General features: G+C 37.1%; 1 protein-coding gene across 2 annotated transcripts; it reads left to right on the top strand.

Moving 5' to 3' along the window:
- The first annotated feature begins 7,235 nt into the window (after nt 1-7,235).
- Nucleotides 7,236-79,573, top strand: LOC121380844 (ATP-dependent translocase ABCB1-like). Of its 2 annotated transcripts, XM_041509833.1 has the most exons (30): nt 7,236-7,363; nt 9,639-9,761; nt 12,854-12,907; nt 30,121-30,218; nt 32,185-32,408; nt 37,050-37,171; nt 38,985-39,156; nt 40,498-40,669; nt 41,564-41,688; nt 43,175-43,352; nt 44,091-44,204; nt 45,238-45,348; nt 45,720-45,845; nt 48,024-48,227; nt 48,724-48,894; nt 49,465-49,626; nt 52,501-52,525; nt 53,908-53,925; nt 58,248-58,363; nt 58,941-59,090; nt 59,913-60,014; nt 60,620-60,697; nt 66,458-66,541; nt 67,458-67,661; nt 68,638-68,879; nt 69,389-69,551; nt 70,050-70,241; nt 71,969-72,175; nt 73,294-73,440; nt 75,778-79,573. In XM_041509833.1, exons 2-30 carry the CDS (start codon nt 9,686-9,688, stop codon nt 75,976-75,978), a joined length of 4,038 nt encoding a protein of 1,345 aa, XP_041365767.1. In that variant the 5' UTR covers nt 7,236-7,363; nt 9,639-9,685; the 3' UTR covers nt 75,979-79,573. The 2 variants fall into 2 exon arrangements, with proteins under 2 accessions (XP_041365767.1, XP_041365768.1); XM_041509834.1 differs by lacking the exon at nt 53,908-53,925.
- The last annotated feature ends 37,549 nt before the right edge of the window (nt 79,574-117,122 follow it).

The raw sequence follows: 117,122 nt of genomic DNA, 5'->3' as shown, positions 1-117,122 counted from the left end.
TCAGTACTAGGGCTGATATTCAGTTCTTTTATAATATTGTTAACTTTAGCAAGCATTAAAGACTTTTTTTTTTTTTTTTCATAAAATGTTTTCTTTTGTATTTGTTTTAACTTCATGTTTGAGCTAAAAACTATGTATTTAAAATATAATTTCAAAGTAATTTTGAGGTAACCGATCAGGTAACCCACGGGTTACGCAAATATAATTCACGTAACCAAACAATTGGTTACCTAGGTAAAAACCAGGTGAACCGACTTCCGGTTCCCTCACATTTCGAAATATTGTCCCCTGCAGTTGTGATTTGTGAATTCATCATTATTAGCATAACCAGTGGGGTAACGGGAACATTTGTTTCTTGGGGGCGTTTTGTTTAAAATATGGAATTATGCATTAGTTTTACCCAATATGAAAATAAACATATACTCTTCAAAAGAAGAAACGCAAAACCACATTGTCGTAACATTTGGAGAATTGATTTAATTATTGAATGGTGAGTCCGATAATTACCAAATGTTGCAGGATTGTTCACAATTCACTCTAGTCCATTGTGAGTAAGTGATAGGACACACCACCAAGGTCAAGGTCATCTGGAGTCAATACCGGGTGTGGCCTCCGCGTGTGTTGACAACTGCCTGGCACCGCCTGCCCATTGAAGCAACCAGAGTACGGATGACGTCCCGGGGGATGGTGGCCCACTCGGCCTGCAAGGCTGCTACCAGCTCGGGCAGGGTCTGGGGCTGTGGTTGTCGCTGTCGGAGGCGTCGGTCCAACTCGTCCCATAGATGCTCAATTGGGTTCAAATCTGGTGATATCGATGGCCAAGGAAGGACATTAATGTTGTTGTTCTGTAGGAAAGCCGTTGTGAGACGTGCTGTGTGAGGCCTGGCGTTGTCATGTTGGAACACTGCGTTGGCGTTGGCCATAACTGGAACGATGTGTGGCCGGAGGATCTGCTCAATGTAGCCCTGTGCATTCAGGTTGCCCTGCACGTGGACCAGGTCAGTTCTGCCAGTGTGTGAGATGGCTGCCCACACCATGACACTACCCCCGCCGAATCTGTCCACTTCCTGCACGCAGTTTGCCGCATAACGTTCACCACGACGCCTATACACGCGACATCTTCCATCATGACGTCGGAGCAGAAATCGGGAATCGTCACTGAACCACACCTGTCTCCATAGCAGTTGAGCCATTGTCGATGAATCTGGCACCACTGCAGTCGGAGTCGACGGTGTTGTGGTGTTAAGATGACACCTCGAACTGGACGTCTGGCACGAATTCCTACCTCACGTAGGCGGTTCCGTACGGTCTGGTCGGATATCCTGCGCAAACCTGGTATTGCTGCGGCTGTTGAGGTGGCAGTAGTCAATCGTTCCCGAAGGTGGCGTACCCGGATGTAGCGGTCCTGCCCGGGGGTAGTGACCCATGGTCGACCGGATCTAGGGAGGTCACGTGTTGATCCATGTTGCTGGTAACGGTCCCACAGTCTGGAGATGGTGCTTGGGGACATATGGAATGCCCTGGCAACGGCCGTTCTGGATTCGCCTGCGTCTAGTCGGCCGATGGCATTGTTTCTCTGCGGTTCACTGAGACGTGGCATGTCCTGGATTGTCAACTGTCGGCCAGATACAGAGGCCAGGCAAGCGAACACCCTGCACTTTTATACTGTCGGTGTTCATGTTGCACGTGCAGACAACGCACGTGCAGTGGTGACATGGTTTGCACGTGGCTGCGTTTTTGCGAATATTCACATTTTGGAACTTTATTGTACAGTAGCTGCGTTTTATCGAATGTAACCGTGGGAATGTGTTTGGGACATGCAATGACCTTATATTCACAAAGCATGAACCGGTAGGAAACATAAAATCGGAGTTATAACCCGTTTGTACCCTTTTGCGTTTCTTTTTTTGAAGAGTATATATTGATGCATGTACATTACAGCTTTCTTTAAATTAAAAAATGAAACCCGATGGAAATTTATGGGAAAGTACGTCTACACCACTCCCCTGAAAACGTCACTGAGAAGTAGCGAAAGTACAACGAACTATTTCTCAATGCGGCGGTACGTAGTCGTGCACCGGCTAGTTATGCAAATCAACATCCGGTCTTGAAATAGGCTACAAAATTGATTGATTGATTTATTTATTTTTCATAATTTAAAGGAGGGTAATAAATAAAATACCACACTCGTTTTCGCTAGATATAATTTTTACGAAACTCGTGAACTTCCCAAACGTATCCGACCTCACTTTCGTTCGGTCTGATACGTTTGGGAAGTTCACTCATTTCGTAAAAATGATATCTAGCGAAAACTCGTATAGTATTCTATATAGATCCCACCCACCCTATTACCCTTCTTCTATTAATTTTTTTCTGTTTTGTTTTTTGCTGCTGCTGCTGTTTTAATTTATATTTCAGGCTGGATAATTATAAACTGTATGGCAATTGTTTTCAAACGGAACTCGTCACGGCTGGATGTTGGATCAATTGCTTGATTAACACTGGATAACATTGTAACTTGTGGACATCAGTAAATATTACTGTTAATAGCGGCAGTTTCTCGCTCAACAACAGTACCGTTTATTTATTTATTTTATATATTTGTGAATTTTATATGAATTGGATTACGATGTATTTTTATTTGTGATTTATTTTCATTTTTGTGACGTTGCTATATTAAACAAACATGACATTTTATTTGTGTAACAATCATTTATATATATATCCAATTTACAAATTTCGATATGATATTACAATTGCATTTCATATTTATTTGTGTGACAATTTATTTATATTTGGGTTGCCCAATGGCCCTATTTTACGGTTACCTTAAACTAAGCCGTGGCCAATTCAGCCAGTAAATAAATATATTATTATATTTTGTATTAGTTATCTTTGATAACAAAAGCCGTGGTATCTGTTAGAATGCACATACAAAAGATCTCTCGCTTCTAGCAGGACAATGGAGCAGGTTTTCTCTCTATGACTAAATGTCAGTTTTATGAAATGTTTGACATCCAATAGCCGATGATTAATAAATCAATGTGCTCTAGTGCTGTCCTTAAACAAAAACAACAACAAAAAAACTCTTTAAAGGGACATTCCTGAGTGTTGCAATTTTTAAGATGTTATCGACTAACAGATACTTTTTAAATATTGTAATTACATATCAAATATATTTTTCTGCATAAAATATTAGTGGCTGTATATGAAACGTGTTTCTTATCGTACTACTATTTGTACTAGGTTAAATTTCATTTTATTTCCTAAAATATATTTTTTCGTACGTACGAAATTATTTGAAGAGAAAATCAAGTTTGGGATTCTTACGACCAAAAACACATTAAATATACAGACACTGATATTCTAAACAAGAAAATATATTTAATATGTAAGTTTAATAGTAGAAATATTTAATTTTTCGGAAACATCTTAAAATGCAGCAAATTCAGAAATGTCATTTTAACTGATTCATTCATTCCTGCCAGATCGCTCAATGCCTATTAGTAAATAGTTCATATCAGTAGAACGTAGCCTCTGAGTCAAATCCCAAATTAGACATATGTAATTGTGTTACAAGGTCTCGCCAGACTTACAGCATAAACATGTGACTTATGCTCACTCAAACATTAAATCAGGCTTCCTGTTTACCACTTATGAATGAGAAGACACATTACTCATATTTTTCAGTTAATAGTCTTTGCCGTATTTGGTTGAACTACCCAATGACCCAACCGAACTCTACTAGTACTGTTGCACACAATACCCGACGTGGTATTAGTCTTGATAACAAAACTTTAGAAACGTTTCGCTCTAATAAACCGACACTATGCATAACCGTATCAATGAAATTATCACAGCAAATTATGCCATTAAGATGCACAGTAAGTGTACGTATGTATAGGTATGTGTGCGTGCGTACGTACGTACGTACGTACGTGTATGTTTTGTGAAAATGCCGGTGTGTCTGTGTGTGGTGTTTGTTTGTGTATGTGTGTGCGTTGGAGATTGAGCTAATTCGGTTGAACGCTTGCCTGAAGTTTTTGGGTCGGAGGATGAAACTGAACCCTCTGTGGACCCATTTTCTGTTTATATGTTTTTCATGTCCCAACCAGGGCCTCACGACTGGTATATCAAAGCCGTGGTATGTCCTGTCCTGTCTATGGGAAATTGCATATAAAAGGTCCCTTGGTGCTATGGAAAAAGTAGCAAGTTTACTCAGTGGCGTCGTGGTTAGGCCATCGGTCTACAGGCTGGTAGGTACTGGGTTCGGATCCCAGTCGAGACATGGGATTTTTAATCCAGATACCGACTCCAAACCCTGAGTGAGTACTCCGCAAGGCTCAATGGATAGGTGTAAACCACTTGCACCGACCAGTGATCCATAACTGGTTCAACAAAGGCCATGGTTTGTGCTATCATGCCTGTGGGAAGCGCAAATAAAAGATCCCTTGCTGCTGATGAAGTGGCGACAGCGGGTTTCCTCTCAAACTATGTGTGGTCCTTAACCATATGTCTGACGCCATATAACCGTAAATAAAATGTGTTGAGAGCGTCGCTAAATAAAACATTTCTTTCTTTCGTATCAAAAATTACCAAATGTTTGACTACCAATAGCAGATGATTTATAAATCAGTGGTTTAATAATGTCATTAATCAAAGTAAAAATCTATCGTTCATTCATTCATTCATTCATCCATTCACTCATTAATTCATTCGTTCATTCATTCCACCCGATGTATAGTAGTCCATGGAGTTGAACTGAGTCTGTATGAATCAAAGCCAAAAATAAACATGTGTAATTCTGTTTCAAGGTCTTGTCAGATTTTCATTATATATAAGACTTATGCAATTCAGTCAAAAGTTAAATCAGACTCAAGCCCGTAGGGGTCACAAGCCAGTTTTATCTTTATTGATGCAGAGTAGGAATTTTTGGAATCCCCCCCCCCCCCACACACACACCCCACTTCTCCACCGCACCCACATTTCGTGTGTCTTCTAACTAATATGTAAATGATTCTAGTGTTCTCCCTCATTCCTAACAGTCATGGGCCATGATTTCTAGAACGAACTATAACTGATAACACAAAAAGCTATTTCACAATCGCAGGTAACGTTCATTATTTACCCAACACTGACGTAGGTCACAATTTAACTGTTTTAATCGATTTATGGCATCTTGACACTACCGTGTACACTTAAAACCTGTTCAAACGGCCATCTGTATAAAGCATAACTGTCCCCTGTCTATTGCGGCCAATCTCACAGATTACATTAAGACTAGTCAAACTGTAAGATATATTAATTAGTAGATCTGCCTTTAGTCCGATACATCTGCTGCCAGATACACATGCCGTCAACTGAGTTTGAATTTATAGTTTGTCACAAGATATATCAGACTAAAGATAGGCAGATACGTAGAAAGTCCACTCACTTTTCTCGTATGTAAACACGGCAGGGCTAACGGGCACTCGTTAGTTTTTCTCTCAGTTCATAACAGGTGACACTGTGTTACTAATACCCTAGCCCGAGTACACTGACTGTAAGAGAGCTAGACGGACATTTGGACATAAATACGTAATGAGAGCGTATTTATGTCCAAATGTCCGTCTAGCTCTCTTACAGTCAGAGTACTCGAGCTACTAATACCCACGCTAATTGCACAGCATTAAGGGACTAGTAAGTAGTTTTTAATAAGCCGGGAGTCCAGCATAAATGTACGGGCTTCCATTTTTGTTGGGGGTGGGGGGGCAGGCTGTTTTTTTGCCCGAATTAAACGAAAATGGATAACATTTATTCAGGTTAGCATTAAGTACAGTTGGCAAACAGCTGTACGGGGTTGCAAACGAAGTACTGCGAATTTTTACATGGATTTTAACTAATATTTTGGGTAGAATGATAGAAATACATGGTGAAAAGGTCTCAGGTTGGCACATTTTGCTGGAATATCTCGTTTTCCCCCGAATTTGAGGATTTGCTCCAGCACGGGAGGGGGGGGGGGGGGGGGAGAGATGTCCCCGTCCGTATTATTATGGCGGACGCCAGTCAAAGTACCCCCAAATTTAAGTTTAATTAATATGGTTCAGTCCACCAATCATCAAACCAACCCTAAAAATTCAACGTTCCCTACAAAACTAATGCCAAAATATTCTTTAGGGTACCGTTAAGTGTCAATATCCTAGCACAATTATAATATATACTGGTAGCACTATTTAACAAGTGACAATGTCATTAGGTAGGAAGTCTAGCAACGGAAAGTAGAAGACGGTCTTCATTCAGACATCTCATAGCAATACTGCCCTATGATTGGGAACATAATTGTGTGCTGAGCAAAGAAGTAGAAATAATAGTTTTTCAGTGTCTATTAATTGTTTAAATAGCACAATCGAATGAATCAACGAAATCAAGATTCCCATTTTTAAGTGTCAACTTCTGCCCCTAATAAGCGCCAATAAGATGGTACCAATCAGAAGTTTAATTAGCACGACTGCACGAGACATCAACGAAACTGATGCCAAAATATGTTTAGAGTACCCTAACTAAGGATCAGTGATTCTTAAATACAGTCAACCCCAGTACAGAATCCACGTTTAACCGGGTGAAAGGTCCCAATTTGCCCAATTTCAGGTCTAATTAACCACCATGTTTAACTGATTCTAACTATAGCCCGTCCCATCCTTCTACATTAAATAAATAAATAAATAAATAATTTCAGTTTGACTTGAGAAGAAAAGTAAGTTTTAAAAAACCAAAAAAAACCCCAAAAGCCACACAACCCCCCCAACCCCCCCCCCCCCAAAAAAAAAAACCCACCCCAACAACCCACAAACCTCCCTCCCCCAACTATTTTTGTGTGCAATTTAGAAATAATCGGCTCTCAAATAAATAACTTGTAGTAAATTCCATAGTATATAGAAGGTAGTGTTCCCTTGGACGGACATTTCACTAAAACATCACACACTTTAAAAATATTTATTTATTTTATTTTATGTTTTGTTTTGTTTTTTGATTGCCTTGCTACTTTATTTAAAATATTTTTAATTAAAAAAAAGGTTCACCGACGAGGATCGATCCTACATCAGTCGAGTTCTCTACCACAAATGTACAACCGATTCGAATTAACCGAAATACACCCGTTTAGTAAAAATGAGGTCACTAGAGTAAAGCCATGTCCTTTCTGAAACGAACTATACAATGTGGAAGCGCTTTACACGTGACGTCACACAGGTCAACCCGGCAAATCAATAAGTAGCAAGACGAAAGTAGCAGTGTTAGTTTTATCACACTGAGGTCACTGACGATAATCGGCGGAGCGGTGCTGACAAATAACGAAAACACAAACAGAGGAGAATTTACAGAGACTGTAAGTTTTTTTTTTCACAGGTAATTTATTATAATTAAATCGAGACAAGATACCCTGGTAATACGGGTTACTGCTAGGGTTTGATATGGACGGGTACCTGTTTGGTCTAAAACCATAGTTTGTTTTTAGCGCTTGCCTTTAATAACCGTGAATTGACAGTCTCTAAGAGGGTATCTAGCCCTGACCGGTGGAGCGGTAAAGGGCGGAGGGTTGGGGTTGGTGTGGAGGAATGTTTGACCCAGAAATTGAGAAAGCACCGATTTCAAGAGGTGTCCGATTATAAACCAGTAGTCAGTACAGGTGCATTGTTACGATTGTAGTTGAACACTGTAAACTCCACGATCCGTTTTGTAAACATTTTTACATTTACTGGACCAGATGACCACATAATAAAATTACAGAATCGTGCAGAATTTTTATCTTGATATCAGATATTGATTAAACTAAATCGTAAATGTACAGGTAGCTGTTCCCACCAGACAATGACTCATCAAACATTGTGCACGTGTGTGTGCATGTGTGAGAGAGTAATATTTTGTTTAACGACACCACTATGGCACATTGATTTATTAATCATTGGCTATTAGATGTGAAACATTTGGTAATTTTGACATATTGTCTTACAGCGAAAACCCGATACATTTTTCCATTAGTAGCAAGGGATCGTTTGGAGCCCATCGATCTCGCCTAGCCGTAAATCCCATTTCCTATTGGGCGAAGTCGCCGTACATATTATATTTAAATGGAAAGGATAAACAATGCTTAAAATGTTTATATGACTAAAATTAATTAATGTATAGACTTATTCTCATTTAGTGTACTCAATATTTGTGCGTCATGTCATTTCGTGCCCTAACAAGAAATGATGATATTTAGCGTTCTCACGCGCCCGCGCGAGATTTGCATCTGTCAAAATAAAACATAAATGTCATTTTATTTTGAGGAACCGATTAGGATATAAAATATGCCACAAAAATTTAAATAATAACATAATGAATTATTAACTTGGAATTTTACCACTTTTCACTAATACCAAAATGTCCGCTTCCAAAAATAGCCACTAATTTTAAAGAAAGTCTGCTTTGTTAACATTCTCTACCAGGATATGACATCGATAAAACATTTATTAAAGGCCAAATATATTTTTTAATTTGTGTTTCGGGGAACAGAAAAAATTGTTTTTGTTTGTTTACACTTTGTATGATGTTTGAACAACAACAACAACATCCAGACCTCCTGCCCATACATAAAAATTGGCCTCATTTGTTTTAGATAGTATACTTTTATACTTAATATTATTGTTCTTTATACATATTTTGTCTCCTATTATGTAAAAATTTCTATGTGATTCATATATAGAAATAAATGATTGATTGATTGTATTATTTTTGGTTGTTATATTATGAATCAAATATAAATGTTGTTATTATTGTGTACAATTATACACATGTCATGTAGGCCTAATACTGTTCACCTTTATAATGCACTGCTGGTGGGCTTACAGCTCAAAGATAAATACAGATTGAATTATAATTTACTGATTAAAGTTAACGGTCCTTTGGCATTCAAATATAGTCATTACAACAGTTAATGTTTTTATAATTTACGGATTAATGTTAACGGTCATTCGCCTGTAACAACTCTTCTGTTATACCGTTAATACAGTCCAATAGCTAATTGGCTACCATGCACATTGTTGTTATAATATGAAATGTGTTAACACATTAAAGGTATCAAACGTGTATAAAATAATGCCCTAAAATAGGCAGACCTCATTCGCATTCGAATATTGCTAGATATTTCAGTTAAACTCATTTCGTTCGTTAGAAAATTTCTCTAAGAATGTCTGTCAATAGTTGTATTGTGTGTGACCTTCTTGTTCGGCCGCGTCAGGAGGGCTTGTTGTGCGATGATTGTTCCTTGTGGCAGCAATCATCAATGAAAAACATTTTAAAAACCCCCACACCAACATGCACTGAATAAGAATAAGTCTATACATTAATTAATTTTAATAATATAAACATTCTAAACAGTGCCAATCCTTTATAAAATGTACGGCGATTTCGCCCGGTAGGAAATAGGATTTACGGCTATCGCCACGGGTGAGATCGACTGGGCGAGATCGACGCTGGGCAAGATCGACGCTGGGCGAGATTGACGTAGTCCGATCTTTTATTTGCCTCACCCCATGGACAAGATAACACATACCATGGCCTTTGATATACCAGTTGTGGTACACTGGTTGTTTTGACAAGCTTGTATTTTTTTCTGACAGGTTTCCTTGACGTGGCCTAAAAGCGGCCTTAAAACACAGCCTGAAACATGGCGGAATTGAAGGGGTATAGAAGCAATACTGACATTGAGAATTCACCAAACGGTGCCGTGTCTAACAACAAAGGTGAGTGTTTGTGACATGTAGTTACATTATGTTTGTTAGTTTGATGACAGCATGCTGTTAGTTTGATGACATGAAAAGACTCGGTCCATGACGTCATTCAGGCACAGGTATGAAAATGTTAAAGTTTCTACACATGTTGTCCATTGTCTGTTAAATTGGATTGTACTGGAATCGGTCCACAATGCTATTAAGAGAATATGGTACACAAATTTGAGAAAAACGTATTGGCATTAAAAAAAGTCATATCATTTTACCTGTGAGATGTTTTTAATAAAACAGCACTGTCTTGACTGCTGGCATGACAATACATTTGTTTATGGGAATGTTTTGGAATGAATCCGCTGTGTTCAGATAAAAATAGAAATACTTTATCAGACTTTCGTTTTTGAAAAACCCAGGAGTGCTAAAAATCGCACTCCTCAAAATGCTTACGAGGGGGTGGAAATCACTCCTCAAAATGCAGAGGAGGAAAGAATTGCTCCCCTCAAAATAATCAGAATTAGAAGCAAGAGACCGAGAGGAATTGCACCCATGAATATGATTAAGTTTGAGGAGAAATAGTTTCTAAATTAAATATCTTAAGGGTTAATGTTTTGTGTTTTCAAAATATACTGACACACAATGAAAAATATATTTATTTTACTTAAAATAACAATTTATGAGAGGAAGATGGTGGATGATTACCATTCTGGAGAGCAAACTGTAGTCTTGCAGCATGATGTCGGGCGTCTGCATCCGAGTCCAGCCGTTCTGAGTCGACGGATGACCGTCATCGGATGGATAGGCCTTCCATGACATCCTATAGTATTGCGTACTGTCATCGTCGCAGTTCTGAACTGGTCACAGAGGTGGTGTCGTCGAATCTGCCGATCTTGGCGTGGGGTCGTAACCGGACATTGACCAGGTCGAGGTCGATCACGGACACTCCCAGTCTGTTGATGACGTTCAGCAAGTCGTCCAATAGTTGATGGATGGACTCTGAAGGTCCTAGCAACTTGACTTTGCGAAGTCCCCCCTTGAACCATGCCCAACGCTCACTCCCTTTGTTCTTCTCAGAGTCGTGGCATTCTTAATGTGACGAGGAATATGACACTGTTACATGACTTTTATGTGTCCACATACTGGCATTTCACATGCATTGCATGCAGTATGATTGAGCATGTAGTGAACGCATTTCACACCATTCTGTGTGTTTCTGCTATTGTATGTGTAACGAGAACAAAACCAGGATTAAAACCCAGACAAAAGTACCAATCAGTGGCTTCCTCTCATAAATTGTTATTTTAAGTCCAAAAAATATATTTTTCATTAATCACAACAAAATATTGAAAAATATCTGTTTTGCATTTTCATTGTGTGTCGGTATAAATATCCTAATTTAACTAATATGATGGTTGTACTCAAAGATGGAAGGAATGGGTCACTGCTGTCTTACACAAGAAAAAGAAACACCATGCACACATTTGTCGATTTCTTATGTATTACTAGTATATGCATATCATGTTGCATTAAAATTCTGAATCATGATAATCTGTTGACTGTTTATGAATAAGGAATTGAAACTGATTTGTTTGTGCTTATTCTGTTTTATTTAAACAAGTACAATAATTTTAGATTTCATCGCAGAATGAACTGATTTCTCCATGGACACAAACCTGTGAACTGAATGTAAAAGTGTAACAACCACATGGCACAGGGTTATCACATTTATCATGATATCATAATATACATGTTATGTACCTGGAAATTCGCTATTTAAAAAAAAAAAATAATGTCATAACCGAGAAAATGTCATCATCTATTGTTTTCTAACCAAATATATCTTACTACAATTTTTATAAATATATATTTTTACAAACAGGATTAACTTTAATTATCGGTGTACTGTAGTTAACATGTCATTTATTATACTACTAACTCGAATCATAGCAACCCATAACCCCCCCTCAAAAACCCCCAACAAAACCAACCTAATGTAAATTTAATTTTAAAATATACATGCTTTACACTCGGTAAATTCGAATTACTGAGTTGAAATTAAATCGGTGTAGGTTTGTTTCAGGTGCCCGCCAGACTGATTACATGTACTAGAAATCTGACTCTACCACAGTCAATGTCCTTGGCTTTAAATCACGTGGCAGTATCGTGAAACAGAAAGTAGAAATATCTGGTATATGTCGCTATACTATTAACGAAAACAAAACCAGCTTTACTAAATTTGTTTTTTGTTGGTGTACACATTTAATGTGATATCAACATGTATAAACATTATACACATCATAGTATTATTGGACAACGCACCTACCGTAATATGTTTTCTGTACGTGATCAAAACAACAGTGTAAAATATATTTTGCAATGTTACCTGCATTGTACGAAATTAAACCCAATAAAACTGACGAGATCTTAATAATAAGTGAACTCCTAGCTGATTAGCTCAGTGTAAAGATAACCAACCAATCGTGTTTCAATTTATAAAAAGTATTCTAGGAAGTTCATTGTGAACAGAACGGAAAGGTTTGTGGCGTTATGGATTGGATTCATTAAACAATTAAAATGGCAGTTAAAAAAAAATACAAGCGTGATTTATTCTGTTTAGGGGCGCGTTATTTCGCGCCGGTCAGATTGAGTTAACGGGGGTTCACGGGCATGATAGCTCTCACACCTGTCAAAAACGAAAGTCTGTGGTTTCATTCAGTACACACATTGTAAATATTCAATTTCATAGAGCCATACCCAAAAATGTCTGTCTGGCAGAAACACTGTTTATTTTATGACATTATAATGTGTGACAGTTTATGAAAAATGACCCCTTACTTGTAATCTGCCTGTGTGGCAGAAAGAAGCCTGTAACTCCAGAGACTTAGTATAGTCTTGTGATTGCACTAGGTTTAAAACACAGGTGTATTTATCAGGAATGACACACTTGTTTCATGTGAGTTATCTGCTGTGACAACATTAGTTTTTAAGGCACAGTTAAACTGGTGTATTTGCCTACTGGTATGTTAGATCTATACCATAAAAGTGTACTGTATCTGGAGCGGTGACAACACACCTAATAACCGAAATATATACTATTATTTTACATGTAGGTGTCGATGCCAACCAGATAGATTTACATGACAACCGTGTTGCTGGTACTGCAGGTGAGAGACGTCCAACCACAAACTACTGCACCTGTCAGATTAATACATGTAGTGCACCATTCTGTTATTTACATGGCCAGTATTTCACGTGTATTCTGTGTACTAACTCTACTAACCAGCACTAGTTTAACACATATAACACCAGAGCTTTACCACTCACTAATTGTATTTTGTTTTAATCTTAGCTTATGGTCTCTGATACCTCTGTAGTTTTATTCACTGGTTAACTACACTTGAATTTTAGCCAAGCACACTTGTTGCACTACACCTTTCATACCTACCGGCCTTGGTGGCGTCATGGTTAGGCCATCAGTCTACAGGCTGGTAGGTACTGGGTTTGGATCCCAGTTGAGGCATGGGATTTTTAATCCAGATACCGACTCCAAACCCTGAGTGAGTGGTCCGCAAGGCTCAGTGGGTAAAACCACTTGCACCGACCAGTGATCCATAACTGGTTCAACAAAGGCCATGGTTTGTGCTATCCTGCCTGTGGGAAGTGCAAATAAAAGATCCCTTGCTGCCTGTCGTAAAAGAGTAGCCTATGTGGCGACAGCAGGTTTCCTCTAAAAAACAGTGTCAGAATGACCATATGTTTGATGTCCAATAGCCGATGATAAGATAAAAAAAATCAATGTGCTCTAGTGGCGTCATTAAATAAAACAAACTTTACTTTTTACCTTTCATACCTGTGAGTTTTCTGTTTCTCCTCATACTCTTGAAAAAGTCTGTATTATACAGACGAAACGTCGAGTTTTAACTTTGTGTTGTGTTTTTTTAAAAAGTGGATGGTTTTAGACAAAGATTTTTAGTTTTAATTGTATTTGAGCACACCAAATGCGGTGATGTTAATAACAGCTGGTAAAGTACATTTCATTTCAAGGTATTAGTCTCCTACTGGTTCAACTGGAGGGGACTATAGGTTTCATCTCCGTCCTTCTGAAAGTTTGTATATAGCTTTATCATGTACTGTTACAGATCAAGTTTGACTTTCATGTCGATTTACACATTTTAACAGAATTATGGCCCTTGAGCTTAGGAGATATGAACATTTGTTTTCCAGATATATTGTTAGCAGTGTGTCAAGATATTGAGCTAAAATTGTTTGTATACATGTAGCTTCATCATGTTCTGTTACAGATCAAGTACGATTTTAATGGCAAATGACCTAGTTTTTCACACAGTTATGATTGAACGTAAGCAATATGAAAATGTGTTTTCAAGTCCTTTTTTTTGGCAATTTCTAAAAATTTTGAGCTGAAATTTTGTGTATGGCTGTATCATGTACTCTTTCAGATCATGTTTGACTTTCATGGTGATTTACCCATTTTGTTTTACACAATTATGGCCCTTGCATTCAGGAGATGCACACATTTTTTGGGCATATGGGACATGTATTGTTTCCGCTGTACTTTCAGAATGCTCGTTTTAATCTAATTACAGCTTAACATTGATTTTGAGGTGAAATGTTTTGAGGTTATCATGTTTGTACTTAATTTGGGCTGGATTATAAATTTTGAGGTGAAATGTTTTGAGGTTATCATGTTTGTACTTAATTTGGGCTGGATTATAAATTTTGAGGTGAAATGTTTTGAGGTTATCATGTTTGTACTTAATTTGGGCTGTATAAATTTTGAGGTGAAATTTGAGGCTGGCTGGATTATAAATTTTGAGGTGAAATGTTTTGAGGTTATCATGTTTGTACTTAATTTGGGCTGGATTATAAATTTTGAGGTGAAATGTTTTGAGGTTATCATGTTTGTACTTAATTTGGGCTGGATTATGAATTTTGAGGTGAAATGTTTTGAGGTTATCATGTATGTACTTAATTTGGGCTGGATTATAAATTTTGAGGTGAAATGTTTTGAGGTTATCATGTTTGTACTTAATTTGGGCTAGATTATAAATTTTGGGCACACCTTTTATCGCCTCATCTTTGGTGCAATTATTAAAGTTTGAGACTGCCACAGTTTAGTCCTAACTAATTTTGGACTGGTTGCTAGGTAGTTTGAAAAATGTTCGAAATAAACACTTGTCTTTTTATCCCGACAAGTGAAAATGTACTTGGACAAACAATTTTTACTCAATGGTTGTCCTATGGACAAGTAAACCATTTTCAGTGCAATTTCATTTTGAGCAGTAAAAAACATTGTCCTTTTACGTGAATAAAAGAAACCATTTATTTGGACTAGTGAAAATATTGGTGGACAAGTAGATTTCTACATGTACTTGTCTGGTGGACTAGTGAACAGTTCTGCTTATTTCTATCTCTGAAAGGAAAGAAAGAAACGTTTTATTTAACGACGCACTCAACACATTTTATTTACGGTTATATGGTGTCAGACATATGGTTAAGGACCACACAGAGTTTGAGAGGAAACCCGCTGTCGCCACTACATGGGCTACTCTTTCCGATTAGCAGCAAGAGATCTTTTATTTGCGCTTCCCACAGGCAGGATAGCACAAACCATGACCGTTGTTGAACCAGTTATGGATCACTGGTCGGTGCAAGTGGTTTACACCTACCCATTGAGCCTTGCGGAGAACTCACTCAGGGTTTGGAGTCGGTATCTGGATTAAAAATCCCATGCCTTGACTGGGATCCGAAACCAGTACCCACCAACCTGTAGACCGATGGCCACGAGGCCAGTATCACTGAAAGGTGCCACATAAACTTACAAGTGGTTCATGTGATTAACAGACGGCAGCTCAGAGTACACAAATAGCAGCTGATACAAGTTTACACAAATCACCTTTTTATTAGATAGGTTCACACAAATATTACCCACCAGTTTATGCAATTATCACTTGTTTAGTAAAATATCACCCATTTATTAGATGAGTAATGAACACAAATATCCTGTTCTTGTTAGACTTCTAGTTTAAGTCTACTGATCCACCTGTATTTTGTTAGACTTCTAGTTTAAGTCTACAGATCCACCTGTATTTTGTTTCACTTCTAGTTTAAGTCTACTGATCCACCTGTATTTTGTTAGACTTCTAGTTTAAGTCTACTGATCCACCTGTATTTTGTTTGACTTCTAGTTTAAGTCTACTGATCCACCTTTATTTTGCAGAAGATGAGAACTGATTTAAACTTTTTGAAATTACATTTAAGTTGTCTTAATTTTTACAAGCATAATATAAAGAGTACTTATTTTCCTCCATCATCATCCTGTAAGTGTACTTATGCTGCGTTCATTAGACGTCGTGAATATCGTATCTCCCAATTCACAAGTTGTGAAGAGCATTCATTTGGCGAAATAACCCGTGAACACAACTTGTGAACTGGGGTAGGATCGAATTTCTGCCTCAATCTTCACAACTCATGTGAAAATGGCGGAACAAACACAAATCATTCATGCAGTTACGATTTTGTGTGTGTGAGATTGGAGTGACAATGCAGATTGTCTATAAATCGCCTGAACGTTCTCCACTTGGTGATGTCGTGTTCACAATTTGGAACTTGTAAATTCACGATATTCACGATCACCAAATGAACGCAGCTTTAATTTAAAAGTGCTTGTTTTACAATGGATATTTTTTATAGATATTTCTCAGGCCTTGACCTTAACTTTTTTAATTGGTAGCCCAGTGGGGTACTAGGTTATAAAATCTGGTAGCCCTCAATAAAAATAAAAATTGATAGCCCCATAATTTTTATAAATGAAAAAAAAAACGAGAAAAAAAAGCAAAATCATTTACTTTTATTTAGCATGTTGTTTTAGATGTGGATTTTAGGTGTTTCAGCATCTTGTTGATTGCAGAGTAACTGGATGTGCGAAAACTATCTAGTAGCCTGGTGGACTACTAGGTTTAGATATCTGGTAGCCCAAGTCACAAATGGGTAGCCAAAACACCCCAGGCTACCACTAAGGTCGAGCCCTGTTTCTGTTGGTTTTGAAAGCGAAACTACCGTGACATTAGCTGCTAACCGTCGTCTGAGGCAAACTGTGAAAATACTGATACAGTCAAACCTCTCTGAACTGGACACTCACAGGACCAGGCGACAAGTCTGGTAATTAGGTGTATTCAATTTATGAAAATGTCCAGTAAATACAGGGCTTCTAGAATTTTATAAAAATCCACTAGCCATGGGATCAGTGATTAATGTTTTTTACTAGCCATGATTGAAAAATCACTAGCCCTATACTTTAAATAAATACAATTTTACTAATACATGTAGTAATAATCAGATATGTCACATAAAGAGGGAGATAGAGCTTAAACACCCTTAGATTGGGGGTGAGAAGAGGGGGCAGAATATTCATATTTACAAAATAAGACAAATGCAGCATTTGACAAGGGTTTTTTCCACTAGCTGTCGGGCTAGTTATAGTAGTTATTTACTAGCCCAACACTGAATATCACTAGCCATGGGAGTGGGGCTACCATAATCTAGAAGCCCTGGTAAATATTAAGGGGATTCTGGTTTAAAAAGGCAGTTTTACACTGCAAGATTTTACCAACGAAATGTTCTGTGAGGGAGTCCAGTCTTGAGAGGTTTCTCTGTACTTGAGAGACTGGCATCGTGGTTAGGCCATCGGTCTACAGGCTGGTAGGTACTGGGTTCGGATCCCAGCCGAGGCATGAGATTTTTAATCCAGATACCGACTCCAAACCCTGAGTAAGTGCTCCGCAAGGCTCAGTGGGTAGGTGTAAACCACTTGCACCGGCCAGTGATCCGTAACAGGTTCAACAAAGGCCATGGTTTGTGCTATCCTGCCTGTGGGAAGTGCAAATAAAAGATCCCTTGCTGCTAATTGGAAAGAGTAGCCTATGTAGTGGCGACAGCGGGTTTCCTCTCAAAATCTGTGTGGTCCTTAACCATATGTCTGATGCCATATAACCGTAAATAAAATGTGTTGAGTGCGTCGTTAAATAAAACATTTCTTTCTTTCTTTCTGTACTTGAGAACAGCTCCTAAATGACACAGAAACCAGAAACAGTGCAGTAGTGAATATGAATAATGCCACAATGCGTTTGGTAGTGTTGACTAATCCCCACTGTTATGATCCCTGCATTTCATCGGCATCTTCTGCTGACTCGCACACACACTGATTAAAGGCTTTGTGAGAAACTCAGTAAGATTAAGGAGTCGGATCACATTTGAACATGAGATCATGTATACAGCCAGATAATGTTCTCTACATGTATTCATCATCTGGTGCATGCTGGTGACATTTTGTTTAGTACCACGTCGCGATTCTCTATGCAGATTTAACAAATCACTAGATATAATTCTAAAATGTTAAATGGTAGAGTTGCTGATTCAGTTTTTAATTGATTAGCAGCTGTCGCCAATCAAAGGTTTCAAAACAAAATCTTCCCAGAGATGTATGGTCATATTTAAAAAAAAGAAAAATTTGAAATAAGTATGGTCTTGTTTGATTTCATAGACATTTATCTTATAACAAAGGGATGATCTCCGGCATTCAGTCTTCAGGGAAACAATTCTTTCTGGTAGTATGTTGCAGGGCTCGAACTTAACGACTGCACTGACAGCAATTGCCATAGTTGTTATTAGATGATTTGCTGTCGGTCAGGGTCTTCACCTACGACAGTGTCTGCCAATGAATACAAATTATTGTCATCAGTTGAAGGGACTATTTTTGGTTTTTGTATTTGTTACTGATTTAAAATGGGTGTAGGTAGAACTGTGTAAAATTGCCGTCAGTAAGCATTTTACCTATGGCAGAAATATTTGAAAATTGCTGTAGGTATCAAATTGTTAAGTTCAAGCCCTAATGTTGGTAGTTTGTTAGCAAAATAACGGAACTGAAAACCTGTTACTCATTATCACGTAACATAGCTACCAGTATCACGATCACTAAAACACTGTTTCTGATGGGTTGCAGTTAACCACAGGAAATGGAACTGAAAAAGTGTTTACCATTAAAACTGGAATCCTAAGGCTTGTAACTTGTATGTTTTTAATTTTTCTGTAAAGTGATACCTTTTTAATGTTTGTGTGTGTGTGTGTGTGTGTTTGTGTGTTTGTGTTACATCACTAATGACTAACGTGCATTTTTCTTTTTTACTTTAACAGGTTTTGTTGATTTATTAGCTTTAAAATTTAATATCTTGATCATCTACAGTAGGCTTAATGTGTCACCTTTAAGTTGTTAACAATGCAGTCATTGAATTTTGGGATTTGTTTTAATGATTCCACCGGAATCCTAAAATGATGTATTATAGGTGTTATGGGATTCTATTTCATAATCTTGTGTTTCTGACCCCAAATCTGGGATTCACAGAAGAATAAAATCCTGCTAATTTCACAGTCTCGTGTAGTGAAAGATCAGGTTCATTTCTCACTTTACCATGATTCAATGTTTAACAAATATATATGCTAGCAAAATTGTTTCCATGACATCATTACAAAACACTAACTGTTCTTTTATTGTTTTATTAAGTGGTGGTGTAGTTCGGCTTTGGACATTTACGTCTGATAAAACACAGATTTTACTATATATGTGGAATTGGGTGTAGATCATGTTGGATTCCTTCAAATGATATATATTTTTAACCATTTACTGTCTCATACTGATGAGACAAGTTTGCATGTTGCACATTTGGACTTGTTACATTAGATCGTCTGAAAATATAAATCTTAATTCAAACTAGTTACGCTTTTATTTAGCATTAGTGAAAAATATCATAGAATGGGATTGGTAGATTGAGTCTTCAAATGTATTTAGCACTAGTGAAAAATATCATAGAATGGGATGGGTAGATTGAGTCTTCAACTGTATTTAGCACTATAGTGAAAAATATCATAGAATGGGATGGGTAGATTGAGTCTGCAACTGTATTTAGCATTAGTGAAAAATATCATAGAATGGGATGGGTAGATTGAGTCTTCAACTGTATTTAGCATTAGTGAAAAATATCATAGAATGGGATGGGTAGATTGAGTCTTCAACTGTATTTAGCATTAGTGAAAAATATCATAGAATGGGATGGGTAGATTGAGTCTGCAACTGTATTTAGCATTAGTGAAAAATATCATAGAATGGGATGGGTAGATTGAGTCTGCAACTGTATTTAGCATTAGTGAAAAATATCATAGAATGGGATGGGTAGATTGAGTCTTCAACTGTATTTAGCATTAGTGAAAAATATCATAGAATGGGATGGGTAGATTGAGTCTGCAACTGTATTTAGCATTAGTGAAAAATATCATAGAATGGGATGGGTAGATTGAGTCTGCAACTGTATTTAGCATTAGTGAAAAATATCATAGAATGGGATGGGTAGATTGAGTCTGCAACTGTATTTAGCATTAGTGAAAAATATCATAGAATGGGATGGGTAGATTGAGTCTGCAACTGTATTTAGCATTAGTGAAAAATATCATAGAATGGGATGGGTAGATTGAGTCTTCAACTGTATTTAGCATTAGTGAAAAATGTCATAGAATGGGATGGGTAGATTGAGTCTTCAACTGTATTTAGCACTATAGTGAAAAATATCATAGAATGGGATGGGTAGATTGAGTCTTCAACTGTATTTAGCATTAGTGAAAAATATCATAGAATGGGATGGGTAGATTGAGTCTGCAACTGTATTTAGCATTAGTGAAAAATATCATAGAATGGGATGGGTAGATTGAGTCTTCAACTGTATTTAGCATTAGTGAAAAATATCATAGAATGGGATGGGTAGATTGAGTCTTCAACTGTATTTAGCACTATAGTGAAAAATATCATAGAATGGGATGGGTAGATTGAGTCTTCAACTGTATTTAGCATTAGTGAAAAATATCATAGAATGGGATGGGTAGATTGAGTCTTCAACTGTATTTAGCACTATAGTGAAAAATATCATAGAATGGGATGGGTAGATTGAGTCTGCAACTGTATTTAGCATTAGTGAAAAATATCATAGAATGGGATGGGTAGATTGAGTCTTCAACTGTATTTAGCATTAGTGAAAAATATCATAGAATGGGATGGGTAGATTGAGTCTTCAACTGTATTTAGCACTATAGTGAAAAATATCATAGAATGGGATGGGTAGATTGAGTCTTCAACTGTATTTAGCATTAGTGAAAAATATCATAGAATGGGATGGGTAGATTGAGTCTTCAACTGTATTTAGCATTAGTGAAAAATATCATAGAATGGGATGGGTAGATTGAGTCTGCAACTGTATTTGGGGGCGGAATGTAGCCCAGTGGTGAAGTGTTTGCTTGATGTGCAGTCTGTCTAAAATCAATCCCCGTTGGTGGACCCATTGGGCTATTTCTCGTTCCAGCCAGTGCTCCAGAACTGGTGTAACAAAGGCTGTGGTATGTACTATCCTGTCTGTGGGATGGTGCATATAAAAGATCCCTTTCTCAATATCTGTGATATATACATTGGATGTAATTTTTTCTATGCCAAATGAAAATTTGCCAGTGGGTTTTACATGTAACATATCTAAAAGTAATCGGTTTATGTGTCCGTTTGTTCTTTTGTCTTTGGTCCTTCCCCCAAAATCTAGTTTAAAAATGAACCTAACCATCACCTGAGGCAGGTGTCTATAAATGTGACTTCCTGTCTGTTTATCCATCCATCCACCAGTCTGTCCACCTCTCTATCAATCGTTTTGTCCATCTCTCTATTAATCCATTTGTCCATCTCTATCAATCCATTTGTCCATCTCTATCAATCCATTTGTCCATCTCTGTATCAGTCCATTGTCCATCTCTATCACTCCATTTGTCCATCTCTCTATCAATCCATTTGTGTTACGAGTCTGAATTCCCAACTAAAAAACGTTTGACAATACATTGTTTGGCCACAGTTGTGAAAGCCGACAGCAGTAACGTGATATGTTTTTTCTTTTCTATTGTTAGTTGATATGACTGCAGATGAGCGGACAGGCAGTCTTACAAAGCTTGAATGCGAAGTAATCCTCACACCGTCACGCACATAACCCCACACCGCCTAGCAAACACCTAGTTGAAAGTAGACGATCATGATAAACTTCGACAGAATGTTAAATGCGAAGTTTATTTTTGAAAGTAATTTTTGCCTTTGCAAATACCCAGACCAAGATACATATAGTTTTAACTGATGTCAGTAGTCCTTATCAATGACACATTGATTGCATCTTTATAATATGGCACAGAGTAAACTTGCAACACTGGTTATTTGGTGTATGTAGGCATAACTGTGTTTTGATAAAAGCATGTCTACAAAAGCTATAATTTTAATGAAATCTATCTAGACCTTGACATGCAATAATAGCCGTTTTTAAATGCACCCATGCACGTGATGTAACCTCACCGTGGTGCGGGGGTGTAACATTCTCTTTGAGAATGGCCAATACAGCACAATCTGAAATTTTGAGTAAAAGTCAGTATCTATTTGTGATATTTGTATTTTTGCACAGTTCTTCACACTGTTTAAATCTTGAATTTTTATATTGATGTTGATCATCACTTTATTTGTTTGCATTACCATAGTTTGACACCCAATAGCTGATGTATTTTTCGTGCTGGGATGTCGTTAAAACATTCATTCATTCATTCATTCATTCATTTTTAAATGCAGTGAGCAACTTGTTACAAATATATCAGTATGTCAATTTTTTAATTTGTTTGTTCTTTTATTTCTTTATTTCTTTTTATTTATTTCTAATCTTTCTCTTTATTTTCATTTCTTGATATCTTTTAATTATTTCATTTATTTATTTTAAATTACATTTGGGCATGATATTAAATGGTATAAATACTATATATAATAGAAAAATTAATAGGATTTTTTAGAAATAATAAATTTGCGTTTAGAAATTGATTGTCCCCCTCCCTCCAAAAACGTTTTGTAAATTAAAACCAGCATAGATATTCCTACATATATGATATTTATGAATGTAAAAAATTCAGTCATATCCAGCACTTGCCTCAAAAATAAGATTTTCGCATAAAAAATGCCCTACAATTAAATTAGCGCCCTGCCTGATCAAAATCCTAGCTAGAACACTGATATACATGTAGACTGGACATAATCTGTGTAAGAGGAAATGTGATGCAATTATCTGTAAACAATTTGTTAATTGATTTGCAAAGATGAACACATGATGTTGGTTTTTAATGAAAAGCATGTGATCATGCTACTATTTTGTCTGGCATGTATGTAAATAATAGTTGTAGACAACACCTGTGAGTTGTTTAAAATGTATTAAAAGTTTCATGATCATACAGCATAGGACATTTGTTCCATAATTATGACCATATGTCTGTTCCAAAACTGACATTGGATGTAATTTTTTCTATGCCAAATGAAAATTTGCCAGTGGGTTTTACATGTAACATATCTGAAAGTAATTGTTTTATGTGTCCGTTTGTTCTTTTGTCTTTGATCCTTCCCCCAAAATATTTTCGGGATCTGCCCTCGAATTATTAAACAAAATCTAGTTTAAAAATGAACCTAACCACCACCTGAGGCAGGCGTCTATAAATATGACTTCCTGTCTGTTTATCCATCCATCCACCAGTCTGTCCACCTCTCTATCAATCGTTTTGTCCATCTCTCTATCAATCCATTTGTCCATCTCTCTATCAATACATTTGTCCATCTCTCTATCAATCCATTTGTCCATCTCTCTATCACTCCATTTGTCCATCTCTATCACTCCATTTGTCCATCTCTCTATCAATCCATTTGTCCATTTCTCTATCACTCCATTTGTCCATCTCTATCACTCCAATTGTCCATCTCTCTATCAATCCATTTGTCCATCTCTATCACTCCATTTGTCCATCTCTATCAATCCATTTGTCCATCTCTCTATCAATCCATTTGTCCATCTCTATCACTCCATTTGTCCATCTCATCAATTCATTTGTCCATCTCTATCAATTCATTTGTCCATCTCTATCCATTTGTCCATCTCTATAAATTCATTTGTCCATCTCTCTATCAATCCATTTGTCCATCTCTGTATCAATCCATTTGTCCATCTCTATCACTCCATTTGTTCATCTCTCTATCAATCCATTTGTCCATCTCTCTATCAGTCCGTCACTATCAATCCATTTGTACATCTCTATCACTCCATTTGTCCATCTCTCTATCAATCCATTTGTCCATCTCTCTATCAATCCATTCGTCCATCTCTATCAATCCATTTGTCCATCTCTCTATCAATCCATTTGTCCATCTCTATCACTCCATTTGTCCATCTCTCTATCACTCCATTTGTCCATCTCTCTATCAATCCATGTGTCCATCTCTCTATCAATCCATTTGTCCATCTCTATCAATCCATTTGTCCATCTCTTTATCAATCCATTTGTCCATCTCTATCAATCTATTTGTCCATCTCTCTATCAATCCATTTGTCCATCTCTCTATCAGTCCATTTGTCCATCTCTATCAATCTATTTGTCCATCTCTATCAATCCATTTGTCTACCTCTCTATCAATCTATTTGTTCATCTCTATCAATCCATTTGTCCATCTCTCTATCAATCTATTTGTCCATCTCTATCAATCCATTTGTCCATCTCTCGATTAATCCATATGTCCATCTCTCTATCAACCCATTTGTCCATCTCTCTATCAATCCATTTGTCCTCTCTATCAACCAATTTGTCCATCTCTCTATCAATCCATTTGTCCATCTCTATCAATCTATTTGTTCATCTCTATCAATCCATTTGTCCATCTCTCTATCAATCCATTTGTCCATCTCTATCACTCCATTTGTCCATCTCTTATCAATTCATTTGTCCATCTCTCTATCAATTCATTTGTCCATCTCTATCCATTTATCCATCTCTATCAATTCATTTGTCCATCTCTCTATCAATCCATTTGTCCATCTCTATCAATCCATTTGTCCATCTCTTTATCAATCCATTTGTCCATCTCTATCAATCTATTTGTCCATCTCTCTATCAATCCATTTGTCCATCTCTATCAATCCATTTGTCCATCTCTCGATTAATCCATATGTCCATCTCTCTATCAACCCATTTGTCCATCTCTCTATCAATCCATTTGTCCTCTCTATCAACCTATTTGTCCATCTCTCTATCAATCCATCTTTCCATCTCTATCACTCCATTTGTCCGTCACTCTATCAATCCATTTGTCCATTTCTCTATCAGTCCATTTGTCCATCTCTCTATCAATCCATTTGTCCTCTCAACCTATTTGTACATCTCTCTATCAGTCCATCTTTCCATCTCTATCACTCCATTTGTCCATCTTTCTATCAGTCTGTCACTCTCTATCAATCCATTTGTCCATCTCTATCAATCCGTGTCCATCTCTCTATCAATCCATATGTCCATCTCTATCAATCCATTTGTCCATCTCTCTCTGTCAGTCTATTTGTCCATCTCTATCACTCCATTTGTCCATCTTTCTATCAATCCATTTGTCTATCCCTCTATCAATTTGTTTGTCCATCTCTATCACTCCATTTGTCCATCTTTCTATCAATCCATTTGTCTATCCCTCTATCAATTTGTTTGTCCATCTCTCTATCAGTCCATGTGTATATCCCTCTATCAATCCATGTGTCCATCTCTCTGTCAATCCATTTGTCTATATCTCTATCAATTCATTTGTCCATGTCTCTATCAATCCATTTGTCCGTCTCTCTATCAATCTATTTGTCCACCTCTATCAATCTATTTGTCCATATCTGTATCAATCCATTTGTGCATCTCTATCAATCCATTTGTCTGTCTCTATCACTCCATTTATCCATCTCTCTATCAATCCATTTGTCCATCTCTCCATCAGTCCATTTGTCTATCAATCCATTTGCCCATCTCTCTATCAATCTAAGTGTCTATCTCTGTCCATCTATTTCTCCATCTCTCTGAACATCAATTTATTTCTCCATTATCAAATCCATCGATCTATCCATCCATCCGTCTATCCATCCATCCCATCATCCATCCATCATTCATACACCCACGCATCAATTCAATCATCCACCCACCCATCATACATCCATCGATCCACCCGTCAGTCCATCCATCCATCCATCCATCCATCCATCCATCCATCCACTCATCCACCCACCCACCTATCCATCACCCATCCACCCACCCACCTATCCATCATCCATCCAATCATCCATCATCCATCCATCCATCCATCCTTCTATCTATCCATATCCATCATCCATCCATCCATCCTTCTATCCATCCATCCATCCATCCTTCTATCCATCCATCCATCCATTCATCTAACCACTCATCCATCTACCCACCCATTCATTCATCCAATCATCAATCAATCAATCCATGAACCCATCATCCACCCACCCATCCATCCATGCATTCGTCCATCCATCATTCATCCAATCATCTATCCATTCCCCCATCCATCCATCCATCCATCCATCCATCCATCTAATCATCCACCCATACACCCATCAATCCTTCCATCCACCCACACACCGATTTATCCATCCATCCATTCATCCATTCATCCATCCTTCCATCCATCCTTCCTTCCTTCCATCCGATCCTCCATCCAATCACCCACACATCCAACATCCATCCAAACACCCACCCACCCAGCCGTCCATCCGTCCATCCATCCATCCATCCATCCATTATGGAGTGTCACCCTAGTATGTTTGCTTAAATGTCAATAAACTAGTGCCGTGACCTTGATTAATTTACATCTGATTTGCAAAGTTATCAAATTCTTAAAGGAGACCGGACACCAAAGCATATATATGGCGTAATGAATTGTTTGCCATCATAAACCACAACATGCAACTACCGTGCTCCCCTTAGTGACTAAGTTAAGCGTGCCAGTCTTGGTTGGGTTTTTTTTTCGCCGATCTCCAATGTTTGCCGGAAACTGTCGACAATTGATGAGCTAGACCCGTGACATCATCGATGAGAGGAAAACTGAAGAAACTACCAAGCAGGATGAACGAACTTAGTGATTCGAGTGACGAAGAATTGTGTCCAGCTTGTGCTAATGGCATCAAACCGTATCAGTTTGAACCACTTATCAGAGACTTTGTCCCTAATCCTGGAAATGTTGTCTTAGACGAAAATTTTGATGAATCAACTGCTGACGAAGACGAGGAAGCCACACGGTCATATACTAGCATACAAGCATTTTTTTAAATATAATTTTTTATGACATTTTTAATGTAAACTGAAGCAAATGGACCTAATTAGAAGAAAAGCACACAAAATGTAATAGTATTTCATCATAAATCTTGTTCAGCATAAATGTAAATATGACACATCAGTGGATATTCCAGAGGCCGATTTCGCAAATTTGCAAAAAGCGTCCCCTCCTCACCAAAGCAAGATATAATAATTTAACAAAAAACTTTGTTCTCTTAACTAGTTACCCTCCAAGTTTTAATGTGTTTGGTTAAACCGTGTATTTTTAATTATTAAGAAAATGTGTTACCAGTCTGCCGAAACTTTCCACAGCCGGGTACAGAAACACAGAAATGTTGGAAAATATACTGTTGCCACATACTGACAATCACTTTACAACTAATATGTCTTATCGACAATATTATTATGTAGTTTTTGCATTTATTAGTATAAAATACAACAGGCCCATAGGAACTGGGGAGGGGCGGGCCTAGGGGCTTGTTCTCCATCACACACTCTTGGAAGAAAATGTATGTTTTAAATTTTCACTACTTTGCATAAATAAAGATGATATAAGGATAATATACCCCCCCCCCCCCCCCCCCCCCCCACACACACACACACTTCCTTTTATCTTTATGATTTTGTAATCATGATTTCAAACCAACTGTTTCAGGTATGTCCACATACTGACATAAAACACATTTGTTATATATTGGAATAAAATAAAAATAATTACAATATATCCAGTGTTATTTTCTTTAATCATTAATCACTTGTGAGCTTTTCTTTATCACATTAATTGTTGCCATTGTAACCAAAATCTGATGTAGAGTTTATACCCAGTCTGTCAGTGCCACCCCCCCCCTCCCCCCAAAAGTTGTTCCTATGGGACTGTAAAAACTAAATATATTCAAAGGAGTATATTGGGTGGTTATAGGTTTGAAATGTTTTTTTTATTGAACATTTTATTTCATGCACTTTTATAAATTTTAAACAGCAATTATGTTACTATAATCTATCGAAAAAAATCAAACATTATATATATATATATATATATATATATATATATATATATATACATTAATTTCTGAGATTTTTTTAGTACATACATATAAGTTTACCCTCCGCACCCTCTGGCAGAATCCCAGGGTAGGTATTAAAATAATTATTTGGTGTAGAGTATTTTTGATATGACATACAGAAAGCATTGAAAAGTACAATTTTATTATGCTTTAATAATCGACACTAGCTTTAAAATTATTTAACCATCATTCCTTCTGGCCAGAGTACATATGTTGTTCCTGCCAAAGTGTTAGCATTTTAATTTTAATGATAATATATTGAACTGACGATAAACATTGTTAACTAACGTAATAATTCACGTTTTGAAGGTGTTTTATTATGAGGTTAACAAACCAACTAGATCAAGAGATGTTAGTATGGAGTTGTTATGGGCTGTCGGTGAAAATTAATTTGGTAATTATAGGTAAATAAATGTGAAGTTTAAATATTCGTATGTGAACAAATTGCAATACCTTTATTTAATGTATATCTTAAGTACATACTTGTTTTAATTTTCACATTGTAAATGTACCATAACCTGCTGTATTTAGTTGGTGTAAAGCCCATTCGACGACAATAATGCGTCCATGTTTTAAAACAATTGTTTGGGTTTTTTTTAAATCTAAACCATGATGTTGGCCGTTTCTTGGGATGCATTGCTGTTACTGTTGCAGTTAAACACTGCGCAGTTAACCATCATATAATTACGTCGACAGTATATAATAACACTAATTATCTTGTAAATTAAATTTCCGATAAACCTGGAAACAAAAAAACAAAAGACGACTAAAAGGCACAACCAAAGAATCAACATGTGTACCGGTATTGCTTGGTAACTCTCACCGATGACCTTTTGCCTTGCTTTCGTTCAGATCTATGCATAATCCCGCCCACTTCTGTTTTTACCCCAAACCTAAGACGCGCAGCTGACCGGTGACTCGCAGCGAGCCAGGCGTTAGAGTAATGCGGTCTTTGACGCTAACTTAATCCATTACACACTACATGTCTTTTGGTGTCCGGTCTCCTTTAAAGTATGTGAGATTTTATATTTTGTTTTCCACTCTTTCCCCGGGGTTCGTCACATGACTATAGAGATAATCCACCTTTTCTTCCATCTCAGTAGTAATCTAGTTTACTTTTATTTATAATTCTTAGTAGATCTGGCATTGTGAATAAATTTGTAAACTTGGCTGTGGGAATATGCCTTTAAGATTTGGAATCATGGAACTTATCATTAGTCTGTCATCTTGTGTAAACCTGAATTATATTTTCAAATTGTTGGGAGAGGCCTTGATATCAGCATTTTGCCTGTTGGCCAATCCCCAACAAACATTATACTTGGGAATAAATATTGTTTAAACCATATATCAAATGCATGTAGGTTTATGGCATGGATATTATGGGTAACATAGAGGTTATTACCAGAGTGTTTTTCAGAGGCTCGCATAATACATTATTTTTAGTCCTAATATATGATATTGACGATAGAGAAACACAAGAGGGTAATAATGTCTTTATCATGTAATCTCAAGCTTAATACAACACGTTTTTGTAAACTGTACACACAACTTTAATTCCAGTCCTCCACTACTAGATATTCAAATGACGTAAGAATATGTGGCACTCTGTGTTTTTTTTAATGGAAATGACGTCAAATTCGAATGACATCATTTTGGATGTCCTTACATCAAAATAAACTTAGTGCTTAACATTTTTTGTTTTGTGAACGCTGGACAGCTTTAAGTGTAAAATTGCTATTGAAATGTTTTTATTTGATGACTATGAATACATACATCAATTATGGAGTGTCACCCTAGTATGTTTGCTTAAATGTCAATAAACCTAGTGCCGTGACCTTGATTAATTTACATCAAATTCTTAAAGTATGTGATCAGAAAAATATCACATACTTTGATTGCACTGAACATGTAAGATATTATATGATAAATAGAGAATATACTACATGAGTGGTCGTTAGATATAATTAGATATATATAACTCTTCCTAAGCTAAATCTTTTTAAATATATATAGATTAAAATAATTTTTTAACTTTTGTTTTATTTCAGATGGTCCTGTGAACAGTAAACATCAGGATGACAAAGTGGAGATTAAAAATGGAAAAGAAAAGAAGAAGCCTCAACCTATGGTTGGACTGTTTGAAGTGGTTAGTTGAGAGCAGTACACGTAAAATAATTTCATCTGTATGATTCATATGTAGTTACAGACTCGAAATAGCAGCCTTGCTATAAGTCAAAAGCAGTCCATTTTTTAGGCCTAGAGAGAGAGAGAGTACCCTTTTAACATGCCCCTATACCACTATGGTTTCGGGCTGTCCATCCCGGGCCCGACCTCTGGATAGCCAGTGATCTGGTCCGGAACAAAACATTAGTGGACAATTTAGAATTATCATTCCAAAAATATGACTGAGATTGTAATACTGTTATAAAATATTTTAGAAAGTGCAGAAAAACAACATTAATTATTATTATTAAAATAATCCTATATTACATACTAATAAATTTTAAATTTAATCACTAATAATTTGAATCGGGCGGTTCAAAAAGTAAATACAATTATATTTAACCAAAAAAGATATTTTAGCCCCGGGGGGGGGGGGGGGGGGGGGGGGGGGGGGTAAGGCCATTCTAACCTTCGCAGGATAAGCCGATATCTTAAGACAGTAACCAGTTATTCCCTATATCTCATTATCTGCTATTTAGCTAAACTACATGTTCGAGGTCTTCATTTTCCACACACTGTCCCAGACCCTTCTCTCTCTTCCAGCAGGCCATATATTTTTTCTTAGCATATTTTTTTCTTAGCAGGACATGTTTTTTTCTGATGGGGGCCGGTATTTAAAAAAAATAACAGCAAGCCATATTTTACTTCCTATTTCGTCAGAACTTGTTAAATAAAACATTCCTTCCTTCCTTATGTGAACCCTGAACCAAAACCTAGTACAGCATATGATCCATTATACAAATTAAGTCAGAAGGTTTCTGATGTTTAGATGAGAAAACCTAGTACAGCATAGGTTTGAGTCTTTAACTTGATGTGAAAGAAATTGAAGTGAGTGATTAATTGTTGCAATAACTGAGATTATGTGGAGCCATTTTCAATATTACCACATTGATACTACATAAATTGACAAGCTTAGGGAAGCATAACATCAGTCTTCTTGAACTAGTCTCGGGGGGGGGGGGGGGGGGGGGGGGTGCAGGGGGACTGAGAGTGATAGCTCTCTTGAACTTCTTTTCTTTTTTGTTTTGTTTAACAATATACCATTAGAGAGCACACTGATTTATTAATCATCAACTATTGGATATAAAATGTTTGGTAATTCCAGTTTTAAAATCTAAGTAAAGTATGATTTCAATGATCAAAAAACGGCTCTAATAGTCAAAAATATGCCTTAGTGTTTAAAAACTAGGGTATGTCCCTGTAAGGGTAGAGTTTGTGAATTGTGGGTGAACACAGCAACAAGTGCTGAGTCCTGTAATTCAACTTCTTCTTAAATTAATCCATAACTCTTAACCAATTGTACCGGTACTATCAAAAGCTGATCACTTAGTTCAATCTGATAATAACCATGATCCAAGATGATATTCCCACTGACTCCCAGCAACACTACATGTATATTTATGACAGCGGTCAGTATCTTATGCCGCCATTCTTAAACAAATGGTTTGCAGTGCAGGGCATAGACTTAAGAATTTGTCTCTGATGTCAATTTTTTAAAAAGAATTGCCATCAGTGAAACGTCCCACCCACGTCAATTTTGAGCCTGTCTATGGCAATTTTTAAAAAAGATTACATTTGTAGGAAATAAACATGACTAAAAGGTTATTTTACTGTATGTAAACATATTTCAAATGTACAAATGTTAAATTCTTTTACATTTGATTAGCTTTACCGATGGCACAAAAGTGACGTCAGTGGTGCTTTCTATCTACAGCAGTTTATATCTCAACGATGGCAATTTCCGTCTGTGCCATTGTTAAGTTTGAGCCGTTCAGTGACTAACCCAACAGATGTAGTATGGATCAAGGGCATATAATGCTCAGGTGGATGGAGAGGGCAAAACTAAATGAGCCAAATTGCTAACAGTTATTATTATTTTTGTTTTTCAGTTTAAATTTGCCAATGCATTTGACATTTTCCTGATGGTCATAGGATCGATATTCGCGATGGCCCATGGAGCCATGCTGCCCTGTATGATTATTGTGTTCGGCAAAATGATCGACTTGTTCGTCGATTCGGGAGTTTTGTCGACTTTCTTGGATGATGTTTCTGACTTTTTAGTGACAGTGAATCTAACAAAAGTGGACATCCTAAGGAATCAGTCAGTGCTGAAGTAAGATTTTTATAATTAGATTAGCTACTATGAAAGATGTTTATATTTATGATATGACTGGATATGATAATTGGTGAGTACACATAGTAACATGACAACATCAACACTCTATCATTGACTTGTTGAACTGTAGTTTATTCCTTCTGTAGTGATTACTCCTCAAGTAACAGGATCACTGCACATCAAAACAAACCCTGTCGTCACACTGTCCATCCATCAATCCATCCATCAGTTAATGCATCCATTCATCTAGCCATCCATCCATCCATCCATCCATCTGTTAATGCATCCATTCATCTAGCCATCCATCTGTTAATGCATCCATTCATCTAGCCATCCGTCCATCCATCCATCTGTTAATGCATCCATTCATCTAGCCATCCATCCATCCATCCATCTGTTAATGCATCCATTCATCTAGCCATCCATCCATCCATCCATCCATCCATCCATCCATCTGTTAATGTATCCATTCATCTCGCCATCCATCCATCTGTTAATGTATCCATTCATCTAGCCATCCGTCCATCCATCCATCTGATAATGCATCCATTCATCTAGCCATCCGTCCATCCATCCATCAGTTAATGCATCCATTCATCTAGCCATCCATCCATCTGTTAATGCATCCATTCATCTAGCCATCCATCTGTTAATGCATCCATTCATCTAGCCATCCGTCCATCCATCCATCTGTTAATGCATCCATTCATCTAGCCATCCATCCATCCATCCATCTGTTAATGCATCCATTCATCTAGCCATCTAGCCATCCATCCATCCATCCATCCATCTGTTAATGTATCCATTCATCTCGCCATCCATCCATCTGTTAATGTATCCATTCATCTAGCCATCCGTCCATCCATCCATCTGATAATGCATCCATTCATCTAGCCATCCGTCCATCCATCCATCAGTTAATGCATCCATTCATCTAGCCATCCATCCATCCATCCATCTGTTAATGCATCCATTCATCTAGCCATCCATCTGTTAATGCATCCATTCATCTAGCCATCCATCCATCCATCCATCCATCCATCCATCTGTTAATGTATCCATTCATCTCGCCATCCATCCATCTGTTAATGTATCCATTCATCTAGCCATCCATCCATCTGTTAATGTATCCATTCATCTAGCCATCCGTCCATCCATCCACCTGATAATGCATCCATTCATCTAGCCATCCGTCCATCCATCCATCAGTTAATGCATCCATTCATCTAGCCATCCATCCATCCATCCATCTGTTAATGCATCCATTCATCTAGCCATCCATCTGTTAATGCATCCATTCATCTAGCCATCCATCCATCCATCCATCCATCCATCCATCTGTTAATGTATCCATTCATCTCGCCATCCATCCATCTGTTAATGTATCCATTCATCTAGCCATCCGTCCATCCATCCATCTGATAATGCATCCATTCATCTAGCCATCCGTCCATCCATCCATCTGTTAATGCATCCATTCATCTAGCCATCCATCCATCTGTTAATGCATCCATTCATCTAGCCATCCGTCCATCCATCCATCTGTTAATGCAGCCATTCATCTAGCCATCCGTCCATCCATCCATCTGTTAATGCATCCATTCATCTAGCCATCCATCCATCTGTTAATGCATCCATTCATCTAGCCATCCGTCCATCCATCCGTCTGTTAATGCATCCATTCATCTAGCCATCCGTCTATCCATCCATCTGTTAATGCATCCATTCATCTAGCCATCCATCTGTTAATGCATCCATTCATCTAGCCATCCATCCATCCATCCATCCATCCATCCATCTGTTAATGTATCCATTCATCTCGCCATCCATCCATCTGTTAATGTATCCATTCATCTAGCCATCCGTCCATCCATCCATCTGATAATGCATCCATTCATCTAGCCATCCGTCCATCCATCCATCTGTTAATGCATCCATTCATCTAGCCATCCATCCATCTGTTAATGCATCCATTCATCTAGCCATCCGTCCATCCATCCGTCTGTTAATGCATCCATTCATCTAGCCATCCGTCCATCCATCCATCTGTTAATGCAGCCATTCATCTAGCCATCCGTCCATCCATCCATCTGTTAATGCATCCATTCATCTAGCCATCCATCCATCTGTTAATGCATCCATTCATCTAGCCATCCGTCCATCCATCCGTCTGTTAATGCATCCATTCATCTAGCCATCCGTCTATCCATCCATCTGTTAATGCATCCATTCATCTAGCCATCCATCTGTTAATGCATCCATTCATCTAGCCATCCGGCCATCCTTCCATCTGTTAATGCATCCATTCATCTAGCCATCCGTCCATCCATCCGTCTGTTAATGCATCCATTCATCTAGCCATCTGTCCATCCATCCGTCTGTTAATGCATCCATCCAATCATCCATCGGTCTGTTAATGCATCCAGTCATTCATCCATCCATCTTTCTATCTGTCTTTTCATTCATTCATCCATCCATCCATCTTTCTATCTTCTGTTCATCCATCCATCCATCCATCCATAAGTTAATGCATCCATTCATCCATCTATCCATTTGTCTGTCCGTCCATCTATCAATCCATCAATCCATTAGTTAATGCAGCCATTGATCCATCCATCCATCCATTCATCCATCCATCCATCCACCCATTCACCCATTCATCCAGCCCTCCGTCCATTCTATATTTCAGTGGGACACTTTGAATACAACTAGCTGTGTTCTTTATTTCAGTGGACCAGTGTGTATGCAACTAGCTGTGTACTATAACAACTAGCTGTGTTCCTTATTTCAGGGAACCAGTGTGTATACAACTAGCTGTGTTCTTTATTTCAGTGGACCAGTGTGTATGCAACTAGCTGTGTACTATAACAACTAGCTGTGTTCCTTATTTCAGGGAACCAGTGTGTATACAACTAGCTGTGTTCTTTATTTCAGTGGACCAGTGTGTATGCAACTAGCTGTGTACTATACTACCGACATGCACTGTTACAATAGAGTGGCGTTGCATCTGAACGCTTCATCTGATCAAAATGAAATTTCACATCATGCATGAACAGCATGTGATGCACGTGCACACAGAAGATCACGTATATGTCCTTATCATGGAACTCACTATCTCCGATGCAAGTGAGGTAATCACATGCGTGAAAATGGTCCCAAGACAATACCGCAATGAAGAGATGAAATGGCGAATTGTCGGTACGATAGAGGGGGGTACGTCAATATGCCAAGTTGCCCGAATGTTTGGTAAATCAAAAAGGCCTGAAAAGACGACACCTCGACAAAATCGTACCATAACATTAATTGCTCTATGCAATAGATTCAAATCAGCTGCTGCTATCAACAGTGAATTCCGTACAATAACAGGAAGGCGAATTTCAACATCCACCGTCAAGAACAGACTCTACAAAGCCCGCCTGAAAGCGTGGCATCCTCTGAAGGGTGTGACCCTAACAGCTCACCATAGGCGGCAACGATTACGGTGGGCTAGGCAACACCAGGGACGGACTGTGCGACAATGGCATTACACCATGTTTACAGACGAATCGAGGTTCTGCCTCAGACTCACAGATGGCAGAAAACGTTGTTGGCGATGTAGCGGCGAGAGATATGCCCGGGCTACAATTCTAGACCATGATCGGTATGGGGGTGGTAGTGTCATGGTGTGGGGAGGGATCACACATGACAGGTGAACAAATTCGATTATTGTTAATGGAAATTTGACTGGCCAGAGATATCTGGACCAAATTTTGCGTTGTCGTTGTTCCAGTAGCGAGAAATATTGGCCGAAATTTTGAATTTCAAGACGACAATGCCAGACCACATCGCGCTCGGATAGTCGCCGATTACCTACGACAACAAGGCATACCGACAGTCGACTGGCCTGCTAAGTCCCCCGATATATCCCCTATAGAGCACCTGTGGGATGTTCTCAGGTGGAGAGTGTACGCCAGGGACCCAGCACCCTCCAACGTGGCCCAGCTTGCGGTAGCCCTTCAGAATGAATGGCGGGCAATACCCAGGGCAACCATACGTACATTAATCAACAGTATGCCATCAAGGTGTCGAGCATGCATTGCCAAAAATGGTGGACACACCAGATACTGATATACACGCCCCAAATTGGTTTTCCAGACGTTAATCGAAATAAAACATTCACTATCATTTCACCCATTCCCTTATTTTTTGTCGGTAGTATATATAACAACTAGCTGTGTTCTTTATTTCAGTGGATCAGTATGTATGCATCTAGCTGTGTTCTTTATTTCAGTGAACCAGTGTGTATACAACTAGCTGTGTTCTATAACAACTAGCTGTGTTTTATAACAACTAGCTGTGTTCTTTATTTCAGTGGACCAGTGTGTTTGCAACTAGCTGTGTTCTTTATTTCAGTGGACCAGTGTGTTTGCAACTAGCTGTGTTCTTTATTTCAGTGGACCAGTGTGTTTGCAACTAGCTGTGTTCTTTATTTCAGTGGACCAGTGTGTATACAACTAGCTGTGTTCTTTATTTCAGTGGACCAGTGTGTATACAACTAGCTGTGTTCTTTATTTCAGTGGACCAGTGTGTATACAACTAGCTGTGTTCTTTATTTCAGTGGACCAGTGTGTATACAACTAGCTGTGTTCTTTATTTCAGTGGACCAGTGTGTATGCAACTAGCTGTGTTCTATAACAACACCAAATCTTGTTCTTCCATTCAAGTGGATTTTGGTACAATTATGCTGGATCAAATGCAGACATTTGCCATATATTATGTCAGTAAGTATATTTATATCACTCCATTAAGTATATTGATAATGAGTAAATATATTGGTCAGTAAATTATATTTATATTAGTATTACTACATTTCCTGAAGAGTTCAGATTTAAAGATTTGTAAAAAAATATTTTTTGTTTTGTTTTCCCTGTACAGTTGAGTTGATATGTTTCAGTTGGTCTGAAATCTTTTGTTTTGATTATAAAAAAAGTATTACTGTGAGTGCTTCCCTTTATCAAACCATTCCTGGTTTGTTAAGTTAGCTGTGTGTTTTTTTACACCTGTATTTTGAGAACGTCTTTGCAGGATTTATAACTACATGTAACTCTATTGTCCTGTCCAGCCATATATTTATATTGGTATTATTACATTTCCTGAAGAGTTCAGATTTAAAGATTTGTAAACAAATATTTTCTGTTTTGTTTGTTAAGTTAGCTGTGTGTGTTTTTTACACCTGTATTTATAACTAACTCTGTTGTCCTGTCCAGCCATTGGGCAGGACGTAGCCTAGTGGTAAAGTGTCCGCTTGGTACACGGTCGGTTTGGGATCAATCCCCGTCGGTGGGCCCATTGGGCTATTTCTCGTTCCAGCCAGTGAACCACGACTGGTATATCAAAGGCTGTGGTATGTGTTATCCTGCCTGAGGCACATATAATAGAGATACATATAAAAGATCCCTTGCTACTAATGAACAAAAATGTAGCAGGTTTCCTCTCTAAGACTATATGTCAAAATTACCAAATGTTTGACTACCAATAGCTGATGATTATATAATCTGTGCTCTAGTGGTGTCGCTAAACAAAACAAACTTTTTTTGTCCAACCATGTTTATATGGATCAGTAAGTATATGCGTTTTTATCACCAAGTAAATATGTTATGTCTGTAAGTATACTTACACAGTGATTTCCCTAGAAATTAGGCAAGGCATGGTAGACCAAACACTTTTGGGGCATTCTCACCATTTTCGTGGCACTTGTTTTTCATTAAAAATACACCAAAATTAATTGAAATAAACATTAATGTAATTTATGTGCTTGCTTTAGTAAATGAATGGCAAAAGAAATAAAAGGCATATTTTATTAATTAATAATACCTTTTTGGGTGTTTTATAAAGGCAAGTTTAGAATTAATTATTAAAAAAGGCTTGTTTAATCTCGGGGCAGCATGGCACTGATTAAGGCAAGATGGTGCTAGACTATCGAGACATGGTGCTGCGCCATGCTAAAACAAGCTAGGGAAAACACTGTTACATTATGCTCTATGGTATATTAGGTTAGTGACAGGTTTCTTTTCATTCTGGGTCAGGATTTAGCTCAGTCGGTTTTGCGCTTGCCTCAGATGCTTGTGTCACATGATCGAACCATCTTGGTGAATCCATTCATCTGATGGGTTTTTTCTCATTCACCGTTGTATGTGCTATACTGTCTGTGGGAAAGTGCATATAAAAGATCCCTTGCTGCTACTGGAAAAATGTAGCGGGTTTCCTATGATGACTATGAGTCAGAATTACCAAACATTTGACATGCAATTGGATGGTAAACATTTGATAATTCTGACATATAGTCTTAGAGGGGAAACCTGCTAAATTTTTTCCTTTAATAGCAGACAGGATAGCACATACCATGGCCTTGGATATATCAGTCATAGTGTACTGGCTAGAATGATAAATAGACCACAGGGCTCACTGATCCTAGGCCGATTGTGCATCAGGCGAGCGCACTACAACTAGACTATATCCCACCCCTCATTTAGTACAATGCACATTATATTTGTTAGAGGGTAAATAGAGATATATTTATTTGCTATTTTTCAGTTATTGGGTGTGGAGTTATGATTCTTGCTTATGGCCAGTTGGCGTTTTGGATGACCGCAGCAGAAAGACAGACTCACCGAATCCGCATGAAGTTCTTCTCCAACTTACTGCGGCAGGACATCGGCTGGTTCGACACCCACGAGTCGGCAGAACTCAACACACGATTAACGGAGTAATTATGCACAGATTTACAAAGCCTGTTTTTGACTTGCATGCGTGTAACTACATGTATTCACAATGCTTAAACACCTGTGGTTAAGAAAAACAGGCTTTCATAAATTCGGCTATTTGTGGTTGGTTGGTGGGTGGGTGGTGTACATGTGGGTTCGTACATGTTATTTGTAGATTTGGCAGGGGCATAACATGGTCTGGACCTGGGCTGGGGTATGTGTGTGTGTCTGTCAGTGTGTGTGTGTGTATGTATGTGTATCTGTGTATATGTGTGTGTCTGTGTGTATGAGTGTGTGTGTGTGTGAGTGAGTGTGTCTGTCTGATATCTAGTGGCACAAAAGTGCTGTCAGTGATGCTCCCGACCTATGACAATTTATATCTCAATGATAGCAATTGCCATCTGTGGCATTGTTAAGTTTGAGCCCTGCTGTAAGACATTTAGACAAATTTACAATACATTGAAACAAGAGAGTGTGGCGTTGAAACGGAGAAATAGCCTGTAGATAAAGACTAGAGCTTGTCTCCATAACCATTACTTCTCAGAGGTATGTGCATTTTTAAAAATATGAAAAATGCATTTTGTGGTAATGAAAACACCAGAATTTCCAGAAACACTTTGGATGCATGGAAATGGATAATCTAAACAATAAAATCTTAAGTAATGTCTGATTTCAGTTGTCAAAAGTTGCTCTAATAAATAGAGGATAATAAACAAGTTACCAGTTATTATCAAATTTATGTCGCTGAAGCTCGTGACAACTGAAAATTATTTCATGGTAACGAGTTTGTTATTCTATTTATTACCTCAGCTATTTTTTTCTCCCTAAAAGCCTTTATTTGAACACACAAACACGTATGTGTATAGAAATGATGTAAACCACTTTACACACTGTTCTGAGTATTGCTATAACTTTGTAATGTAAGTATGTTTATAGATAATTTTCGAAAACAAAAGTTCTCTTTATTCTGGTAAAAAATCTATAATGAATTGCATTAAAATTACATTTTGTTATAAATTTAACACCCAAAACAGAGAGCCGTAAACGCAAACTCTTTAAACTACATTACGTCATTTTGTGTCTTTGCCAAATCGTGATGATGTCATATTTAGTACCGACAAGGTCATTGGTTTGTAAGCATCAAATCATCCAATAGTATTGTTCATTAGACCAATGAAGAATATTTTTCACTGACAAAATATGCAAAATATTTTTTCTGTTATGAGTGACCGCTGGGGTAATAATGAAAAATATACCATAGTTTTTAAAACTAGGCTGTCTTACTTTAATTGAAATCTCAAAGCGATAAAGCCCTGATTGTTTTTCCCTGTTTTATTTACTAGTGACGTAAGCAAGATCCACGATGGTATTGGTGACAAGATGGGCAGCCTCGTCCAATGGAATTCGTGCTTTGTTGCGGGTTTTGCCATTGGCTTTGCATATGGCTGGAAGCTGACGCTCGTAATACTTTCCATAAGCCCAGGCTTGATCGTCTCTGCAGGCCTCATGAGCCGGGTTTGTTCATTTATATTCTTTCCAGCATCTGTTCACAAAGAAAAAACAGGAAGGTATGTAAATGACACTTGAGCACATTAAAAAAAAAATTAACGAAATCCCCAAACATATATAACACAGAACACTATAAGGAAATAAACTGTGATTGACTGATATTGGAATTCATTCTTAGTGTCATTTGAAACCCTTCAATCCAACTGTGGATTACCAATCATTATGTTAGTTCAAAGTGAAAAAATTAAATGGCAAAAGGGAGTCTATGCAAATATGTAGAACCTACTGCACAGTGGCGTAGCATGGGCAGGGCCACCGGGGCAGTTGCCCTGGGTGCAAAATTCTGGACTGGTGGAAGGGACTTGGGGAGTGCTAACGGTCCATTGGTTAGGGGGCACAGTACTTGCCTTGCCCTGGGCGCTGGCAACCCACGCTACATCACTGTGTAGACACACAATAACCTATTCAGAGATATTTTGGCAGCCATTTGGAATTTTGCAAATGAAGGAAGTGTGATCAAACAGCTTCCCCCAAAAGCTATTTTAATGTTTGAACAACTCAAAAATGCTCTTCAGATTCTATCATATTGTAAAATTAAATTAATTGGCTGCTCTATTTGATTTATGCAAATTACACATATTTCTGCCTGGAGGATTTGGTGGGCTTCAATATGTTCTTGGAGCATCCCTTAAATGAATTCTAAAGTACAATTTCTGTTGTATTATGTGTAAGATAGTCCAAGAATAAGATATACAATTTTTTTCCCCTGAGTTTTCTAAAACTAAAGGACTGAAAACAACACAGAAGTAGCATGTCTATAAATTTTTTGAACTTTCTACCGTCACTAAAGAGACACATTACTCTTAGTATTCTTATGTTGACCTAAATCTTTTTATTCAGCTGGCAGCATCCATGACCAGCAAGGAACTGAAGGCGTATGCGAAAGCAGGTGCAATAGCTGAAGAAGTTCTTGGTGCTATCCGAACTGTTGTGGCATTTGGTGGTCAGAGTAAAGAGATAGAGAGGTAAAATGGCAGTACTTGTATTCAAAAGCACTTGGCCCTCTTACCGAATTTCTGGCTCAAATGTAATTGTTTGCTGGAAATAGTCATTTATCCTGCAACCACTGTTTCTACTGACAGCTTATGATGATGGATAAAGCAAAGTTATAAACGTACATGTGTAGAGGCAGAATATGACTTTTGACGTTACTCATGTGACGTCACACGCATAGTTACATCACAAAATCGCTCATTTGACCAATGTACAATGTAGCTGAAATAACAGAAATAATAGCTTTTCCCCTTAATTTTTATGGTCTGTCGGGATAAAGATAATAACTAGTTAATGATGTAGGCAAGCCTCACAGAATTTCCCATTCTTACCTTGACAAGATAAAGCCAATATCCTACATCATTAACTAGTTATTCTCTATTTCTTCACATTTTGTCATGTGAAATTTCTCTCTGGGTTATAATCATCTACAAAGTAGTTTGGGATTTCTCAATATGTACACTTGAGAAATTGTCTTCATGATGTCATTGTAAAACACCCTCCTATTCCTTGTTAAGTACTGACATGGTTCAAGTGAAACGCGTAAAAATTGTAAAACACCCTCCTATTCCTTGTTAAGTGCTGACATGGTTCAAGTGAAACGCGTAAAAATTGTAAAACACCCTCCTATTCCTTGCTAAGTGCTGACATGGTTCAAGTGAAACGCGTAAAAATTGTCAAACAAATTCGGGATAGAATCGAAATGATTCCATCACATTTCTCTGACCAAATATATCTTTTCGAGTTTCTTTAAAATGAGGACACTCCACCAAAATGTGTCGCACCGTCAGAAGACACTGACAGTGCTCACACTGAGGTGTAGGATCTTCAAGATAAATGAATGGGTCAAGTGAATTAGAATTTAGATTCAGTGATGTCAATCCCAGATCCCAGGCATAGCTTCTGACATTACCAATGGCCGGGTCTGGGACATGGGACTGTCAATCCCAGATCCCAGGCATAGCTTCTTACATTACCAATGACCGGGTCTGGGACATGGGACTGTCAATCCCAGATCCCAGGCATAGCTTCTTACATTACCAATGGCCGGGTCTGGGACATGGGACTGTCAATCCCAGATCCCAGTCATAGCTTCTGACATTACCAATGGCCGGGTCTGGGACATGGGACTGTCAATCCCAGATCCCAGTCATAGCTTCTGACATTACCAATGGCCGGGTCTGGGACATGGGACTGTCAATCCCAGATCCCAGGCATAGCTTCTGACATTACCAATGGCCGGGTCTGGACATGGGACTGTCAATCCCAGATCCCAGTCATAGCTTCTGACATTACCAATGGCCGGGTCTGGGACATGGGACTGTCAATCCCAGTCATATAGCTTCTGACATTACCAATGGCCGGGTCTGGGACATGGGACACGGGACTGAATACTTGAACCATAATTGGATGTAAAGAAGAAAACCAGGTGAAAACGAGTGATTATTCTTTCAACAGGTACACAGAAAACCTGAAGGACGCCAAGTCATATGGCATCAAGAAAGGCTTCAGCACTGGTCTTTCCATGGGCTTTGTGTGGCTCATCATCTTCTGTTCCTACGCCCTAGGGTTCTGGTATGGTGCCAAGCTAACGAGAGACGAACCGGAAACCTACAAACCAGGAACCATGATGATTGTAAGTTAGAATCAAACATGGTCTGAAGTAGACACCTATTAACCAGGAACCATGATGATTGTAAGTTAGAATCAAACATGGTCTGAACCAGACACCTATAGGATCAATCGGTGAACTCAGGTCCCCACCCCCATCTTGACTTGTCCCCCAACAATTGGTACATTAAAAGATCATGGTATCTAATGTCATGTATATGGGAAAGTGTGTATAAAAGATCCCTTGCTGCTTTGTTTGGTAAGAGTGGTCTATGTGACAACAGTGGATTTCCTTTCTCTTTTCCTTGCTACAAATCTACTAAAATAATCTTATTTTGTAAAAGCATCCTGTCCCTTGGAATATTTTATAATAATTCAGTATCGTGTTACCTGCATGTACAGTTACGTAATGGAATATTGATTTCTACACTTCCCATGTATTTTGTGATAGTAGTATTATTAAGCAGTTTTTAAATCTGAGAAATATGTGTATTTTTACTAATTTAAATAACAGTTATAAATTGTGTGGGTTTTGTTTACTAATGTTATATATGTTTTGTGTTTTGTTTACTAATGTTATATATGTTATGTGTTTTGTTTACTAATGTTATAAATGTAATGTGTTTTGTTTACTAATGTTATATATGTTATGTGTTTTGTTTACTAATGTTATATATGTTATGTGTTTTGTTTACTAAATTCAATAACTGTTACTTATCTTGCGTGTTTAATTTGTTAAATTTCAGTATATTTTGATTTCCAGGTTTTCTTCAGTGTTCTGATTGGTGCGTTTTCTCTCGGCAATGCGTCTCCCGGCATCCAGAGTTGGTCGGCAGCGAGAGGCGCTGCATATGTCATCTTCCAAATCATTGATCTGGTTAGTGTCTTTCTTAAAGGCAGGGCTACGTGGCAGAGTCTCACAGATTACGCAACTTTTTTCTGCTTTTTTTTTCTTATTTATTTTTATGCTTATATGCAATTAAGATTCACAGTGTCTTGGGCACACACCTCGGATATATGGACCATCTGTCCAGAACAATGGGTTACTGGATAGCAATAGAAAAGTCAGTGTAATGGTCTTACCTAGTGAGTCGTTAAACTTGATCTGGATGGGAAACGTTATCGGGATGCGAACCCAGTACCTACCAGCCTTAAGTCTGATGTCTTAACTACTACACCACTGAGGCTGGTTGATTATACAACTTAAAACCAACACTGTGTATTCCTCTTCATCTAGTACTTGCTACCTTATCAGCAAGGTTTTGGTTTTCTTCAAATTCATGGCTATAACTGTAGGTCATGTTGCTGTTTGACCATGCATTTAAATTTAATGGCCTCCAATCATTGTTTGTATAAAAAGTGTGGACCATCATATTTAATGGCCTCCAATCATTGTTTGTATAACACAAAGGGTCGACCATCATATTTAATGGCTTCCAATCATTGTTTGTATAACGCAAAGGTTCAACCATCGTATTTAATGGCCTCCAATCATTGTTTGTATAACGCAAAGGTTCGACCATCGTATTTAATGGCCTCCAATCATTGTTTGTATAACACAAAGGGTCGACCATCTTATTTAATGGCCTCCAATCATTGTTTCTATAACACAAAGGGTCGACCATTGTATTTAATGGCCTCCAATCATTGTTTGTATAACACAAAGGGTCGACCATTGTATTTAATGGCCTCCAATCATTGTTTGTATAACACAAAGGGTCGACCATTGTATTTAATGGCCTCCAATCATTGTTTGTATAACACAAAGGGTCGACTGTCTTATTTAATGGCCTCCAATCATTGTTTGTATAACACAAAGGGTTGACCATCGTATTTAACATGGGAGTGAGTGCCGGTACCATGACCCAGAATCATGTATTACAACCAAATATCTTCTTTTATGTTTACAGGTGCCTATCATTGATTCCACATCAAACCAGGGTAAAAAGCCACAAAAAATCATTGGGGATATTGAGTTCCGCAATGTCCATTTTGAGTACCCTTCAAGACCTGGTGTTACGGTATTTCATGAGTTTATTTAATTTATTTATGTCAATATTTTTGAAAAAATATATGTTAAGTTTACTAAACACTATTTTAGTGTATTTCAAAAATGACTTTAATATGTAATGTAGCAGCTAATAGTCTTTCAGTTGGAATAACTGGGTTGTAATAAAATAAAAAATCTGTTATGCAGCATTTAGGTCATATGCAAATGAAGTTTTCTGCTAATGGCTGTTGAGAGGTGGTACTGTAATTCAGCGAAATCAAGGTTGACTTCATTGTCTCCAAGTAGTAAAAATGTTTGCCACTTAAATATTTAACAGCAATTTTTTTTTCTAAAGCATTCGAATGCAAAAGAGACCATAAATATTTTTATTTTGTGTTTCAGATTCTTAATGGTTTAAACCTGAAAATAAACCAAGGTCAGACGGTGGCCCTCGTTGGTCCCAGCGGCTGTGGTAAGAGTACGACCGTTCAGCTGATACAGAGGTTCTATGACCCTGGCGAAGGGTCGGTAAGTTGTTATACTGTCATGAATTTTAATATTGTTAATGACCTGGGGCCTAATTCACTAAACTCTCGCAGTGCAATGTTAAAAGACTTGCAAAGAGGATGCTTTGTTGTCTAGCTGAGCCTAAGAGATCTTTGTGAATTAGGCCCCTGGTGCCCAGCAGAGGAGATAATGCCACACTGATTAGCTTTCTATGTGAAGGAGCCAATGTTACGATTAACTGATTGACTTTCTATGTGAAGGAGCCAATGTTACGATTAACTGATTGGCTTTCTATGTGAAGGAGCCAATGTTACGATTAACTGATTGGCTTTCTATGCGAAGGAGCCAACGTTACGATTAACTGATTGGCTTTCTATGTGAAGGAGCCAATGTTACGATTAACTGATTGGCTTTCTATGCGAAGGAGCCAACGTTACGATTAACTGATTGGCTTTCTATGTGAAGGAGCCAATGTTACGATTAACTGATTGGCTTTCTATGCGAAGGAGCCAACGTTACGATTAACTGATTTGCTTTCTATGTGAAGGAGCCAATGTTACGATTAACTGATTGGCTTTCTATGCGAAGGAGCCAATGTTACGATTAACTGATTGGCTTTCTATGTGAAGGAGCCAATGTTACGATTAACTGATTGGCTTTCTATGTGAAGGAGCCAATGTTACGATTAACTGATTGGCTTTCTATGCGAAGGAGCCAATGTTACGATTAACTGATTGGCTTTCTATGTGAAGGAGCCAATGTTACGATTAACTGATTGGCTTTCTATGTGAAGGAGCCAATGTTACGATTAACTGATTGGCTTTCTATGTGAAGGAGCCAATGTTAGGATTAACTGATTGGCTTTCTATGCGAAGGAGCCAATGTTAGGATTAACTGATTGGCTTTCTATGTGAAGGAGCCAATGTTAGGATTAACTGATTGGCTTTCTATGCGAAGGAGCCAATGTTAGGATTAATTGATTGGCTTTCTATGCGAAGGAGCCAACGTTACGATTAACTGATTGGCTTTCTATGTGAAGGAGCCAATGTTACGATTAACTGATTGGCTTTCTATGTGAAGGAGCCAATGTTACGATTAACTGATTGGCTTTCTATGCGAAGGAGCCAACGTTACGATTAACTGATTGGCTTTCTATGTGAAGGAGCCAATGTTACGATTAACTGATTGGCTTTCTATGCGAAGGAGCCAATGTTAGGATTAACTGATTGGCTTTCTATGTGAAGGAGCCAATGTTAGGATTAACTGATTGGCTTTCTATGTGAAGGAGCCAATGTTAGGATTAACTGATTGGCTTTCTATGCGAAGGAGCCAACGTTACGATTAACTGATTGGCTTTCTATGTGAAGGAGCCAATGTTACGATTAACTGATTGGCTTTCTATGTGAAGGAGCCAATGTTACGATTAACTGATTGGCTTTCTATGCGAAGGAGCCAATGTTAGGATTAACTGATTGGCTTTCTATGTGAAGGAGCCAATGTTAGGATTAACTGATTGGCTTTCTATGTGAAGGAGCCAATGTTAGGATTAACTGATTGGCTTTCTATGCGAAGGAGCCAACGTTACGATTAACTGATTGGCTTTCTATGTGAAGGAGCCAATGTTAGGATTAACTGATTGGCTTTCTATGTGAAGGAGCCAATGTTAGGATTAACTGATTGGCTTTCTATGCGAAGGAGCCAACGTTACGATTAACTGATAGGCTTTCTATGCGAAGGAGCCAACGTTACAATTAACTGATTGGCTTTCTATGCGAAGGAGCCAACGTTACAATTAACTGATTGGCTTTCTATGCGAAGGAGCCAATGTTAGGATTAACCTCAGCATGAAGAATAATGAGAATTGAATAAATAAAGCACAGTATTTGATTTTGTTCTGTTTTGGTGGCACACAGTTTTAACTTCAGCCCCAGATATAGAAATGATTCTATTCTAAGCTAATTGGAAATGATCACAAAATGACAGGTGAAATGTGGAACTTTACCTAAAATATACCCAACACCTAGTCTCCGGTCTGTAAACAATAGAGAAGTCAGTGTGGTGGTCTTCCTAGTGAGTCATTAAACTTGTAAAATATACTGACGTGTTGTTACAAATATTTTCTTCATTTCTGTTTTAGTGTATTCTGTCCAGAAAAAAAGGTTGTGTTGTGTCGTAAGCTGAAATGTACATTGTTTACAGATTTTCATTGATGGCACCGACATACGAGAACTGAACATCAAATGGCTGCGTCACCATATTGGTATTGTTAGTCAAGAACCAATCCTGTTTGGGACAACCATATCTGAGAATATCCGATACGGTTGTGACGGAATCACTCAGCAAGATATAGAGGCAGCGTCGAAGAAAGCCAACGCACATGATTTCATCATGAAATTACCAGACGTATGTACACTGAAATCTACTTAAGTTCCTATTTGAATAATATTAACATTAATATTTCAAAAACATAATAATACTTGGGGACTAACTCATAGACCTCAAGATAGCATTAATAAGCATGTCTCGACTCCGAACTATTGGAATTTTCTCTTTACAACACAATGAGAAATTTTATTATTATGGTCATATTAAATTTCAGTTATTCATATAAATATACATGTGTACAGAACTTTGAGAATTCAAAATTTGCTGTTTTGGGTTCTATACAAATTCAGATAAACCATATCTCATGTTTGCATGACACATGACCCTGTAAATGATGTACAGAGATATGTATGTGTAGCTATGCATATACAGAACTTGGAATTCTTCATGATGTAACTGTATTAATAAAGATTAATAATGAAAACAAGACAGACAACTAATTGTGATAACTATCACCCACATACAGCTGGGTAAACAGAGAGACAGATTTCCTGACCACATGTTTCTCTTCCAGAAATACAACACGCTGGTGGGCGAGCGAGGGGCACAGCTCAGTGGGGGTCAGAAACAGCGAGTGGCCATTGCCCGGGCACTCGTTAGTGACCCAAAGATCCTGCTACTCGACGAGGCCACATCTGCTCTAGATAACGAGAGCGAATCGATTGTCCAGGACGCGCTGGACCATGTGAGCTTCTGTTTAACTTTGACCTCAGTTTGTCTTTGACATCAGTTTGACCTCAGTTTGTCTTTGACTTCAGTTTGACCTCATTTTGTGACATCAGTTTGTCTTTGACATCAGTTTGACCTCTGTTTGTCTGTGACCCCAGTTTGTCTTTGACATCAGTTTGTCTTTGACCTCAGTTTGTCTTTGACCTCAGTATGTCTTTGACCTCAGTTTATCTTTGACCTCAGTTTGTCTTTGACCTCATTTTGACATCAGTTTGTCTTTGACATCAGTTTGACCTCAATTTGTTTTTGACCTCAGTTTGTGTTTTACCTCATTTTGTTTTTGACCTCGATTTGTCTTTGACATCAGCTTGTGTCATAGAATTGATCTATTTGGATAGACCTTAAAAGCCTACATGTATATTCAGATTCTGTGAGGCAATAATTAACAAAAATTTATAATGTTATGTTTTGTCCTTGTTTCAGCATGTTTTTATTTTGTTGGATTTTGTTTGGCTAAAGAAAATCAACTTGCTCATGATATATTTTCATAGCTTATATAAATATACCAGTTTATAAATTTTCTCAGGCTCGACAAGGCAGAACCACCATTGTGATTGCCCACCGCTTGTCCACAGTTCAGACGGCTGATTCAATAGCCGGGTTCCAAGATGGCACTATAGTGGAGCGGGGAACTCACTCCGAGATGATGGACAAACAGGGAATATATTACAGCCTTGTAATGAATCAGGTACATACACTGAATATACTACAGCCTCGTAATGAATCAGGTACATACACTGAATATACTACAGCCTCGTAATGAATCAGGTACACTCACTGAATATACTACAGCCTCGTAATGAATCAGGTACACACTGAATATACTACAGCCTCGTAATGAATCCGGTACACACACTGAATATACTACAGCCTCGTAATGAATCGGGTACACACACTGAATATACTACAGCCTCGTAATGAATCGGGTACACACTGAATATACTACAGCCTCGTAATGAATCAGGTACACACACTGAATATACTACAACCTCGTAATGAATCAGGTACACACACTGAATATACTACAGCCTCGTAATGAATCAGGTACACACACTGAATATACTACAGCCTCGTAATGAATTGGGTACACACACTGAATATACTAGTCACAGCCTCGTAATGAATCAGGTATACACACTGAATATACTACAGCCTCGTAATGAATCAGGTACACACTGAATATACTAGTTAAGCCTCATAATGAATCAGGTACACACACTGAATATACTAGTTAAGCCTCATAATGAATCAGGTACACACACTGAATATACTAGTTAAGCCTCATAATGAATCAGGTACACACACAGAATATACTACAGCCTCGTAATGAATCAGGTATACACTGAATATACTAGTTAAGCCTCATAATGAATTAGGTACACACACTGAATATACTAGTTAAGCCTCATAATGAATCGGGTACACACACTGAATATACTAGTTAAGTCTCATAATGAATCGGGTACACACACTGAATATACTACAGCCTTGTAATGAATCAGGTACACACACTGAATATACTACAGCCTCGTAATGAATCGGGTACACACACTGAATATACTACAGCCTTGTAATGAATCGGGTATAAACACTGAATATACTACAGCCTTGTAATGAATCGGGTATAAACACTGAATATACTACAGCTTTGTAATGAATCGGGTACACATACTGAATATACTACAGCCTTGTAATGAATCGGGTATACACACTGAATATACTACAGCCTTGTAATGAATCGGGTATAAACACTGAATATACTACAGCTTTGTAATGAATCGGGTACACATACTGAATATACTACAGCCTTGTAATGAATCGGGTATAAACACTGAATATACTACAGCCTTGTAATGAATCGGGTATAAACACTGAATATACTACAGCTTTGTAATGAATCGGGTACACATACTGAATATACTACAGCCTTGTAATGAATCGGGTATAAACACTGAATATACTACAGCCTTGTAATGAATCGGGTATAAACACTGAATATACTACAGCTTTGTAATGAATCGGGTATAAACACTGAATATACTACAGCCTTGTAATGAATCGGGTATAAACACTGAATATACTACAGCCTTGTAATGAATCGGGTATAAACACTGAATATACTACAGCCTTGTAATGAATCGGGTATAAACACTGAATATACTACAGCCTTGTAATGAATCGGGTATAAACACTGAATATACTACAGCCTTGTAATGAATCGGGTATAAACACTGAATATACTACAGCTTTGTAATGAATCGGGTATAAACACTGAATATACTACAGCCTTGTAATGAATCGGGTATAAACACTGAATATACTACAGCCTTGTAATGAATCGGGTATAAACACTGAATATACTACAGCCTTGTAATGAATCGGGTATAAACACTGAATATACTACAGCCTTGTAATGAATCGGGTATAAACACTGAATATACTACAGCTTTGTAATGAATCGGGTACACATACTGAATATACTACAGCCTTGTAATGAATCGGGTATAAACACTGAATATACTACAGCCTTGTAATGAATCGGGTATAAACACTGAAGGTATCGTTAAAGAAATAAAAGGGGGTAGAAACTGATTTATAAAAGGACACATCTTTTAGATTAAATCTCAAACATCAGCAGTGTAGAGTGGAATGTATTGACATACTTTGTTGCAGTAGTTTAAACTATTTGATGTTTTTTTATTCACTTGCTACAGGGCAGTTGTCAATCATCTACTTATCTCACAAATGTTCTACTTATCTCCCCACAAACAAATAAAAAACCCAACACCAAAAAAAAAAAAAACCCACAAAACAAAAAATCCCCCAAGACATAGGAAGCAGATTAAATGCATTTTCTTTGTTTTACTTACAAAAGATAGAGAAATAAAAGCAAATTCCAGTCTGCAATTCATGTACATCTGTAGGTGCATGTGTATCACTTGACACTGGGTATATACATGTATGTAGCTCACAACAGCTCACAACTGGTTTTCCTACCAGGACATTCCATGTGGTGTTGGCATTTGTCCATGGGGAGGGGCCAGGCGTAGCCCAGTGGTACAGCGCTCGCTCTATGCGAAGTCGGTCTGGGATCGATCCCTGTCGGTGGGCCCATTGGGTTATTTCTCGTTCCAACCAGTGCACCACGACTGGTATATCAGAGGTCATGGTATGTACTACCCTGTGTGTGGGATGGTACATATAAAAGATCCCTTGCTGCTAATCGAAAAGAGTAGCCCGTGAAGTGGCAATAGTAAATTTTCTATCTCAATATTTGTCTGGTCCTTAACCATCAACATATAATCGTAAATAAAATGTGTTGAGTGTGTCGTTAAATAAAACATTTCTTTCTTTTTTTTTTGTCCGTGGGAATATTGAAGTGCTGTTGCTGGTAAACTGTGATTGATCAAGAGGATTAACTCCCCTTCACATCGGGCCATTTTTCATTCAGTACATTGGCGACTGCACATGATCAGTAGATTGTTCAGTAAAATGTGTTTTTATTTTTGTGTTTGTTTTGGAATGTTTCTGTGAAATAATTTTGAACATTTCTTTCTTTTAGACAAAGAAACAAGAGAATGTAGATGGTAAGTTTGTCTATATTTTGAAATCATTATTGTTAGTAGATTTCTTTATTTTAATGATGTCGCATTTTAAAGCCACTACTGTTAGTAAACAGATTTAACATATTTAAAACAGAAAACAGAAAATATGCTGATGGAAAAAACAAACAAACCCTCCTGTCCAATTCGTCCCACAAATGCTCGATCGGGTTCAAATCTGGACTGTAGGGTGGCCAATCGAGCACTGGGACATTGTTTTGGTTGAGGAAGTTAAGACAAACCCTCTCAGCGTGCGGCCTTGCATTATTCTGCTGCAGCTTAGACGTTGCCTGCGTGTAAGTTGCGGACCAACGTAGGGATGTTGTGGCCTTGAGTTGAACTTCCGCAACCGATTCCTAACCGTTCGTGGACACACTGGGCAACCATGAGTACCTACATCCTGACTCACCATCTCCGTGTCTGTCAGAAATTGGTTTGTGAGACGTATGCCTCTATCTTGACGTTGCAACGTAATGCATGTACGGTCAGCTAATTTTCCTGTGGCTCTGAGACTCCCAACTAAATGAGCTATCATTGATTGATGTACCTCGACGCGACGTTGTGATTTCCCCTGCATAATTAGAGCAATAGCCCTACCCCTATCAACTTGTAACATTCGAGGCACTTTGCTTTTCAATCGTTTTGAAATTAAATGTTGTACACTTGATGTGTACTGTTCAAACTTCAATTTGGTATGGTATTCAAGTCCATAGCACTTGGCAGTGGCCTGGATGTACGTTTTCTTGACAAATTGGTAAAAAGCATGCAGCTTCGCACATGCTCACGGCTGACCCTATTTTAACCAAAGATTCTTTAGACAGTACAATGAGGTAGCTATGTGTCATATGTTGCTACATTTGGTATACGGATACAAAAAAGAGTTATATTACCAAAACTGAACTTGTGTTTGTTTTTTCCATCAGTATAGAAAAGAAAAATGAAGCAGAAAAGAAACAACAACTTGTTCATGTAACACTTTAATAAAAAGGTTTTGTTTTTAATGTAACTGAATTGTGATTTAAATTTTATTCCTTTTCTTTTGAACTCTTATTAGTCATGTGCTAACACCAGCTTGTACTCCTAGAGGTTTAAATTAACACATTTTAAAAAATCAATTTCATCTTTAATACTTGATAAATGTTTTTATTTCCAAATGTTTGTTTTGGTTCCAGTAGATGAAACATTGAAAAATGTTTTGTTGGTTCTCTCTAATTTTGGTTAAATATTTTCATAATCTACTTTCCTCTCTATTAATACAGATGTATTATTTTGATTAATTAAATCAGTTTTAAACATTTTAAAGTTTTTCTGTAAAAATCAGTCAGTATATGTTTGTGTTTGGTTTTTTGTTGTGCTATCGCAATCAGATGACAATCGTCTTGAAGGTAAGTTACTTTTATTGAAAGTCAACACTTGATTTATCGGAAAACATGAGTGGAATTTTAATTTAAGTTTTCTCTTTAAAAAAAGTTGTCTTTCAGTTCTTCTTGCTGTGGAAGTCTGCTATCATTCAACTTTGAATTATTTTTTAACTGCAGCATGTGCATGCCTTTTTTCAGTTACAGTGTTCACAGATGTTTTTAAAAATTGTTTTAATTGTTGTTTGTTAATGTTGTTCAGGGGTGTAAGCTGGGGGGGGGTTCGGATGACCCCCCTCCCCCCCGCTGAAGCAAATGGTCCGCTTTCAGTACTAAAACATATAGGTTTATAAATATGGAGTTTTGGGTGGTGCCAAAACAAAATAGAAAAAGGTCCACTTGGTTCATATTCGAACCCCCCCCCCAGGTCCAGATCACGCTACGCCCCTGTTGTTTTTTTTATTAATTTTTTGTGTTGTCGGAATTGCATGCAGGTTTGTTTTGTTAATACATTTCCTAACATTATAACCCTTTAGGTTGTTCCTTAGTTTCTTCCTGTTACCAAGAGTAAATGTACGAGTAATAGGGGCCAATACTTGACGTTTCTGGGCACACTAGTTAAGAGCAAAATATGAATGTCGTAGATTTAAGATACGACAGATTTTCGAAGGTATTGTAAAGTTCTCTTAGCGTGTCATGATTTACGATATTTGTCGTGAACAAAAATGGGAACTCTAATTAAGTGGAGATAGAAAAGATGGGGTATTTATCGGTGACGTCATCAAGGAAATTCCTTCTAAACGTCATCTCGGTACAGCTGACTTTCCAGAATGGATACTATGCAAGTGTCTGAACCACCGACAAAGAGACCCCCTAAGGGAAACTAATGCTCCATTGAAGTGGAAATTTTAATATCGGATGTGAGGAAGAAGTCCAACATTCTTTTTCTCTTCTTTTTGGCTGGTTAATTGTGATTAGGCTACATTAGTCCCAGAATACAAAGTACTATATATACACATAAATCAATTTTTAAAATTATTTGATTATGAATATTTTAGACCAGTGGTAAAGCACTTGCTTGATACGCAGTCGGTCTGGGATCAATCCCCGTCGGTGGGTCCATTGGGCTATTTCTCATCCCAGCCAGTGCACCACGACTGGTATATCAAAGGCCGTGGTATGCGCTATCCTGTCAGTGGGATGGTGCATAAAAGATCCCTTGGTACTAGTGGAAAAATGTAGTGGGTTTCCTCTTTGAGACTATATGTCGAAATTACTAAATGTTTGACATCCAGTAGCTGATGATTAATAAATCAATGTGCTCTAGTGGTGTCGTTAAACAAAACAAACTTTAATTTTATACTTTAATGACAAAAAACTACAAATCCAAGAAGGAAAATGGATAGAACCTATGGGGCTGTTCAAATATTTGTGTCAAAATTAGACACCCTCCATGTCCTTGTAATGCTAAACCATACACTCCACAATTTGTTTTAATTATTTAAAGCTTGGAGACCTCCCCCATTTCCAAACAAGACATGCTATGGGTGTAATATAATTTTAAGGTGCTGTTTATGTACTTATGAATAAACTGATTTGATTTGATTTGGTTTATTTTGCAAGTTAGGAAAGCGCTGATCAGTGGCGTAAGGGGGGGGGGGGGGAGTACGGGGTCATGCCACCCCACAATCAAACATTTTTTTTTAAAACTATTAAATTTTATAAAATCATACATTCATACATAGTGTGGGTCCCCCCTCCTCCCCTCAATATGCGTTACCTGCATATATATACAAGACATGCATATCTGCGCCATTGGCGTAGCAAGGATTTTATATTGGGGGAGGGGGGCAATATAATAATATATTATAATCATCATTGTGTGTTTACATCTATAGTTTGTCTCATCCTCCTACAAATATGTTTTTTGTAAATAATTTCAGTAAAAGTGATTTGGAAATAAATTATTTATTTAATTTTTTACTATTTTTGTGTGCAGTTTAGAAAACAATCGCTTAGAAATAAATAATGTGTATGTAAAAGATGTTCACTGAGGAAAGAACTATTGCTATAGCTAACATTCAAAACTGTTGCCGTAACAGCTAGTGTTTATGAGAAGGTAAAAAAATTAAAATAAAAAAACGAACAAAATATTGTAGTAATAAAAAAGTGTGTTACGTAATGTTGTTCAGTACACTCATCCCATGTAATGCTACATAACGTTTGTACACCCACCCCCTCAAGCATTACATAATATTTGAATGGCCCTAAGGTTGTCAAACAACATATTTTACTATCTTAATAATGCAGTATAAATATTATTTAATAAAATAATATTTTATTTATATAAAAAATTCTTTGCATTTTTCATGTACCAGTAAGACATTTCAAATATTAATTTTTGGAAAGTTTCGTTTTTATTTTTTATTACTGTAAATAGTGAACATTTGTCAATTGGGTTAACTTCAGTAATATTTCTTTTATTTGGGCTTTCCGATACATTATTTAGGTGCATATCACATTTCGCACCTGTGCCTTCTTCAACAACCCCGATCAGGCTCCATTATATTGATTGGTACATTTTCTGAAATAGGTACGTCCTGCCCCTCTGGAAATAGGTTCACATTATTTTCACCTTTGTAACTGATTGTTCGGTTATGTAAATTATATTTGTGTAGCTCAATCAATTACTTCAAACTTGCTTTGAATTTATATTTTAATGACAGTATTTTCAGCTGATACTGTAAAGTTAAGCAAAATCAAATATTAGTGATTTTTTGCAAATTATTAAGAACAGTTTCTTTGCTACTTGGTAAAGCGACTTTCAAAATATGTAACAGTTTGCCATGTTACCGATCAGCAGTTTGCATGGATTTAATGTTGTCTAACTGACACGAGAACAGTATGTTTCTTTGTTTGTTTGTTTAACGGCACTACTAGAGCACATAGATGCTATTGGAAAGAAAGAAATGTTTTATTTAACGACACACTCAACACATTTTATTTACGGTTATATGGCGTTAGACATATGGTTAAGGACCACACAGATTTTGAGAGGAAACCCGCTGTCGCCACTACATGGGCTACTCTTCCGATTAGCAGCAAGGGATCTTTTATTTGCGCTTCCCACAGGCAGGATAGCACAAACCATGGCCTTTGTTGAACCAGTTATGGATCACTGGACACTGAAGAAACCGGAATCCTGTCAAAACAGGACCCTGAAAAGACCGGAATCTTGGCAAAACCGATCAAGTTTCATGATTTTGAATTATCTAAATTCTAAAACATGATCGTCTAAACACCAGATCCTGTATACATTAGATAAATATTAGGCTCCCGACATGATCCGGTTTCACTGCACATAAAAAGCACCAATAAAATAGGTATGATGCCTTAACCAATTTTTTTTGCAGATTTGTTAACCTTTTGACAAAATTAATTACTCTTATCATTACTGTATGATTTTCTTAACCCTAACCCTAAACATAACCCATTTTCATTCTGGAGGAGGCCCCCAATACCCCATGTTGACTGTGGTTGCATTCATACCCAAATATTTCTTTCTGGCAGAAACACTGTATATATAGATTACCATAGGCTTGAACATACATGTAGTTTGTTTTCATTTGACAATCTTAAAGGGACACACCCTAGTTACGGCTAGTTGTTAACCATTACGGCGTTGTTTTTCGCTATTAAACCCATTTTTTCGCAAATAAAATTGCACTTTACTTACCGTTTATTATTTAGAATATACATTTCCATTCACCTGAAGTGTTTTTTGGTAATCCTGGTAATCCTGGTGTTTGTAATACCACAAAATGCATTTTTCGTATTTCTGAAAAACGGATGCACGTTTGAGAAAAAAACGTTGAGCAGACAAGGTCTAATCTATTTTTAGACGGGATATTTCCATTTCAATGTCACAGACGTTGGTATACCACGTGACCGTTATCATTTTGGTTCGGTTTGTTTTCTGTCAAGCTGCTCATTTCTGAGATATTAGGTAGCGTCTATGACTACCCTAGTTCCGCACAAAAGTTTAGTATTTTTTTTTACAGGTACCCCATACATATTTCAAGCACAAGGCTACTTGACACAGTGGTACTAGATGAAATAAAATTACATACATTTTTTGCCCAGGTAAAAACGTTTTTAGCAACCAACACACTCACATTTATCACCAATCACAGCACTTGTGGTGTTCACTTCTCTATCAACAGTTGACCCAGCTGGAAGTTATTTGGTTTAGTACTACCTTTAAAACTAATTTGTCAACAGTTTGGATGTCTCGCACAACACTGATTTTAAAACTTTTACTTAAAGGGGATTTGAAAATCTATTTCCAGAGGATGAGGAAGAAATTATAAAGATACTTGAACGACCTGTTGAACTGAAACGTATGTTGTCCAGTGAAGACAAGAAAGTGGCGAGAAGCATGTCTGCAACTGAAACCAAAGAGAAGGTTCGCATAAGAACAGGCATATCTAAAAATACATTATGTATGGAGGATACAGTTAAGGCCAAACTTACGAAGCCTATTTTGTTTAAACGCAGACATTTAACCATAGTAAATGTATGAAGTTACACACGTGTAAGTCTAAACGGGCTTTGTAAATTCGGTCCATAATGATTAAATATGTCATATTTTTCTTTGACTCACTAACTCAGTATCAAACAAATAGTTTAATGATTAGATATGTCTTCCTTTTCTTTGGCTCACTAACTCAGTATCAAACAAATAGTTTAATGATTAGATATGTCTTCCTTTTCTTTGGCTCACTAACTCAGTATCAAACAAATAGTTTAAGCATTCTAAGACAAAAGCAGGTATTGTAAATTCAGCTCTAAATGTGTGTTTTATACTGGGTTAGTCGGTCAAAGATAAATAGACATATTTAATCATTAAATTATTTGTTTGACAAGGAGTTAGTGAGTCAAAGAAACATTAAACATATTTAATCATTAAATACCTGCGTTTAAAAACCCCAAGCTTTGTAAATTCGGTTCAGTGTGATTGAATGTCTATTTTCCTTTGACAGGAAGAAGAGAAAGTTCCTGCGGCCCCGTTCAGACGAATCATCAAGATGAATGGCCCGGAATGGCCGTTCATTTTATTTGGCTGCTTTTCGTCGCTCATCAACGGAGGCATGCAGCCAGCGTTTGCTGTTATTTTCAGTGAATTTCTTGGTGTAAGTATCCATTTGTAAATAATTTAGGCTTTTTTCCCCTGAAGTGTGCATCCAGCCCTTTCTCACATTTAAAGTCTTTTGGTATAAAGTCCTCCTGCTGGCAGTAGCTTGTGGGAATTTCCCTATAACTCAGTTGATAGAACACTGGACTCTCATTCTTAAGAGTCAGTGGTTCGAATCCTCTCAGTGGAGTTAATTTATCTGTTACGTTGTCTTCTGTTCTGTCAAGTAGCCTTTTCCTTTTCTGTTTGGTTCAGCGAGGTTGAATGTACATGTAGAGCAATTCTAGAAACTTCACCCGAGAGTTGATGATTTATACAGTTGATTCACCCGAGAGTTGATGATTTATACAGTTGATTCACCCAAGAGTTGATGGTTTATAGTTGATTCACCCTTGGTGGACTGACCATTTGTACTTGGGATGCATAGTATTATCGATATACTATGATAAAATTTTTAAATAATATGTATTACGATACACTTCACCTGTACCGATGCACTCTGTAATTTCATATTTCAAGTTCATTGTCAGTCAAAAACCCTGATCTGTTAGATTCCTCTGGTTTTCTGAATTGTATGTTTAAGATATAAAGCCTTGACAATGTTGTCAAATAAAGTTTCTTTATATTTTTGTTTGTTTGTTTGTTTGTTTGTTTGTTTGTTTGTTTGTTTGTTTGTTTGTTTGTTTCTTTCTTGTTTGTTTATTTGTTTCTTGTTTTCTTTAGTTAGTTACATGTACTTTCTTGCTTGCTTGCTTGCTTACTTACTTGGTGTCCAACAAACGCCATGTGATAATGTCAGTATATATTTGTTGTTTTGCAGGTATTTCAAAAGACTCTTGAGGAACAGGAGCGGCTTGTTAGTATGTTCTGCTTACTCCTCGTCGGTTTGGCCTTCCTGGCGTTTCTCACCAACCTTTTACAGGTAAACTGAACACATATCAATAACAAATAGCTTGTATCAATTTTAGAACATTTTGGCTTTACATTTATTCAACTTGTAGCATTTATGAACATATTATATGAGAGTTTTGTGTGCTTTTTCTGTCAACCTCTTTTTTGCATAAATTATTCAATTTTCCTGTTAGAAATATTTGTACGTAATTCCCAAACGTTCCCTACCCGGGACATACTTTATTGATTACCCCTTACTTCAGTTGGTCTGTTAAGGGAAGCAAGTCTGCATACAGGCAGGAGTACATGATCTGGCATTCGGGTCTAGATGCAGGAATCGACTCTGTTAGACTTGAATTTATAGGGAGTTAGCTCCCTTTTCAGCAGTAAATAACTTGATGGACAAATTCCAACAAAATAAATTTTACTTTAAAATAAGAGCTACTTTTTATTGCAACTAAATTTGCGGCCATTTGTTTGCAATAGCCATGTTAATCCCTTCAAATGGTCCATTCACAAATTCACTGGATAATTTGGTGAAATAGGTAATTTGTCTGTTTACATCAAAATGGTTTGGGATCATCAATATCCAACTGACACATTTTAAGTTCTTTTACACAATTTTTGTTTCTACAGGGATTCATGTTTGGTAAATCGGGCGAAGAGCTGACTTTGCGTCTGAGAAAAAGTGCATTTAAGGCAATGCTAAGACAGGTTGGTATATGTAACTAGGCCTACATTTAAGGCAATGCTAACACAGGTTGGTATATGTAACTAGGCCTACATTTAAGGCAATGCTAACACAGGTTGGTATATGTAACTAGGCCTACATTTAAGGCAATGCTAACACAGGTTGGTATATGTAACTAGGCCTACATTTAAGGCAATGCTAACACAGGTTGGTATATGTAACTAGGCCTACATTTAAGGCAATGCTAACACAGGTTGGTATATGTAACTAGGCCTACATTTAAGGCAATGCTAACACAGGTTGGTATATGTAACTAGGCCTACATTTAAGGCAATGCTAAGACAAGTTGGTATATGTAACTAGGCCTACATTTAAGGCAATGCTAAGACAGGTTGGTATATGTAACTAGGCAATGCTAAGACAGGTTGGTATATGTAACTAGGCAATGCTAAGACAGGTTGGTATATGTAACTAGGCAATGCTAAGACAGGTTGGTATATGTAACTGGGCAATGCTAAGACAGGTTGGTATATGTAACTGGGCAATGCTAAGACAGGTTGGTATATGTAACTAGGCAATGCTAAGACAGGTTGGTATATGTAACTAGGCAATGCTAAGACAGGTTGGTATATGTAACTAGGCAATGCTAAGACAGGTTGGTATATGTAACTAGGCAATGCTAAGACAGGTTGGTATATGTAACTAGGCAATGCTAAGACAGGTTGGTGTATGTAACTAGACAATGCTAAGACAGGTTGGTATATGTAACTAGGCAAAGCTAAGACAGGTTGGTATATGTAACTAGGCAATGCTAAGACAGTTTGATATATGTAACTAGGCAATGCTAAGACAGGTTGGTATATGTAACTAGGCAATGCTAAGACAGTTTGATATATGTAACTAGGCAATGCTAAGACAGGTTGGTATATGTAACTAGGCAATGCTAAGACAGGTTGGTGTATGTAACTAGACAATGCTAAGACAGGTTGGTATATGTAACTAGGCAATGCTAAGACAGGTTGGTATATGTAACTAGGCAATGCTAAGACAGTTTGATATATGTAACTAGGCAATGCTAAGACAGGTTGGTATATGTAACTAGGCAATGCTAAGACAGGTTGGTGTATGTAACTGGGCAATACTAAGACAGGTTGGTATATGTAACTAGACAATACTAAGACAGGTTGGTGTATGTAACTGGGCAATACTAAGACAGGTTGGTATATGTAACTAGGCAATGCTAAGACAGGTTGGTATATGTAACTGGACAATGCTAAGACAGGTTGGTATATGTAACTGGGCAATGCTAAGACAGGTTGGTATATGTAACTAGGCAATGCTAAGACAGGTTGGTATATGTAACTGGGCAATGCTAAGACATGTTGATATATGTAACTAGACAATGCTAAGACAGGTTGGTGTATGTAACTAGACAATGCTAAGACGGGTTGGTATATGTAACTGGGCAATGCTAAGACAGGTTGGTATATGTAACTGGGCAATGCTAAGACAGGTTGGTATATGTAACTGGGCAATGCTAAGACGGGTTGGTGTATGTAACTAGACAATGCTAAGACGGGTTGGTGTATGTAACTAGACAATGCTAAGACGGGTTGGTGTATGTAACTGGACAATGCTAAGACGGGTTGGTATATGTAACTAGACAATGCTAAGACGGGTTGGTGTATGTAACTAGACATTGCTAAGACAGGTTGGTATATGTAACTGGGCAATGCTAAGACGGGTTGGTGTATGTAACTAGACAATGCTAAGACGGGTTGGTGTATGTAACTAGACAATGCTAAGACGGGTTGGTATATGTAACTAGACAATGCTAAGACGGGTTGGTGTATGTAACTGGACAATGCTAAGACGGGTTGGTATATGTAACTAGACAATGCTAAGACGGGTTGGTGTATGTAACTAGACAATGCTAAGACAGGTTGGTATATGTAACTAGGCAATGCTAAGACAGGTTGGTATATGTAACTAGGCAATGCTAAGACAGGTTGGTATATGTAACTAGGCAATGCTAAGACAGGTTGGTATATGTAACTAGGCAATGCTAAGACAGGTTGGTATATGTAACTAGGCAATGCTAAGACAGGTTGGTATATGTAACTAGGCAATGCTAAGACAGGTTGGTGTATGTAACTAGACAATGCTAAGACAGGTTGGTATATGTAACTAGGCAATGCTAAGACAGGTTGGTATATGTAACTAGGCAATGCTAAGACAGGTTGGTATATGTAACTAGACAATGCTAAGACAGGTTGGTATATGTAACTAGGCAATGCTAAGACAGGTTGGTATATGTAACTAGGCAATGCTAAGACAGGTTGGTATATGTAACTAGGCAATGCTAAGACAGGTTGGTATATGTAACTAGGCAATGCTAAGACAGGTTGGTATATGTAACTAGGCAATGCTAAGACAGGTTGGTATATGTAACTAGGCAATGCTAAGACAGGTTGGTGTATGTAACTGGGCAATGCTAAGACAGGTTGGTATATGTAACTAGGCAATGCTAAGACAGGTTGGTATATGTAACTAGGCAATGCTAAGACAGGTTGGTATATGTAACTGGGCAATGCTAAGACAGGTTGGTATATGTAACTAGGCAATGCTAAGACAGGTTGGTATATGTAACTGGGCAATGCTAAGACAGGTTGATATATGTAACTAGACAATGCTAAGACAGGTTGGTGTATGTAACTAGACAATGCTAAGACAGGTTGGTGTATGTAACTAGGCAATGCTAAGACAGGTTGGTATATGTAACTGGGCAATGCTAAGACAGGTTGGTATATGTAACTGGGCAATGCTAAGACAGGTTGGTATATGTAACTAGGCAATGCTAAGACAGGTTGGTGTATGTAACTAGGCAATGCTAAGACGGGTTGGTGTATGTAACTAGACAATGCTAAGACGGGTTGGTGTATGTAACTAGACAATGCTAAGACAGGTTGGTATATGTAACTAGACAATGCTAAGACGGGTTGGTATATGTAACTAGGCAATGCTAAGACAGGTTGGTATATGTAACTAGGCAATGCTAAGACAGGTTGGTATATGTAACTGGGCAATGCTAAGACAGGTTGGTATATGTAACTGGGCAATGCTAAGACGGGTTGGTGTATGTAACTAGACAATGCTAAGACGGGTTGGTGTATGTAACTAGACAATGCTAAGACAGGTTGGTATATGTAACTAGGCAATGCTAAGACAGGTTGGTGTATGTAACTAGGCAATGCTAAGACAGGTTGGTGTATGTAACTGGGCAATGCTAAGACAGGTTGGTATATGTAACTAGACAATGCTAAGACAGGTTGGTGTATGTAACTAGACAATGCTAAGACAGGTTGGTGTATGTAACTAGGCAATGCTAAGACAGGTTGGTGTATGTAACTAGGCAATGCTAAGACAGGTTGGTATATGTAACTGGGCAATGCTAAGACAGGTTGGTATATGTAACTAGGCAATGCTAAGACAGGTTGGTATATGTAACTAGGCAATGCTAAGACAGGTTGGTATATGTAACTAGGCAATGCTAAGACAGGTTGGTATATGTAACTAGGCAATGCTAAGACAGGTTGGTATATGTAACTAGGCAATGCTAAGACAGGTTGGTATATGTAACTAGGCAATGCTAAGACAGGTTGGTATATGTAACTAGGCAATGCTAAGACTGGTTGGTATATGTAACTAGGCAATGCTAAGACGGGTTGGTATATGTAACTAGGCAATGCTAAGACGGGTTGGTATATGTAACTAGGCAATGCTAAGACAGGTTGGTATATGTAACTAGGCAATGCTAAGACAGGTTGGTGTATGTAACTAGGCAATGCTAAGACAGGTTGGTATATGTAACTAGGCAATGCTAAGACAGGTTGGTATATGTAACTAGGCAATGCTAAGACAGGTTGGTGTATGTAACTAGGCAATGCTATATGTAACTAGGCAATGCTAAGACAGGTTGGTATATGTAACTAGGCAATGCTAAGACAGGTTGGTATATGTAACTAGGCAATGCTAAGACAGGTTGGTGTATGTAACTAGGCAATGCTAAGACAGGTTGGTATATGTAACTAGGCAATGCTAAGACAGGTTGGTATATGTAACTAGGCAATGCTAAGACAGGTTGGTATATGTAACTAGGCAATGCTAAGACAGGTTGGTATATGTAACTAGGCAATGCTAAGACAGGTTGGTATATGTAACTAGGCAATGCTAAGACAGGTTGGTATATGTAACTAGGCAATGCTAAGACAGGTTGGTGTATGTAACTAGGCAATGCTAAGACAGGTTGGTGTATGTAACTAGGCAATGCTAAGACAGGTTGGTATATGTAACTAGGCAATGCTAAGACAGGTTGGTATATGTAACTAGGCAATGCTAAGACAGGTTGGTATATGTAACTAGGCAATGCTAAGACAGGTTGGTGTATGTAACTAGGCAATGCTAAGACAGGTTGGTATATGTAACTAGGCAATGCTAAGACAGGTTGGTGTATGTAACTAGGCAATGCTAAGACAGGTTGGTGTATGTAACTAGGCAATGCTAAGACAGTTTGATATATGTAACTAGGCAATGCTAAGACAGGTTGGTGTATGTAACTAGGCAATGCTAAGACAGTTTGATATATGTAACTAGGCAATGCTAAGGCAGGTTGGTATATGTAACTAGGCAATGCTAAGACAGGTTTGTATATGTAACTAGGCAATGCTAAGACAGGTTGGTATATGTAACTAGGCTTACTGCATCTTCTAGCTCTGACACTGAAATAAGAGATAAAACAGAAACAGAGATTACTGATACCCCAGGACATTGTTTAAACATTAGGTGTTAAAATTTGCTACATAGGCCTGTAGATGTTTTTATGTTGTTGTTTTTATAAATATGAGAAATAGAAACACTGGTAAAATCAGTTGGTTTTAGTATTTTTTCATAAGATGTAAAATAGGTTTTTTCTGTTTTTGTAGCAATGATAATACACCTAAAGCCACATCTGCAATGTTAGGCCTAAGGTCGACGACAGTCACTTTTTGCAACCTTGTTTTGTCTTTGTACACAATAAATATAGCATATCTTACCGTAATTTCACTTGAAATCCATATTTCATAAAAGGAACACTTTTTTAATCACAAGATTTTCTTTAAACACATTCAGGTGCATTAGTAATGTTCAAACAAAACATTTTCAATAGCAATTTTGTATTTGAATTTTTCCAGCATCCTAAAAACGGAAATGTCATTTACCCAGTTTATGGTTATTGTAAGGAGATGCAAAGTGATGTCATTGGAATACTGATGTCATTCAAATTCAAAATTAGCTATATTATTACAATGTTTCGCCATATTAAAATAAAAACTGGTCTACTAACCTTGACCCCTGTCAAATTTCTATAACAAAAAGACAAAGCTGTTTACAGGTCGGTATTTTTTTTTTCATAATGCTGGACAAAATATTAATTTTAAGTTTTAAAAGATGAAAGAAATAAAAAATTACCTTTTTGTCAAATATAACATTTCAAAAAATTACCATTGGATATGTTTTATTTATTGTATATGAAGCCAAAACTAGGGTCCCAAAAGTGACTGTCGTTGACCTTAATAAGCTTTGAGAAACAGACTTTAGATAATGTACTAATGATGAAGTGTTTTGAACATTGTTAATGTTCAGAAGCTACTTAAAAAAATATTTTAAAGTTTTATATACATGTACATGTATGTAGAATTATTTCAAGTGAAGTTAACATGATTTTAAAAAATTATTTTCAAAAGGAAATTGCCTATTTTGATGACCACAAGAACAATGTTGGAGCACTGACCACCCGTCTGGCCACAGATGCCTCCCAAGTTCAGGGGGTAAGTACAAGTTCAAAAAGAAGGCAAAAATTCAATGGGTATTGTACGTGTTCAGGGGATAAGTGCATGTTTAAGGGGCAATACAAGTTGAGTGTGATATACAAGTATAGGGGACAAATTCAGGAGATAAGTACAAGTTTATCATGTACAGAATGTAACTACAGGGAGACTCCTCTAAACCGGACACCCTTGTGACCAAGTAAAAAATCCGGTTTTAACAGGTATCCGGTTTAGAGAGGTTCACTTCTGCACAGATATTTAAAAAGGGACCATAAAGAATGTCCGGTTTTGAGGGAATTCCAGTTTACAGAGGGTCCGGTTTTTAGAGGTTTCACCATATACATGTATCAAGATGTAGTCACAGGTATAAGTTCAGTTGTTTTCTATAAACTCGTATGTATCAGCACAAATGTACTTAACACATGTAATATAAATAAACGTGTAATTTTCATTGTACTTCAAATCACTCCATACATAAAGTATAATCTGTTTCCAGGTCAGAGGTGAACATTTTCTAGATTTATCTGGAATTCCACTTTCTTTATCATCTTTACTCTGTTGCGAGTTTTCTGCTGTTTGTTCTAAATGTTCCATATTCTCCATCTAAAACTTGCAATGTGTTTTGTCTGATGCTGCACATACCTTCTGTATGTGGACCCCCACTTTAGGCCATTGTGAAACACTAACCCTAGGTCCAATCTCGATACCTAACTAACAATATTAACATTTAGTTTTGTATCCCTCTTTCAAACTTTTCAAACTTGTGCCCAATTCTTTTGTTCTTTGTAAAATAAAATAAGTTGTCAATCAAGTAATTAATATGAATTTTATACAGGTATAATGTAACATTAAAATATACATGTATGTAAATAAACTCTATTAATACTAATGGCTGTTTATTTTTTGTTGTCTCCAGGCGACGGGAATACGACTTGGCATGGTGGTTATGAATATTGCCAACATGGGAACAGCTCTTGTGATAGCATTTGTGTACGGCTGGAAGTTAACCCTTGTTATCCTGGCCTTTTTGCCGTTTATTGCTGCGTCTGGTGCCATAGAGATGAAAGTCCTCGCTGGAGTAGCCGGTAAAAATAAGGAAGCACTGGAAGGTGCCGCAAAGGTATAATTTTCAAACATCGTATAAACGGCTTTCTCTCAGCATATTATTTCACACCTTCTACCAAAATCTCTTTCAGTTATCGCATCTTGACATAATGATAATCCACTAGAATCAGTATTTTTAGAATTTATTTAAAATTCTTTAAAAAGACAGACCCTAGTTTCAACCCGTGAAAATTAACAATAAGTTTAGTTAATCTACAAACATGAAACACATTTGGACAAAGTTACAATTGAATAAAACATGAGCCTGTGACTGAAATGGTGAAATACCCTCTAAAAATAGACTAAAACTCGACTCCATAACTGTTACATGTATCTCTCAGATGCATGTGTGTTTTTAAAAATATGAGAAATGCATTTTGTGATATTGAAAACACTAGGATGACCAAAAACACTTCGAATGTACGGAAATGGATAATATAAACAATAAAATCTAAGCAAAGTATGATTTCAGTTATCAAAAACGGCTCTAATAGTACAAAAATATGCCTTAGTGTTTAAAAACTAGGGTATGTCCCTTTAATATACAGTATGTGAAGTGACTTGTTAATACAAAATTTGAAACTGTTAAATATATCTCTTTTCAAATGTAGGGATGGGATCTACAATGTACATTTAGCTCAGTTGGTAGAGAACTCAACTGTGATGCTTTGGTTGTAGGATCAAACCCCATCAGTGGACCCATTCTCTGATTGGGGTTTTCCCTATCCCTACCAGTTGTCCCATGATGGGTATATCAAAATCTGTGGTATGTGCTATCCTGTATGGGAAAGTGCATGTAAAAGATTCCTTGCTGCTGATGGAAATATGTAGCAGGTTTCCTCTCTAAAAATATATGTCTGATATCCAGTAGCCAATGATCAAGAAACCAAGGTATTCTAGTGGTGGCATTAAACAAAACAAAATTTGAGTTTTTAACTCTTTTAAAACCAACATGAAGGTATCTTTAAGCAGACATTTCCTTGTGTTTTCAGGTTGCTTTCGAGAGCGTTGAAAACATCCGCACGGTTGCCTCCCTTGTGCGAGAACCGATGTTTGTCGGGTTGTTCCTGGAGAAGCTGCTGTCTCCGTACCACGCAGCCCTCAAGAAGGCTCACCTGGTGGGGGCCTCATTTGGGATATCTCAAGCCATCACGTTTTTTGCCTACGCTGCAGCCTTCTGGTTCGGTGCCTACCTCGTGAAGGAAGGAGAAATGAACTATGTTGATGTCTTTAAGTAAGTGCTCACATTTATATATGTAGTTATTATTGTTATTGTTATTTATTGTTATTGTTATTGTTATTATTGTTATTTATTATTATTATTATTGTTGTTGTTGTTGTTATTATATTTTTTTTTATTATTATTATTATTATTTTTTTAAATCTGTATGTCCAAATTTCCTTAGAAGAAAGCTACAGAGAAAGACATGTCCTAGATGAAAAGCTCAAAGTTTTTCCTCTACTTTTAAAAAACCCAGAAGAGTTTTCTGGAGTTTTGTCACGGTCATATTTATCTTTGAAGCCATTTTTGTCCATGATTTGTGGAAAAGACCTCTATCGGCTAATCAGAAAGGGTGGGCTATGAAGCACTAGCAGGTTTCTTCTCACATTCTAGACCATGTGAAACAATTACCATTTACTATATAGTGTACTGGGGTTTATTAAATAAACAGTTTTTCCCTTTCAATCAGCTCATCAAGTACAACTGTTGTTTTTGTTACATGATGTTATACAATATTTCAGGGTGTTTGGTTCCATTGTGTTTGGGGCGATGGCGATTGGTCAAGCCAGTGCGTTTGCTCCTGATGCTGCCAAGGCTGGCGTCTCTGCTCAGAAGATCTGCATGCTCTTGGACAAAGTGCCAGCCATCGATTCAGAATCCACAGAAGGCCGAAAACCAACCAATGTAAGTGACTTGACTCTGTTATTAAAGTGACATTAACATGGTTGGTATATGTATATCACACAGTTTTGTTTTACATTGTAGGCCCCTATTTTGCTTTATTGTTTTTGAAGATATTGTTTTTGTTTCACTCATAATCCTTGGGAAAAACTCAAACTAAATTTAACTTTAAATTTATACAGTATTCAAACTAGTTACTTCTTCAACAGATATTGGCTTCTATTAGTTTTCAAACATTTCTAGTGATTCACAGCAGTATTTTGACCCAGATTAAAAATGCTAAGAAGCCGGAAAAATCTTTTGATGGTCTAGCACATGTAATAATGTTTGTCTTATCTTTCAGCTGAGATCAAGATCAAGTTTGACATTCATGGCAATTTACCCATTTTTCACAGTTATGGGCCTACATCTTAGGAGATACGAAAATTTGTTGGGCCCGATAAAGGACATATATTACTTTAGCAGTACTTTCAGAATGCTTGTTTTTGTCTTATCTTTCAGTTCAGCAGTAGAATACGTTTCAGCAAAGTGACGTTCCGATACCCGACCCGTCCAGACGACATGGTCCTCCAGGGTCTGTCTCTGTCCGTGGAGCCCGGGCAGACTCTGGCCCTCGTAGGAACCAGCGGGTGTGGGAAGAGTACAACCGTTCAGCTCATAGAGAGGTTTTATGAGGTGGAGTCGGGATCTGTGGTATGTAGCTTAGTAATCCTGAGCCCTGTTTTATGAGATGGAGTCAGAATCTGTGGTACGTAGCTTAGTAATACTGAGCCCTGTTTTATGACGTGGAGTCAGGATCTGTGGTTACTGTGGTACATAGCTTAGTAATCCTGAGCCCTGTTTTATAATGTGGAGTCGGGATCTGTGGTACATAGCTTAGTAATACTGAGCCCTGTTTTATGACGTGGAGTCTGGATCTGTGCAGGGCCCGTTCCATGAAGTGATCTTAGGGCTAAGATCACCTTAAGTGCATGTACTTGGTTGATCTGATATGTACTGGTGCATAACTAAGTAATTTTGATCAGTGGTGTATAGCTTAGTAATCTTGACTAATGGTGCAAAGCTGAATACTCCTGATTAGTAATCCTGGGTTTGGTATGTAGCTAGTGTTGATTAGACTGCTTGCAAATGTTAACATCAATAATTGCTGAAATCATCATTATAATGAATTCATTCTTCTTTAAAAAAAGATCAGTGGCAGAGGTGAATCTGGGGGGGGGGGGGGGGGGGGGGGCGAGCGACACCCCCCTAAATTTTGTGACAGTTATAATTTTATTATATATTAATTTTCATCCTCCTCCAAACCTCCCCCAAAGTTCCCTTGGCATTCCGTCTCATGTCATTGGGGCCCCCCTAAATGGATTTTCTGGATCTGCCACTGAATGGCTTAACTAGTTGTACCCTTCTTCCTGACTCCGACGCCATATAACCGTAAATAAAATGTGTTGAGTGCATCGTTAAATAAAACATTTGGTAACATGATTTGCATTTGATTGTGATACTATGTTGCAAGTTATAATAGATAATTTATAATTTTTGTAGACTTACATATAATACAGACCCAGCTAGTATAGACTCAAAACTACAGCAAGACTCCAAAGTTGTATAATTATTTGTGCTTGGTTTCTTACTGGGGAGAGGGATTTCCTCTTTCTCATCCACTGTTAAAATTGTTAAACACTCGGTCCTTTTCTGGTTCAATCAACCACTAGAAAGGTGCCAGAAAGCTGTGCTAGAAAAACCGTCTAGCACACGTCCCCTAGACGGAAATACACCCATTTTATTGGTCAATTGCTACCTTTTGATAACGTCCTTCTCTAAGCAAAGATAGTACCTGACGTCATGTAATATGTAACACTGCATACATTGCTTTTAGTGACATAACATACATCATCTGAGAGGAGTGACGTCATGGTACAAAAATAAAATGCAGTGAATTTTATAATAATTATACTATAATTATGAGAATCATTGAACTAGAAAATATTTCTGGCACTCGTCCTTTTGTAGATGGGTTTTTTGACACTGGTCTCGAGAAAATCAACCTTTGGAGCTTGCTAAAGCTCGCTCCAAAGATTGATTTTCTTGAGACTCATGTAAAAAAAAAAAACATCTACAAAAGGACGAGTGCCAGAAACTATTATTCTGTTATTCTGTGTTGTGTAATCACCAGTGCCTTGTTTGTTTGTTCCTTTCTTTCCTTTGATTTACATCTCATTTCTTTGCGATCTGGCAGCTCCTCCTATCTTTAAACTTCTTTCGCTGTCCACCTCAGCATCCCAGTCCTTGTCTTTCCAACCATAACAGGTGCTTGTCTCTTATGTCTGTCCGTGCCACACACATGCCATTTTCCATCAGCTTCAGCTGTGGGCTTAGTCTGTTTTGTTTCTTACTGTTAATCAAACATGTTTGTTTTTCAGAATCTCGACTCTCATAACATCAAAGACCTGAACTTGTCGTGGTTTCGCTCTCAGATCGGTATTGTATCACAGGAGCCCATACTGTTTGACAGGAGTATTGCAGAAAACATCGCCTACGGTGACAACTCGCGTGTGGTTTCCATGCAGGAGATCATCGAGGCTGCACGCGGTGCCAATATTCACAGCTTTATTGCATCATTGCCAGATGTGAGTAAAGAGTATTAGTGATTGAAATTATACATCTGGTAATCAAGATTAATTTAACATTTTGTGAAAAGAGGCAAATTTTAATATTGAATTTTAAAAGCATTGATATGTGTTGAGATTTTTCATTCAGTAAGCTGTTTTATAGACAAATGTTTTACATTGTGTACATGTATATGCTGATTTTCCTTTTATGAAGTAAAAGACAAGATATAGGTTTTTACCTTTTCAACAGCAGTGTCGACGTCTGTGTTAATGTTGAACGTTAAAAATTATAAGTCCTAGGTCAATGAAACTTGGTTTATAGTTGTTCCTATGGATGTTCATTACAATGCATTAATTAATTCAACATTTTTTAATCAAAATATATTTGCTTTTTGTCAAATTTAAAGTTTCACTTTTAGCTCACAAACTATTAAAGTCCTGGATCAATGAAACTTGGTTTATAGTTGCAGCTATGGATGTTCATCACAATAGATGTGACAATTTTTGTTTTATATATTTATAATTAAATTAAAATTTTAATTAAATTTGTTTAATTGAATTTTAAAAAATGAATTTAAAAAAACAAACATGTATTGAAATAACCATCTTGAAAGACACATCTATCAACGACACCGAATATGTTTATGTTAGGAGAGACGTTATAATTTTGTGGAAAGAAAGAAAGAAATGTTTTATTTAACACATTTTATTTACGGTTATATGGCGTCAGACATACGGTTAAGGACCACACAGATTTTGAGAGGAACCCGCTGTCGCCACTACATGGGCTACTCTTCCGATTAGCAGCAAGGGATCTTTTATTTGCGCTTCCCACAGGCAGGATAGCACAAACCATGGCCTTTGTTGAACCAGTTATGGATCACTGGTCGGTGCAAGTGGTTTACACCTACCCAATGAGCCTTGTGGAGCACTCACTCAGGGTTTGGAGTCGGTATCTAGATTAAAAATCCCATGCCTCGACTGGGATCCGAACCCAGTACCTACCAGCCTGTAGACCAATTTTGTGGAATTCTTGTTTATACTCAGAATTCCAAAAATTACATACATGATATGTCTAACAAAACTGTGGAAAATTCCAAAAACATTTACAGTTTACTGTTAATTTGATATGAAAGGGCTATGAGACGAATGTTGGCGAAAAGGGGACACAACTCAGTGGGGGCCAGAAGCAGCGAGTTGCGATTGCCAGAGCTCTCGTGAGAAATCCTAAAATCCTTCTGCTGGATGAGGCCACATCTGCTTTAGATACAGAAAGTGAAAAAGTGAGTTTGTGTCATCTTTAATTGTAGCTCATTGATAGACACAGTTTATTTTTCTATTCCATCCAGGCTTTGTTCCTGGTTTATGAAAGACCATGGTATGTGTGGAAAGTGAATGGAAGACCATGGTATGTGTAGAAAGTGAATGAAAGACCAGGTATGTGTGGAAAGTGAATGAAAGACCATGGTATGTGTGGAAAGTGAATGAAAGACCATGGTATGTGTGGAAAGTGAATGAAAGATCATGGTATGTGTGGAAAGTAAATAAAAGACCATCATATGTCTGGAAAATGAATGAAAGACCATTGTATGTATGGAAAATGAATGAAAGACCATTGTATGTGTGGAAAGGGAATGAAAAATCATGGTATGTGTGGAAAGTAAATGAAAGACGATGGTATGTAAGGAAAATGAATGAAAGACCATTGTATTTGTGGAAAGTGAATGGAAGACCATTGTATGTGTGCCAAAGTGAATGAAAGACCATTGTATTTGTGGAAAGTGAATAAAAACCATGGTATGTGTGCCAAAGTGAATGGAAGACCATGGTATGTGTGGAAAGTGAATGAAAGACCATGGTATGTGTGGAAAGTGAATGAAAGACCATGGTATGTGTGGAAATAAATGAAAGACCATCATATGTCTGGAAAATTAATGAAAGACCATTGTATGTGTGGAAAGTGAATGAAACACCATGGTATGTGTGGAAAGTGAATGAAACACCATGGTATGTGAGGAAAGTGAATGAAACATCATGGTATGTGTGGAAAGTGAATGAAAGACCATGGTATGTGTGGAAAGTGAATGAAACACCATGGTATGTGAGGAAAGTAATGAAAGGCCATGGTATGTAAGGGAAGTGAATGAAAAACCATGGTATGTGTGCCAAAGTGAATGAAAGACCATGATATGTGTGCCAAAGTGAATGAAAGACCATGATATGTGTGGAAAGTGAATGAAAGACCATGGTATTTGTGGAAAGTGAATGAAACACCATGATATGTGAGGAAAGTAATGAAAGACCATGGTATGTGTGGAAAGTAAATAAAAGACCATGGTATGTGTGGAAAGTAAATGAAAGACCATGGTATGTGAGGGAAGTGAATGAAAGACCATGGTATGTGTGGAAAGTAAATGAAAGACCATGGTATGTGTGGAAAGTGAATGAAACACCATGGTATGTGAGGAAAGTAATGAAAGAGCATGGTATGTGTGGAAAGTGAATGAAACACCATGGTATGTGTGCCAAAGTGAATGAAAGGCCATGGTATGTGTGCCAAAGTGAATGAAAGACCATGGTATGTGAGGAAATTGAATGAAAGACCATGGTATGTGTGGAAAGTGAATGAAAGACCATGGTATGTGTGGAAAGTAAATGAAAGACCATGGTATGTGTGGAAAGTAAATGAAAGACCATGGTATGTGTGGAAAGTGAATGAAAGACCATGGTATGTGTGGAAAGTAAATGAAAGACCATGGTATGTGTGGAAAGTAAATGAAATACCATGGTATGTGTGGAAAGTAAATGAAATACCATGGTATGTGTGGAAAGTGAATGAAAGATCATGGTATGTGTGGAAAGTAAATGAAATACCATCATATGTCTGGAAAATGAATGAAATACCATTGTATGTGTGGAAAGTAAATGAAACACCATGGTATGTGTGGAAAGTGAATGAAACACCATGGTATGTGAGGAACGTGAATGAAACACCATGGTATGTGTGGAAAGTGAATGAAACACCATGGTATGTGTGGAAAGTGAATGAAAGACCATTGTATGTGAGGAAAGTGAATGAAAAACGATAGTATGTGAGGAAATTAATGGAAGACCATGGTGTGTAAGGAAAGTGAATGAAAGACCATTGTATGTGTGGAAATTAATGGAAGACCATGGTATGTGTAGGAAATTAACGAAATTCCACAGTATGTGTGGAAAGTAAAAGTTGAATTACCAAACCCTTTGCCACTAAGTGAATGCATTTAGTTTGTGTCTTAGTAATTTAATGGTAGATTCCTTCACTCATTTCCACTTTTCATGTATTACGGTAGTCACTGCTTAAACAATTTGCTAAGGAAGTATGAAACATTCTTTTCATTAAGATGAAATATTTGTTTATCAGATGACTGGAGACCGAATAACTGGCTAATAATAAATGTCTTACCACATGTAGTGTAGGGAAACTACATATAAGACCTCTAAGTAGTGGCAATATAACATGATACCTAACTACCAAATGTACATGCATGTTCCCAGATAAAACATTCAAGGTATATTAAAAACTCCTGAGCATTTGTTAAAGCATCTATTTACTTTCTTTTATTTTTTCTGTAATATAGGTTGTACAGGAAGCACTGGACAAAGCCCAGGAAGGCAGAACGAGTATAGTGATCGCCCACCGCTTGTCAACCATTCAAAACGCAGACAAGATTGTCGTGATCAAACACGGACAGCTAGCAGAAGAAGGGTCTCACAGCAGTCTTATGGCTCAGCGGGGATTTTACTACAAACTGAACATGGCACAGAATAAGCAGAGATAATCACCTGGAGTCTTTTAGAAATTCTAAATCCTATTTCTTGTCATTTCTTTTACATTTTGATGCTGGGCATTTAAAAAGCTGTGAGAATGTTATGAATGTGAATGTTGTTATTATTAATTTTTTTTATTTTATATAATATTAAGTTTTCTAACTGAAAGAATAATAATTTTCAACTGCTAGAAATACAAGATTACATGTACTTATAAAAATTTATTTAAAAAAAGGAAAGAGTAAAAACATTTGCTACAAAAGTATCGAAACAAGAAAAATAGTAATAATTAAAATTATTATCAAATTCCAGTTCTATAGGCTTATTTTATGTGGTACATGTATTCAATATTTAATTGTAATAAGAAGCATGTAATATATATAAAATAATGTATAATAAGCATTTTTGTGTTTTTACAATGTTTTGTAAAACTGGTAATGTTAAAACAGATGGCTACATAATATATGTTGTGTGTTGTGATAATGGACATTTTCTAAATATCCAGGATTTAGATTGGTTAATAGCATTTCAAGATTATAGTTTGGGATTCCATTAACTGAAGTAAATAGTTGAAAATATCTTTGCATTTGTACAATATGTAGTATATTATTTGGAAATTATTGGTATAAGACATAATAATTTACCAGTACTATTGTGTATTTTTTAATCATATTTACAAAATATATTCCTTTGATGTTTTTATCAATATACAGTTATTTTGTTATTTGATTTGATGATTATGATCATGTGTAAACACAAATTAATATTTATGATTCATCAAATGATGCAGCACTCTGTCCAAACAGGCACCTGTGTAATATAGGATTTCTATGTTACCGGGACGATCACATCGCCTTAACAAGAACAGTCAGTCCCTTTAAATCCAGTTTAGAATGAATCCACTGACATTTCCAATTGTTGTGTTACATTATCATTTTGTTTAGATGATTTGGGTGATATATCAAGACATATGTGGACATACCTGTATATTTAGAAGCATTCATAATTTACCAAATGATGGTTTGGACAATATACCTTCCTTTTATTATGTTATGTGATCAAGTTAATCAGATGGTGTGTATGAAACAATATGCGACTATTGTTTTGAAACATATTTACCAAATATTGATTTTTTTTTAACAATGTTATTATCTATGTTATTCTTTTTAATGTGATCACTTTGATTAGATGCGTTTGTTTGCATCTGTAATGAGTCCTAAGTGTTTGTTATATTTGTTATTTTGAATTTATTGTTCAGAATATTCCTGAACTATATTTTAAGTTTGATGTTTACCTTCATTCATTCATTCATTCATTATTCACTTATTCATTCATCCATCCATCCAACCACACATCCATCCATCCAACCACACATCCATCCATCCATCCATCTATCCATCCATCCATTTGTTGAAACTGATAGCTGAAATCACTATGCCAACAAGGCCAGTAAATGTAGTTTTGTTACAAATGGGTTCTTTTATTATAACAATCTAATAGTGCAATTGTTATTCTCTACATAAATAAAGCTCCACAAAATAATAATCTATTATGATCTTCCTATACCTTATTCAAGACAATAGCCTGATAAATTTCATTGTAAGTTTATAATAAAGACATATCCCCAAAACATTTGTTAAATAATGCATATATTCATAACTTTTCTTTTTGACATAATGTGAGATATATGTTTTCAAAATATAACAAAAGGTAAAACATTTACCAATTTTATATGGAAAATAATTTATAGATGTCTAAAACCCTTATTACTGTACTTCAGGTACCTTTTTATACTTTTCATGTGTCATTTTAGTTAACACCGCAGAAACTATATAATGTCCCAAAGGTTATTTACAATATATATTTATACATATTACAGTTGTTTTTACTAATCCAGTGAAACCCCTCTAAACTGGACACCCTCATCAACCAAGTAAAATGTCCACTTTTAAGAGGTGTCTGTTTTAGTGAGGTTGTGTTTTGTACAGATTTAAAAAATAGGATCATGAAAAATGTCTGGTTTTGAGGGGAATTCCGGTTTACAGAGGGTCTGGTTTTGCGAGGTTTCACTGTATACCAGATAAGCTTGTGTTTGTAAGACATTGCAGTTTTTGGCACAGTTTTCAATGAATGATGATGTCGGTGTTATAATACTGATATATTTTTGTGCAGTACTCATTGATTGCCTTACAAAATGCATTGTGATGTTTTCTGATTATTTCTCTATTACTTGTTAACAGTTTGTAACATGGAAATGTTTGGACATTGAGATTACTATACACTGTCCATTTGTTTAATTGTGGTTTTGTAGTTTAATAGTTTTTTGTAGTCTGGTAGTCTATTTTTGTTATTTAATTTTTGTTTCACAGTTATGAATTAAAAAGCCAAGATATAGGTGTTCCTTTTTAAACAAACTTTAACTTTATCTTTACATTTTTGACAGCGATGATGGCACCAGAACATTTGCATTAAAGTTTAACATAAAAGTTTGACGATTAGATCAGTTCTAGGTCAATCAAACTTGGTTTATAGTTACACCTATTGATATTTCTCATAGTGCACTGAAAACAGTTATGGTAGATGAGACCCTTAATTTTTTTTCTCTCTCTTTTTTGTGATAGGCTTATTGAAATAGTAATATTTAAATACCATTTGAGCTAACATTTCACTGGTACAGCTCAGATTCAGTTATTCAAAGAAAGTTGAAACAATTACAATTGTATACAGATCCCTGTGTCTAGATACAGATACACTGATCCCATTAAACCTCAGGTGAGCAATCTAACCACTGAGCTATGTCATGTTCAAGCGTATTCTGAAGGATGTAGCTCAGTGTTGGTATTCCCTTGATGTGCACAATCCGATACCAACCAGTGCTTTATTAAAGAGACTCCTGAGTTTGCTGTCATTGTAATTACATACTAAATATCGTTCTTGTTTAGAGTATGCATGCACTATCTGTATATTCAATGTGTTTCTGGTAATTTTAATGTCAGAAACTAGCTCAAACAGGATTTAGTCTCCAAATATCTTTTACCTTTTTTGACACCCAATAGCCCATGTGTATTTTTGTGCTGGGCTATCGTTAACACTGGCGTAACGAGGATTTTATATTGGGTTGGGGAGAGGGCAACTCTTAATTGGAGTTTCACACATTTATTCATTCATTCAAAATACGCAAAAATATATATATTGGGCAAATAAAATGAAATTTGAACTTGTACGTACACTAGGATGACCAAAAACACATTTAATATTAAGCCACTGATATTTAATACGTAAAAATGTGTTTAGTATGCAAGAAGTTTCTGTTAGTCGACGTGTTAACAATAGCAACAAACTCAGGACAGTTCCTTTTAACATTATGACTATTGTATATGTACATGATAACTGGAGAATTCCAGTGACGAAACCAATCACATATCGAGTATGACTATCACATTATTTTATTTACCTGTTATACGGTTTTCTATCTATGTGTACTCCTCAAGTTGGTGATTTGTTTTTAAAAAAAATCTTTTTACATGAATACATTTTTGCCGTATACAATTAATGTCGCCTTTTGAATTTTTCAGGATATAATATTAATAAATAACATTTAGATTTGGTCTTTGTTGATAGTTTTAACAGTTTACTGTAAATTTAATGGGTACATATCTAGAATGGCATGTTACTCAGGGTCAGAAGGAAGTATTTAGTTTTCCTGATGTTCATATTAGCACTACGTGAATACATGTAGTTCATTCCCAAACTGTGATATCAGATTGCTGAGTTAGCAGTGAAGGTATATTACAGTTAGCAGTGAAGGTATACTGCTGTTAGCATTGAAGGTATACTGCTGTTAGCAGCGAAGGTATACTGCTTTTAGGACAACTTGACAATATGACAAAGTTAACATTATAAAAAACCTGCTTCGTATCAAATATGCTGTCATTTTGCTGCAAAAACTATTTTTTCAAAATGACTTAAATGGATATATCTTATTTTGGAAATGAAGTCTTCATAGCATGAGGTAAATCAAAATACAAAACCACAGTCTATGCCCACCGATCAGGATATTAAAAGGCTGTGTCCTGAAATACTGACAGTTTAGTCGTGTGGGTGTAGTGCCTGCATTTCATATTATAAAGTTTGTTTTGTTTAACGACACCAATAGAGCACATTGATTAATTAATCATCGGCTATTGGATGTCAAAACATTTGGTAATTTTGAAATGTAGTCATAAGAGGAAAGCCGCTACATTTTTTTTATTAGTAACAACGGATCTTTTATATGTGCTTTCCCACAGACAGGAAAGCACATACTAAGACTGTTGACCAGTTGAGATGCACTAGTTGGAATGAGAAAAATCCAGTCAGTTGAATGAATCCACCAAGGTGGTTCGATCATGCCTCGCAAACACCTCAGGCAAGCACTCAACCGACTAAACTAAATCCCACCCCCAATTCATGTTGTAACACACAACTTACTGTACCGGGTACTGGCACAGGTTACAGTTTAATTCATGTTATAACAAACACAACTTACTGTACCGGGTACTGGCACAGGTTACAGTTTAATTCATGTTGTAACAAACACAACTTACTCAACCGGGTACTGGCACAGGTTACAGTTTAATTCATGTTGTAACACACACAACTTCTGTACCGGGTACTGGCACAGGTTACAGTTTAATTCATGTTGTAACAACCGGGTACTGGCACACAACTTACTGTACCGGGTACTGGCACAGGTTACAGTTTAATTCATGTTGTAACACACACAACTTACTGTACCGGGTACTGGCACAGGTTACAGTTTAATTCATGTTGTAAACTGTACCACTGGCACAGGTTACACTTACTGTACTTACGGGTACTGGCACAGGTTACAGTTTAATTCATGTTATAACAAACATAACTTACTGTACCGGGTACTGGCACAGGTTACAGTTTAATTCATGTTGTAACAACAAACATAACTTACTGTACCGGGTACTGGCACAGGTTACAGTTTAATTCATGTTGTAACAAACACAACTTACTGTACCGGGTACTGGCACAGGTTACAGTTTAATTCATGTTGTAACACACACAACTTACTGTACCGGGTACTGGCACAGGTTACAGTTTAATTCATGTTGTAACACACAACTTACTGTACCGGGTACTGGCACAGGTTACAGTTTAATTCATGTTGTAACACACAACTTACTGTACCGGGTACTGGCACAGGTTACAGTTTAATTCATGTTATAACAAACATAACTTACTGTACCGGGTACTGGCACAGGTTACAGTTTAATTCATGTTGTAACAAACACAACTTACTGTACCGGGTACTGGCACAGGTTACAGTTTAATTCATGTTGTAACACACACAACTTACTGTACCGGGTACTGGCACAGGTTACAGTTTAATTCATGTTGTAACACACAACTTACTGTACCGGGTACTGGCACAGGTTACAGTTTAATTCATGTTGTAACACACACAACTTACTGTACCGGGTACTGGCACAGGTTACAGTTTAATTCATGTTGTAACAAACACAACTTACTGTACCGGGTACTGGCACAGGTTACAGTTTAATTCATGTTGTAACAAACACAACTTACTGTACCGGGTACTGGCACAGGTTACAGTTTAATTCATGTTGTAACACACAACTTACTGTACCGGGTACTGGCACAGGTTACAGTTTAATTCATGTTGTAACACACAACTTACTGTACCGGGTACTGGCACAGGTTACAGTTTAATTCATGTTGTAACACACACAACTTACTGTACCGGGTACTGGCACAGGTTACAGTTTAATTCATGTTATAACAAACACAACTTACTGTACCGGGTACTGGCACAGGTTACAGTTTAATTCATGTTGTAACAAACATAACTTACTGTACCGGGTACTGGCACAGGTTACAGTTTAATTCATGTTGTAACAAACACAACTTACTGTACCGGGTACTGGCACAGGTTACAGTTTAATTCATGTTATAACAAACATAACTTACTGTACCGGGTACTGGCACAGGTTACAGTTTAATTCATGTTATAACAAACATAACTTACTGTACCGGGTACTGGCACAGGTTACAGTTTAATTCATGTTGTAACACACAACTTACTGTACCGGGTACTGGCACAGGTTACAGTTTAATTCATGTTGTAACAAACACAACTTACTGTACCGGGTACTGGCACAGGTTACAGTTTAATTCATGTTATAACAAACACAACTTACTGTACCGGGTACTGGCACAGGTTACAGTTTAATTCAATAACAAACACAACTTACTGTACCGGGTACTGGCACAGGTTACAGTTTAATTCATGTTATAACAAACATAACTTACTGTACCGGGTACTGGCACAGGTTACAGTTTAATTCATGTTATAACAAACATAACTTACTGTATCGGGTACTGGCACAGGTTACAATTTAACTTACTGTACCGGGTACTGGCACAGGTTACAGTTTAATTCATGTTATAACAAACACAACTTACTGTACCGGGTACTGGCACAGGTTACAGTTTAATTCATGTTGTAACAAACACAACTTACTGTACCGGGTACTGGCACAGGTTACAGTTTAATTCATGTTGTAACACATAACTTACTGTACCGGGTACTGGCACAGGTTACAGTTTAATTCATGTTGTAACACATAACTTACTGTACCGGGTACTGGCACAGGTTACAGTTTAATTCATGTTATAACAAACATAACTTACTGTACCGGGTACTGGCACAGGTTACAGTTTAATTCATGTTGTAACAAACACAACTTACTCAACCGGGTACTGGCACAGGTTACAGTTTAATTCATGTTGTAACACACACAACTTACTGTACCGGGTACTGGCACAGGTTACAGTTTAATTCATGTTATAACAAACACAACTTACTGTACCGGGTACTGGCACAGGTTACAGTTTAATTCATGTTGTAACACATAACTTACTGTACCGGGTATTGGCACAGGTTACAGTTTAATTCATGTTATAACAAACATAACTTACTGTACCGGGTACTGGCACAGGTTACAGTTTAATTCATGTTGTAACAAACACAACTTACTCAACCGGGTACTGGCACAGGTTACAGTTTAATTCATGTTGTAACACACACAACTTCTGTACCGGGTACTGGCACAGGTTACAGTTTAATTCATGTTGTAACACACAACTTACTGTACCGGGTACTGGCACAGGTTACAGTTTAATTCATCTTGTAACACACACAACTTACTGTACCGGGTACTGGCACAGGTTACAGTTTAATTCATGTTGTAACACACAACTTACTGTACCGGGTACTGGCACAGGTTACAGTTTAATTCATGTTGTAACACACACAACTTACTGTACCGGGTACTGGCACAGGTTACAGTTTAATTCATGTTATAACAAACACAACTTACTGTACCGGGTACTGGCACAGGTTACAGTTTAATTCATGTTGTAACAAACATAACTTACTGTACCGGGTACTGGCACAGGTTACAGTTTAATTCATGTTGTAACACACAACTTACTGTACCGGGTACTGGCACAGGTTACAGTTTAATTCATGTTGTAACAAACACAACTTACTGTACCGGGTACTGGCACAGGTTACAGTTTAATTCATGTTATAACAAACATAACTTACTGTACCGGGTACTGGCACAGGTTACAGTTTAATTCATGTTATAACAAACATAACTTACTGTACCGGGTACTGGCACAGGTTACAGTTTAATTCATGTTGTAACACACAACTTACTGTACCGGGTACTGGCACAGGTTACAGTTTAATTCATGTTGTAACACACACAACTTACTGTACCGGGTACTGGCACAGGTTACAGTTTAATTCATGTTATAACAAACATAACTTACTGTACCGGGTACTGGCACAGGTTACAATTTAACTTACTGTACCGGGTACTGGCACAGGTTACAGTTTAATTCATGTTATAACAAACACATCTTACTGTACCGGGTACTGGCACAGGTTACAGTTTAATTCATGTTATAACAAACATAACTTACTGTACCGGGTACTGGCACAGGTTACAGTTTAATTCATGTTATAACAAACATAACTTACTGTACCGGGTACTGGCACAGGTTACAATTTAACTTACTGTACCGGGTACTGGCACAGGTTACAGTTTAATTCATGTTATAACAAACACAACTTACTGTACCGGGTACTGGCACAGGTTAGTTTAATTCATGTTATAACAAACATAACTTACTGTACAGGGTACTGGCACAGGTTACAATTTAACTTACTGTACCGGGTACTGGCACAGGTTACAGTTTAATTCATGTTGTAACAAACACAACTTACTGTACCGGGTACTGGCACAGGTTACAGTTTAATTCATGTTATAACAAACACAACTTATTGTACCGGGTACTGGCACAGGTTACAGTTTAATTCATGTTGTAACAAACACAGCTTACTGTACCGGGTACTGGCACAGGTCACAGTTTAATTCATGTTGTAACACAGTTTAATTCATGTTGTAACACCAACAACTTACTGTACCTGTACCGGGTACTGGCACAGGTTACAGTTTAATTCATGTTATAACAAACATAACTTACTGTACCGGGTACTGGCACAGGTTACAGTTTAATTCATGTTGTAACACACAACTTACTGTACCGGGTACTGGCACAGGTTACAGTTTAATTCATGTTTACACAACTTACTGTACCGGGTACTGGCACAGGTTACAGTTTAACTTACTGTTACCGGGTACTGGCACAGGTTACAGTTTAATTCATGTTGTAACAATTTAACTTACTGTACCGGGTACTGGCACAGGTTACAGTTTAATTCATGTTGTAACAAACACAACTTACTGTACCGGGTACTGGCACAGGTTACAGTTTAATTCATGTTACTGGCACAGGTTACATTTAACTTACTGTACCGGGTACTGGCACAGGTTACAGTTTAATTCATGTTGTAACAAACACAACTTACTGTACCGGGTACTGGCACAGGTTACAGTTTAATTCATGTTGTAACAAACACAACTTACTGTACCGGGTACTGGCACAGGTTACAGTTTAATTCATGTTGTAACAAACACAACTTACTGTACCGGGTACTGGCACAGGTTACAGTTTAATTCATGTTGTAACAAACACAACTTACTGTACCGGGTACTGGCACAGGTTACAGTTTAATTCATGTTGTAACACACACAACTTACTGTACCGGGTACTGGCACAGGTTACAGTTTAATTCATGTTATAACAAACACAACTTACTGTACCGGGTACTGGCACAGGTTACAGTTTAATTCATGTTGTAACAAACACAACTTACTGTACCGGGTACTGGCACAGGTTACAGTTTAATTCATGTTGTAACACACACAACTTACTGTACCGGGTACTGGCACAGGTTACAGTTTAATTCATGTTGTAAGAAACACAACTTACTGTACCGGGTACTGGCACAGGTTACAGTTTAATTCATGTTCTAACACACACAATGTTTCGTTTTTAAAACTGTACCGGGTACTGGCACAGGTTACAGTTTAATTCATGTTGTGAAAGGAATAAAACTTTAACAGCACCTCAGCACATTTTACTCTACAGCTAGTTGGTATATAAAATATACGGCACGTGTGGGTACTGGCACAGGTTATATTTCGAGGAAACAACCCGGCTAAGCCACCCACACCCCACTAAAAACTTACTTATTTCAATGTATATTTCGAGGAAACAACCCGGCTAAGCCACCCACACCCCACTAAAAACTTCACTTGTCAGTGTAGATCCCTCTGCACAATGTCTTGTACACACACACACACACACACACACACACACCTGGATATTGTATTTTGGTACTTGGCATAGTGCGAGGCAACCTAGCTGAGCACTACGGCTACCAAATAGCAACATTCTCCACAGACAGGACCGCACATACCACAGCCTTTGGTATACTTGTTATTCATCACTCATTTTGGACGAGAAATGTCTGGCGAATTCACCGATGGTGATCGATCTTGCGAACCACCACACCACTACCGAGCACTCTTGCATCCCAGTTTTGAGATGGTTAAAAGATCACCAGCGTTAATCGTGGTCGTTGCTTTGAAACTAGCCAAACTTACTACTAAATCCGCAAACACTTGTACGGGTAAAGCTAAATTAATTGTGCTTTTCACACAGATGCCAGCTATTGCATTATGAACAATACTGATATTAACTTCCTCAGTCACAAAAGAAAGACAGAAAGACAAAAGGCCAACCTGTCTTTCAAAATGTATGCTTTATGTTCATGAGCAATAACCCAGTAGAAGTGTTGTAACATGGTAGACAAGGTATAAATAGTTACTTGCAGTAAACACTGTAATTGCAAAAGGCCTGAGATACAAGCCAAATCTGATAACAAACAATCATTCATAAAGCATTTGCAACAAGTTTAACCTGTAAACACAATTAGTGAGTGAATTGACTGTTTAATGACACCCCAGCATGAATAACATGTTTATTGTCAAACGTATAGTTAGTATCATGGTATGTGAAAATAAAATTGGGCCAACAAGCCGACAAGTGTTTCAATTTAAGCCAGAACATACCAAGTTATTCTACTTCAACTTGTCTATAAGTCTTTGTAATATTCCCATATCATTTTTATTTCACTACATTCATGCCTGTACTCGTATTTGCATCTTGTTAAGGATTTAGTTGCGTAACTTTATTATCACTTTGATGAAAGAAAAGAAAGAAAGAAAGAAATGTTTTATTTAACGACACACTCAACACATTTTATTTAGGGTTATATGGCGTCAGACATATGGTTAAGGACCACACAGATTTTGAGAGGAAACCCGCTGTCGCCACTTCATGGGCTACTCTTTCCGAGTAGCAGCAAGGGATCTTTTATTTGCGCTTCCCACAGACAGGATAGCACAAACCATGGCCTTTGTTGAACCAGTTATGGATCACTGGTCGGGGCAAGTGGTTTACACCTACCCATTGAGCCTTGCGGAGCACTCACTCAGGGTTTGGAGTCGGTATCTGGATTAAAAATCCCATGCCTCGACTGGGATCCGAACCCAGTACCTACCAGCCTGTAAACCGATGACCTAACCACGACACCACCAAGGCCGGTACACTTTGATGAAGACAACCGTAAACAGTTAGTTTGGTACAGAAACCAATAACGATGCCATGTATGTACCAGTACATGTCCTTCATCTTGGGTAGATTTTCACTCCACTATCTCCTCACACTTTCTCATGGTGCCTGGAAAAGGCCGACTAGTTAGTGTTATTGACCATACATCATGTCCAAAACTACTGCCCCATAACACAATGAGACGCAGACATGCTTCATTCGCAGTCGTGTTTGAGGTATCAGAATGATCATGATTAACGGTGTGACCTGTGGTGCCGACGCACAAGAAGATCCATCGACGCTCAGTTCAGTTTTCATTTGGGATATCTGTGGTGTAGGTTGACTTTACAGAAAACAGGATGATGTACTCTGCAAGAGAAACGCATCGTGTGCATTTGTACGGGTCAGATATTGAGCAGAAACAACTGGCAACCCTTGTCAAAACACAATAATATGTTATTTAATGCAATTCCATTATGTTAGGTAGAGGACACAAATTCGTTCATGTACACCATCAAATCAATCGGTGACTACATCTGCTAATTCCATCGTTTCAATCAACAAATGTACCACCTAATATAAATACCACAACACCTGAATCCTACAATAATTTATAGAAAATAGGTAGCTATGATATTTGTTGAGGATATAATGGGATACGTCTCTGATTATCCTAGTTCCACATAAAAATGTCCATCTTTTTAGCGGCTTCATGCAAAATACTAACCGATGCACTGGTATTAGTTCAGTTCAAATTACTCGACAGAAAATTAAATTTTAAAAATAAGTCTTGTTACATAACTCACCAGTGTCAGGAATGCTCTATTTGGCATTTTGAACTTTGACCTGGCAAAATTTCGTATTGAACTACCTGTAAGTTGGTTTTGTCGTCAAAGAACATTCATATTGATGGCTGTTGTTTCAGTCTTTAGAATATTATTCTGGCTTCTGGAATATCATTTCCGTTTGCAACCAACTTATTTGCCTCTATCTTTAAAGCCCCACCTACACAGGCTGAGTAACAGGCCGTTAAATTCGTTAGGGTATTAAAATAGCCGAGAAGAAGTATGTTTCCGTCAGTGACTATCAGTATAACCTGATGACGAATGATGTCTTTTATATTGGTATGTTCACTAAGCTACAAAGATGTTCAACGTTGCCATATGGCTAATATTCCATATACGTGTACAAGTTAAACAGGTTACACCATTTCACAGTATATTATATACTACATGCAGGAGACATATATTAATAGTAATATTTTAGTTTAACCCCATCTTGTGATGGAATTAGATAATACTCAACGAGCTACGAGGCACGAGTGAACTGATGTTGTCCTTTCCGAACCTTTGGTGTGGGATGGACAACACCAATTCACTCGTACAAGATAAACGGTATTGCGGAGTAGCGAGTTGAGTATTCTCTTTCACCCATTATCAATCTTTAAAATTTTATGAAAGATTTTTAAACGACACTTATTAAAAACAAGCTTGCAAGTTCAGAATACGAGACAGCGTTGCACAATAGCTGTGACGTACGTATCGCCGATGACGTAAGTGAGTTGTTGGTATGGATATAAAAAAAAAAAAATAGTGATGGTTGTTTGTTATTGCCTAATGTCAAAGCCAGTAGGGAAGCATTGATTATGACGTCAAAACTTATCTAGAGAAAGAAATGTTTTTGCTATTTTTAAAAATTATTATTATGGTTTTTTTATACATATTTATTGTCCCAGATCATATAGCAGTGTCGGGTTTGGGAGCCCCGAATCACTGCTTTACATTTGTATCCATGGTCCAAGTAACAACAAACTGTGTTAAAAATAACAAAAACTATTAGAAACTGATTCAGGGTGAAGTTCAATTCATGCATACAGATGAACATGGACAGTGATTTATAATATGATCCGAGATTTAAACGGGAACAGAGAAAATATCGAATAAGAAGGATGAGAATCAAAAAAGGATTTAGAAGAATAAGAAGAAGAAGAAGAAAAATAAGAAAAATACAAGACAGATATAGATGGCATAAGAAGAAGGAAAGAAGTTGTTTTGAATTAAATAAGACATGAAACTCTGCGATCTCCAAACAAGCCACGCACTAAATCAGTCACAATATATATTGCTACATGTATACATGTACACATTATATTTTCTTAATATTAATTATATCTATATTACTATCACTCACTCATTAAAGAGGTTGAGCCATGGGGACCATTCTTTAATACATTTTTCATAATAGAATATACCTTTCTATTTCAATTTTTTTGTGCAATATGTTTTTAATGGCAGTGATTTCTAAGCATTTTTTCTGTATTTTTGTTCAGTAAATATAGTATTTTATATTAATAATTAGCCAATTAAGAAAGTTATCTTTTTCATTATTTATGAAACCAAACATGATATTATTTTTTATTAAAAGTAATTATATTCTCAGTCTTAGTTAATATCCAGGCTTGTACCGAATCCCATACGTTTTTGGTCTCATTACACTCTACAAATAAATGTGATATGGTTTCAGGATAATTACTACATAAATTGCACATATTCGAATCGACGTAGCGAATCATATGTAAAAATGTATTAGTAGCTAAAATTCTTTGACATAATCTGTATTGGAACCATAATAAAGTTGAATCGTTCACGCATTGGAAAGGTAGCAAATAGTACTGTTCCCAATCACTTGGTGTAAAAATAAATCCTTGATTCGTGTAGGCCTATTTAATTTGTGATTTTGGCGCTACTGATTTGAAGTTTATTATATCGTACATATCTTTACATCCTCGTTGGCTTTTTAACAATAGTTTTAGTTTAAATGGAAGAATGGGTTTATTTATTGTTGTGAAACTGTCATCTTTCAAAGTATCTAACTTTTTAAGGTATGATTTTACTGCTTTTACCAGTGAAACATAGTACAAGAAATTTGTTGTTGTATGATATATATTTATAAATTTACCATAAGACAAAATATCACCTTGTTCATCGAATAGGTCACTTATGAAAATAATGCCTTTGCTGGCATAATTTTTATATATAAATGGTTTTCGATCTATAAGTATTTCACTATTATGCCAGATGTTAGTACATAAAATATCGTTTACACTTTCAGGATTATGTTTATTTTCTATCTTTACCCAACAAAGTAATGTATCTCTCCAAAACGTATTTAGAATTTGGGTGGCTTTTCCCGTAATGAAATAATCTCCATGTATTATGAATTCATTTGTTGATACGTTTGTAACAGATTTAAAGAGATAAACCCACTTTGAATTACTTACAAACAATCTTCGTATCCACGAACTTACATTTAACAATTTGAGTCCTCCTACGTTATAGTCTTGAGTTATTAGTTAACTTTTCAGGTTTATTCTGCCAAATAAATTTTAAAAATAGTGTGTTTAGAGTTTTTAAGAACATTTCTCTTGGGTTCGGTAATGATATTAGAAGATGTGTAATAATTGGTATTATTAATGTTTTAAGAACTGTTATTCTACCTAAGACTGTTAATTTTCTTATAAACCATCTTTTCAATGAATTTTTAATTTCTTGTAGCTTAGGGTTAAAATTAAGTTCATTAATATTTTCCAAGTTGACAGGAAAGTTGATACCAAGTAAACTGAATTGAGTAGAGCCCCATTCTAACTTCCATCGTGTATGGTGATAAACATCTTTAGAAAACCTTTTACCGCCTATCCAGCTAGCTTTTGACTTAGAGTAGTTTTTAGACCTGAAATATGTTCATAATAATCTAATACCGTAAGTGTACTGTACAGGGACTCAAGGGATCCATCTAAAATAAAACTTGTATCATCTGCGTATTGCGATATTAGATATTCCTCACCATCTATATTTATGTCTTTAATAGTTGGATTATTTCTAATAATAATTGCAAGGATTTCGGCACATATTATGAAGATATATGGCGACAACGGGTCGCCCTGCCTGCAGCCCCTTTCTAACAGAATTGGTTCGGATAAGAATCCATTTTGTATTACCCTAGAAAAAGACTTATTATAAAACGTTTTAATCCAGTTTTTAACAGATGATTTAAAATTAAAAATATCAAGTACTTGGTCTACGAATGGCCATGATATAGAATCAAAAGCTTTTTCAAAGTCTATTAATAACCGTAGGCCGGGAATGTTGTGCGTTTCGGTATGCTGCATAATATCATATATTAGTCTTATATTTTCTCCAATGTATCTTCTTTTTATGAAACCAGTTTGGTCTTTATCTATTATTAAATCTAATATTTGTTTTATTCTGTTAGCGATACAACCTGATGCCATTTTGTAAATACAGTTTAATAATGTTAAGGGTCTCCAATTTTTAAGATATTCTTTTGGTTTATTTGCTTTTGGGATACATGTAATTATACCTAACTTTTGGACGTTAGACACATCTTTAACAGAATAACTATAGTTAATAGATCGAGCTATGAAATGACCCAGATCTGTCCAGAAAAATTTAAAGAATTCCGTCGAAAAGCCATCCGAACCTGGGCTTTTTTTTTCATTTTTCATACCTTTTAAATATGTTAATACTTCCGAATATGTTATTTCGCCTTCTAATTTGTTTGCGTCGTCATCACTTAATTTATTGAATTTTAAATTACGTATTTTTTCCATCACGTCATTATCATTTTGCCCAGAGGGTGCAGAGTAAAGTTTTTGATAGAAGCTTTTGGTTTCCTTTAAAATTTCTTCCTGTTCATTAATTTCTACTCCATTATCTAATCGTACTTTTGATATTAGTTTACTATAATAGTTTTGCCTTTGATCTAATATAATTACCTTTCATTTTTTCTTTTCGTAATTCTACTAATTCATTTTGCCTGAATTTCATCTATTTTGCTGTTTTCATTTTCCTCTAGATTTTTAATTTCTGTGCAAAGCTTTCTTTCTAATTCATTCTTAGCTTTCTTTTGAAAAGCAGAAAATGATATCGTTTTACCTCTTATTTCCATAAGTAATGTATCTATAAAGAGTTGATCATTTATTATAAACTGCATCTCATCTGTTGGAATTAGTTGCTATTTTCTTTCTCTAGGGAAAGATCATTTTTCTTTTCCCACTTCTCTCTGCCCATATATGTAATAACTATTTATTTCACAATGTCAAGTGATTTCTTTCGCATCCGCATGAGACATGCTATTGTAACGGCCTGGCGTTAATTTGTTATACTTAATGTGTTGACAAATTAACTGTTGAAGCATCACTCGAGATAATGAATTTTTATGTACCATCTATATGCTTTTTCACCTCTGTCCTTCGAGTCGGTGCAAATTAGCACACAGAGAGTACATACAAATCCATTTAGGTCTCACTACACAGTTGACTTCCGGGTGAGAGTTCATTTATCACGTCCACTATAGTTCCTAATTGTGACACATGTTATGATTCACATATTCAATTCTAGGAATTTGGGAAGAATTAAAACAATATATATGTTTACAGCCGGAGTGAATCGGTTAATGATCCACCTGTTCGGACCGGTACTACAGCCAGATGCGGTCATATAGCAAAAAACTGAAACGAACATGTTCTCAATTTTGGGGTGAAAATAAATTGTTATATAATGTATGTTCGCAATGGTGTATGTTGTTAGTGCCAACGAGAACCCGTTCTATTGGCAATGTTCATTTGAAGTTGGGCAATTTAACAAGGATTCCAATGGCAGATGATATCTGTGTAGTGAGACCTTACCCTTCGTGATGTTTTTACATTTTATAATAAATAATACAAATAAATTACCAGAATATGAACTGTAATGTACATTAACCAAAGGCGGATCTAGAGTGGGGGCCCCAGGGGCCCGCCCCCCCCCCCCCCTAAATTTTGCGATAGTTATAATTTTATTATATACAGTGGAACCTCGTTAGTCCGGACTCCAATAGTCCGGAATCCTCACCTTACGGACGTTTTTTTTGCAAAACGAAACGACCACTCAGTGAAGTTATTCATTAATCCAGATATTCAGCTTCCGGAACCGGACGGTCATAATTCTGAACCAAATGTAAAAAGTAAAAGCAAATTGCTTCATTTGACCGGTCGCCGCTGATTGAACATAAAAGTAATCTGCCAATTAAGGCAATTAACGCTCAAGGAATCGACAGTGATAAAATGGATGCACGGGGTTTCACACCGCAGTTTATTTAACTATTCACCTGTGTTTATTTAGTGTTAGTCGGATAGCAATCTAATTAAAATTAGCTCCAATATTACATGTGGATCTAACACCAGGATAATTCGGAATGTTTTCAAATTATTTTTAAATCACTGGCAAGTAAGTTTTGATTGGTGGAAATGAGCTCCAACTGGCTGGTGTTAGATCCACATGTAATAGTGGAGCTAATTATAATTAGATTGGTCGGATAGAGCACAAGTGTTCACAAATGTTTGTTGTTTTTTAAAATATAATTTCTTTGATCTATGACCAGACTGGCTGTTTTATTTTATGAAAAAAGAAGAATATTTTATTTTTAAAAGTGGGTAACTCTTGATCATACCCTACGGTACCCCGTGACCTCGTTTTGTAACTACGCTCCTAACTTACCTGTATGATTTATTACTGAATATTGTTCATAATTGTTTTGGTGTCCAACTCAAGAGTATTGCCAATCACCCAACATAAAGACAAAGGAAACGTCTTTATATGTTATTGCTATCAAAAAACTGGCTTGCGACTCTTTCACAAGTGGAACATTGCTCATTCAGTTTCACGCCGGTTTTGAGGAAGTTGTATTTCTGTGCTAGGGACGGAGGGATGTATCATGTTGACGTTTATATTATATCAGTAGATATAACAGAAATTAATTATAATTTCGCCATTTAATATGTTTAAAATATAATCTGTAAACGTAGAAACTTTAAACTAATAATGAATGTTGTCACGGGGATTCTATAATTCCCGTAACTGAATAAAACACGATTATCAAAATATCTCTCCTAACTGTATATCTATTAGATCTCTCTGTAACAGGCTGTTAACCCTAGTATGGCTCGTCTCTAGGTATGATCAGAGATACGATCTTATATAAGTATATATTATTATAGCACGTTAGTTCTCTAGAAACACAACAAAAACACAATACACTTTGGAATCTGTATTAATCTACGCTGACAAATGTACAGCCGTAGTAGTAAATTAATAACAGCAATAATAACAACCCAGAACTGATCACTTAATTAGTTAATCTCTAGGTGTCTAGTTACACAATATGCGAATCACTTCACCGTTACACCACACCCACACGTGTGATAATTGAGAAACGCTTACAGGAGAAGTTAATTAATAAAGGAATTACAACACCATTCCTAACTGGTTAATTTTTAATTAACCCTTACTACTCGTTCAGTAACGTGTGATAATTTAGAAACGTTTCTTGGGGAACTTAATTAATAAAGGAATTACAGCTCTATTCCTAACGGGTTAATTTTTAATTAACCCTTAACTACTCTTTCAGTAATCTGTAACACAAAATTAATACTGGTACCTATCACAATAAAGACAATAACCTACAGTTTACCTAGGGTCTTCTAGGATGACTGGCTAAGCTTTATATTACCAAATACTCATATAATGTTAGAACAAAAAGTCTACGATTTACTTCGTCAGATGACCGAAGACACTGTCTAAAGAATATTGGTATAATACAGTATTAAAATATTTAAAGTCACATCAATCACATCAAGGTTATACACAGAGCAGAAATGATATTTACCAAGTCCTAACGGACTACGTTCCCAGGAAGCTTCCTAATTCGTTCTCCTAGATATCTCTAAATCCTAGCTATTTATTCCAAAATCAGAATTGGCCTGGGGGTACAAGGCGGTACCTCTCCCTATCATCTGATATTCCAACTCTACTCGCATCGGTATATTTCTCTCTGATCGTCAGACTTACTGACGCCAGTCGTCGCCATCACGGTTGTAAAAACCGCACTCGCAGAGGTATTACGTAACTACTCGCCACATGGCCTCCGCAGCTGGACTAAGGGTGTGTATTAGGCGTACCGATCGAGGACGGTCGCGCAGAAGTCTTACGTAACAAGTTGCCCATCTGGGCTACGGGCAATAAACTGCACACGGCCCTCTAACACAATTAAAATCGCCACAGGCGAAACAAATTTAAGAGAATGTACCGTCACAAATGTATATAACTGAGAAACAATATATGCATTCCTTAACAACGTACCCACTTCGTGGAAATGAACTCAACCACGTGGCCTAGATTTACAACATTAACTGGTACGACAAAACACGACTAATAAAATTTAAAACTTGTCGCTAGTAATCAAACATTTAGTATCAACAATGCAACATGTCTTAAACAGTATTTCATTTTATTTAATCGCATTTTCTAACTTTAAGACAAGCACCTGGCAGTACACTACTGAATAGTAGACTGGCCTCACGGACATGCAAATAGCGCTTATTCACACCACGAGGCGGATCAACAGAACAAAACTGGTTGAAGAAATGTTTGGTTCTAAAAATCAAATGTGTCGTTTTTATTTTGTTTGTGAATCAAGGGAGGTTACTCATCACGTACATTTCAGTAATCCGGAAATTCGTTAATCCGGACGTTTTTTTTAATAACCGGACTAACGAGGTTCCACTGTATATTAATTTTCATTTCTTTTTTACGACCCCCCCCTCCAAACCTCCCCCAAAGTTCCCTTTGACATTCCATCTCATGTCACTGGGTCCCCCTAAATGGATTTTCTGGATCCGCCACTGTTAACAAAAATATTATGTTGTAATAACAATACTTTTGGGTGTTAATTGTAACGGGCTAGCGCTAAAGCGTCATTTAGAGTTATCTCCCTGTATATATTCCCGGGGATTAGTTCAGGCAAGCTTTGTAACCACGAAGTAAGTCTTGTTTTTATGTTTGTTGTTCGTAGTTTTTGTCAGCCTACACACTCACATATTGTTATGTATTAATAGTCACTTTCCCCACAAACGAAAATAACGTTTGTCTCTTATTGTGGTGGATGATATGAGCGCACGGTTGATCGGGGTGGGTGTGGTGGGAGTTCATTGCATGCTTTGACTTAGCCCGAGTACTCTGACTGTAAGAGAGCTAGACGGACATTTGGACATAAACACGCTCTCATTACAGCGTGTTTATGTCCAAATGTCCGTCTAGCTCTCTTACAGTCAGAGTACTCGGGCTAGCTTTGACTTTGGTCCTGGGGAAAAACGCATCATTTTGAGTCCGATGATTAACATTTGTGTGGTTGACGGATTTAGTGGCTAGGAGGCGAACCGGTACAGGGTCGCACTGGCCTAAACTGTTACTCATGGGGTTGTTGGCTGGGGATGTCGGTATCGGGGCATGTGAAATAGAATCGGGACACAGCAGCGTGGGGAGTAACCCGGAGTTCCAGTGGTCGTAAGCAACCGGTTTTAAAAAGTACGAATGATTAAAAGCCGTTTATATATATATATATATATATATATATATATATATATATATATAGAGAGAGAGAGAGAGAGAGAGAGAGAGAGAGAGAGAGAGAGAGAGAGAGAGAGACAGAGAGAGAGGCCTATAGTATATGCATTTATTTATTTACTAACCGCGTGCTCAAATAAACATTAACCTGGCTAGTACGAGTATCCTGCCTGTGGGATGCTGGAAATAAAAGATTCATTGCTGCTAATAGAAAAAAGTAGCCCATTGTGTGGCGGCAGCGGGTTTCCTCTCATTATCTGTTTGGTTCTTAGCCTATATAACCGTAATTAAAATGTGTTGAGTGCATCGTTAAATAAAACATTCCTTTCCTCCTTTCATATGTAAACACTAGATTTTCGGAGTACTTCAAATTTCGGGTGAAAGATGCGCACCCCAGCACCCTCCCCTTGGATCCGCGCTTGAGCGGCTAACCCCGAAACATGTTTAGTGTATTAAGTCAGTTATACGAGTTCGGCTTAATTTAAAAAGAAAAGCAAAAGTGCTTTGGCTATAACAACAATGCTCTGTATTTATTAGCGATTTGCAAAAATAGTGGCCAGTTTATACTACTCATAACAAGTTACGGGTCAAAAGCGTTTTGAAGCATGGCAATGTATTCTATTTTGACAATGGAACAAAACTTTCACACCGCTTTGTCTCGTGCACATCATCTTCATTAACTAAGCATCTGGATATGAATTTTATTTTGAAAATGTCAGATCAAAATACTATACAAAGTATAATCAAAATGATTGCAACACACGAGCAACACGTTGTCCTTACTCTGTGACTTCGTTTATGTATAGTACGTGTGCAGTCGGCATAGTCCTAGAAAAGTTTTGGCATTCAAATGTTATCAGTTGTTTTAAACGTAATAGATAAGGGCTATTGCGTAAATTCAATATGGTCTTTCTCAAAGCTACCTGGTTGTAGTCGGAGTGTTAATGGCAGACCCTGGCAAAGGTCCATGCGACCAATTCCATTCGCCTTCGTTATGGTAGGCTGGCACCATCGTGAGGCCGTGAAGACCGACACATTATAAACACGGTATTAGATCAACGCACTGTCACTGCCAGGCATCTCGAGAACCAACCAAGAGTTGCAACATGTACCCAGGTCTCAGACCAGATAATCCGGAATCGTCTACGAGCCAACTACATTCGATCTCGTCACCATGCAGTTACCAGCTGTTCTCCCACGTCATAGAGCAGCACGTCAAGGCTTGCGGACACGTCACTGACGCTCGACACACGATAGATGGTGGAGGGTATTTATTACAGACGAGTCCAAGGCTCGTGCTTAAAAAACCTTTAGAGTTCACTCAATCTAATGACGTCACACATACAATTTGTATGGCGTTTTCATGGTATTAATGTCTCAGACTCTATTAGTCTCGAGTCTAGACTCGATAACTTCTATAAGGACCAAGCCTGGATTGTCCTGCCATCCAACGACGCCAGAATCCGTGTCTTATCGTCGTCCAGGAAAGATTTGAAGATGTCAACGTGAGACAGCGTCACAAATACGGCGGTGGTACATTGATGGTATAGGGCGCGATTTCTGTGCACTACATGAATCCTTTGTACATCGTCCATGCATACTTGGCGGGTATTAGGCAAATGGGCGATATTTTGCAGCCTTTGTTCCGTACCGTTTTCGCTAAGTTGGTACATGCTAATTTGCACGTGCCAGGGTTGTAACATATTTCCTAATACAAAATGGTGTCGAACGTATGGTTTGGGCTGTAACCGCATCAGATTTGTCACCTATTGGACGAGTTGAACCATCGATTGAGAAACAACCATAGGCAACCTGTTCAAGGACAATTCCTGCAGGCAGAGTGACAGGACATATCCCAACAGATCTTTCAACGTCTGGTCAACAACATGCGATGCGACAACGCTGTGTTGATTTGCTACACACATTTGACCAAACATTATTCCCATGAATTTTGTTCTCAGAAACATGCTGTATGGAAGAACTAACAGACATTAAATTATATTACCCTTACCCGTCAACAGTAAAGAATGTAGTCTGCTCGTGGAGTTTGAAAGTATACGTTCTTCATTCGTCTCTCTCTCTCTCTCTCTCTCTCTCTCTCTCTCTCTCTCTCTCTCTCTCTCTCTCTCTCTCTCTCTCTCTCTCTCTCTCTCTCTCTCTCTCTCTCTGTCAGTAGTATTAATAATAATAGAAGAGAAATGAATAATGGAATGCTCTGTGATCGACACGTATCTCGCTGCACGTGAGAGCTGTTTCATTTTGAGCATATTTTATTTACACACGCTATCACGTAAACTGATTCCGTTAATGGACAAGTTCAGAGTTTGCCAGATGCTGCAATACATACATAAATAACGCATAGAAAGTCAACACGGAAGAGAGCACGCGCTAAAGAAGTAAACGCACGGCGCGCACATAACGCGGTCTCGGTGTTTACGACCCTAACACATGCCATATTTAATAGTTAATGCAGAGGATCATTCGGCCTTCTGATCAACGTAGAATTATGCATCAAGATAAGTCTCGGGCGGGAGGCAGCGTGCAAGTCTTAACAGTTATTGTCCAAACCCATGCAGAGAAAAGTAGCAATGTCATCCCAAAGGGGACTCCGCAAACTACTCTTTACTCTAGCGTGGTATCATGTTTTTTTCTCACTAAAAGCCTGCATACATTGAAATATTTGATTTAACGCTCATGCTGTCACTTGGGAGGGGTGTAGGTGGGCAGGCGTGAGTGGAACTAAAATGCTCAACTTATAAATATTGTAATTTAACTTAAATGATTTCTTGGTTTTCTGTGTAGTCTAGTTCTAGGTTGGGCGGTATTTGCAAAACAAAATATTAGGTAATTGTCTAATCCGAGGTTAATTGCAGTTTGTGTCGTCCCTCTCTCTGTGTGATTTACCATAGCTTAACACACAATACCCAATGTATTTTTCGTGCTGGGGTATCGTTAAACATTCATTCATTCACTCTCTGTGTGTGTGTCTCACTCTAACTCTCTTTTCACTATATTATCTCTATCTGTCTCTCTCTGTCTTTCTTTCTGTTTGTCTAGCTTCCTCTCTCCTCCCCTCTCTCTCTCTCTCTCTCTCTCTCTCTCTCTCTCTCTCTCTCTCTCTCTCTCTCTCTCTCTCTCTCTCTCTCTCTCTCTCTCTCTCTCTCTCTCTCAAAGAAACGAACGTTAGTTATGTTATTACATTTCGTGACGACTGGTATATCTCCTAATCGATCATACGTAATGACATCCTTAATATTCGCTTCAGCGGCAGAACTCAGCTGACCAACTCGGAGCTAACTAAATGAAATGTCTCCCATAGAGAGTAATTGGACCCCAGATTTCTGAGTCGTACTCTTTAAGTAACAAACACGCACTGCAGTCGGAATCCGAGGACGATAATTACCATGATACCGGCTAGTCGATCGTAAAATAGGATAATAAGAGACACGAGATACCTAATATAGCCACGGTTATTTAATAACCACGGTAGAATACTGATCATATATATACTGATCATATATATACTGATTTTAACGATGTATATATATATATATATATATATATATATATATATATATATATATATATATATATATATATATATATATATATATATACATACATACATGTATATATATTATATTTCTCGTTGATTCATGAATACAGGAGCGAATCTATGGTTTGGCCAATAGCGCGGTGCCGGTAGCATGTTAAATGGTAGTTTAAATGGCACTGCTGTCACGGAATACCCAGTCCTATTTCATCAGAATAGTTAAAATAAAATAAAACAGGACCACTCCCCACATCCCTCCTCCCCCCCCCCCCAAAAAAAAGAAGTTTATTCAGAAGTTAAAAAAACAACACACACTATAAAAAACACCCCCACGAACCCCCCCCCCAAAAAAAAAAAAAACAAAAAAAAAACAACAACAACAAACAAACAAAACCCAAAGAATTAAAACAAACAAAACATCAGCATCATCTTCACGACGCTGACGTCATCATCATCGTCGTCAGGTGTAGTATTTGCATTTTGCATTAAACTGTTTTCCTAATTAGGTGACATCTATGGAAAATTCAAATCCGTAACAGCTTTTCTCTTTTTTCTCTACCCTTTTCTCTGAATCTCTTTTCCTAACAGTAAATGCACTTCGCCTTTAATTAATTACGTTTACGTAGACACGGATAGATGTACTGTTCGCAATGAGAGGTAACTTCGGATCAATCATGCTGGTAAATCGCCAATTTTCCTTTCGGCTCCAGGATTGAATTGCCCGACTCGAGTACTGACTAAATGGAGTGTCACTCTGGGAGCAGTAACTCATTCTGAGATCCCCAGGACATTGTCTAGCTTGAGCAAATATTTTACACAAGTTTCCCAGAAAAAATGGGTTAGGTTTAGACTAAGGGTTAAGAAAATCATACATTAATGATAAGAGTAATTAATTTCGTCAAAAGGTTAAGTTAAACAAATAAAATCTGCAAAAATATTTGGGTATGGTGCCATACCCATTTTATTCTCTAGCATAAACCCTGACCTAGAGCACATTGATTAATTAATCATTGGCTATTCGATTTCAAACATTTGATAATTCTGGAAAGAGGTATTATTTTTATTATTTAATGACGCACTCAACACACTTTATTGACGGTTATATGGCGTCAGACATACGATTAAGGACCACACAGACATTGAGAGAGCAAACCCACTGCCGGCACTTCATGGGCTACTCTTTCGATTAGCAGCAAGGGATATTTTATATGCACCACCCCATAGATAGAGTAGTACATATCACGGCCTTTGATATGCCAGTCGTAGTGCTCTGGCTGGAACGAGAAATAGCCCAATGGGCCCACCGACGGGGATGGATCCCTGGCCGACCGCGCATCGATCGAGCGCTTTACCACTGGGCTACGTCCCGCCCCCCGGAAAGAGAGAAAGAATCTCTGTACATGTTTCACCAACACTTCTGTCAAATATTTTAAGTACCGCTAGTGAAAACAAGTTGTCCAATGCTGCATTTAAGTCTATTTTGTAAATATGAATAAGCTGTCCCCACCCCTGCCCCCAATATCGGCGTTTTTAAATCTCTTTAGGAAACATTTACAATTATTACTACATGTGTATTACTAAAATTGTATTAAGTAAAGTAGGGCTAGTGAATTTTTAATCATGGCTAGTAAATTTTGTAAACACTGATCCCATGGCTAGTGGATTTTGTAAACACTGATCCCATGGCTAATGGATTTTGTAAACACTGATCCCATGGCTAGTGGATTTTGTAAACACTGATCCCATGGCTAGTGGATTTTGTAAACACTGATCCCATGGCTAGTGGATTTTGTAAACACTGATCCCATGGCTAGTGGATTTTGTAAACACTGATCCCATGGCTAATGGATTTTGTAAACACTGATCCCAAGGCTAGTGGATTTTGTAAACACTGATCCCATGGCTAGTGGATTTTGTAAACACTGATCCCATGGCTAGTGGATTTTGTAAACACTGATCCCATGGCTAGTGGATTTTGTAAACACTGATCCCAAGGCTAGTGGATTTTGTAAACACTGATCCCATGGCTAGTGGATTTTGTAAACACTGATCCCATGGCTAGTGGATTTTGTAAACACTGATCCCATGGCTAGTGGATTTTGTAAACACTGATCCCATGGCTAGTGGATTTTGTAAACATTCTAAAAGCCTTGGCACTTAAAGTGTGTTTGTTCCACAACACCACTAGAGCAGGTTGATTAATTAATCATCAACTATTGGATACAAATTGGTGAATGTAACATGGTCATTAGTACATGATAATGTTTTATCTAAGTACCGGAAAGAGAATAGGGTTTCTTTATCGGCCGTTGAAGAAATAAATCAATTAAGATATATTTAAATGTCTGTTGTAAAAATCCATTATTGGGTTTTACTGTAGATTGCTATATTTCCTGATAAAGCCGTTATCGATTTCACTATAGTTTCCTATATTCCTGGATAAATCCATTATTGATTTCACTCTAGTTTACTATATTCCTGGATAAATGCATTATCGACTTGACTCTAGTTCGCTATATTCCTGGATAAATCCATTATCGATTTCACTCTAGATTACTATATTCCTTAATAAATCCATTATCGACTTGAGTTTCCTACATTCCTGGATAAATCCCTTGTCGAGTTCTCTCTAATTTACTATATTCCTGGATAAATCCATTATCAATTTGACCCTTTAAGGCTTTAAATCTTTCACCAAATGCTAGTTTGAAATAGCCAATTAAAATATACGAAATTAAAATTCTTGAAAGAAATAGTGACATTGAGTTCGAAATTCTTCTGTAAAAACATGCGCAGACACAAAGTTAATAATCTTTGAACAATAGATCTACCAACAAAACTTGATTATTGATTATTTCTATTATTACTCAATTTAATTTAATTTATTATTTAATTTAATTTATTTTATTTATGATTATTATAATTTAATTTAATTTAATTTAATTTTTATTACTTCTTTTCTCTTCTTTTTTTTGGGGATGGGGGAAGGGGGGTGGATGGGGAAGCGAATTAGTAATAAAATATATTCGCCAAATTCAGTTAAATCAGCATTTACCGAGTTGGTGAAGACCACGGAGAATCCCATTAAGCCTCTATAAAAGGAATCCTAGATTGTCATGCCCCGTTTTCTTAAATTGACAATATATTTTTTTGCTGAATGTGCGGTATTTTCAATGCCCTGAAAGTATAAAATAAAATGTCAGCCCCCCCCACACACTCATTTGGACACCCCCCCCCCAAAAAAAAAAAAAAAAATCAAAAAAAAAAATGTTCAGTTAAATTTATAAACCAATATGGTTTGACCAAGACTGATTCAGCCAAAAATCAATCCGTTCTCGTTTTGTATGCTTTTATATGACCACAGAATAAATCAATACTTTGACTGTAATCTAGATTAATAAAGCCACGAATAAATCAATTATCGATTATCGATTTTTCTATACATTGATCTGACTACCGATATCATATTTAGTATTTAAAGACACGAATAAACCCATTGTTGATTTGATATGGCAACAATAAACCCATTATGTAGATGGATTAACCACGAATAAATCCGTTATCGATTAGTCTCTAGATTGATACGACCTCTGTTAAATCCATCGCTGGTTTGACTCTGGATTAATATGCTGCTGATAAATCGGCTATACTCTATTAATGACGTCGACGGACGAAACAAGGCATTGATAAAGTTAAGGCTGCTATTCATGCCAGGCCTGTCATTTACTAGATCAATGGCTCCCAGTGGTCGATGGGAAATGATATCGCGCACGACATATTAATTATACGCTTCTTAGCAAAAGATATTTAATGGGGAAATATGTGTGTGTATTTGTGTGTCTGTGTGCGCCCGCGTGTGTGCCTCATTTTATACCATATGTCGTAGCTTTTGGCCACCGAAAGGTAATCAGACTGCCCATTTTAATACGTAAGATACACTACTGAGTGACGAATAAAATATCAAATACAGTGGTATGTGCTTTCCTGTCTAGAAAGTAGTGCAAACAGGATACCTTTGTTCTGCCCATCCAAAGATTTAGCGGAAACGAATTTCTTCTCTAACCTGTTACTCCTCTATCACCATGTATACATGTTCAATCTGATTAAAATTAGCTCTACTGGTATATACCAGTAGATCTAACAGCATTGCGCGGACTCCCATGTCCAGGTGACATTTCATCTATAAATAACAATTTAAATATCGACCAATTACACTTCTCCTTTTGTAGCGTTATTCGAGGGCATACACATTCTAAAAATATCGGGTGAGACTATTTATGCAATAGGCGAACTTGTTGGTCTATTTCAACATTGAAAAAAACAGGGGGGAAAGTGTAGTAATAAACACTGGATTGTATACTAGTATAAACAGATTTTATGGCTATACCATCACGAATTTTATATAAAATTTTATATTTCGTATACCCTCGGCATAATCCCGAATGTTTTCAAATTCTTTTCAGATCACTGGCATAAAAGGTCAACTGGACATGAGCTCCAACGGGCTGTTGTTAGATCCACATGTAATAGTGGAGCTAATTTTAATTAGATTGTATACATGTTATATGGGTCATTCTTTAGTAAAAGGGACAATTCATTGTCAGAAACTGATAAAAAATAAATGCTCTTTAATTTAAAAAAAAAAAAAAAAAAAAAAAGGAAAGCAAATTATTATTATTATTATTTTAATTTTTTGCGGGAATCTTGGGAACTGAGTTTAATCCATATTTAATTTGAATACAATTTTATTTTAATGTGGACACAAAATGTCAACTCCATCACACTGTTATAACTGTTATATAACGCATTTAATCATGCATACATTGTCAACATTTTCAATTCGTATTGAATCAGTACTGATATTAGTTACAGTCGTTTACGTGTATAAGGTCCAGGCGAGTAATTTGCATTCCATAGGGAAAATCTCGATTAAAGCTAGCACATATTGACAAAACACAGTTTGAATAGTGCACGTTGAACAATCACTGAAAGTGTAATGATATACAAATACTAGTTCAGGCTGAGCTAAAAACAGCTTCTGTTCAACTACTAGTGGGAGGCGTGCTGTTACCATATGTTTAGCTAGACGACCAAACACGATTGTTTCAAATTTGTTTTGTTTAACGACACCACTAGAGCACGTTGATTATTAATCATCACCTATTGGATGTCAAACATTTGGTCATTTTGACCTTTAGTCTTAGAGAGGAAACCCGCTACATTTTTTCATTAGTAGCAAGGGATTTTTTATATGCACCATCCCGTGCTTGTATACCGATAAAGAAGCAAGGATTTTTTTATAATTAATTTTCCCCACGTACAGGACAATATATACCATGTCCTTTGATGTACTAGTCGTAAGACACTGGCTGTACTGGGCGAAAACCACCGACGGCGTTCGATCCTACGACCCATCGCTCTCCCAACAAGCGACCGATCACTAACGTTTGGGTTATTCCACAGTAAAATGGCGTTCTCCCAGCGAGTGGTATGTGTTATCCTGTCCGTGGGATGGTGCATATAAAGATCCCTTGTTGCTAATCGAAATATCTGTGTGGTCTTTAACCATATGTCCGACGCCAAATAACCGTAAATAAAATGTGTTGAGTGCGTCGTTAAATAAAATATTTGCTTTCATTTTTCTTTCCTTCTAAAGACGCACACACGGACATGTTCGACTTGGCCGCTAACCCTAGGAATGACACGCCTGTGTTGCAAGGCGTATTAAGCCTTCGCTTTGTTTTTTTTTGTTATTTAGAGAATAACTAACGAGCTACGAGGAATTACGGATTATCTGTCCCGAGTGAATTAATGTTTTGCAGCATTAATTCACGAGGAACAGATAATCCGTAATTCCTCGTAGTGATTGATTATTCTCTTTATTACCCATTGTCAATCTTTAACGATTTTAAAAGTATATTTACGTTCTCGCTGCTGTAACAACTAACAAGCTCTACCAGCCATAACAATATATTCATACGCGCCGTTACCGGTGCACACCCAACAGTATCCACAAAAGAATAGTTCCAAAAAACCCCAGTCAAAATAATAAAATAAAAACATTTTTAAACATTTGTACATATATTTTGTTTATTAATTTTTGACTACAATATAGTAGTAGTCTTGACCTACAATATAGTAGTAGTCTTGAATGGAATCATGAATGAACAAAAAGTAGTCCCGGCAGTATGTAATTGCCAATCAAATCTTGTCTTTTTAAAGCCAGCCAATCAGTGACTGTCGAAGCAATCTGCACACTGTGCAGAGATCGAAAAAATATTACCCCGTATATTTGAGCCCATATGGGTAATAATATAAAATAATGCTTGTAAAATAATTTCTGATAATAAATATTTCAGTTTGGGAATTAGCGCAAATTCTCTCCTAACATAAGCCCCCCCCCCCCCCCCCCCCAATAACAGTAAACCATACACAACAAGCTAACATAAACAGTAAAAAATATGAGTATTATGATGATTATGACGACGACGATGATGATAAGATAAGGAAATGAAATTGTGGTTGGGCCAATGGGCTATTTTTTATCTTCTTCTGTCTGTCCTGTTTTTTTTAACGACACCACTAGAGCACATTGATTAATTAATCATCGGCAACTGGATGTCAAACATTTGGTAATTCTGACATACGTAATCATCAGTGGGATCGGTTTTTATGTACCTTCCCACACACAGGATAGCACATACCACGGCCTTTTGATCAGTTGTGGTGCATTGGTTGAAACACAATCAGTTGAACGGATCCAACGAGGTGGTTCGATCTTGCGATGCTAGCACCTCCTTTTAACAGCTTTTAATCTACATTTCCTCTTGATTGTAAATATGGTTTTGCAGACGAGTTTGACAAAGACAAAATACACGATCTAGGTTCTACGTGTTCAAAATGAAAATGGCAGACCTATGTTCAGCCAGCGAATTTTCGCTAAACTTTTAAACTATTTTAACTACTTTCCCAATATAAGTGATCAATCGGTTTAACGTGTAGCGTAAAACGCAGTCTAGCAGACGTTAGCGACAAACGGCCGGCGGAACTGATCATGGATCAATAGCCGTTTGAAAAGCTTTACACATCGCTAAGTAACAAAAAAGAGTTTCATTACATCGATAAGCGAAATTCAATTACCAAGTGCCATCTTTTAATTATTCATAAATTTTACTCATCCATGCGGAATTGATTAATAGCTCAGTAGCGAATCACCCAAAGACAAAACCGGGATTCGATTAAAATCATGGAATGCGCTGTGACCTCTTCTGACGACGAGTTCTATCTTGTCGTAACCGTAGCTTGTTCCAAGGAACTGGATTTAGTTCTTGTGGTGGTATAGTAAATGAATGAATGAATGAATGAATTAATTAATTAATGTTTAACGACACCCCAGGACGAAAACTGTATCGACTATTAGATGTGAAATTAAGGTAAATGCAAATGAAGTGATGATCAACATGTGATGTGATAGTAAAGGAAAACAGTACTTGTTTAAAGACCTCAGAGAGAGAGAGAGACACTGAGAGAGACAGAGAGAGAGAGAGAGAGAGAGAGAGAGAGAGAGAGAGAGAGAGAGAGAGGGGGGGGGAGGAGAGAGAGAGAGAGAGAGAGAGGGGGGGGGGGGGGGGGGTGGGGGGGGGGGGCAATACATCGTACATCCTAATCAAAAAGTATTTTTACTTGAAGTGACCGAGTGTACTTTTCCCATCTGACATGACCGCATACGGTGGATTCTTATATTCCCTGGATGCTTATATTTTATTTAGAGTCTTTTGCGAAATGTTTAACGACCTTGTGGTATTGTTCATGCAGAGGACATTATTGAACTTGTTATTGTTTGAATGTCAAGCAGATTTTAAACTATTGTTCTGACTGTTGTGACGTTACTAGGTTATTTAGACATGTTTGAAGTTTGTAAACATCGATCAGGTCATCTGTGTGTTTCTGATAGAGAGAGAGAGAGAGAGAGAGAGAGAGAGAGAGAGAGAGAGAGAGAGAGAGAGAGAGAGAGAGAGAGGGGGGGGGGGAATAAAATAAAATATATATTTACTCTGTTTGTAAAATAATTCTGGTGGCTTGTAAATGCAGCGACTGGCCTTGTTCAGTGCTATCACGATTGATTGTATTGTGAGTATAACCATACTTAATGTTTGTAAGTAAAAGACAACTTATGAATAATAAATACATTATCACTTGCCAAACCATCATAACGAATATATAAACTCGTCCCATGGGAACAGTCGTATTTATAACGCTCACACTCTATAAATATTTGCCGGGTTTGTGGAGTCAAGTGAATCAGTTGTGTGATACTCTATGCGGTGACTTTAGTGTAAATACATATACATATACTCTTCATAAAAAATAGGGGAACTCTAATAAGAATTTACAATTGCCAAAATTGTAAGGTATATTAGCTATTGGGAATGGTTATATGATAATAGTGAATTAATTGGGCAAACATTACAACGGTAGTTCAGTATTACAGTAGGCTTTATGACCACCAAAGATCTTGAAGGACGATTGGGGTCAGAAGTGAAATTTGAAAGTTGACGTGGGTTTTTTTTATCAGTAAATCGAACAATAAAAATGACTAAAAACAAAACAAAACTGTATGATCAACAGAATGAAAAAGATTGACAGAAATAATGTTCCACAGTGATTAATGAATCTTCCTGGAAATTGTCAAAATCGAGAATGACACCCCACGCACGTGTACGGGGCAACTGCGTGATGCATGTGCAAACTATGGAATGTGTTTCGGTGTGTTGATAAACAGACCTGAACGTTCTTGACTAGAATGTCTGTGGTCAAAACGTATAATCGGTCTAATAGTTGATATTAACATTAATATTTCAGGTTCCCCTACTGTTTTTGAAGAGTATATAATATTATACATAATAATAGGTTTATTAGCTGAACATTGACAGGCATTTGAAGGGTGAGGGGACCAATGAGTTTCATATTTATTAAACATAAAAAAACTACAAAAAACACAAAAAATACCCACAAAAAGAAAGAAAGAACCCCCAAAAATAGTAACAACACCAACCCCCCAAAAAACAACAACAAAACAACATCAACAAACAAAAACAACCCCAGTCCCCCAAATCCCCCCAAACAACCCACTCAAAGAGCCTCCCAAACTAACAAAAAACAACAACACCCCCCAAAAAAACAACCCCCCCAAAAAAAAACCCCCACATATAACCCAATCAACAACACCCTCCAAAAAAAAATCTAGGGAAAGCTGTTCATCTGTAATCATGCATTGAAAAAATGGACACTGAATTCTGCCGATAATTACATTATATAAATATTAAATGGTAATTATAAAATGCCTTCTCTAGGGATTACGAATCATGATACTGTGACGTCATACAGTAACTGTTAGACAAGGAACAGTTTAAAAATTCCTGCAATCACTATATATAGTTAGTATGGGGTGGTAAATTCCAAAGTCAAAATTTGAAGACGTCCATTTAGGAAATGATTAACTATCAATACAAGCATTTTGACACCAAACCTAATGATGTTTATCTTAAATAACCCCCACCCCACCCCTTGAAATACAAAATTAACACCAAAAATGCGTTTTCTGGCTATATCGACGTTTGTATGCCCTGATTAATAATGAATAAATACTTTCATTTGGAATACTTTGTTAACATTTTTATTTAAAGTTGGAAACATTCAGTTACAGTTGCATGGAAAGGACTTATGAAGATGCCAGCTTGTCAAGGCTTTGCTGGAATTTCTCATATGCCAGTGTAGTTCGGTCGCTCCTCCTTCCCAGGTGGGACATGAGGGCATCTCCAAACTCCTGCGCAGTCTTCCTCCTCCTCTTCCCACTGGGCAGTGTTATCTGGATTCGGAAGATACGATCGACTTTAGGCAGAAGCGTGGTACTCTCTCTGGCAAACTGAACCTCCAGCATCATCCTCTACTTCTTTGCGTTGTCACCCCGGGTTGGATCCGCGAAGAACTTCTCGACTTCCACACTGTCTGTGAAGGGGTCACCACTGGACTTCTCCTTTGTGTGTTTACTCCAGTTGAGTCCGACATCCCGTTTAGCTTGGGCTGCTGCTCTGAAACTTCTGAATTAGGATTCTTCCGTTGCCAAATTAATGTTATATTTGTAAATATTGATACTGTCTCCACGACGACGATGATTTTGAACAATTATCTGTTTCACCTTCATTAATTGACATTGCCCTTAAGAAAGAAATCAGTTTTCAGAATATTGATAAAGTTTTAGTTCTAATTCCGTCTGTATAGTGAACGCTTCACTGAAAAATGTCTTCTTTTTCTCGCCTCATTTGTTGTTTTGTTATCCGTTTTACCTTCACTAATTAGCATTGATCTCTCTGAAGAAAGAACACAAAGGATATCCGAATATTGATAATAGAAAAGTAGCCTACTGGTTCTGTCCGAATAGTTTCGACGGTTGAATGAAAACATGTCCTCTCTCTCACCTCATTGTTGCATTGTTATGGCGAATCAATGAGTTATTTAGGACCTGTATTTAATGATTGTTATTTATAATATATATATTTGATGTCTTGTATTAAGTTACCGTTATTAACTATGTATTCCAAATCGGCTTAACATTCTAAAAATCGACTTACTTTAGCAGTTAATATTCTCGTTCAACCAGTCATCCACAACCTGTTGTAAACAAATGTACTTATAGAAAACTACACGCAAATACCTTCCGCGGAAATTTTATCTTGTGAGATTTTCTTTCCCAAACATATTCTACAATCGGTTTATGCAACAATTTGGTTTCATGTCTTTTCCTGTCGAAGCGAAAAATACACGCAAACTGTTCCAAACTGCTAACTGTCCCGTTGCTTTCCAATTCCAGTTGATGTATGTCTTGTCTTTCGGACTAAAAGTACAGACAAAAGACAACCTGCTATTAAGTGAAAAACGTAGCTTATACTAGTGTGTTTGTTTTCTTACACTTATAACCATGTGTGACAATGGATAATTAATTGTTTTAAGTAAAATATACCTTTGTTTTTCAGTAACACGCTCTTGGACTAATTCTATTTTTATGAAACTATCTGTGTCCAAAGTTGTGTAAAATGTGAGAGCCAAGTCAAAGAAAAATTCAAAGACATTTGCACACGTGATGTTGTCTTTATAATTTCGGTTCCAGACTGACATTTTATTTTATACTATGTATAATGAACTGCTGTTGCATGAGTAGTGGAATTAAAGGGACATTCCTGAGTTTGCTGCATTGTAAGATGTTTCCGACTAATAAAATATTTCTTCGATTAAACTTACATATTAAATATATTTTCTTGTTTAGGATATCATTGTCTGTTTATTCAATGTGTTTCTGGTCATCTTAATATTTGTAAGAAGCCCAAACTGGATTTTGTCTTCTAATAATTTCCCACCACCTCAGTGTGAGCACTGTCAGTGTCTTCTGACTGTGCGACACATTTTGGTGGAGTGTAAGCATTTCACAGCAACTCGAAAAGACATATTTGGACAAAGAAATGTGATGGAATCATTTCGATTCCATCCAGAATTTTTATTGCAGTTTTTACTTTTATTCTAAATTTTAATTTTATATATCTGTGATATTTGTATTTTTTGCACAGTTCTTTACACTGTGTTTTTATTTGACTCTTGAATTTTTATATTCATATTGATCAACAAATTTGTTTTGCTTTTACCATAGTGTAACACCCAATAGCCGATGTATTTTTCGTGCTGGGGTGTCGTTAAACATTCATTCATTCATTCATTCTAATAATTTCGTACGTATTTCTTGGAAATAAAATTAAATTGAACCTAGTACAAATATTAGAACGATCGGAAACTCATTTAATATACAGCCACTAATATTCTATGCAAAAAAAATATATTTGATATGTAATTACAATCGTTAAAAAGTCTCTGTTAGTCGATAACATCTTAAAAATTGCAGCAAACTCAGGAATGTCCCTTTAAAATAACGGCTCATTTGCACATGATGCATATCGAAATTGTTTTATGGGTGTTGGAACTCCTACTGCAGTTCCTTTGTATGTATGTGGTGACGTTTATATACTGAGAGGTATAAATAACGCAATGTAGTGGGATAATATTTGGCTTCCCAATGACCATTTTTTTCGGGGACCAAAGATTGAGGATGGATTTCAAGTCTTTGGGACCTTTAATATTTTTTATCCCCCATGTACTTCGCGAAAGTTTCGGCTAACTCCACCAAAGGGCCAAATCAACCATGGGCGCCAGCTGCCATATTGGAAATTGAATATATCCATATCTCACTTACTATACTCAGTTACAATCGCGAATAACGTGCCTATTCCCATTACAAAGAGGATGCCTAATCTTCTGGTGGGGTTATTGTTGTAATTTGAAGGCATCTTGACATTGAAATGCAAGATGACCGTTGTTCACCACATTGATAATTAGAAAACGTCAGAGCACTTGAAATATTGGGGTTAGATCATACGTGAATAGTGTTTTTGTACTGAAAAGTGAATACACAATCTGTTAGTGATGTTATTTTTTAAATTTAAGATTATCTTGATCTTCAAATCCATGATGACAGTTGTTCATCATATTTAAAATGAGAAAATGCTGGTACCCTTGAACTAATTGAGATACAAGTATAATAACAGAACATGCACAAACTTTTTATGGGTCATTTATACAATCTGGTGCCAATTTGACCTGGCAGCTATATTGAAACAACGGAAAGTACAATATATTTCAAAATATTTTTTATGCCGACTGGAACTGGAACCTAGTCTATCTTACACACTGAATAGATCACATACTGATGCTGAGATGTCAACATCGGTTACCTTCTATGCATTGAATGTTTATTGGAGTGCTAGCCAGAAGAGGGGCATGTGAGAAAGGAATGGCAGAGATAGATGAAGGCTAGGCAACTGGTGCTTAATCAGTTTTGTTCGAAAAATCAGTATGATGGGAGCTTTATTGTTTATTTTTAGTGACATGTTATCCCAGGTTACCATACACAAAGTTCATAACAAAGGTGTTAAGGGCTTTCATGGTTTCAATTGAGATAGGGAAGTAATGATCTTGGAGAGTGCGAGCTTCTTTAATTATTTCGTAGTACATTTATCATATATAGCCGGTTTACCATGACGACAATGACGACAGTTACTCTCCGATCCAATCAAGCTGTTATTACAGCTGGGATCATTATTTCATTAGAAAGTAACCTCTGTATGTTTGAACCTTTCCTCTAGATATAGAACATACAGTATCGTTAGTGGTGCGGAGGTGTACGTACATAGACATAGATATATCTATTTCAGCCTGATGACACGTTGCATTGATGGGCGTTCTGTACTGTCAGAAAATGTGTACATCAATTGCCAATTTCACTAAACATCGTAAATTTACGTCTGCGACTAGCAGTTATACCGGACCTATGTTTACACGTGTTTGGCATCCATTTCACACAGAAAATTACATCATTACGGGAGATTGAGCATTTTAATGATCAAAGAAAATTAAATATGTGTACTTAAAAACTATATTTGTTGTACAATAATAGTAATAAGAATTGTGTTTTAGTCGTAGATTTACGTTTACGTGCAAAACTAGACTTACGATGTTTGGTGAAATTGGGCCCTGGAGAATAAGATGAATAGTCCATTGTCCAGAGCTAGTTTGATAAGTGATGCCTTCAACAGCTGCTCAATTATGTGTGTTATTAAACAAGCATACACGAGTTTTAAACGCCTTCATTGAGAGACAGGTGATCATCCTATTCATTAAAACACAGCATGACTGAACGCGATAGTAACTATGGTATATCAGGTCAGGGTACGAGGTTTTCATTTGACAAGCGCAGTGTGACTGTATGGAATCTCGAACTATCATACGCCACTTTAGATAATCACTTTTATTCTGTCTCCACTACATTAATGAATGTCCTTAAAAGCATTTGTGTATGGTTACACGAAGAGCTCAAATCTTGCATACATAAGCCCATATAAAAGCGCTGGATAAAATGTGGTATTAACAGAGTAGAAGGAACAATGACGCTCCCGTCAGACTGCGACTCTCTCGGATAACACTGCCAATAACCTCACCTTCGTTCAGCTCTGCCGATCTTTTGTTACACAACCCTTTTTGTTGATATTGACTGGAGCTTGGTCAGTAGAAAATGCTGTGCCATTAGCATATATTATGAACTTTTGTTCATTTAAATTTGCAGTTCTAACATACGGTACATAAAATTATTTTGAAATACATAGCGCAATTTAATGTTTCAGTACAGCTGCCACGCCCTTCATGTTAGATTTCTAGGTCAAAATTACCTCAAATTGCAAAAAAGACGACATAAATAGATACCTCGTTTATTATTTTAACCTCATTAGTTTAAGGACACCAGCATGTTCTTATTTTAAATACGGTGGACAACGGCCATCTTGGATTTGAAGATAAAAGATAACCTGAAAATGCACAAAGTAACTCTCCTAAATATTGTACATCCTCCATTTTATGCAGATAGACACCTCTAATATAATTAATAAAGAAACTCTACTCATTAAATTTGGTCACTAGATTAGATCGGGTGGTCAAAAAGAAATTAGATAAGACGGAGGGGGGGGGGGGGGGGCAGGGGGTTAGAGTTGAAAATGGGCAGAATTTTGAAAATAGCAATTAGTAAAAAGGTTAATAGAATTTTTTTTTTTTTTTTTTTAAAAGGAAGAAAAAGTTACAAGCCAAAAATAAAAAAGAATTGACTGCTCGGTCGAATATTTATATACTTTGGAGCATTTTAGAAGGACAACCCAAAAATAAATAAGAGAAAGAAGAGAGGATCGGACTATTTAATAATATTAAAAAAAGAAAGTAATTTCGACATAAAATTTTGAACGAAGGTCTAAAAGTTTAAAATCCGATCTATATGTATACGTGAGTGGCCTCGTTAAGGCCGTTAGGGTGCACAGCTTGTAGGGACGAGATGGGTTGCATCCCGTCAAGAAAACCCCTAAATTGACAGTCAATAGACGTTGAAGGTGTAGTGCTGTGCTGAAATACAGATCTTGAGAAGCCGGATCCGTCTGAACGAGAGAGAGAATCAGACTAGGGTATATTCCAGTCGTCATAGGTTGGTATAATGGTGCGGACGGGCCCGTCTCCGGAGGATACGAGATGGTATCACAATAAAACAAAGTAAAGTCTAGAAAAGAGTAGTAGGGGCCGACCCCGCTTCCTATTTCTTCTTAGAGTGGGGCGGTCAATCTTCCAGTGCTGCTAGGACAGGCTCAAACATGTAGAGATTAAACGTGAACAACCGTGGCGTTCTGCAGAATGGCCGTCATACGAGTCACGGAAAAAAAAAGTCAACATAGTCAGACGGAGAAATGACGTGGAGGCAAGGAATCTCGCTAAAAAAGAATCCAACCTGGTGGTGCAGACTGTCGAAACGAGAAGCGTTCCAGCGTTCAGTCAGTTCCAATGGCCACATACATCCCAGTAGAAAACTTCACTTCGCTGATAAAAACAACAAAAGTGAAGGATCCCCAAGTCGAGCCGCGAAAGCACGCGCAGTGTGCACAGACATGTCTTACAGCGACGAGCTCCAGACTGTTAGATACAATTTATCTTACATATCTTCGTTTAAAAACCTATCAAACTCGCTTGTGAATATTAAATCTGACATTGCAGGTCATTTGTTCGTGATGACGTTAATACTATTGGAACTGACATTCAGTTCATTTGTACGTGATGACGTTAATGTATGCTGTGAATATTGGAACTGACAGTGCAGTTCATTTGTACGTGATGACGTTAATGTATGTTGTGAATATTGGAACTGACATTGCAATTCATTTGTACGTGAAGACGTTAATGTTTGTTGTGAATATTGGAATGGACATTCAGTTCATTTGTACGTGATGACGTTAATGTATGTTGTGAATATTGGAACTGACATTGCAGTTCATTTGTACGTGATGACGTTAATGCGTGTTATGAATATTGGAACTGACGTTGCAGTTCATTTGTACGTGGTGACGTTAATGTATGTAATGAATATTGGAACTGACATTGCAGTTCATTTGTACGTGATGACGTTAATGTATGTTGTGTATATTGGAACTGACATTGCAGTTCATTTGTACGTGATGACGTTAATGCGTGTTATGAATATTGGAACTGACATTGCAGTTCATTTGTACGTGATGACGTTAATGCGTGTTATGAATATTGGAACTGACATTGCAGTTCATATGTGCGCGATGACGTTAAATAAATAAATAAATAAACAAATAAATAAATACATGCACAAATAAATGAACAAATAAACAAACAAATAAACAAATAAATACCCCACAAACCATTCTTTGGTGCTCAGGATAACATCTAAAAACATCAGCACGTGATCATGACACGTAATTCAATTTTACATCACGATAGTTAAGTCAAGTGTGTTCTCATTAAACTTCTTGTTATATGACATCGTATTTGATGTGCACTTCGTACTTATATACACTCTTAATTGCAGTTCACAGACAAGCATGACAACTATTGTGTAGTGTCGTGCACTCGGCTAACATTGCAGCTCATTTGTACGTGGTGACGTTTTGCCAAGAACATTTCCTTTAATCAATCGACTGGCACTTGTTACATGTAAAGCACTGTTAATGGCTAATCGTTACTTTTTATGGAAGACCAGTCTACCGTAACACCTTTATTTTAAACCCCCAGATACATGTCAAGAAAAAAAAAGGAAAAAACTAAAAAAAGAGAAAGCCATCTCAAAATTTATCTATTGCCAGGAAGCAATATTATTAAGAACCACTATTCCCGTTGTCGTTGTAAATGACAATTACTAAAACGAAGCCCTGTTTTATGACTGCAATTTTTCAAAAACACATCGGGCGTCAAACTAAATATTGCGTTCCCTTTATGGTTTAATTTGGCTTACGTTGTCTGGATTTAGCGAGATTCCCGAGCCAGGGTGCATTAGCTTCTTTCACGCCGTCTTCATATAAAATCG

This window comes from Gigantopelta aegis, chromosome 9 (assembly GCF_016097555.1).
Source record: "Gigantopelta aegis isolate Gae_Host chromosome 9, Gae_host_genome, whole genome shotgun sequence".
Taxonomy (NCBI): domain Eukaryota; kingdom Metazoa; phylum Mollusca; class Gastropoda; order Neomphalida; family Peltospiridae; genus Gigantopelta; species Gigantopelta aegis.
Note: the sequence above shows the minus strand (reverse complement) of the source record. Positions and strands in the feature narration are given on the sequence as shown.

What these genes read in the sequence shown, in the direction of transcription:
- LOC121380844 (XM_041509833.1), top strand. Translation starts at nt 9,686, where the DNA reads ATGGCGGAATTGAAGGGGTATAGAAGCAATACTGACATTGAGAATTCA. An exon ending in CCGTGTTGCTGGTACTGCAG is followed by an intron (nt 12,908 to 30,120) that starts GTGAGAGACGTC and finishes GTTTTATTTCAG; the next exon opens with ATGGTCCTGTGAACAGTAAA. An exon ending in CTCAACACACGATTAACGGA is followed by an intron (nt 39,157 to 40,497) that starts GTAATTATGCAC and finishes TTTATTTACTAG; the next exon opens with TGACGTAAGCAAGATCCACG.